The following is a 121896-nucleotide window of genomic DNA, read 5'->3' as shown; positions in this document are numbered from 1 at the left end:
CTACAGGACTTGAAGCTGGAAACTGCACTCTGCAAGAGGACCTGGAGGACATCCATCACAAAAGCAGAAAGAAATGCACCACTGGGAGTCCAGGAAGACAGTGATCAGCTGCACTTGGGAGCCTAGGTCTAAGCATGGGATGATGGTGTAGAAGTAGGGCCAATGCAATGGGGGTGAAAGCATGAGACTGATGGCCAGGTAGAAACCAGGTGACAGCCACCTGGTGATTACAATAGATGAAAATGGGCTGCAGATTAAGAACAGGAGAGAAAAGTGATGGAGAAGGGGCATAATCTCCAGAGAGCTATATTAGTGGTTAAGACATGTCACTAGGATGGGTGTCCTACAGCAATACTGCTTTAAGCCCAAAAAGGGAAGTGAAAACCCCTTAAGTCCAGTTGGCACTTAGCTGATTAGTTGTCTTGCTGACTTTTCTGCCTGGGCTGGCTTTGACCCTCATTTCTCCAGAACTCGGTCTCTTGAGTAGCTAGGATTACAGGCATAAAAAACTGGCACCTGACTATGGTGGTTTAGTGGGAGTGGTGGGGGTGGTGTTATGTACGTGCATATGCACATTCAAGTACAGGGGCTTGAACTCAACAGCCAAGGTGTTCTCCTTTAGGTTTCTTATTCTAGCACTACCACTTTAGCGACAGCTCCACTTCTAGCTTTTTCATGACTAATTGAAGATAAGAGTCTCATGGACTTTCCTGCTTTGGACAAAAATCCTCAGATCTCAGGCTCCTAGGTAGGTAAGATTACAGGAGTGAGCCACCAATACCTGGCTGGGGTGACCTTTTTTAAAATGGACTGTTACACACTCCTCTCAAAGCTGCTCATCAAGCTCCAGGCTAAATTTCTTAGGTTGGCATTTAATATTCATCATGACCATCCTTATCACTTGCCCAACGAAGAATTTGGGTTCAGATGCAACTTGATGTTCAGAGACTCTCCATGAATTGAGGGTATTCTGTTTTCCTCTTCTATCCCAGAAATACATAGTCAGTGCTGAAGGTCTGGCTAAGGTGTCAGCATTTCTGTAAAACCTTTCCTGGTTCTTCTTCACATAATCCAGCACCACTTCCTATCTGCTCCTATAGCACACAGGAATGTTATGCTATGCAAGGTTATAGAACAGTTCATGGATCTATTATCCCAGGAAAGTAGGTACTCCTTGTGCTCTTTGCCTCTTTTTTCTTTATTGAATGCCATTGAATGTTTAATGAAACGTCTGGGTTTGATTCTACTCCTTGAGTCACATACCAAGGGAGGCACATTCATTTGGAGATAACCTGTAGGTAAAAGACATAAATGTTTTATAATACACGTTAAGCCAGCAATGATGCACAGAGCCCTGTTTGCAGACAACCTCTTGTTGGCAAAATCTTATCTCACTTGTGGGTAGGCCCTAGTTTTGACTATCTTATCAGTTACCTTTATTTTACATTCTCCTAGAGGATCTCATGATACCAATAAGAAGAAATGTCTGTTTTTACAGTGTGAATCACCCATAGGTTTTTCAATGCTTGCTTTTCTGAAAGCAGATACTGCTCGCTCCAAATTAGTGTGCTTTTTTCATATGTTCCAAAATTGGAGGAGGGGGTGGGATTTGAACTTGGGGTCTGGGCACTGCCCCTGAGCTACCACTTGAGCCACAGCTCCACTTCTGGATTTTTGGTGATTAACTGGAGATGAGACAGACTTTCCTGCCCAGGCTAGATTTGAACTGCTATCCTAAGATGTCAGCCTACTAACTAGCTAGGATTACAGGTATACTAACTTCAATGAGATAAAATAACATCTTCCTTTCCACTCAAGGGACGGCTTGGTTAATAGATCTATCTTCAATCTGTTTCTGGGATTTATGAAAAGGATAATATGTTTGTTTTCCTGGTGCGTCTCACACATGAGCCATTTCTTGTTCTATTTAAACTCAGAAAAAAAATTCCTCAAAACTGTTAAGGTGAAATTAGAAGGTTAGGTCCTAAAGGATCATTTATCGATTTTCATTTGGAATTTCAATTCAAAGGATTTCAGTCATTGCCTTTTCAAATAGAGTGGGTGGTAGAAGGGCCTGTCTATAGAGAAGAAAGATATCTTGCAGGGGGTGGTAAGGTGAGGACTGAAGTAAGAGAAAAGGAATTGGGTAAAAACGTGCCATCTAGTGGAAGCTTATGAGCATAACAGGCATAGAACTAAGAAAGTGTGTTTAGGGGCTGGGGATATAGCCTAGTGGCAAGAGTGCCTGCCTCGGATACACGAGGCCCTAGGTTCGATTCCCCAGCACCACATATACAGAAAACGGCCAGAAGCGGCGCTGTGGCTCAAGTGGCAGAGTGCTAGCCTTGAGCGGGAAGAAGCCAGGGACAGTGCTCAGGCCCTGAGTCCAAGGCCCAGGACTGGCCAAAAAAAAAAAAAAGAAAGTGTGTTTAGAAAATGGCAGATGGGAGCCAGGCACTGTAATCTTAGCTACTCAGGAGGCTGAGATCTGAGAGTGGTTCGAAGCCAGCCAAGGCAGGAAAGTCCATGAGACTTATCTCCAAATAACCACCAGAAAACTGAAAGTGGAGCTGCGGATAAAGTGGTAGAGCATCATCCTTGAGCAAAAAGAGCTAAAAGACAGCAACCCAGACCCTGAGTTAAAGCCCTAGGGTCAGCACACACACATACACACACACAAAAGAAAGGGAGGGAGAGAGGGAAAGGAAGGAAGGAAAGGAAACTGCAGGTAGTTATATCTGGCTGATGTAGATAGCCAGAAGGGAAATGTAATGAAGTGTAGGTCACTTAGATATGCAGCTGGGAACCAGTGAGGGATTTATTTAGGGAAGGGATAAGCTTTGACTTGGCTTTCGAAAATTACTATCCATGCTATGGAGGATGGAATAGGGCACAAAACTAAAGGCAGAAACACCAAGTAGGAGGTAATGGCAATGGGTTCACGAAAAAACAAATATAGCTGGGTGCTGGTGGCTCACACCTGCAATCCTAGCTACTAAGGCAGCATGGTTCAAAGCCAACCAGGCAGGAAAGTCTCTGAGACTCATGTCCAAACCACCAGAAAACCGGAAGTGGCACTGTGGCTCAAAGTGGCCCAGCATTAGCTTTAGCAAAAAGAGCTCAGAGAGAATGCCCAGGTCCTGAGTTCAAGCCCCGTAACTGAAAAGAAAAAAGAAAAGAAAAAAAATGTGGCAGTGAGTATGAGGTTAAGGGGACCAAACAAGAAAAGTTTCAGAGGAAGGGGCTCTCATTGTGGGAAGCGGAAGATGCCTGCCTCTGAGAACATAGGGGACAGCTATGATCACATCTGAAATATAACTCAGGAATGCATATTTAACCTTGTGTTATTTCTAATGGAAACAGAACATTATAATGACCATCAACATGACCTACCAAAGTCATGGACTTTGGACGATTTTCTAATCTTGACCTGTAAAGAAAAGAAAGAAAATAATGTAAAAAGGGTGGAAGGGTGAACTAAAATAGTGAACATGAACATGTTTCAGCTGGTGGCCATCTTTACCTGCCTTTGGAGTTTCTGCTCTTATGCTGACCTCCTCCTCTGACAGGAGGGCGGAGAGGTAAGGAAGGTAACAGGACAATTTTTACTTGGCTGAGTGCTTCAAAATCTGCTACTGAAAGTGGACTCTCCGGAACTTGTCATTGCTAGTGACCTCTGACTTTCAATTCCCTTGACACAGGCTGATACATATCCCTTCTGATAATCATTTAGTACTTCTTAATCAGGCCCAAAGAACTCAAATTCTCTTTAAGGTTCTTGCTGCTGGTGCCTCCCCTGCCCCATACACACTTGGTTTTGAGACAAGGTCTTAGCAAATTGCCTGGACAGGCTTCAAATACAAGACCCTCCTGCCTCAGCCTCCCAAGGAGCTGAGTTTACAGATATGTACACCATCATGCAAGGCAAAGAATAACTTTTTTTTTTCCAGTCCTGGGGCTTGGACTTAGGGCCTGAGCACTGTTTGCGCAAGGCTAGCACTCTGCCATTTGAGCCACAGTGCCACTTCTGGCCTTTTCTATATATGTGGTGCTGAGGAATTGAACCCAGGGCTTCATGTATGAGGCAAGCATTCTTGCCACTAGGCCATATTCCCAGCCCACAAGAATCACTTTTTAAAACTTTTATAAAGCAGCTATTTCATGCTAGGCAAGCATGTTCATATAATTTATCTTAAAGATAAGAAGGAACGTTTGGGGCTAGAAATGTAGCTTAGTGGTATAGTGCTTGCCTAGCATGCACGAAGCCTGATTTTGATCCCTTGGTACCACATAAACTAAAAATAAAATTAATTTTTTAAAAAAGAACAGCATACAAAAGTCTTTATTGTAACATTTACTATATAGTAAATATATAGTAAATAGTACACATGCTTATATATGTAATTATATATAAATACTATATGCTATAGATTAGTACATATATAAATACATATGTACATATATAGTAAATTAAAATGTACTATTTTGGAATATATATAGTAAGAAGTATACTATTTAAAATATACATTTTAAGACTATTATTTTTTAAAGGAAGGAAAAATTACCTTGGTTTTCTGGCTTTCTCTTTGGGTGTTCTAATTAAATCTTCCAAATGTCTATTTCTTTCTTCCAAACTAAAGGAAAAACCAATTAAATTTGTTGACTAACAGACTTCTCTAGATGAATATTTTGTAGATTGGAGGATAGAAGTAGGTAAATTTAAGCAGTAGTGTAGTTTATGTACTTCCATCCATCTCACCACATAAGAACTTATTTTTGATAGGAACTCTATTTGGTCAACTTTTCTCATTAAAGCTAAAGAGTAAAATACAAGTATACAGTAGTGAATTTGTATGGTGACATTCTGCTTGTTTGCACAGTAGTTAGAGAATGGATGAACACCCCCCCCCCACACACTCCCATGAGCATTTCTGGAGGTGGTATATTTAAATAAAAAACACAGGAAACTGTGTGATGTCATAGAATGATCACAGCACCTAACTATGATTTACATGTGTTCTGTTGCTATGATTTTTTTTTTAATTTTTATTTTTGTCGGGTCCTGGAGGTTGAACTCAGGACCTGCGCACTGTCCCTGAGCTTCTCTGCCCTGAAGGCTAGCCCTCTACCACTTAAGCCACAGCATCACTTCCAGCCTTTTCTATTTATGTGGCACTGAGGAATCGAACCCAGGGCTTCATGCATGTTAGGCAAGCATTCTACCACTAAGCCACATTCCCAGCCCTGTTGCTATGACTTTTAGTGAGAGTGATGCCAATGGATTTCCTTGTTGCTCCTAGGGTGGCAAGTTCAGTTACAACAGCTTCCTTCCCAAAGCCATTTTCTCTCCCAGAATTCTGGTTTTGAGTTTTTTCTGTCTGCTACAGCAAATAAACAGATTTGGTTGCTTAAAACAACACACTTTTATTCTTTTATGGTTCTGGATGTCAGAAGTCCAAAAATCAGTTTCACTGGACTGTAGTCAAGGAGTGGGCAAGATATGCAGACCTCTGCAGTATCTGCAGGACTGCTTTGTTTTGCTTTGCTTTATTTCTGAGCTCACAGCACATGATGGCCTTTTCTCCCTTCTTCCATCAACAAATTGCATCTTTGTCTTCTGTCATCACTTCCTCCCTCAATATGGACACTACCTTTTCATGAATCCCAAATGAATTCACTATAAGAAAAATATATCTTTGTGGCTAATAAGACTGTATATGGTTTAAATATATATCAATTTTATTCAGTGTGCATATGTGAAGATGGAACCACATAAATTGTGGGTATGGATGGGGTTGGAAAAGGACAAGGATTCTGCACCAAGAAGCAGTGTACTCATAAACTGATGTGTTGAACTTAACTCCTTAAGATAATAATGAAAAAAGTCACAATCCTGATCACGTAAAGCAAATCAACACACAGATATCTAGCAGTGATTCTTTTTTTTTCATTTATTTTATGCTACCATTTATTCCCGTGCCATAAGTTTTTGTTTCTTCATTTTCTTCTGGGATACCTTTATCTTCTGTGCAACTTCCTCTTCTGGTTTAGGAATAATCTGCTCCTTTTCAGTAAGGATCATCTCAATATGGCAGGGGAGCTCATGTATGGGTTAATCCTATGATGGGCTCTGTAAGTTCGGCGGCGCATCTTGGGTGCTTTGTTCACCTGAATGTGTTCAATGACCAGGCAGTCTACCTCTAAACCCTTCAGTTCAGCATTACTCTCCGCATTCTTAAACTTGTGCAGCAGAAATTCAACACTCTTTTTGGGCCACGGACCCTGTGTCCAACCTCACTATTTGGCCTGGGCACACCTGCCAACTACACCATTGTAATACCAGAATGGCACACATTGCTTCTTTAAAGTAATATCTTCCAGAGAGCTTTTTAGATATGCATACCCTTGATGGTCTGGGATGTTTTCCTGCTGTTCTTAAAGTGAACATGGAGATTTGAACTTCTCAACTTGCATGATTTTGTGGGGGTTTCTGGGTCAAAGGTTACCTCAGCTGCTTAGAGGAAGACTGGAAGTGGTTCTTTTTTTTTTTTTTTTCTTTTGGCCAGTCCTGGGCCTTGAACTCAGGGCTTGAGCACTGTCCCTGGCTACTTTTTGTTCAAGGCTAGCACTCTGCCACTTGAGCCACAGTGCCACTTCTGGCCTTTTCTATATATGTGGTGCTGAGGAATTGAACCCAGGGCTTCATGTATACGAGGCAAGCACTCTACCACTAGGCTATATTCCCAGCCCTGGAAGTGGTTCTTGACCTGTGTAAGTATGAGAATCATTCACCCAACTTGTGAAACACACTGATGTCCAAGTCCCAACTAATACTTAGTTTACTGGATCTAGAAATAGGGTCTATACCTGGGGATCTTAAAACAAAAAGCATTTAGCTGGGCTCTGGTGGCTCACACATGTAGTCCTAGCTACTAGCTAGGATAATAGTGTGAGTCACCTGCACCCAGCTGTCCTTAGCTGCTTTACTCAAAGCTGGCACTCTATCACTTGAGTCATAATTCTATTTCCAGCTTTTTGTTTATTAATTGGAAATAAGAGGCTCCCAGACTTTTCTACCCAGGCTATCTTCAAGCCAAGATCTTCAGATCTCAGTCTCTTAAGTAGCTAGGATTACAAGTGTGAGCCACTGGTAGCTTTTTGTGAAGAAATTTGTTGTTGTTGTTGTTGTTGTTTTCATCATCATCATCATCATCATCAACATAATCATCATCATCATCGTCTATGGTGGAGCTTGAATCAGGGCTTAGACACTGGTCCCTGAACTTTTTTGTTCAAGACTAGCATTCTATCACTCGAGCCACAGTGCCACTTCCAGTTTTCTGGTGGTTAGCTGGAGATAATGGACTTAATTGCCCAGGCTGGCTTTGCACTGTGATCCTCAGATCTCAACCTCCTAATTAGCTAGAATTATGATTAGCATGAGCAACCAGAATCTAGTTGTTATCTATTTTTACATTTTACTCTTATTTTATTGTCAAGAAGCTGTTATCTATTTTTTTTTTTTTTTTTTTTTTTGCCAGTTCTGGGCCTTGGACTCAGCGCCTGAGCACTGTCCCTGGCTTCTTTTTGCTCAAGGCTAGCACTCTGCCGCGTGAGTCACAGCGCCACTTCTGGCCATTTCCTGTATATGTGGTGCTGGGGAATCGAACCCAGGGCTTCATGTATAGGAGGCAAGCGCTCTTGCCACTAGGCTATATCCCCAGCCCCGCTGTTATCTATTTTTGAGACAGGGTCTCATTATGTCGTCCAGGCTGGCTTCAAACTCATATGTAGCACAAAGATCAGTTTCAACTTGCCAGCCTTCTGCCTCAATTGTAGGCTTGTTCTACCACATCAGGCTGTAAGCAAAATAAATATAAATAAGCTGTAAGCAATAAGAACTTACTTTACTCCAATACCATGATCATATTCTCTAAGCATTTTGGATGTTCCTGGCTAATTTTTTGAAGATGAAAATCTGGTTACAGTATTCAGCTGTTAAGTAGTCTATACATTGACTCAGCTACATTAATGAAGAATAAATAGTCTGAATTATGAAAATGCACTTTTTTTGGTGGCAGTTTTGGAGATGGAACCCAAGGCTTTTAAAATGCTGGTCAAACATTCTACCACTGAGCTACACTCTCAGGCCTTGGGTTTTAGTGTGATATAGTTTGGTTTTTATTTTGCTTTTTGGTGTTACTTGGATTTTTGAACTCAGAACCTCATGCTTATTCTACCACTTGAGACATACCCACAGCTTTTACCTTTGGATTTTGAGACAAGGTCTAATTATGTAAACCAAGTTGACCTTGAACTTGTGACCCCACTCCCTCAGTGTCTAAAATGCTGGGATTGGGGGCTGGGAATACAGCCTAGTGGCAAGAGTGCTTGTCTCCTATACATGAAGCCCTGGGTTCGATTTCCCAGCACCACATATATAGTAAACGGCCAGAAGTGGCACTGTGGCTCAAGTGGCAGAGTACTAGCCTTGAACAAAAAGAAGCCAGGGACAGTACTCAGGCCCTGAGTCCAAGGCCCAGGACTGGCAAAATACTACTACTACTACTACTACTACTAATAATAATAATAAAATAATGCTGGGATTACAGGTTTGTGCCACCAAGCCCAGCTTCTCGACCATCTATCTCTCTGATATTTCCTCATCTCATCTTCAAATACTTCCCCTAACCCAAGTTCTCATACCTGTAATCCTAGCTACAGAGGAGGCTGAGATATGAGGATTGTAGTTTGAAATCAACCCAGGCAAGAAAGACTCTCCAGTTAATCATCAAAAACCAGGAAGTGTAGCTGTATAAAGTGGTAGAGTGCCAGCCTTGAACAAGGAAGCTCAGAGACAGTACCTAGAACCTGAGTGTAAGCCTCAGGACCAGAAAAAAATACATTCCCTGTTGTTCTAAGTCTGCTTTAAGGAAATAACAAAATAGTTTTCCTGAACTAAATATGAACCATGTCCTTGACACCAGGATTCAAATTATCCTGAAGAATATATTGCATGCTTCTCCTCTTTCTAAGAGTTAGGGAAAAAGAATATAGAAGCCAGTGAATGAAATAGTAATACATGTTTATAAAATTAAATTTTAACAACTTACTGTGCAATCTGAGAATGGGATATCTCTAATCTTTGGTCAGCACATTTGATAATTTCTTCATATGATGTTACCTTGAACAAAACAAGCCAAACAGATTATCCTTCAATACATTCTGGTATTTTTATTGGACTTGTTTTTCCATTTTTTAAAATCTCTACAAGTTGAAGTACAATTATTTAACTCTAATCAATGAAAATTTTACAAGAGATAAGCATCCTCCTTGTATTTAGAGATCAAGAAAACCAATAGCAGGAGGTTTATGACATGCCTGTTCATCATGCAGCAAAAGAAAGCTCCAAAGAGTGACAACACTAGTGTATCGACTGTGATCCAGTGACCTTCCACACAGTGGTATGTCAAGTGAGGAATGCAATCTAGTTGCTCAAAATTAAGTGTGTGTGTGTGTGTGTGTGTGTGTGTGTGTGTGTGTGTGCCAATACTGGCAATAATGTTTAGCTTTTTCACTTAGGGCTGATGCTCCACCACTTGAACCTCTACTTCCAACTTTTTGCTAGCTAATTGGAAATAAGAGTCTGAGGATTTTTCTGCCCAAGCAGAAATCAGGATCCTCATATCTCAGCCTCTTAAGTAGCTAATATTACAGATGTGAGCTATTAGCATCTGCCTAAAGTTGATGTAGTTTTAAAAAGGTAAACTAGGCTGGGCACTGGTGGTTCGTGCCTATAATACTAGCTACTCACAAGGCTGAGATATGAAAATAGCAGTTCAAAGCAGGCTGGGCAAGACAGTCTGTAAGACTCTTATTTCCAATTAACTACCCCCACAAAAAAACCCAGAAGTGGAGCACTGGCTTACATGGTAGAGTGCTATCCTTGAACCAAAAAGCTCAGGGAAAGCATCCAGGCCTTCAGTTCAAGTCCCAAGACTAGCACCAAAAAAAAAAAAAAAATTCAGTATGGCTGGGAATGTGGCTTAGTGGTGGAGTACTTGCCTAGCATGTATGAAGCCCTGGGTTTGATTCTTATAAACAGAAAAAGCCAGGAATGGCACTGTGGCTCCAGTGGTAGAATGCTAGTCTTGACTACAGAGAGGCTCAGGGACAGAGCTTAGGCCCTGAGGTTTTTTGTTATTTTTTTTTTTTTTGCCAGTCCTGGGGCTTGAACTCAGGGCCTGAGCACTGTCCCTGGCTTCTTTTTGCTCAAGGCTAGCACTCTGCCAACTTGAGCCACAGTGCCACTTCTGGCCTTTTCAATATATGCAGCGCTGAGGAATCGAACCTAGGGCTTCAGGTATATGAGGCAAGCACTCTTGCCACTAGGCCATATTCCCAGCCCCAAGGGCCTGAGTTAAAGATCTTGAACTAGAAAAAAAAATCAGTAAACTGGAACTATAAGTTGACAAGAACTTCATGAAAATGAAATCATAATACTAAGACTTTGAATTGCCTAGAGCAAAATGCATGGACACACACGCACCTCCTGGCTAGCCAACAAAAGGCTAGTGGGGCATTTTACGCACCATCACAGAATTAAAGGGGGGGAACAGAAATGTGGCTGTAGCAAACTTCACATCCTTTTCAGTTGTCTCACTGATGCATCATGAGTGTTAACACTGGGGTTTGAACTCAAGAGCCTGGGAAGTCTCTGAGCTTTTTTGCTTAAGGCTAGGGCTCTATCAATTTCTTTGGTGGTTACTTGAAGATAAGAGTCCCAGAGGGCTGGGGATATAGCCTAGTGGCAAGAGTGCCTGCCTCGGATACACGAGGCCCTAGGTTCGATTCCCCAGCACCACATATACAGAAAACGGCCAGAAGCGGCGCTGTGGCTCAAGTGGCAGAGTGCTAGCCTTGAGCCGGAAGAAGCCAGGGACAGTGCTCAGGCCCTGAGTCCAAGGCCCAGGACTGGCCAAAAAAAAAAGAGTCCCAGGATTCCTGCGCAGGCTGGCTTTGATCCTCAGATCTCAGCCTCCTGAGTAGTTAGCATTACAGGCATGAACCAATGGCATCCAGCTTCATGGAATCATTTTAACAGGCAAGTTTTTCAGTATGGAAATCTGTACCTTATTTATTAGGTTGCCTACATGTCTTCGATACTTGGCATTCTCTTCAATGAGTCTGCTGTAGTGGTCTTCTTTTGACTCTAAGAGACCTCCCAATTTCGTGATCTATGAGAAACATCAGTGAAAATACTAACCTGGAACAACCACACAAGTTATAGATGGGTATTCTGAACAAATAAAGGCAGTGATCTATCTATACTTTATTCTAAAATTCTCTTACACTGTTGTGCCACTGGTGAGTAATGGGATGTTGTGATTCGGATCTTGGTTGGATTAAACATAAATAGATGAGCACAAGTTATGCTAGAGTTTTCCTTTGATTTTATACTATGAAACTGCTTTGCAAATAACTAAACACCTATTAGGGTCAGTCTTCACAACCTTCTTTCTTTGTATAACCAATGTATATACATATTTGATTCTATTTGAAGTAAAGCAACACATATATGTAGGTCAAGAGCTATTCTCAACCCTGAATAAATGGCTGCCAGTTGTTTTCTCTTTTAAGTCCAGCCTAATATATTTAATGATCTTACCTCTCATGTTTTTTTTTTCAAGAAAAAAATTAAAAACAGGGGCTGGGAACATGGCCTAGTGGCAAGAGTGCTTGCCTCCTACACATGAAGCTCTCGGTTTGATTCCCCAGCACCACATATATGGAAAACGGCCAGAAGGGGCGCTGTGGCTCAGGTGGCAAGTGCTAGCCTTGAGTGGGAAGAAGCCAGGGATGGTGCTCAGGCCCTGAGTCCAAGGCAAAAAAAAAAAAAAAAAAATTAAGGGGGCTGGGGATATGGCCTAATGGCAAGAGTGCCTGCCTTGTATACATGAGGCCCTGGGTTCGATTCCCCAGCACCACATATACAGAAAACGGCCAGAAGTGGCACTGTGGCTTAAGTGGCAGAGTGCTAGCTTTGAGCAAAAAGAAGCCAGGGACAGTGCTCAGGCCCTGAGTCCAAGCCCCAGGACTGGCAAAAAATAAATAAATAAATAAATAAAATCAAAGCTGTGTTTATAGGATGGAGAGATAGTCAGTGGTAGAGCATTTGCCCAGAATACACTAACTCCTCAGAATATGCCCTTTTAAAATGGCATATAGGATTATTTATCAATAAAGATATTTACAAGTTCAAAGCAAGTATAGAGGAAAAACTTACATAGGCTTTCTCATTCAATAACCATTTTAAGGATATCTTTCAATCTCCTTAAGTTTGAAATATATTCATGTATAAACAAGTATTTGCTTTACACAATGGTGAAACAAATTTGCTGCAAAATTCATAGGTTTTCCTTTCTCCATTTGTTTTATGTGTATATGGGGGGATTGAACCCAGGTCTATGTTCTATCATTGAGTTATATCCCCAAGCCCTTATGGGATTTTTCTTCCAATTTAGCCCCCGTATTTATGCAATTATGCTTTATAATGTACATTGCCAAGTAATACATATTTGCTTAAACTGGGCATTGGTGGCTCATACTTGTAGTCCTAGCTACTCAGGAGGCTGAGATCTGAGAATCACAGTTCAAAGCAAGCCTAGGCAGGAGAAACCCCCTGAGAAACCACCAAAAATTAGAAGTGAAGCTGTGGCTAAAGTGGTAGAACACTAGCCTTGAGCAAAAAAGCTCAGGCACAATGTATAGGCTGTGTAAGCCCTGAGTGTAAGCCTCAGAACCAGCCCCAAAAAGAAAAGAAAAGATATGCTTATTTTGTTTGTTTGGGGCTTGGACTCAGGGCCTAGTGTTCTTAGTTGGCTTTTTTGAAGACTGGCACTCTACCAATTGAGCAAAACATCCACTTTTGACTTTTTGCTGGTTAATTGGTTATAAGAGTCTCTTGTATTTTGATCCTTGATCCTCAGATCTCAGCTCCTTGAGTAGCTAGGATTACAGATATGAGCCATTGGTGCCCACTGTAGTTCTTGTTTTCCACTGTAGTTCTTGTTTTGTTTGTTTGTTTTAAGACATGGCCACAATTATGTATTTCGGACTGGCTTCAGGCTCAGGATCCTTTGCTTCAGTATCCCAAGTGCTACGATTACAGGTGTTCCCCACCACATCTGGCCTTTTTTTCTTATTTAATTAATGGGGACAATATCACATCAGTGTCCCTACTGCTTTGATTGACTACATACATTGATTGCATACATCACTTAAAGTAGTTAATACAGTAAAGAGAATTTAAGATTTTTGAAAGGATGTGTCTAGAAGTGGAAAACACTAGAATGCATATTTATCATCCATCAATGTAGGCCTTTTTCCATCCCATATCCTAGTTTTCCATTGCCTATCCTAGTTTTATCTTTGAGTAGGGAGTTCACACATTGTAATAAAGCAGCATGAACATCTTTCTGTTTTCACTGTAAACTTCATGGTATGTTTGAATGAATGACTTTCAAAATCAGAGTAGTAACTTAAGTTTATAGACGATTTTTTTTTCTTTTTTTGGTGGTTGTGGGGTTTGAACTCTGGGCCTGGGTGCTGTCCTTGAGCTCTTCAGCTCAAGGCTAGTGCTCTACCACTTGAGCCACAGCACCACTTCCGTTCTTCTGGCAGTTAATTGGAGATAAGAGTCAAACAGACTTTCCTGCCTGGGGCTGGCTTTGAATGTCGATCCTCAGATCTCAGCCTCCTGAGTAGTTAGGATTACAGGTGTGAGCCTCCAGTGCCTGGTTGGATTTTTTTTTTTTTTTTTTAGTTTGCTAACTTCAAATGAAAGAAACAATAGCAAAAGATTTCTTATAGGATAATACAAATTTTAGACACAAAGCAATAGCTCTGCAAAAGCCAGTTTAGATTATAATGAAAAGGCATAAATGATTTTACATTTGTGTTACAGAGTGTAAAGTTTAACCACTTTAAGGGTATAACTCACATCCAATAATAGCATATATTTAAAATGTGCAGTTTTGTCAGGTTTTTGTTTCTGTTTTGTTCTAGAGGCACCCTGTATCAAACTCCTGGTCCTCCTACCTCAGCTTCGCAAGAGCTAGGATTTCAGACAACAGTAGGGTACGTTTGGGCATATGGAACATCACTACAATCGAACTAATGAACATATGTAGCACTCTACCAGCCAAGTTTCCTCTTGCTACTTGGGCAAGATCCCTCCTTGCCTGCCCCCTGCCCTTCCCTGACTTCCACACTACCAGCCTCAGGCAACCATTGACCTGCTTTCTCTCACTGTAGATTAGATTATTTTGTATTTTCAAGCATTTTATATAACGAAATCAAATAGCATTCATGCCTATTTTGTCTAGTTCTTTTCAATGCACACAATTATTTTGAGACACATCTGTTTTGCATGTATATTTGGCAGTTAATTCCTTTTTCATTACTAACTAGTGTTTCATCGTATGTTATATACATGCTTTTTTTTTTTTATCCATTCAACCATAGTTGGGCATTTGGATTGCTTTCAGTCATGGCTATTATATATACATGAACCTTCACATATACATCTCTGTATGAACAGAGATCTCTTCTGGGTAAGTACTTAGAAGTATAACAAGGGTATATGTTTGTTATTTTTAAAAAATATTTTTTAAAGTGGTTGTACCATTTAACATCACTCCAGCAATGTATGAAAAGTTGTAGTTGCTCCACATTCTCTCCAACCCTTGGTATGAATGGTCAGTCTTTAATTTTAGGTATGTGATGTTATTCACTATTAATCGCTAATTTGTACCTAATGATGTTGAGGATCTTTTCACATGATAAACTGCCATCCATGTATCTTCGTGTGTGTGTGTGTGTGTGTGTGTGTGTGTGTGTGTGTGTGTGTGTGTGTGTTTGCCAGTCCTGGGGCTTGAGTTCAGGGCCTGAGCACTGTCTCTGGCTTCTGCTAGCACTCTACTATAGCACCACTTTCAGGTTTTTCTGTATATGTGCTGCTGAGGAATCAAACCCAGGGCTTCATGCATGCTAGGCAAGCACTCTACCACTAGGCCACATTCCCAGCCCCCATCCATGTATCTTCTTTGTAATGTGTCTATTCAAATCTTTGTCTCTCTTTTCTTTCTCTCTCATCTCTCTTCTCTTCCTTCTTTCTCTCCCTTCCTTCCTTCCATCCCTTCTTTCTTTCTTCCTTCCTTCTACCTTCCTTCCTTCCTTCCCTCCTTCCCCTTCTTTTCCTCTCTCCCTCTCTGTCTGTCGGTCAGTCTGTCTCTTTCCTTCCACTACTGGCATCTGAGCTTACATGTTTGCTCACAGCTAGTGTTCTACTACTTGAGCCACACTTATAGTCCGGTTTTTTGTTGATTAATTGGAGGTGGAGTCTCATGTACTTTGAACTGCAAGCCTCTTGGCCCCCAACCTTTGTGCCTATTTCCCCTAAGTTAAGTATTTTTTCTTACTACTGAGTTTCAGAGTTCTGTAAAGATATATTCTACATACAAGTACTTTATCAGATCTGTGATTTTCATAAATTTTCTTCTAGTTTGTGGCTTGTCTTTTCACTAAGAGTTCATTTTAAAACTTAAAAAAAAATGTCAGGACAGAAAAAATTTGGAAGATTGAGGCTATAAAACATTCACATGGGGGGCTGGGGATATGGCCTAGTGGCAAGAGTGCTTGCTTCATATACATGAAGCCCTAGGTTCGATTCCCCAGCACCACATATACAGAAAATGACCAGAAGTGGCGCTGTGCAGAGTGCTAGCCTTGAGGAAAAAGAAGCCAGGGACAGTGCTCAGGCCCTGAGTTCAAGGCCCAGGACTGGCAAAAAAAAATATTCACATGGGGGCTGGGAATATGGCCTAGTGATAGAGTGCTTGCCTTCCATACATGAAGCCCTGGGTTCAATTCCTCAGCACAACATATACAGAAAAAGCCAGAAGCGGTTCTATGGCTCAAGTGGTAGAGTGCTGGCTTGAGCAAAAAGAAGCCAGGGACAGTGCTCAGGCCCTGAGTTCAAGCCTCTGGACTGGCAACGCCCCCAAAAAATACATTCACATGAAAGTGTGCCAAACAGTACTTTATTAGATGTAAAGTAATATTTGTGCAAGAATTGATAGCAGAGGACAATGACAACATTTTTCTTTTGCAGTGGAAGATAGTACTAGATAATCTTGGGCATGGTTATGTTATTTCTCTTCTTAAGGCAGTGTCTTTTGCTTGATGTCTCATCAGGGATAGATGCTAGGGAAAGGAAAACCATTAAGGCCTCCACAAACAGAAAGCAACATTGAATAAAGGAAAAGATCTGTGGGTTAGTAGAGTGAACTGACATGCACTTGACCTTACACAGCAGGAGAGTGCATTGTAAGTCAACACACAGGAAGTCAAGTGAGAGGCAGCACTCATTCATTCAATTGGTCCTCCATCTCAGTTTTCATAGACACTGTTTGGTAGCTCAGCACAGTGATCCCAACCTCCTATTTAGTACCTATTTCTTGAAGCATTTTGTCTAGATTTGCACACAACACCTGCATGGTCCTTGCTCTTGAATTTGGCAATTAAGTCTCTCAGCTCTGATGGAGAATATTTTTTCTAATCCTTCCTCCACTAACTCACTCCTGGTAGCTCAGTGAAGGAAGAAGAGGATTCTGATTTGGGGACCAATTAAGTGAAGAAAGAATAATACTTAGATTCTAGACTCAGAACATGTACTCTGTAGGTTTCAATACTTTGTTTTGATCTAGAATTTACCCATAGTGGATATTATTTATTCTATGATAATTCTTAATCTTTGAAAATATAAGGCGTGTGTGAATGAGAGGCAAAAGGCCAATGGCTCACGCCTGTAATTCTAACTACTCAAGTGGCTGAGATCTGAGGAATCACATTTCAAAACTAGCTTGGGCAGGACTCAACTCCAATTAACCAGCAAAAAGCTAGAAGTGGAGGTGTGGTTCAAGTGTTAGAGTGTCAGCTTTAAGCGGAAAAAAAAAAAAGACAAAAATGAGGAAGGAGGTAACAAGTTGAACAAGAAATATACTCACTGCCTTACGTATGAAACTGTAATCCCTCTGTACATCACTTTGACAATAAATAAATAAATATTTTTTTAAAAAAGAGCTCAGAGCCTTGGCCCCAAAGCGTGCATGCACACCCGTGAACACACACACACACAACAACAACAACCCTGTTAAATAAGAACTATTGAGAGATGTAGGAACATGTTGAATAGGAGTAAAAAAGTAAGAATAATGGTATAGATGTCTGCTATCTCTTATGCTTTTATCTCTCTCCAGTCCCTATTCTGCCACTTTTTTGTCTTCCTGGAGTAGTTTAAACAAACCTTACCATACTAATTCACTTGTAAGTATTTTTCAATATACACCACTAACAAGAAATGGCTTTTGCACGCATAATACTACTACTGTCATACCTACTAAAATGAACTGTAATTTTTATCTTTCCTTTCTGGTACCAGGGATTGAACCGAGGGCCTTATATTTACTAAGCATGAGCTTTACTCCAACTTCAGTCCAGTAACTTTTTTTTTTTTTGGCAGTACTGGGGTTTGAACTCAGAGCCTTACTAGGCACTGTCCCTTAGCTTTTTTGCTTAAGGCTGGTGCTCTACCACTTGAGCCATACACCTACTTCCAGTTTTTTTGGTGGTTAATTGGAGTAAGAGTCTCCTAGACTTCACTGCCCACAGTAGATTTGAATTGTGATCCTCAGGTCCCAGCCTCCTGAGTAGCTAGGATTAGAAGGTGTGAGTCACCAATACTCTGATAGTTTCTGCATGTTGAAAGACACAATAGTCTAAATAGAAAGCATGCTAAACAAGGTTCAAAATTTCAAAACATGTGAAGTAGAGCTATGGCTAAAGTGGTAGAACAACTGTCCTGAGTAAAAAAGCTGAGGGACAGTATCCAGGCCCTGAGTTCAAACCCCAGTACAGGCACACACACAAAAGAAAAACTTCAAAACATGAAATAATAATTTCTGTCCTTCTGTTAGTAAATAGTCCTGCTACAACAGCAATGTGTGGCTATCTTAACAACCACATTTCTGAAGGTTGATAATATACTAAACTTTCCAATTTAATGGTGTTGGGTATAAAAATGATAGCAAGGCACGAAGAGGTCTTTCTCACCAAGAAGTCAAGCTCCTCATTTAGATTGTGGTATTTATCCAATTTGGCTGCCAATAAGAAAGATGTATCTCTAGAATCATTAGCTTCATTTGAATCAAAGTCTGCGCCCTGAGATAAAAAAGATTTGGTTTTTTTTACTACCTGTAACATTTGACAACAAGTACTTTATTGATTTAAACATTCTAGAGATTATCTGAGTTAGGAGAATATCAACAAATTTACCAAATATCTGAACATATGTTTTTGTATGTTGAAGACAATGCATAGCAAATGTTAAACTCACCTCAGTCATGTGATCTTGAAATGTTTTCTCTCTAGCAATTAATTCTCGAAGCATGGCAATTTTGTCTTTATGCTTTAGTAGCTAAGAAAACAAAAGAATTTTAAATTTCAGGGGCAAGGAAATAAAACTACATTGTGTGAAATATATGATAAAACAATCACACACAGTCCATTTTTGGTCTCTAAAAGATGGTGTTTTATAGGCTCTTCTACAGGCCTGGACTACATCCCCAGCTTAAAACTCAACTTTAAGGAAAATAAGGAAGCCAGATTGTGGATATAGTAACTTTTTATTCATTCTTTTCATAATAAAAAATAGTCGTGTGTACGTGTGTATGTGTGTGTGCATGTACTCTGGTGTGAGCGCTGGTACCAGAACTCTGAGCTTTATGCTCTTGTCTCCCCTTCCCTCAACTCTTGGCTGGTACTCTACCATTGAAGCTTCACTTCCAATCTGGCATTTTCTGCTTAGGCTGGCACAATCACAATCCTCAGATCTCAGACTACAGAGTATCCAGGATTGCAGATGTGAGCCATCAGCACCCAGCAAAACTGTATATCTAGACATCTATCATCTACCTTGAGAGTGAGATAGATATCTGTACATCTAGATATATCTAGAGAGGCTGGGAATGTGGCTTAGTGTAGAGTGCTTGCCTAGCATGTATGAAACCCTGGGTTTGATTCTTTAGTACCACATAAACAGAAAAAGGCAGAAGTAGAGCTGTGGCTCAAATGGTAGCCAGCCTTGAGCAAAAAGAAGCTCAGGTACAGTACCCAGGCCCTGAGTTCAAGCTCCAGGACTGACCAAAAAGTATATCTAGATATAGAGCTGATATTTAGAGGGCTTGATTTTAGGGGCCTTTAACTCACTGGGCTTCTTTGCTCATGGCTGGTATTCTACAGTGTGAACCATGCTGCTAGCCTGCAAAATAAATCTTAATGTTCAAGTACTTAAACTTTCCAAATACCAATAAGGAACAGTGTGTTACACAAAAAAATGCTATTGTGTAGTATTTCCAATATATATTTTAAGATAGAATAAAAAGTTTTAGTAAGCCCCACTTAGTTTTGGCAATTAATAGCTACTGGTTCTCTCCTCTAGCTATACAGTATGCCTTTGAGCTGGCTGTCTTCCTCTTTGCCTTGTGTCCCAAGATGGGCATCCCCCTGCTGCAACAAAGGGAAGACCAGGTTGGGATGTCTAACTTATAGGAAGTCATTTTATCACTTTTAGCTTGGAACCCAAAACCGTTCTGACTTAGCTAGTAATCAGGAGCAACCACAAAGACGTCTGACCAGACCCACCATCATTGAGGAGGCTTGGGTTCAATGGCTTGGGTTCAAAATTTGTAGCTCACATTTTAGAGCTGGAAATGGCAAGGCCTACAAAATTTAACATTAATCTGGGTTGAATGTATACTGGTGAGTTTCCTGTATATAAAAATAATAAAAATTGTCATTCAAAACAATTCACAGCTAGATGCAGGTGGCTCATACCTGTAATTCTAGGTACTCAAGAAGCTGAGATATGAGAACTGAAATTCAAAGCCAGCTGGGCAGGGAAGTCCAGGGGACTCTTATCTCCAGTTACCCACCCAAAAGCCAGAAGTGGAGTTGTGGCTCAAGTGGCAGAACAATAATAGGCTTGAGCCAAAAACCCGAAGGACCATGACCAGGACTTGAGTTCAAGCCCCAGAACCAGCACAAAATAAAACAAAAATACAGCAACAATTAACAGCTATTTGTCAGTCATATCATTTACATTTCCCTCCCATATTCTACATATTTCTTCAAATTATTGACCTTGTATCATTGTAATTTGCCATTATTTCAGTGACACAGAGAAATTAACCCAAACAATATAAAAATCTGAAACTGCATTTCCTTATTTGGACTTACGTTTGAAGGGTTGGTGTAGAGGAGTAGAGGCAGTATTTCCTCTGTGTGAGTGGGCATATTTCTTGGCCCTTCCCCTAAGGTTAACTAGACACAAGATTTCCTCAGATATCTACAACATGTTTTCCACTCACAGCAGTTCAGAGTTATTTAGGACCCAAGAGTCCAGATTTCAATGTTTTATTCCCTAGCCCCATAAAATTGTCATTGTCATTAAAAAAAAAGAAGTTAACATGATTTCTTAATTTTGTTTTGCAATCTCTATATTACCACATCAAAAAGGAATAATTGAAGAAACTTTACTGTCAACTTGATTGGATTGAGAAATGCCTAGGTGTCTGTGAGAACATTTCTAGACATAGATCATGAGTGCTCTAGTGATGGATTTATAATAGGATTGCATTATTGAGAGGCAGTGAAGGAAATGTAGGAGGTGGGCCTGGTTTGGGGTAAAGGTCATGGGGTCATGTTCTGGTGGGGACTTTATCTTGTCCAGACCATTCTGGATTTCCCTTCCCTACTTCAGCTGCCATGAGATGAACAATGCCTTATACCACATGCTCCAGCCACTGTGGTGTTCTACCTCATGATAGGCCCAGAAATACAGAGCCAAATGACTTAGCCCTCCAAAATTGTGAACGAAAATAATTATTTCCCTTAAGTTATGTCAGATATTTGGCCATGGTAATACAAACAAGACCAACACACCCAGGAATGGATATTCTTGCACTTCTTCCCACCTGAGAAATAAAACCATTTTTTTACTCCAATTTTCACATTATGCCAATGATAACATTTTTTTTTTTTTTTTTTTTTTTTTTGCCAGTCCTGGGGACTGGACTCAGGGCCTGAGCACTGTCCCTGGCTTCTATTTGCTCAAGGCTAGCACTCTGCCACTTGAGCCACAGCGCCACTTCTGGCCGTTTTCTATATATGGGGTGCTGGGGAATCGAACCCGGGGCTTCATGTATATGAGGCAAGCACTCCCAGCCCCCAATGATAACGTTTTAAAGTACTATAGCAATATTAAACACTATTGTTGGGTGCTGGTGGCTCATACATGTAATCCTAGCTACTCAGGAGGCTGAAATCTCAGGACCAAGGTTCAAAGCCAGCCTAAGCAAGAAAGTCCATGTGACTTTTATCTCCAATTAACCAGCAAAAAGCTAGAAGTAGAGGAGTGACTCAGGTGGTACAGTGCCAACCTTGAGCAAAAAAGCCAAGTGAGAGCAGGAGTTCAAACCCCAGTATCCATACAAAAAACAAACAGGACTGGGAATGTGGCTTAGGGGTAGAGTGCTTGCCTAGCATGCATGAAGCCCTGGGTTCGATTCCTCAGTACCACATAAACAGAAAAATCTGGAAGTGGCACTGTGGCTCAAGCCTTGAGATAGCCTTGAGCAAAAAAAAAAAGAAGCCAGGGACAGTGCTCAGGCCCTGAGTTCAAGCCCCAGGACTGGCAAAAACAAAACAAACAAAACAATAAGACAAACAAGTAGTGCCATGCAGAAATGAAAACATAATCACTCCCAAATTTTCTGTAGATGAATAAGACCTTCCATTACAGTCTTTGATTATAAAACAAGTCAAATGCTGAGTGATATATCTACTTTATGAGAGGCATAGTCAACTAATCTAGTTCCCCTTCCCCCAAACAATTTTTAAATGAATCCAGATTTGAGGAACAACTTCTCTGGGATCTTTGACTATTTCCTTTCACTAAATTTTTTTAGAATGAAATATATAGTACCTGCTTTTCCAACTCTTTCTTCCTGTGCTGAATGCTCTTCAGTTTTTTCAGCATTATGTTACTAACTTTCTCACTTTCTTTGAAATGTTCACCATCAGGATTGCTGATGTCCTAAGGGTAATAGTTGGAGAAAGCACATTAAAAGGAGGAAAGAGAAAAGGTAAATAAAACAAATCTCCCTTCTGAAGGAAGTGGCCAGACCAAAAGAGTTAAAATCATACCATAAAATCTTCCCATACTCCAAGACATTCCACAAAGAGTTAATACAGAAAGACTTCATATTGATTCACATTTGTACATAAGTTACTGAGATGCATTAGTTTAATTGTATATAAACCTTTAACCTATTTGTTTACAAGTCCCAATTTTAGACAACATTCCAGAATAATTCAACAGCCTCAAGAATATGGAAACTCTAGATATTTTAAAGGACCCCAGAATGAAAATAGTTGTAGAATCATAACTAAAAGGTCTAACATGCAAGGGTTTGTATTTGAGTTCTGTCACTTAACCATATGTAAAATCTCAGACAAGAAACTCTATTCATTCCCAGGCTTGGTTTTCTTAGTTAAAAAAATTTAAAGCCAGTGCTGGGAATGTGCCTTAGTGGTGGAGTGCTTGTCTAGTATGCATGAAGCCCTGGATTCGATTCCTCAGTGCCACATAAACAAAAAAAGCCAGAAGTGGTGCTGTGGCTCAAGTGGTAGTGTGCTAGCCTAGAGCAAAAGGAAGCCAGGGACAGTGCTCAGGCCCCGAGTTCAAGCCCTAGGACTAGCAATTTTTTTAAGCCTAATATGATAAAACAACAACAACAACAAGGTAAGGACAGAATGAGATAACCCACAAGAATCAAGGACAGTAAATATAAATGCCTTCAAGACCCTGTCTTGTGGAAAGCAGATACTTGCTGAGAGTCCATTATGAGTTTACCTCTGCATGAGATACTAGACCTATAGCACTCCCGAGTGTCTGGTGTTGAAAGCACTTACCTCTAGTGGGTATGGGAGACACAGAACAGACAGACAAGCAGATCATATCTTTTTGGAGTTTGATGTGATCTCTTATCACCTGACAATGCACTACCATTAAGAAGTCTAGTAGAGAAGCAGTAAGCAGCAAGTAAAGGAGAAACCAGGGAAAACAAATGTTGGAGGGAGTGGTTGTAACAAAATATCTGGGCTCTATTTACTTTCAAATCTTTAAAAATAAAGTTATGTAGCATGTTGGCTAACACTTGGTGATCTATGTATGAACTGCTTAGCCTGGTTTCTGGAACCCAACAAAAAACAGTGTTGGATAATTTTTATCTAAAACAACACAGACAGAATTTGCCTTGGATCAGAAACAGAAAATCTATGCCCCCAAATTTCAGCTCAGTTGCAAATAAGATAAAAGAAATATACAATAATACAAGGGAAGAGAGAGGGTTAATGTGAACCTGTCAAGAACACGAGTACCCTTTCACATGTCTTTGTGTTAAATATCACTACTACTTAAATGTGCAAACTGAGAATGAGAAAAGTGAAATTAGTTGCCAAAACATACAACCAGGAAATGGCCAAGCCAGGATTTGAACTCCTCTGACACTTCATTTTTCCTTTTGCCTCTTCCCTTTCTATTATTTTTAAGCCTCCTCCTTTTCTTTTTATTGCTCTGCTTATTTGTTTTTTAGGATAGTATCTCAGTACGTAGTCCAATCTGGCCTGGAACTCATGATCTTTTCCTGCCTCCCTAGTGCTAAGATTACAGGTGTATACTCTTATGCTCACTCAGCTTCAATACTCATTATCATTCTACTAATATACACTGCTCCTTTATCCCAACACTATTGTTTTTATATTAGGTAAACAACTCATAAATATGAATAATCCAATCATACATAGTGGCATAGTGTAATCCCTGTAATCCCAGCTAATCAGAAGTTCAAAGCCAGTCAAGGCAAAAGTAGTGAAACCCTATCTCAAAAAAAAAGACAAAATGTTAAAGTGCAGTTCAAGTGGTAGAGCACTTGTCTGGCATGTGCAATGTTGTGGGTTCAGTCTCAAGTAGTACAAAATATATAACTGGGAATTAGTTGTTGAAGAAAAATTGTAAGAAGCAGCAGCAAGAAAAAGGAAAGATAGATTGGTTGATTTAAAAGTCTGCATTTTTTTCTTCTGCTTTTTTACTTCTATGACATAATTCGGACACATTTTATAGCCTTGTTACGTTTAGTACAGCAGTAACACTCACCCACCTGACTAAAGAAATCAGACATTTTAAAATCACCTGACATGTAAGAAGTCCTACCACTAGGGTCAGAAGACTGTGAATTTTAGAGGTCTGCATCTGCAAGGTCTCCCTCACATCTGAGGGGTTCAGGCTGTCTTCTTCACAATTCAGGCACAAATTAGAAGGCATCTTCTTTGTAGCCTACATGTACAAGATAAAGAAGCAGAGTTACCTCTTATGTAAACTCCTAAATGAACTAACACTCTTGAAAAATCTGAGAAATGGCTCTCAACCTTTTTTGGGGGATGACAATTTTATACTTTTGAAAAGTACTGAGCAGCCCAAAAACCTCTTGTTCATATAAATGACAGCTACCAATATTTTTTTTCCAGCAGACCGTTCATTACTGTAATTGCTGTTTTACTTATATTTTGGCAATGTTAATAAAATAATTTTCTCTGAAAGAATGAACAGCAAATAAGACAAAGAAATTCAAAAAAGTCCATAAAATAGTAATTTGGATAGATACTAGCTCTATTTATAAACCAAAGTAACAATGCTTTAAATATCTATCCGTGTGTGTGTGTATGTGTGTTTTCATCAACAGAAAAACAGTTCATGAAGGACAACTCAAAAGCTAAGAACAGATGACTGTGATCAGGAAAATGTGGTATGTATACACAATTGAGTATTCTTCAGCCATAAATAATAATAAAATTTTTTCATTTAAAGTTAATCAAAAAAGAAACTAGACAATTATGTTAGGCAAGCTAGGTTCAGAAAAACAAAGGTCATATTTTCTCTCATATGTAAATGGTAGTCTTTTCTGTTGTTGTTGGTTGTGGGGCTTGAACTCAGAGCCTGGGCACTGTCCTTGACTTTCTTTGCTCAAGGCTAGCACTCTACCACTTTGAACCACAGCTCCACTTTTGGTTTTCTGATGGTTAATTGGAGATAAGTCTTACAGCCTCTCCTGACTGGGATGGCTTGGAACTGTGATCCTCACATCTCAGCCTCCTGAGTAACAAGGATTACAGGCTTGAGCCACCAGTGCCTGGTGAATGTTAGTCTTTTTTTTTTTTTTTTTTTTTGCCAGTAATGGGGCATGAACTCAGGGCCTGAGCACTGTCCCTGGCCTCTTTTTGCTCAAGGCTAGCACTCTGCCACTTGAGCCACAGCGCCACCTCTGGCTTTTTCTATATATGTGGTACTGAGGAATTGAACCCAGGGCTTCATGTATACGAGACAAGCACTTTTATCACTAGGCCATATTCCCAGCCCTGAATGTTAGTCTTAAAAGGTAACATATACATAAACACAGAGGAATGTATATATTACATATTTACCGGCTTGTTTGAGGGGATGGGGGAAAATGATAGAATCTAAATAATACTGAAATGTATCTGGAAATGAAAATAAGAAAATGAAGTCACTGAAACAGGATTGGGAAAGAGAGAGTCAGTGAGGGGTCAGCCCAATGAAAATACTGTAAATAGATGTGTTAAATGTCATGGTGAAACCTCTTTGAACAATAGTATATATTAAAACAAAAGAATGATGGAAATGTAAAACAAGACCTCTCTAGGATGTAGTTACTAGTAAGAGTGTGGGAAGCAAACAGCATGAAAAAGAGTGAATATGGTCAAAATACTTTGTGTGCATGTGTGAAAATGGAACAATGAAGCTTGTTGAGATTGGTTTGGGAAGGAAGAAGAGGGGTAAGGGAGAGTGACAGGGGTTTCATCAAGCTACACTGTATGAATATATGGATATCAAAATGAAACTCCCTCACATCATTGATGCTAATTAAAAATGTGGGAAAGCTGGGCACTAGTGGCTTAGGTTTGTAATCTCAGCTACTCAGGAGGCTGAGATATAGAGGATCACAGTTCAAAGCCAATCTAGGTAGAAAAGTTTGAGAGACTCCAACTCCAAAAGAAACCAAAAAATAAAAAAGCAGGGCTAGAGGAGTGAGAATGCTGACCTCGCAAGCAAGCCAAGCTACCATAAGGTCCTTAGTTCAAGCACTGGTGTGGCCGAAGAGAAAAACTAGGGGCGAGGAGGGGTGGGAATGTGCATGATGGAAAATAAGTATAGCTGATAAAGTAGGACTAAGCTTCTCTGAAATCAATATGTGTGTTATATTAAATTTTTTTGAATTTTTTTTTTTTTGGCCAGTCTTGGGGCTTAGACTCAGAGCTTTAGCACTATCGCTGGCTTCTCTTTGCTCAAGGCTAGCATTCTACCACTTGAACCACAGCGCCACTTCTGGCCATTTTCTGTATATGTGGTGCTGAGGAATTGAACCCAGGGCTTCATGTATACAAGGCAAGCACTCTTGCCACTAGGCCATATTCCCAGCCCCTGAAATTTTTTTAATTAATAATTTTTTACTGCATTTGGTCAAAATCATGTAAAATAAATATGCAAATAAGGCAGACTTAGTATGTTGGAAATGAACTTTACAACTTGGGGGTGAGGAGAGTGGGGAGAGGTGAGCGGGAGAAAATGAGGGAGGCGGTAACAGTGTTGAAAAAAGAAATGTACTCATTACCTTACTTATGTAACTATAACCCCCTGTTCATCACCTTTACAGTAAAAAAGTCTACCTTGCAAAAAAAAAAATAAGGCAGAACTACTGAACACAATAGTAACTGCAAAACAATTTCAGAGAATTGTGATGTTTAACATTTTAGAATCTACAATCACTAAAGCCTCTATAATTAAAAACAAAAATCTCAAGGGTTGGAGATACAACCATAAGACCACAAGTTCAAACCTCAATGCCACAAAGAAAAAAACACTCAAATAACTTCAGAATAATGGATAATGTGTGATTTGCATTTTTTTTGTTTCTATGGGAGTTTTTTGACCAAAATACCTGCTTTTGGTTTACTAAACTAAGCAATGAGTTATTTTGAAATTTGCTTTTAGACCTGGGGGAAGATGGTTCAAAGTGACTTGTGCTCATAGTATTGGATGCTACCTTCCCTAATCCTGAATGAAAAGGGCCCAGGGACACTTGAATAACAATTTCTCAGGAGGAAGGCCTTCTAGTTGCCTAGACTTCTTAAAACATTTATAACACTAGCTTTTTTTTTTTTTTTTGCCAGTCCTGGGGCTTGAACTCAGGGCTTGAGCACTGTCCCTGGCTTCTTTTTCTTCAAGGCTAGCACTCTACCACTTGAGCCACAACACCACTTATGGCTTTTTCTGTAATGTGGTACTGAGTAATTGAACCTAGGGCTTCATGCATTCTAGGCAAGCACTCTACCACTAGGCCACATTCCCAGCCCCTAACACTGGCTCTTATGCTCTACCTTTTTCCTTGAAAAGTAAACACAAGCAAACATTTATAACACTAGTGAACATTTCTTTCCTAGTGCCCATTAAAATGAAACATGTATGGTGATGTCGTTTTGAAAATTCCTAGACAAAACAGTAATTAGTATGTGCATGGCACACTCTAAAATGTGTTTCCACTCGCACAGGGTTGTAATTGTACTTCATATGCTAGAAGAGAACTTGATCTCTTGTGAATGTCGATTCAGATTTACAGATACCAGAGTATTTCTGCAGTGTGTGCTATGTTCCATGTGACACTGCAGGTAAAAGGGCGTGGGGAATTACTGGTGGCAGTATCCCATGGGAGTGTGATTTTCCCAGTTATCACTCTTCTGCTTCTCAAGTTCCAAATGATGTTTCATGTGATTCATAAACTTCACTTTTTTTTCAGAGCTTTCCAACTTCTTTAAAGGTTGTTTAAGTCTTCGGTTCCACCTGTCCATCAGTCATCATGGCCACAGTAGAAGTCAACAAATAACAGGTAGATTTCGGGGCTGGGAATATGGCCTAGTGGTAAAGTGCCCATCTCGTATACATGAAGCCCTGGGTTCGATTCCTCAGCCCCACATACATAGAAAAAGCCAGAAGTGGCACTGTGGCTCAAGTCACCAAGTGCTAGCCTTGAGCAAAAATAAGCCAGGGACAGTGCTCAGACCCTGAGTCCAAGGTCCAAGACTGGAAAAAAAAAATAACAGGTAGATTTCCTGTCTTGGGATCCAAGTCTTGTGTGTCTTACAAGGTTTGAAAAGTCTACTTTTGCCCATCTATGTTCCCTATCAAGATTTAAATATTGGCTTGAAATTGGCATTGTACTTTGAAAAAGTTGTTGGAAAAGGTGCTCCATTCTGAACGTGGCTTAGTGAGGCACAGACATGGTTTGAGTGTAGATTTTGCTGAGGATTCACTGTGTGAAAAATGCCTGAAGAGACAAAGGTGAAGAACATGGTCCTATGTGATTGTCATTGAGCTCAGGCCTTGGTACTTGCTTCACATATGGGATGCTGTCACTTTGCTACACAGGACTTTCATTCACATCTTCTACTGAAAGTACTGCTTTGAACTTGGTAATGTAACCAAAGAAGCACATAATCCTGAGGACCTAATTAATGACCGTGGTGAATTATTTTTATCATCAAAATTAGACAACAGCTTCATAGTAATAGGACAATCTGTTGATCTTGATTCTGATCCCAACGCTGTTTCTGCCATAGGAAACATGTCATTAGGCTGTGCTCTGAAAGCACTATCTTTTCTAAGGCGACAACTTTTTCTCCTTAAAAATGAACCTGAGGTGACTCTTCAAATTTTTGGAATGAGTGGCTGGGAATGTGGGCTAGTGGTAGAGTGCTTGCCGGGCATACATGAAACCCTGTGTTTGATTCCTCAGCACCATATATACAGGAAAAAAAAAAAGCTGGAAGTGGCAATGTGGCTCAAGTGGTAAAGTGCAAGACTTGAGCAAAAAGAAGCCAGGGACAGTGCTTAGGCCCTGAGTTCAAGCCCCAGGACTGGCAAAAAATTGGAATGATTGGTTTTGAATCAGAAGTTACCCTAACAAAGATCAGCTCCTTTTTATTATTATCTATTTGCTGAGCCTGTTAAACTCTTCTGCAGTTCTGAATCTTGTTCTTCCTCACTTAGATAAGTGTGGTCATCCATTTCCCTTAAAAAAAAAAATCCTGAAAGCAGTGGCCACAAGTCATAGGGCTTCCTTAATACAAACCATCACCTGGGGACTAGCCAATTATCCTCGTGGCAGGACACCAGGGAAATGTACCGTGACCTGCCACCAGAGAGAGCTCAGTGATCCTGCAATTCAGAAGAATATCTCTGCTCATTTCTCATTTTCAATGTACCATGTGAAATTATGCCTTTTTCTCTTGTTGTTCTTCCCCATGGTTTTACCCCTGATGTCTCTGTAACTGACTTTGGTACACTGGCTATCATATATATGTTTATCAGAACTGGGGAAAGGAAAGGGAACATGAGAATGCCAAGACAAAGGGTAAAAGGTGAACCAATGCAACAGCAACAGGCAATATGCTGTAAACCCACTGTACAACTTGAGGGGGAGGGGAGGGAGCTGGGGAAGGGGGGGAGTGGGAGAAAAATGGAGGTAACAAGTTTGATAAGAAATGTACTCATTGCCTTACTTATGAAATTGTAACCCCTTTGTACATCATTTTGACAATCAATAAATTAATTTTTTTTAAGTCTAGGGAAGCATTTTCTCATGAGTCCTTCTTAGGATTTTCTTCCAGGCAGCAGAGAGAATCGACCTTTTTCACCATCCTTTCTTTTCCCCCCAAGAGCACAATTTTGGTCAGAGAAATTTTCATAAGCAGAAAGCTGCTATCTAGCTCAGAAATCTGATAAAACTGGATTCTAGGAGTAAGAGTTTTTTCTCCTCCCTTTTCCTTCCTCCTTCCCTCCTCCTCCTCTGCCACTGGACTCTTCTGCTCAAGGCTAGTGCTCAATCACTTTGAGCTATGGAGCAACTTCTGGTTTTCTGGTGGTTAATTGGAGATAGAGTCTCATGTTCTTTCTTGCCCAAGCTGGCTTTGAACCAGGTATGATTCTCAGATCTTAGCCCCCTGAATAGCTAAGATTACAGGCAGGAGGCACCAACACCAGGCAAGTTTTTCTTATTTCAAGCTAAGGAGCTCTTTCTGGGTACCAGTGGCTCACATCTATAATCCTAGCTACTGACATCTCAGAATGTCAGTAGAAACTGAGAATCTCAGTTTCAAGCCAGCCTAGGTAGACAAATAGGCAGTAAAAAGGCAGGTGCTGATAGCTCACGCCTATAATTCTAACTACTCAGGAGGCTGAGATTTGGGGATTACAGTTTGAAGCCAGCATGGGCAGGAAAGTATGTGAGACTCTTATCTCTATCTACCAAAAAGAACAAAGCTGGATGTGGAGCTGAGGCTCAAGTGGTAAAGCACTAGCCTTGTAAACAAGAGCTCAGTAACAGCTCCCAGCCCCAGAGTTCAAGTACCAGGCCCAGCCAAAATAATAAAAGTTAGAAGTGGAGGTGTGGCTCAAGTGGTAGAGTGTCAGCTGTGAGTGAAAAACAAACAAACACAAGGCCCAGAATTCAAGCCTCAGTACTAGGCAAAAAGAAAAAAAAAAAAGGAGCCCTTTATGGTTTTGAGAGTTTGTTGGTCTTGATATTTTAGGGAAAAGTAGGTACATGGATCCAGGCTTCTCAGATGTGCACTAAATCTTTTTTTTTTCTTTTTGGTCAGTCGTGGGGCTTGAACTCTAGGCCTGGGCACTGTCCCCGAGTTTGTCAGCTCAAGGCTAGTGCTCAACCACTTTAAGCCACACTGCCACTTCTAGTTTTCTGGTGCTTAATTGGAGTTATGAGTCTCATGGACTTTCCTGCCTGGGCTACCTCTGAACTGTGATCCTCAGATCTCAGCCTCCTGAGTAGCTAAGATTACAGGCATGAGCCACCAGCATCCAGCTGCACTAAAACTTTTAAGAAGATATTTCAGGCAAGTTGAAGTCACATCCAGAAGCTCAATAGCATCCCTCTGCAGAGGCCTTTCATAAGCCATTTGGAGACCCAGAGCCTTCCTAGAGCCCTGGGCACTGCCAGCAATTGCTATCAATGTGTATGAGTTAGGAATTATTATGCAGAATGCTTTAGAATGGTTGGTTACTAAGTTAGCTATCAATCTTTTATGTATCAATGTAATGTTTTAATTAAAGTGTGTGTGTGTGTGTGTGTGTGTGTTTTGACCATGGAACTATACACTAGGCAGGTACTCTGCCACTGAGTTTAAACCTCTAGCTTATTCTGCAAATGTTTATTCTGTAAGAGAGAGCTATACTATAAGAGAGAGATTTGCTTCTCAACTTCTATAAGGGAAGTTAGGTTACCTCTAAAGAACTGAACTGTACACTTGCAAAAAAAAGACAAAAAAAGAGGCAATAATGTCTTTTAAAAAATATTGTAATGGGGATCGAAGTCATGATCTCAGACTATCACCAAACTATACTCAGCCCTCTTTAAAATTCTACTTTGAGATAAGGGCCCACTAAGTTGCCCAAACTAACCTTGAACTTTCAACTTCCTATTTCAGCCTCCCAAACAGTTGGGATGACAAATGTGTACTATCATGCCTAGTGGCAATAATGTAATATTGGTTTTGTAATTTTGTCTGCTGGTTCTGGGGCTTGAACTCCTGGTATTTTCCTATAAAAGAAGCTTCAGGTTTATGTAATTTCTTTTTAAAAATTTTTATTAATTACATTTTGTTGACAAGGTGTTGTGCAAAAGGAGTACAGTTACATAACAGGGCAGTGAGTACGTATCTTGTGATATCTTACACCCTCATTTTTCTTTCCCTTCCCTAGATCAGGTAGGACAAGAAGTTTTTTGTTTTGCAGACCTGGTCTCTACTGTCCCCACCCCTCCAGCAGTCATATATCAAGGAGACCATGCCCCTTTGTTCTCTGTGTTCTAGGCTTGTCTCACTCAACATCATTTGTTCAAGTTCTGTCCCTGTGAATACAAATATTTTATCATTTCTAATCATTATGTAGTATTCCATTGTGTATAGGTGCCACATTTTTTGGATCCACTCATCTGTAGTGGGGCATCTGGGTTGTTTCCATATTTTGGCTATTGTGAATTGTGCAGTGATAAACATGGATGTGCAGATGTCTTTTTTATATCCTGAGTCCTGTTGTTCAGGATAATTGCCTCGTAGTGATATGGCTGAGTCATAGGGTGGGTCTATGCTGAGCTTTTTGAGGAACCCCCATACTGTTCTCCAAAGTGGTTGTACTAATTTGCACTCACACCAACAGTGGAGAAGAGTTCCTCTTTCCCCGCATTCCCTCCAGCATTTGTTGTTGCCTGAGTTTAGAGTATAGGCCATTCTAACTGGAGGGAGGTGGTATCTCAGGGTTTTTTTTTTTGCATTTCCTTTACTGCAAGGGATGTTGAACATTTCCTCATATGTTTCTTTGCCATTTTTATCTCTTCTGTGAAGTCTCTCTTTAGCATCTTTGCCCATTTGATAATTGGTTTACTGGGTTTGAAGGGGGTTAGTTTCTTGAGTTCTCTGTAGATGACGGATATTAGGCCTTTGTCTGTTGTTGTGCTGGTGAAGATCCTTTCCCATATGGTTGGCTGTCTTTCTAGTTTGGTGGCTATGTCTTTAGCTGTGAAGAACCTTTTTATTTTGTAGTAGTCCTATTTGTCGAGTCTCTCCCCTATCTGTTGTGCCCCTGGGACTATATTCAGGAAGTTTTTTCCTGTGCCTATAAGTTCTAGCATCTTTCCTACTCTGTCCTTCAGTATTTTCAAGGATTCCGGTCTGATGTGGAGGTCCTTAATCCATTTTGAGTTAATCTTGGTGCATGGTGATAGGCTAGGATCCACTTTAAGTTTTCTACATGTGGCTGCCCAGTTTTCCCAGCACCAGTAGTTGAAGAGGCTATGTTTTTTCCATTGTATGTCTTTAGCTCCTTTGTTGAACATCAGCTGACTAAGAATGTGGCTTTATTTCTGGGTCTTCTATTCTATTCCATTGGTCTTCAGATCTGTTTTTAATACCAATACCAAGCTGTTTTTGTTATGATGGCTCTATAATAGAGCTTGAAGTCTGGTATTGCGATACCTCCTGCACTACTTCTTTTTCCTAGAATTGCTTTGGCTATTCTAGGTATTTTGCTGTTCTATATGAATTTATGGGTTGTTTTCTCTGTTTCAGTGAAGAATGTAGCTGGGATCTTGATGGGGATTGCATTGAATTTGTATAACATTTTGGGCAATATTCCCATTTTCACTACATTGATTCTGCCTACCCATGAGCATGGGAGGTCTTTCCATCTCCTGGTGTCCTCTTTGATTTCCCTTTTTAGGTTTTTATAGTTTTCATTAAACAGGTTATTCATGTCTTTAGTTAGGTTAACCCCTAGGTAATTTTTTCTTTTTTTAGCTATTGCAAATGGTATTATTTCCATAATATCCTTTTCTACTTTTACATTGCTGGGGTACAGAAAAGCTGCTGACTTTTGTGGATTGATTTTGTATCCTGCTACTTTGCCAAAATGGTTTATTAGTTCTAGGCATTTGGGGACTGAGTTTTTTGGGTCCTTCAGATATAAGATCATGTCATCTGCAAATACGGATAGTTTGATTTCTTCTTTGCCAATGTGGATCTCTTTGATGTCCTCCTCTTGCCTTATTGTTATGGCTAGGGATTGCAGCACTATGTTGAATAGAAGTGGGGAGAGTGGACATCATTGTTTTGTTCCTGAATTTAAGGGAAATGGTTTTAGTTTCTCTCCATTTAATATGATATTAGAAGTTGGTCTGTTGTATATGGCTTTTATTGTTTTAAAGAATGTTCCCTCTGGGGCTGGGGATATGGCCTAGTGGCGAGAGAGCTTGCCTCGTATACATGAGGCCCTGGGTTCGATTCCCCAGCACCACATATACAGAAAATGGTCAGAAGTCGCGCTGTGGCTCAAGTGGCAGAGTGCTAGCCTTGAGCAAAAAGGAAGCCAGGGACAGTGCTCAGTCCAAGGCCCAGGACTGGCCAAAAAAAAAAAAGAAAAAGAAAAAGAAAAAGAAAAGAAAAGAATGTTCCCTCTATTCCTGTTCTCTCCAGGGCTTTTAATATGTATGGGTGTTGTATTTTCTCGAAGGCTTTTTGGGCATTGACTGAGATGATGATGTGGTTCTTGGTTTTAGCTCTGTTGATGTGGTGAATTATGTTTATTGATTTGCGGATGTTAAACCATCCTTGGGTCTGTGGGATGAAGCCTACTTGGTCATGACGTATAATTTTCTTGATCAGTTTCTGGATTCTGTTAGCTAATATTTTGTTGAGGAGCTTTGTGTCTGTGTTCATTAGTGATATTGGTCTGTAATTCTCTTTTTTTGTTGGGTCTTTGCCTGGTTATTTACCTGTTCTGATTTCATTCTTTTAATGTGTGCACTGAGGGCAATGATCTTGCCCCTCAGCACTGCCTTAGCTGTATCCCATAGGTGTCTTTGTGATGTAGTTTCAGTGTTGTTGTGGCTTATGAATTCGTTAATTTTGTCCTTAATTTGCTCTGTGACCCAAGTGTTAGATAACAGTGAGGGGTTTAGCCTCCAAGTATTTGTGCAGTCTCTGTGGTATCCTGTGTTATTGAGGGTTACCTTGATTCCACTGTGATCAGATAAAATACATGGGATAATGTCAATACTCTTGTATTTGTTGAGGTTCTTTGTGTGGACTATGACATGATCTACTTTGGAGCATGTTCCCCGGGCTGCTGAGAAGAATGTGTATTGGGTCTCTGTAGGGTGAAAAACTCTGTACAGATCTGCAGATTCATGTGGGATATGGTGTTATTTAGGTCTTCGGCTCCCTTGCTAATCCTCTGTGTGTTGGAACTGTCTCTTGGAGAGAGTGGAGTATTAAAATCTCCCACTATGATTGTATTTGGGTCTATCTTGTTCTGTAGTTTTGAAAGAATTTGTTTGACATATTTAGGGCCTCTTTTGTTCAGCGAGTATAAATTTATCAATGTGATATCTTGATTCTGGATTTTTCCTTGTATTTAAATGTAGTGCCCTTCTTTATCTTTTTGAACTGATTTTAGTGAGAAGTCTAGGTTGTCTGAAATCAGGATGGCTACCCCTGCCATTTTGGTAGGTGGGTTTTCTTGGAAGATCTTGCTCCATCCTTTCATTCAGAGCCTGTTTTTGTCCCTTGCTGTAAGATGGGTCTCTTGAAGACAACAGATAGCAATTTTTTGTTTACAGATCCACTCTGTCAGTCTACTCCTCTTTATCGGAGAATTTATATCATTTCTATTCAAAGAGATCATGGATAGGAGTGTTTTTTTTCCCTTCCATTTTCCTGTTAGGCTGTGTTTCCTCTCCCTTCTTTCTTGTCTTTATTGAGCTGCTCTTCCAGTTGGACAGTGGCTATTGTAGTTTCTTTCTGTTTCTGTCTGGGGGTCCTGTACGTTTTCTGTTATGTGGGGTTCCCCTCTTAGAATTTGCTGTAAGGCTGTTTTTTTATTCACATAATCCTTTAGTTCCTCTTTGCTATGGAAAGATCTGGTTTTTCCCTCAAATGTAAATTCTAATTTTGCTGGATATCTAATTCTGGGCTGGCAGTTGTTGGCCTGGAGTACTTGCATTGTGTTCTTCCAGGCTCTTCGTGTGTGGTAAGTTTGTGTGGAGAGGTCTGCTGTGATTCTGATCTTTTTTCCATTGTAATATAGTTCTTTCTTCGTTTTGGCTGCGTTCAAAATTTGCTACTTATTGTTGAGATCTGAGGCCTTGATAATAATGTGTCTAGGGCAGGATCTTCTAGGGTCCGGTCTGCCAGGTAACCTATATGCTTCTGTTATGTGGGTGCGGTTTTCCATTTTGAGATGGGGAAATTCTCTGTAATAATTGTATTGAATATGTGTTGTATACCTCTGCTCTGGTACTCCTCTCCTTCATCTATTCCGATTATACGCAGATTTTTATCTCTTCTCCCTGTCCACTAACTCCTAGATTAGTCTGACCTAAAGTTTGACAGTTTCTTGGAGTGTGGTAATCTTCTGGTCCTTGTCAGCTGAATCATCATCCAAAAGAGAGACTGGAGATTCAAAGTGATCAATTCTTTGAGATGTGGCTTCAAATGTGGTTTGCATTGAGGTGAGTGAGCCTGTTTATGGTTGCTAGATCAGATCTCATTGTGGTAATTTCTTCTTTTAATGAGTTGTGTTTTGAATCTATTTTTCCATGCACTTTGTTTCTCAGGATGTTAAGGTCTTCATTAATGGAGGAGTAGAATGTTTCTATTTTTGCTTCCATTTCTTTCTTGACTTCCTGAAGGTCCTTTGAGACTTCCATTCTAAACTCCTGGAATTGTTTTCTGAATTCGTTCCTGAGGCTTTCGATCATAGCTTTCTGCTATTTTAGCCTCAGTTTATTTATTCTCCATCTCCTCTTTGGTTGTACTGCTTTTCAGGGCTGGCGAGCTGGCTTGACCTTTCATAAAATGTGTAATATTTCTTTGTGATTTGTGCATCTGGAGTTTTTGCACTTTCAGGGGCCTGTAGGTGGCGACCTTGGCTTGGCTTTGTGCTGGTTCCCGCTGGTTCGTCAGCAGGGACTTGTTTGTATACTGGCTCCAGGTTTGAGTTTGGCTGTTGAACCTTACTGCCCTATGGGTCAGGTAGACATATATACAATATACAATGTATCAAGAACATATACAGTAGCCACATGGCCACGCCCGAGAAAGTTCGCCTAGGGCTTTAACTGTAATGTGGATATTAGACCATATGTTGACAGTAGTCTTATATGAGCGTACATACATAGCTTTTGAGCTATTGTATTCCCCTGAGAGGTCAATTTTTGACCTTTATATGTTGAGTAGTTGTTTGGTTTTAGTTACATACTGTTGGGTCGCTGCCCCAATCCTGTGGGGAATACTATTTGACAAGCAGTTTTTGGTTTCAAAGACTTGGTCCCTACTGTCTCTCCATCTCCCTTTGTTAACAGTCATATATCAGGGAGATCATGCCCCTTTGTTTTCTGTGTTCTAGGCTTGTCTCGCTCAACATTATTTGTTCGAGTTCTGACCATTTCCCTGCAAATAACAATATTTCACCATTCCTAATCGCTATGTAGTATTCCATTGTGTATAAGTACCATATTTTTTGGATCCATTCGTCTGTGGAGGGGCATCTGGGTTGTTTCCATATTTTGGCTATTGTGAATTGTGCCGCGATAAACATGGAAGTACGAATATCTTTTTGATATCTTGGGGTTTGTTGTTTAGGATAGATGCCTAGGAGTGGTATGGCTGGGTCATAGGGTAGGTCTATATTGAGCTTTTTGAGAAACCTCCATACTGTTCTCCAAAGTGGTTGTACTAATTTGCACGCCCACCAACAATGGAGAAGGGGGTCCTCTTTCCCCGCACCCCCTCCAGCATTTGTTGTTGCCTGAGTTCAGAGTATAGGCCATTCTAACTGGGGTGAGGTGGTATCTCAGGGTTGTTTTTATTTGCATTTCCTTTACTACCAGGGATGTTGAGCATTTCCTCATGTGTTTCTTTGCCATTTTTATATCTTCTCTTGTGAAGTCTCTCTTTAGCTCCTTTGCCCATTTCCTAATAGGTTTGTTGGGCTTGGAGGGGCTTAGTTTTTTGAGTTCTCTGTAGATGATAGATATCAGGCCTTTGTCTGTTGCTGTGCTGGTAAATATCCTTTCCCATATCGTTGGCTGTCTTTCTATTTTGGTGGCTATGTCCTTAGCTGTATAGAAACTTTTTTTTTTTTGTAGTAGTCCCATTTGTCAAGTCTTTCCCCTATTTGTTGTGCCCCTGGGACTATATTCAGGAAGTTCCTTCCTGTGCCTATAAGTTCTAGCGTCTTTCCTACTCTGTCCTTCAGTAGTTTCAAGGAGTCAGGTCTGATATTGAGGTCCTTGATCCATTTTGAGTTGATCTTGGTGCATGGTGATAGGCTTGGGTCTACTTTGAATTTTCTGCAGATGGCTGCCCAGTTCTCCCAGCACCAAGTTGAAGAGGCTATGTTTATTCCATTGTATGTCTTTAGCTCCTTTGTCGAATATCAGCTGGCTGTAAGAGTGCGGTTTTATTTCTGGATCTTCAATTCTAATCCATTGGTCTTCTGATCTGTTTTTGTACCAATACCATGCTGTTTTTGTTATGATGGCCTTGTAGTACAGCTTGAAGTCTGGTATTGTGATACCTCCTGCACTGCTTTTTTTTTTTTTTGCCTAGAATTGCTTTGGCTATTCTAGGTTTTTTGCTGTTCCATATGAATTTATGGGTTGTTTTCTCTATTTCAGTGAAGAATGTAGCTGGGATTTTGATGGGGATTGCATTGAATTTGTATAACAATTTGGGCAATATGGCCATTTTCACTATATTGATTCTGCCTACCCATGAGCATGGGAGGTCTTTCCATCTCCTTGTGTCTTCTTTGATTTCCCTTATTAGCTTTTTATAGTTTTCATTAAATAGGTCCGTCACATCATTGGTTAAGTTGATCCTAGGTACTTTATTCTTTTTTTGGCTACTGTAAATGGAATTGTTTCCATAATTTCCTTTTCTGTTTGTGTATTGCTGGTGTACAGAAAAGCTGCTGACTTTTGTGGATTGATTTTGTATCCTGCTACTTTGCCAAATCGGTCTATTAGGTGTAGGAGTTTGGGGACTGAGTTTTTTGGGTCCTTCAGATATAAGATCATGTCGTCTGCGAATAGGGATAACTTGATTTTTTCCTTGCCGATGTGGATCCCTTTGATGTCCTCCTCTGGCCTTATTGTTATGGCTAGGGATTCCAGCACTATGTTGAAAAGAAGTGGGGAGAGTGGGCATCCTTGTCTTGTTCCTGAGTTTAGGGGGAATGATTCAAGTTTCTCTCCATTTAATATGATATTAGCAGTTGGTCTGTTGTATATGGCTTTTATTGTTTTGAGGAATGTTCCAACTATTCCTGTTCTCTCCAAAGCTTTTAATAGGTATGGATGTTATATTTTGTCAAAGGCTTTTTGGGCATCGACTGAGATAACAATGTAATTCTTAATTTTAGATCTGTTTATGTGGTGAATTACGTTGATTGATTTACGGATGTTGAACCATCCTTATGACTGTGGGATGAAGCCTACTTGGTCATGATGTATGATTTTCTTAATCAGTTTCTGGATCCTGTTAGCTAATATTTTGTTGAGGAGCTTTGCGTCTGTGTTCATTAGTGATATTGGTCTGTAGTTCTCTTTTTTTTTTTTTGTTGGGTCTTTGCCTGGTTTGGGAATGAGTATGATATTAGCTTCGTAGAATGAGTTTGGGATTTCTCCCTCTGTTTCTATTTCGTGGGAGAGTTTGAGGAGTATTGGTATTAGCTCCTCACTAAAGGTTTTGTAGAATTCGTTGGTGAATCCATCTGGGCCTGGGCTTTTCTTTGTTGGGAGCTTCTTGATTACCTCCTGTATCTCACTGTATGTTATTGGTTTATTTAGTTGATTTATTTCTTCTTGGTTCAGTTTGGGCAGTTTGTACTTCTCTAAGAATTGATCCATTTCTGTGAAATTGTTTTTTTGCTAACAAACAGTACAAGAAATGTATCCAATGCCTAACGTATGAAACTGTAACCTCTCTGTACATCAGTTTGATAATAAAAATTTGAAAAAAAATTTGTTTTTTTGCTGAGTAGAGGTTTTGGAAATAGCTCCTTATGATTGTTTGAATATCGTGTGTACTTGTAATTTTTCCGGTGGAGTCCTTGATTTTACATATATGAGTTTCTTCTCTTCTTTTTTTTGTAAGTCTTGCAAGAGGTTTGTCAATTTTATTTATTTTCTCAAAGAACCAGCTTTTAGTCTTATTTATTTGTTGAATGGTCTTTCTATTTTCAATCAGATTTAGCTCTTCTTTAATCTTTGTGATCGCTCCCCTCATGCTCATTTTAGATTCTGTCATTTCTTGTTTCTCCAGTTGTTTTAGTTTCATCTTGAGGTTATTCACCTGCTCTGCTTCCATTCTTTTAATGTGAGTGCTGAGGGCAATGATCTTGCCCCTCAGTACTGCCTTAGCTGTGTCCCATAGGTTTCTTTGTGATGTGTTTTCATTGTCATTGTGGCTTATAAATTCGTTGATTTCATCTTTAATTTGGTCTGTGGCCCAAGTGTTGGATAGCAGTGTGGGGTTTAGCCTCCAAGAGTGTGTATAGCCTCTGTGGTATCTTTTGTTGTTGAGGGTTACCTTTAATCCACTGTGATCAGATATAATACATGGGATGACGTCAATACTTTTGTATTTGCTGAGGTTCTTTGTGTGGGCTATTTTGGAATGTGATCCATGGGCTGCTGAAAAGAAGGTGTATTGGGTCTCTGTAGGGTGGAAGATTCTGTATAGGTCTGTCAGATCCATTTGGGATATGGTGTTACTTATGTCCTCAGCTCCCTTGCTAATCCTCTGGGTTTTGGATCTGTCCCTTGGAGAGAGTGGGGCATTAAGGTCACCCACTATGATTGTGTTTGTGTCTATCTTGTTCTGTAATTGTGAGAATTTGCTTGACATATGTAGGGCCTCTTTTGTTTGGTGAGTATACATTTATCACAGTGATGTCTTGATTCTGGATTTTTCCTTGTATTAATATGTAGTGTCCTTCTTTGTCTTTTTGAGTTGATTTTAATGTAAAGTCCAGCTTGTCTGAGATCAGGATGGCTACACCTGCCGTTTTGGTAGGTGCGTTTGCTTGGTAGATCTTGCTCCATCCTTTCATTCGGAGCCTGTTTTTATCTCTTGCTGTAAGGTGGGTCTCTTGTAGACAGCAGATGTCAACTTTTTGTTTGCGGATCCATTCTGTCAGTCTGCTCCTCTTAATCGGGGAGCGTAAGCCATTTATATTTAAAGAGATCAAGGATAAGGGTGTTTTTTCTCCTTCCATTTTCTTGTTGGGCTGTCTTTTTCTTTTCTTTAGTGAGCTGTTCTTTCTGTTGGACTTTGGCTATTGTAGTTTCTTTCTGTTTCTGTCTGTGTGTCTTGTACGATCTCTGTTGGGTGGGGCTCCCCTCTTAGAATTCGCTCTGGGCTGGTTTTTTATTTACATACTCCTTTAGCTCCTCTTTGGTGTGGAAAGATCTGGTTTTCCCTTCGAATGTGAACTCCAATTTCGCTGGATATTTGATCTGAGGTTGCATATTTTTAGCCTGAAGTACTTGGATGGTGTTCTTCCACTCACTTCATGCTCTGTAAGTTTGTGTGGATTAGTCAGCTGTTATTCGAATCCTCTTCCCATTGTAGAAAATTTCTTTCTTTGCTTTGGCTGAATTCAGAATTTGCTCTTTAATCTTGAGGTCTGACGTCTTGAATATTATGTGCCTTGGGTGGCTTTTCTGGGGTCTGGCCTGCCAGGTGTCCTATAGGCTTCGGTTACCTGGATGGGGTCCCCTGTGGGATTGGGGAAGTTTTCTGCAATAACTTTATTGAGAACATGTTTAAGCCCTCTGCTCGGGTTTCGGCTCCTTCTTCTATTTTAGTTATGCGCAGATTATATCTCTTGTTTTTGTCCATTAGTTCCTGGATTAGTCTGCCCTGAAGCTTCACCTTTTCTTGGAGTGTGGTCATTGTCTGGTTGTTGTCGGTTGCTTCATCATCCAGGTGAGAGATTCTGGATTCCAGATGGTCAACTCTTTGTGTTATGGTTTCAATTGCGGAGTTTATGGATGTCAGAGAGCTATTTATGGTTGTCAGATCAGCTCTGATTGTGGAAATTTCTTCCTTTAAAGAGTTATATTTTAAATCTATTTTTTCATGCATTTCAATTCTCAGGATGTTAAGATTTTCTTTAAAGGAGGCTTGCATTGTATCCATTTTTGCTTCCATTTCTTTAAAGGAGGCTTGCATTGTATCCATTTTTGCTTCCATTTCTTTCTTGGCTTCCTGGGTGTCCTTCAAGATTTCTGCTCTAAACTCCTCGAATTGTTTTCTGATTTTATTTCTGACGCTTTCCATCATTCCTTTTAACATGGCCTCATTTGCTTTTTTATTCTCCATCTCCTCTTCAGTCGTGCTGCTTTTTGGAGTTGAGTTGGCTTGCTCTTTGATGAACTGTGTTATGTTTCTTTGTGATTTGTGCATCTGGAGATCTGTGGGTGGCTTCTCAGGTTTGGTTTGTAGCTCTGCCCTCCCTCCTGTGTAGGCATGTCTACCAGAGCAGGTGCTGCCGCTGTGGCCCCGCCCACCTGTGCGGGGTACGCCTACCAGAGCGGTCGCTGTCACCGGGGGTCCCGCCCACCTGTGCGCTGCGTGCCCACTACAACAGGCGCTGGCGCTGTGGCCCCGTCCACTTTAGCGGGGTACGCCTCCCAGAGCAAGCCCCAGGTTGTTGGGTTGTGTTTGCTCCCTCCCGCGAGTCCGTTGTGGGGGGCACAGTGGGATCAACTGTCCGCTGTGAGGGGGGAGGGCGTGATCAGGCCCAGGTGTCCCTGCTGTGCTGGTATTGCCCACCAGAGCCTGTGATTTTAGTTGTAAGAGTCTGTGAGGTCCAGGCGCCTCGGGTGGGGCTTGCACTGCCGGCCGTCCCCCAGCCCCTGTTGAGAAGGGGACAGGGCCAATTCGGCCCATTCAGGATCCTGTGTGGCCTTGGGGCTGCTCTGCCCTTCCCCTGATAAACTGACTTCCCAGCGCCTGATGGGAGCTTCCCGCCTGATTTGGGGGTTCTTTGTTCCCTCGGGGTGGGGAGGGGGAGGGAGGGAGATCTAGCTCCTTTGTAGGGCTTGGGTCTCTTATAGCTGATCTCCCATTGGGGGAGGGTGTAATGGGGGACTCACTGATCCTGGATTGTGTGTGTGTCCCGTGCAGCTGTTGGTCCTTCAGGGGGTGGCGAAGTGGCGTCGTGGCGTCCCTGGTTCCCCCCTTCTGCCGCGCTGGGTTCCCCAGCCGCCGTCGTATGTCTTGGTCTGCACCCTCCCTAGTGACCGTGGGGTCTCCTGCTGTCTGGATTCTGCGCTCCCGGCAGCCTGTCTGCCGATCGCTGGGTTCTCCTTTGCCAGCCTGGCCCTGTTCGGGCCAGGGTCGGCTGGTGGGGGGAGGGTGTCCCGGAGATTCCCCGGCTCCGTGTAGGTTTTTGGCTCTTCTTTTTTACTCCTTTGTGTTTTCCTGCATATCTCCACTGCTTTTGACTGCTGATATTGCTGGGTTCTTGAAGGGGTGTTGGGTATTGGAGTTCCCAGCTCGCTATTCAGTTGGAGCGAGTTGGGGTGCTTCCCTACTGTGTCGGCGCCATCTTTCTCCTCCCCTATGTAATTTCTTGAACTTAACTTTATCATTCAATATTATATATTTAAGATGTATTACATTTTGTTGAGTTTTGCCATAGTTTATGTTCTGTTTTCAATTTTGTGACTGTTTGATTGGTATTTTCCTTTTCAGTCCTAGAATTTTAACTCTGGGCCTGGCTTTTTTTCCCCTGAGCTTTTATGCTCCAGGGTAGCATTCTACCACTTGAGCTACAGCCCCACTTCCAGCTTTTTGATGGTTAATTGAAAACAAGAGTCTCAGGGAGCCAGATGCCAGTGGCTCATGCCTGTAATTCTAGATATTCAGGAGGCTGAGATCTGAGGATCATGGTTCAAAAGCCATCTGGGGTAGGAAAATGTGAGACTCTTATCTCCAGTTACCCAGCAGAAAACCAGAAGTGGAGCTGTATCTTAAGTGGTAGTGAGCTAGCCTTGAGCAGAAGAGCTCAGGCCCAGAGAAGCCCCATGACGAACTTACAAAAAACAAAACAAAACAAAAAAAAAACCATACTTTTGTCCCCACGGATGGTCTAAAATTATCCTTTGAGGAAGCAAGCATAGAATAAATGGAAAGCAAAACTAAAAGGAGAGTATAGATATGGAGCCATTAAGGAAAGTCTTTAGTCAAGGCTAAAAAAGGAACTTGAAGAAAAAAACTACATATTAAACCTCTCTAGTTCATTCAGAGGTTACTGATTCAAGTGTTATTCTAAGTAGGTTAGGAGAGCATCTTTGGTGAGCCCAACTGTTCTCAAAGTGTGATCTCTGAACCAGTAACATCAATAAGACCTATGATCTTGCAACATTGTATGATTGTAATCCCCACCACAGATCTCCTGTCTCAGAAATTCTGGGGCCCAGTTTATGTGTGAACATGTCCTTTAGGTCATGTTGCCAACAAGTCCAAATTAGAGAATCATTGGTTTAGATGGTCCTTAAGAGATAATCCTCAGTAAACATTAGATTTCCTTTTTATGAGGTAAGGATTCACTACATAACTCAAGATGGCCTTGAATGCAAAAATCCTCCTGCTTTAGTCTTTAAAGTGCTGAGATTATAGGTAGGAACCACCATCCCTGAATGGTCTTAGAATTTTTGAAACATGAAATATTGTTCCATTCTTTCCAAAGAATCATTAAAATTATAATTATTTACTTGTAAACTATTCACACCAATTACAGATCATGTGAGTCCACTAAGGACATATTCAAGACAATTTATCAGGCGGTTTAAATTATAACAAATGTAGAAAAAAAACTTGTAGCTCAAATTACCTTTCTAAGGAGTCAGAGTTAATAATATTTTCCTATATTTTGGTTAAGATTCATATACTTTAAGGCAAACCTAACCAAAGTAAATATATAGGTCTGCTATGGCTTGTGGAAATTATCCCTTTCTACATGTGCTTTCAGGTTCTTGGCTGTGAAGCAAAAATCCATTTGAAGTACAGAATTTAAAAAACTGATCCAGGCACCTGGCTCACACCTTTAATCCTAGAAACACAGGAAGCTAGGATCTGAGAATCATAGTTCAAAGCCAGCCCAAGCAGAAGAGTCCACGGGACTCCATTTCCAATTAAGCAGCAAAATGCAGGACTGGAAGCATGACTTGAGTTGTAGAGTACTGCCTATCTGAATGAGAATGGCCGTTAATTCAAACCCAAGTACCAACACACACAAAAACAAATAAATAACAACAAAACTGCTGCCTCTCTAAACATACTAGTATGAGAAAATAATGCAGTTTCAAATGCTTTGTAATTTTATAAATTTTTTGTAACATACGTTTGTTTTACTTTGCAAACCAAATGTACAATTGCATTACTTAGTTTTTTGCTAAATAAAATTGCTAATTACACTTAGAAAATCCTGAGGGGCTGGCAATATGGCTTAGCGATAGAGTGCTTGCTTAGCATGCACAAAGCCCTGGGTTTGATTCCTCAGCAACACATAAACAGAAAAAAGCAGGAAGTGGCACTGTGGCTTGCCTTGAGCAAAAAGAAGCCAGGTAGAGTGCAGAGGCACTAAGTCCAAGCCACAGGACTGGCAAAAAACAAAGAAAGAAAGAAAGAAAGAAAACCCTTCCTGAATGGGAACTTCTGATGAGCCAGGTACTTATGGTAATGCATGTAATCCTAGATACTCACTAGGCTGAGATCTGAGGATCATGGTTCAAACCCAGCCTAAACAGGAAGTCTCTGAGGCTCTTCTCTCCAATTAGCCACAAAAAGCCAGAAGTGGAGCTGTGCCTCAAGTGGTAGAGCACTACTTGAAGCACAAAAGCTCAGGGACAGTACCCAGGCTCAGAGTTGAAGACCCAGGATGAGAGAGATAGTAAAGACAGAAGAGAAAGAGAGGAGAGAAAGAGGAGAGAGAGGGAGAGAGAGAGAAAGGAAGCAAGAGAGAGAGACAGAGAGAAAGAGAAAGAATCTTCTGAGAGATGTCTCAGAGGATTAGGAGTATGTACTTTGAAAATTCTCAGGTTGGGGCTGTCAAGGTGGCTTAGCAGCATGCATGAAGCCCTGGGTTCGATTCCTCACCACCACATAAACAGAGAAGGCCAGAAGTGGCACTGTGGCTCAAGAGTAGAGTGCTAGCCTTGTTCAAAAATAAGCCAGGGACAGTGCTCAGGCCCCAAGTTCAAGCCCCAGGACTGGCATAGAAAAAAACAAGAAAATTCCTAGGTTGCCACTTCAACAAAAATAATCACAAGAAGCCAAGAACGAACCAAAAGAAATTTATCCAAACTAGTGGAGAAATTTTCTATCAGTTTCTCTTTTTGTTAGTAATTATTTCTACAAATACTGTATTAAGTATGTCATGTACAATTGTTTATCACTAGACTACTAGAAACTTTTGGAATTTGAGGTTAATCTGCATGAAGAACAAAAGGTATAGCTCAAGTGGTAAAGCATCAACCATAAGTATGAAAAGGTGAATGAGCGCTGAGTTCAAGGTCCAGTAGAAAGAGAAAAATAAATCTGCACCAATACCTTGGTAATATCTGGCTCCATGGCATCCTCTAATTGTCCCATTAACTTAGATATCTCAAATTTAGGGACACAATTTTGCTCCTCACACCTTCTAATCTGTTGCTGAAGTTCTGCATTTTCATTTTTCATCCCGTCAATATGCTGCTGAAGTTTTGTATTCTTAGCCTTTTCATGTTCACATGTGAATAGCAAATTTTTAACTTGCATGATCAACTTCTCAACTTTTAATTTCAATTTCCGTTTTTCTCTCAGGCTTTCTTTTTCCTGTTTCTGGAATTCCTCTTGTAAAGTCAAAAGCTCTTGTTCTCGGGTCTCTTTTTCCCTTTCTAACAAGTCCAAAGCAGAAGTGGTGGCCATCTCCAATTCTCCTTTAAGTTGTTGCAGGCTTTTGATCTCCTCCTCTTTCTTGCACAAGGTTTTGTCCATTTCTATACACTGATCTACAGAGAAGTTTTTCTCTTGCATTTCAGCAAGAAAGCTTTCCTGTAAATGAAGATAATTGGCCTTGATCTTTTTAAGCTGCAGTTGTAAAGTTTCTTTCTCTTTCTTGGTCTCCTGAAGATGTTTTTGGGTGTCACTGAAAATCTCTTGCAAATTCTGCAATTTCTTGTTAGTATCACTCTTCTCTAGCATTACGTTGTATTTGTCTTCAATTAATTCCTCGATATTCTCCTTTAGTTTGCTTATGATATCAACAAATGTCTGCTGTTTGGTGATCTTTGTCTGTAATTCTTTAACCTGCTTCCCTAAATGCTCATTTTGATACTGGAGGTCTTGGATCTGCAGAAGCTGCTTTCTGTTAGTATGTTTTAATTTTTTTAAGACTTCATTTAAAGCCAAGTCCTCTTCCAGAGGCCATAAGGTTTCAATGTCTTGCCCCAAGGCAGGTGTCAGGCAGTGTTTCAAACCATTCCTTGGGTTGCCCACTGGAGACGAAGAGATGGCAATCCCTATGTTTTCCACACCTGCCACTGTCACTTCCTCCTGGTGACTGACATCCCTGGAATTCTGTATTTCTTTTGAAGAAACTTCAGTCTGTAAATTATAGTAAATAAAATAAATGTGAAAGGGTATAGAGGGTCTGGAGCTCAGGTGTCGGATAGAGCTCACCCTAGTTTGGTTTCCTCAGCAACTAAATAATATTACCTATTTCCAGTAATAATAGCTACTTAACAAAGTATTAGTTGCTGAAAATATGTATAGCTCCTAACAAGCAAGCAAAATATAACCAGTATGTATATGATAAACATGTAACATATTTATCCACAAAAGATGAGAATATCATTTGATGCTCTCTATTTTCTAAGATACAAACTTTTATGATGCTTTGATTTCAAATTAATGACAACAAATAAATATATCAATTACCCTATAGACTACAAAAATTATAAAATTAATTCACTGAAACCATTACTTCACTATGCTACAACTCTATGAACATTACAATAACAGACAGACAAGCCTCATGGTTGACTTTATGCCCACAATACAGGATTTCTTGGGGGGAGGGTTAAAAAAGGATATTCAATTGTGGTATGGAACACTGAAATTAAGCACCCAGTAAGATCTATCAGTAAGAGTAGTAGTAGATTAATTTGGATACCCAGGCAATGCGTTTTTTTTTTTTGCCTAGTTTTTAAATTTATTTATTAATTGAACACAAATTTTTTTTTGACAAGGTGTTGTGCAAAAAGGGTACAGTTACATAGTAGGGCAGTGTGTACATTTCTTGTGATATCTTATGCCCTGTTTTTCTTTCCATTCTCTAGGTCAGGTAGACATATATACAATATATGATGTATCAAGAACATATACAGTAGCCACATGGCCAGGCCCAAGAAAATTCACCTAGGGCTTTAAATGTAATGTCGATATTAGACAATATGTCGACAGTAGTCTTATATGCACGTACATACATAGCTTTTGAGCTATTGTATTCCACTGAGAGGTCAAATTTTGACCTTTATATGTTGAGTAGTTGTTTGGTTTTAGTTACATACTGTTGGGTTGCTCCCCCAATCCTTTGGGAAATACTATTTGACAAGTAGTTTTTGGTTTCACAGACCTGGTCTCTACTGTCCATCTCCCTTTCTTAACAGTCATATATCAGGGAGATCATGCCCCCTTTGTTTGCTGTGTTCTAGGCTTGTCTCGCTCAACATTATTTGTTCAAGTTCTGACCATTTCCCTGTGAATAACAATATTTCACCATTCCTAATTGCTATGTAGTTCTCCATTGTCAGGCAATGCGTTTTTAATGATTTTTCATTGATCTGGGATAAAAGCAATCTTTTGTTTTTTGGCCAGTCCTAGGCTTTGGACTCAGGGCCTGAGCACCATCCGTGGCTTCTTCCCACTCAAGGCTAGCACTCTGCCACCTGAGCCACAGCGCCCCTTCTGGCTGTTTTCCATATATGTGGTGCTGGGGAATCGAACCGAGAGCTTCATGTGTAGGAGGCAAGCACTCTTGCCACTAGGCCATATTCCCAGCCCCGATAAAAGCAATCTTGTTGTGGCCTCCTAGACCCCAAGATGCCTGACCTATAGCACCTCTCCATCCTTATCAACCGTAGTCTTCTTTTTCCCTGAAATTGTTTTTTTTTTTTTTTAAACACTAGGCTTCCTTCAAGTCCTACTCTGTACCATGATTCCAAAAGACACAGAGGGTTTGCAGATGCTGTTCCTCATGCACAAAATGCTTGCCCACCCCCAGTTACCTAATGAATTACATATACTTTAAAACTCAGCTTAATGACCACTTCTTTTGGAAAGCACCCCCAGACTCCCTGACCAGATCTGTATCATGAGAGTAGATCATCAGCCAACTTTTATATAGCTTTTACCATTGCTGCATACTGTGGGATTATTTGTCTCTCTCCTCTATTGTTATTTTCATGAAGACAAGAACCATGTTTTCTTTTTAACCAGTACATAACCAATACTTAGCAAGGGGCCTGGCACATAAGAGATGCCAAAAATATTTATTGCTATTGATTGGCTGAAAAAAATGACTAAATGGGACAAAAAAAGAAGGTACAATCTGAAGAAATTGTAGTTGAGCAGTTTTTTATGTTTTCATAAGAAATCAAGGTTGGGTAAATGAACTCTTTCACCTTCTGCCATTTACTTGAAATAACTAAAAATCTCTGCTCATATTTATAAATGAAACACAACAGCTATACCTTTTCTCATATTGAAAAGGTAAAAACTTGAATTATATGTACTTGTCCATTCCAATTATTAGAGCTTTTTCTCGATTTAGAGAGTATAGAATTTATATTGTTGATATCTTCAGTGCTTTTAGAATACTACATGTATGCCCAGAATCAATAAACCAAGCTGGGCTCCAGTGGCTCACACCTGTAATCCTAGGTGCTCAGGAGGCTAAGATCTGAAGATGATGGTTTGAAGCTTGCCTGGGCAGAAAATCCATGAGACTCTTATCTCCAATAAACTACTCAAAGCCTAAAGTGGCACTGTGGCTCAAGTGGTAGAGCACTAGCCTTGAGCACAAAGAGGCTCAGGGACAGTACCTAGCTCCTGAGTTCATGTCCTAGGACTGGCAAAAAAGTTAAAAATAAAAAATAAATCAAAACACAAATGAATGTCTTCATTAGAAAAAAAATTTGATTTTTTAACTTGTCCACACAAAGTAGTAAAATCTCAAGCTTATCAAATAGCTTAATCAACATCTTTCTCACATCTTCCTCTTCTCATCTTTCCCTCATTATATATACTCTTAGTTTCCAAGAGTTTAGTTTAACAAATATAAAAACATTATATTCAGCATACCATGTATATGCTAGGACACATAAAAAGATAACTAAAGGGTTCTGGTCTTCTGCATAGAACTAACCATTGGTAGAGCTCATGCCCAAATATGGACTTGAATTAGAAAAAAAAAATCTGAATTGAGTAAACTCTCAAAATTCATTTTCATCAGGAAGATACAAATTAAATACATGTTTTTGTTGATTTTTTTTGTGCCATTTTGGGGGCTTGAACTCAGAGCCTAGGATCTGTCCTTAAGCTTTTTTGCTCAAAGCTAGCACTCTACTATTTGAGTCACAGCTCCACTTCAGTTTTTTTGGTGGTTAATTGGAGATGAGAGTCTCATGGACTTTTCTGCTCAGTCTGGCTTTGATCTTTAATCCTCAGATCTTAGCCTCCTGAATAGGATAACAAGCGTGAGCCACTATCACTTAGATAAATACATGTTTTCAAGATAACTCTACCCTTTAATATTTATTCTAAGGCTTTACTCATTATCAATAATCTTACCTCCTCTGTTTTATAATTAACTCTCAGATCGAGCAGTTTAAAGCCATTCTCATTACAAAATGCATTTTCAACATTTCTGGGGACATTTCCTTTATCTAGAAAGCACTGAAGCTGACTAGGGTTGATAGCAGATTCCTTGACAGTACATTCAGCCTGTAAATGTTCTATGAACGGTAGTGTCTCTTTATTATAGTAGGTTACAGATGGATTTTCAGGAGACTGGTTGATACACTCATAAGCAGGTTGGTCTTTATTTGCAGACAGGCAAGTTTCCATTGGATTTTCTTCCTCAAGTGAATCTTGCTTTATATCGGTCTCTTTTGCATAATGATATCCATGGTTTTGCAATTCTGAGTTTTCTGTACAAGAAAGGCTTTCTATAATGTTCTGAAATGTTGTTGTGTCATCATAAAATTCTTCTATCCAGTGAAACTTACAAATGGGTTCAAATTGTCTTGAGGAAGAAATGCTGGAATTAATTGGCTCCATCTGTACATTCTGTGGGTAATTTCCAATGTTGACATCTCCTTAGAAGGAGAAAGGAGGAAATAAGGACGGGTTGACTATAAATCTATGTAACTTATATTCAAGAAATAAAATGTGGATGTCTTCTAGGAATTACATATTATTTCAGTCTTACTCATTATAAAGAATGTAGTATGACTTGTGCTAGCAAATGAAACAAAGCAATTCTTTTTACATGGAAGGAAGAAATCCCTAAACAAATCCCTTAACAATTGACACATAAAAGCATGTGGTAGCATATGCCTGCAATCCCAGCTATTTAGGAGGCAGAGGCCAGCCTAGGCAAAGTTAGCTGGATCCTATCTCAAAAACAAAATAAAAGGACTGGGGGACTGGGAATATGGCCTAGTGGTAAAGTGCTCACCTCATATACATGAAGCCCTGGGTTCGATTCCTCAGCAACACACACACATATATAGAAAAAGCCGGAAGTGGTGCTGTGGCTCAAGTGGCACAATGCTAGCCTTGAGCAAAAAGAAGCCAGGGACAGTGCTCAGGCCCTGAGTTCAAGCCCCAGGACTGGCAGCAAAAACAAAAACAAACAAACAAAAGGACTGGGTACAGGGTTCAAGTGGTAGAGCACTTTCCTAACAAGCTCAATCCCAAAAAACTGTTGAGAGTGGGGGTTAGTGGAAAGCACATTATGTATTATCCTGCTCAAATACAATAAATTCTAAGATAACTTCAAAGTTTTTTTACAGTAATTTTGAAATATTTTAATTATAAGATGTCTCAAAAGATTATAAAAATTATAGGATATAATACTAAACACAAGCCTGTTTATTTTTTTCCCCTTTTGTGCTGGTACTAGAGCTTATACTCAGGGCCTTATTTTATTTAACTTTTGGTCATGGGGTTTGAACTCTGGGCCTGGGCACTGTCTCTGAGCTCTTCAGCTCAAGGCTAGTGCTCTATCACTTGAGCCAGAGAGCCACTTCCAGTTTTTCTGGTGGTTATTGGAGTCTCACAGACTTTCCTGCCCATGCTGGCTTTGAAACATGATCCCCAGATCTCAGCTTCCTGAGTAGCTAGGTACAGGTGTGAGCCACCGGTGCCCAACAGGGCCTGAGATCTTACTCAGATTTTTCCCTTACAGCTGGCATTCTACCACTTACACCTGACCTTCAGTTCCAAACTTGTTTAATCTTAGTTTCAAAATTCACTGAGGGGGCTGGGATGTGGCTTAGTGCTTGCCTACCATGCATGAAGCCCTGGGTTCAATTCCTCCATACCACATACAGAATAAGCCAGAAGTAGAGCTGTGACTCAAGTGGTAGAGTGCTAGCCTTGAGCAAAAGAAGCTCAGGGACAGTGCTCAGGCCCTGAGTTCAAGCCTAGAACTGGCAAAAAAAAAATCCATTGAGGAAAATGTTAACATCCCTATTTTACAAATAAGGAAACTGAGATAAAGCAGATATTAAGTCACTGGCTAATGACTCATACTTGCTAAGCAGTGCAGCTAAGATTCTAGAATATTATTTCTAAAGGCAATGTGGCAATATTTCTCAATATGGTAAAGAATCCAGATTATCTAACACATGCTTAAAAACATCAGAAGAAATTAAGACCAAATGAAATAAAATGTTATAAAATTAATAAAAATCCTCTTTTCTAATTTTCTTTTTTTTAACTACCATTTATTTATTTATTTATTTACTTATTTATTTATGGCCAATCCTGGGCCTTGGACTCAGGGCTTGAGCACTGTCCTGGCTTCTTTTTGCTCAAGGCTAGCACTCTGCCACTTGAGCCACAGCGCCACTTCTGGTCTTTTCAATATATGTGGTGCTGAGAATCGAACCCAGGGCTTCATGCATACCAGGCAAGCACTCTTGCCACTAGGCCATATTCCCAGCCCTGTCTCTTTTCTAATTTTCATTCCTTCTGCCTCTTCAGCATAGCCACTATACTAAAGTCCACATGAACTCATTCTTCCTATTTATATTTTTCAACTTTTACTAGCAATTTATGTACCCCAAATAATATACATCAAGTTTCTAAACTTAAAAAAATTCATTAAGTAGTTGTACAAGGTGGTTTTAATTCAATGGCCGTTTATGAGTACAATTCATCTTGATCAATGTCACCCCTTTCATCATTTTCCCCTCTCCCAACCCTACCCATCTTTTCCATTTTCTTTCTTTCATTTTCACATACATACATTGAATATATAACTGCATTTGCTCACCCTTCCTATCCTCATTTGTCTATGTCTCACCACAATCTACTGCTCTTTTTTTTTTCTTTTGCCAATCCTGGACTTAGGGCCTGAGCACTATCCCTAGCTTCCTTTTGCTCAAGACTAGCACTTGACCTCTTGAGCCACAGCACCACTTCCAGCTTTTTCTGTTTATGTGGCACTGAGTAATCAAACCCAGGGCTTCGTGCACGATAGGCAAGCACTCAGCCACTAAGCCACATTTCCAGCACCCTACTGCTCATTTTTGATACAATAATGTCTCAGTAATTTTTTTCATAGAATCTTAGACCAAAACCCCCACAAAAACCTAACAGTTTTATTTAATTGGGTAAGTCAAAACAACTTAGTATTTGTCCTAGCAACTCATTAGCTCTTTGAGAATATATGAGTCCTGCCAGGACTGGTGGCATACACCTGAAATCTCAGGATTTGTGAGGTTGAGGCAGGAGAACCACATAAGTTCAAGGGTAGCTTGGGCTATACAGCTACCATAGTACCTATTTGGATGTGTACTGTAGGTACCATATATATTGTCTCAAATCTTGGACTCAGATTGAACAACAGCATTATACTTCTTTATTCTACACTGATTTTCACACAGCAACTTCCAAAAACCTACTTTTGCAAATGAAGCATAATAGAAAGGGTTGTAATTTAAAATATTGAAATAGTGAGCTATTAGTTTATGGAGTTTGTCAGATACCTGGCCTTTGAGATGTTCTCAAATTTCAAAATATCCTTGTAGCACCCTAGGAAAACATAGATCATATTTTCAAAGTTTTACATAAATAGCATCATTATACCTATCTACCTAAAACAGCCTCACCCAGCATGTGTAAGGCCCTATGTTCAACTCCCATCACTACAAAAAAAATAAAACAAATGAAATGGTCTTTATTTCACTTAAAAATTTGCTTTTGAGACACAGCTACATATATAGAGGCAGATCTAGTTCATCATACTGATAGATTACACATTCCTGCTCTTTTGTTGACTATTTAATTTTCTCCTGATTTTAGTATTAGAAATAGCACTGTAGCAAATATTCTTATACACTAGACTTAAAGGCTCCAGGTATGTGATCTAGAAATGGAATTCTTAAATTATAGAAAAGACTTACCTTAAACTTTACTAGATATTGTAAAAATCGCTCCCCAAATTGGTTGTGCAAATTTATATTGTACCAGTAGCATAAGAATTTTTTTTTCCAGTCCTGGAGCTCGGACTGAGGGCCTGAGCACTGTCGCTGGCTTTGTTTTGCTCAAGGCTAGCACTCTGAGCCACTTGAGCCACAGCCCCACTGCTGGCTTTTCCTATATATGTGGTGCTGAGGAATCAAACCCAGGGCTTCATGTATACAAGGCAAGCACTCTTGCCACTAGGCCACATTCCCAGCCCCAGCATGTTGGGGTCAGCTGTGCCTTTAAGGGGCCACAGCTGACCTTGGCCTGCCCCTCCCCTTCCTGCCTTTGGCAGGAAGAGAAGGCCCTGCTCCTGGGGCAGCACATGTGTAATAGAGGACACCCCAGAAACCCAATCCTTGGGGGGCTGGGCCTCCGCCCCCCAAAGGAGGTCCCCTGACATCACTTGATGGACAGCCCTCTGTGACCAATCTGCAATCCCTCTCTTGTGCCCGCCCTCGGGGGTATATCTGGGGGGCTCCTCATTTGAATAAACAGAAGCCCTAGAGGTTTTCTCCGAGATCTCATGTGCTCGTGTCTTCCTTGGGCTGGCGAGCATGGAAGTCTCGCACCCACACGCGACCCAAGGCTAAACCCAGGACCCCACTCCCACGTCCGATACCCTACCAGCCGGAGGGGGCATGAGAGAGCAGGTATGGATCCCCTGCCGAATAGATAGGTAAGCCCAGGACCCTTCCCCACCTGTTGGGGAGGGATAGAGCTAAGCCCGGCAAATTTACAACCCTGACACCAGCATAAGAATTTTTATGCTTTACATCTTCCAAACATGTCAAATTGATACATATCAAGTGAAATTTTAGGGGTGGAGTATACCTCTCTCAAGTGGGAGACAGTACTCACCTAGCATGCACAAAGCCCAGGATTCAAACTCAAGTAAAACAAAGTAAATGCTACTTTATTGTCTTTTCTCCCCTCTCCCTCCCTCCCTCTTCTTTTTTCTTGCTCTTTCTTTTTTTGTGTGCCTGTACTGGGACTTGAACTCAGGGCCTGGACACTGTCCTTTAGTTATTCTGGCCAAGGCTGGCCCTCTAACACTTGAGCCAAACTCGACTTCTGTTTTCTTGTGTTTGTGTGTGTGTACGTGTACCCTCCTGGGTCTTTTTTTTTTTTTTTTTTTTTTTACAAGTTCACATGGCATGTTGAGAATAATTACAACAGTGGTATTCATTTCACTTGGCATCTTCTATCATCCTGGGTCTGAACTCAGGGACTGGGTGCTCTTCCACTTGAGCACCAACCTCCTGCTTTTTTTTTTTTTTTTTTTTTTGCCAGTCCTGGACCTTGGACTCAGGGCCTGAGCACTGTCCCTGGCTTCTTTTTGCTCAAGGCTAGCACTCTGCCACTTGAGCCACAGCGCCACTTCTGGCCATTTTCTGTGTATGTGGTGCTGGGGAATCGAACCCAGGGCTTCATGTATACGAGACAAGCGCTTTTGCCACTAGGCCATATTCCCAGCCCCCAACCTCCTGCTTTTTGGTAGTTTATTGGTGGTAAGAGTCTCATGGACTTGCCTGGTCTGGTGGCTTGAACGACAATCCTCAAATCTCATCCTCCTGAATAGCTAGGATTACAGGCATGAGCCACCAATGCCCAGCTTATTGTCATCTTTTTATTTCATTTATTTATTGATTGATTGATTGATTTCCAGTCCTGGGGCTTGGACTCAAGGCTTGAGTACTGTCCCTGGCTTCTTTTTGCTCAAGGCTAGAACTCTACCACTACAGCATTTTTTCTGTGTATGTGGTGTTGAGGAATGGAACCAGAGCTTCATGTTTGCTAGGCAAGCACTCTACTACTTAGGCCACATTCCCAGCCCCTGTCATCTTTTTTATGTTCATTCTTTTCATATATATGAAGTTCTTGCTTTTCTATAATCTGCCCATACTATCATGGGCTGAACTGTATAAATTCAAAAATTCAGATTGAAGCTCTAATTCCCCAATATTTTAGACTGCTACTATACTGTAAGATAGGGCATAAAGAATTAATTAGTTGCAAATACAATCAGAACAGTATATCTAAATCCAGAATGAATAATGCAGAAAAGTCCAGGTTTGAGATACAGCAAGAAGATGGCCATCTACAAGTTAATAATGTACTTCAGGAGAAAGTGACCTTATCAGCACACTGATCTTGGGTTCAAAGCCTCTGTATTTCTTTCTCTTTCTTCCTTCATTTTTTTTGCCAGTCCTGGGGCTTGGACTCAGGGCCTGAGCACTGTCCCTGGCTTCTTCCCGCTCAAGGCTAGCACTCTGCCACTTGAGCCACAGCGCCGCTTCTGGCCGTTTTCTGTATATGTGGTGCTGGGGAATCGAACCTAGGGCCTCATGTATCTGAGGCAGGCACTCTTGCCACTAGGCTATATCCCCAGCCCCAACCTTAGTTTTCTTATGTCACACATACTGAATTCTCTGATGTCAATAAGCTTGTCAAGTCTTTTTAGTCTTTTTATTTATTTATTTATTTATCTTTGCCAGTCCTGGGGCTTGGACTCAGGGCCTAAGCACTGTCCCTGGCTTCTTTTTGCTCAAGGCTAGCACTCTGACACTTGAGCCACAGCGCCACTTCTGGCTGTTTTTCATATATGTGGTGCTGGGGAATTGAACCCAGGACTTTATGTATGTGAGGCAAGCACTCTTGCCACTAGGCTATATCCCCAGCCCCTCCCAGCCCTTCTTTTTAAACCTTAGTTTTCCTATGTCACACATACTGAATTCTCTGATGTCAATAAGCTTGTCAAGTCTTTTTATTTATTTATTTATTTTTCTTTGCCAGTCCTGTGGCTTAGACTCAGGGCCTGAGCACTCTCCCTGGCTTCTTTTTGCTTGCCACTAGGCCTTATTCCCAGCCCATCAAGTATTATTTTAAAATAATACTAAAAAGTAAAGATTTCTATATTTCTATACAACATTTAATGAACATGATCAATGTGTCTCATTATTGTATGATGAACTCCTAAATAGTTTTCATTTATCAAGTTAAGACTAGAAAAAGACACTTTGCTTATATCAATACCCATCTTTTAAGATATTTGTATAGTATATAACCCGAGTGTTGTAACTGATTAGACTCACAGCTCCCCCCTCAGATAAAGCTATACCACACTGGACAAATTATTGAGCTTCAGTCTCCTCATGTGTAAAATACAGGTAAAAATTATCATTAAAATTTTTTTAAAACCATGCCATAGGATTTTTGTATTAAATGTAATATGAGTATATATAATTATATAATATATGTATAATGTATAATGTATATGTGCCTGATAGCTGCTCTTTTTTTTTTTTTTTTTGCCAGTCCTGGGCTTGGACTCAGGGCCTGAGCACTGTCCCTGGCTTCTTTTTGCTCAAGGCTAGCACTCTGCCACTTGACCCACAGTGCCACTTCTGGCCATTTTCTATATATGTGGTGCTAGGGAATTGAACCCAAGATTTCATGTATACAAGACAAGCACTCTTGCCACTAGGCCATATTCCCAGCCCCTGATGGCTGCTGTTAATTATCAAGGACACACAAATAAATGCATCTGTTTTGCATACAGCCCATAAAGAGATTCTGACAGCTGGGTGCCAGTAGCTCATGCCTATAATCTTAGCTACTCCAAGGCTTGAGATTTGAGCATTGAAGTTCTAAGCCAGTACAGGCAGGAAAGTCCGTGAGACTCTTTCCTTCAATTAACTGCAAGAAAATTGGAAGTGGTGCAATGGCTAAAAGTGGTATCTTGAGCCAGTTCAAGCCCCATGATGGATGACAACAACAGCAACAACAAACAACAAATGAAAGATACTCACTACTCAGCAAGTTGTCTTGTATGCTATATATATCTTCAGAAAATGTGGGAGTAGACTCATTTTCCATTTTTATATTCTTTATTTCATTCTGTATTAATAATAATTCTGTATTATTAATAATATTAATAAATAGTAATATTCATATTTCAAGCAAACATGTACTTCTAAAGGAACACATATTTTACTAGGCAATTTTTATTAGAATATTTTGTTGTACAAGCAGAATGTGCTTCTGATATCCCCCCTGCCCCCGCCCGTGTGTTGAGTTACCTGTTATTAACATCTATGACTAGGAAAGTCATATATACCGCTAACTTATTATTCTTTTTTCCTTTTTTTTTTTGCCTGTCCTGGGGCTTAAACTCAGGGCCTGGGCACTGTCCCTAAGCCTCTCTGGGCTCAAGGCTAGCACTCTACCGCTTGAGCCATACTGCCATTTCCAGCTTTTTCTGTGTATGTTGTGCTGAGGAATCAAACCCAGGGCTTCGTGCATGCTAGGCAAGCACTCTACCACTAAGCCACATTCCCAGTCTCTTATGATTCTTTTTGTGTGTGTAAGCAGGAGGGGAAGGAAGAGAAGGGGGGGGGGGGAGGGAGGGAGAGAGAGAGAGAGAGAGAGAGAGAGAGAGAGAGAGAGAGAGAGAGAGAGAGAGAGTGTGTATGTCCTGGAGCTTGATCTCAAGGCCCAGATTCTGTCCTGAGTTTTTGCTCAAGGCCAGGGCTTTACCACTTGAGCCACAGCGCCACTTCCAGCTTTTCAGTGGTTAGATGGGAGGTAAAAGTCTTGTAGAAATTTCCTTTCTTGCCTAGACTGTTTTGTTTTTCTTTTGTTTTGTTTTTGATTTTTTTTTTTTTTGCCAATCCTGGGGCTTGAACTCAGGGTCAGGGCACTGTCCCTGAGCTTCTCTTTTGCACAAGATTAGCACTGTACCACTTGAACCACAGCGTCACTTCTGGCTTTTTCTGTGTTTGTGGTGCTGAGGAATCATGCATGCTAGGCAGGTACTCTACCACTAAGCCACATTCCCAGCCGTAGGCTGGTTTTAAACTGCAATCCTCAGCCTCCTGTGTAAACAAACATACTAGTAGCATGTTTCCACTGTCCATCTATAAAATAATTTTAACTATTCCTCTATTCATAAAATGTATGTTGTTTCCAATGTGTAATTACTATGAACAGTTGTTTAACATACTTGACTATTTCCTAGAGATAGATTTATTTTATTTATTTATTTTGTCAGTTGTAGGACTCGAACTATCGGCCTGGGTGCTGTTCCTGAGCCTCTTTGTGCTCAAGGCCAGAACTCTTAACCACTTGAGCCATAGCACCACTTTCAGTTTTTGAGTGGTTAATTGGAGAAAAAAGTCTCATGGGGATTTTTCTGACTGGGATGGCTTTGAACCACAAAACTTAGATCTTAGCCTCCTGAGTAGCTAGGATTACATGAGTGAGCCACTCGCATCCAGCTCCTAGAGGTAGAATTTTAAAATACAGTTTAACTGTCAATTTCCTATCATAAACAGCCATTTTAGAAAGCTTTGCCAGTTTATAGGCTGGACCATACGAAATTTCTGATATTTGTCCATCTGTACTGTGAAAAAGGCACTAACATATGGTACAATTTAATACATTTCTATTATTCCCTTAGACTTTTGCTGGGAACTATCAAACATTTAGAACGACACTCATGATCTTGAGACATTAGAGTCTGATTATGAAAATACAGCCTGGTTGTCATTTCCATTGAGGATGATGTCATGGTCCTTGTGCATGCCAGTCAAATCATTTGCATACTAACACAGTGATGGATGCCTTAGAACAGGAATCAAGTCCTTTGGACTGTCCTTTTGCAATGGACTGAGTTGTTTCCATGTGTCTAGGCTATGAAATATGTGGAGGATCCCAGGCTCTATTCTTGGAATTTCAGGAGCAAGCTAGAAAACTTTTAACACTATTTGTAAAATACTACCTTTCTTTGTATGCTAATAAGACTAGGAAAACCAAATCCTCAATTCCTCCTGTGTGTTCACTGGAGATCCTTTTACTGTTCCTCATTCTTTTGGAGAAATGTTTGTAAAAGGGGAGATGTGAAGAGATGTGATGAAAGCACTTGAACCTCCCAGAACTTTGTAACAAAGCTCACCTGAGGCAAGTCCAAGGTGACAGGGCGAGCTTCCATACAGAAGAGAGAATCTGAGTGAGATAAATCTTGAGAATGACCACTGACATTCATGGCATCCGATTCTGACATGCTTTCTAATTTTTCACCAGAAGTGCCTACTTCAGAATGTGTAGGATCCCCAGGGGAGGACAAAATCCTTTTCTTTTTTTGTGGTGCCAGGGATGATGTCCAAAATATCTGAGAGTCCTTATTCCTATTTGCTGAATGATTGAAGGTCTCTTAAAACAAACCAATGTAATTTTGGTATCAGTATATGCACATAAAAAAATTCCCCTTCATCCTCTTTCACTTTTAGAAAGAAGCAATGTTCATTGCTCTAAATTTTAAACCTAGTATGATGGTAGGTACTGATTTGGACAGTACTAATATTTGTGGCTACCATCCAGTAATTCTTTTTTTTTTTTTTTTTTGGCCAGTCCTGGGCCTTGGACTCAGGGCCTGAGCACTGTCCCTGGCTTCTTCCTGCTCAAGGCTAGCACTCTGCCACTTGAGCCACAGCGCCACTTCTGGCCGTTTTCTGTATATGTGGTGCTGGGGAATCGAACCTAGGGCCTCGTGTATCCGAGGCAGGCACTCTTGCCACTAGGCTATATCCCCAGCCCCATATATATATTTTTTTTTTGGCCAGTCCTGGGCCTTGGACTCAGGGCCTGATCACTGTCCCTGGCTTCTTTTTGCTCAAGGCTAGCACTCTGCCACTTGAGCCACAGCGCCACTTCTGGCCGTTTTCTGTATATGTGGTGCTGGGGAATTGAACCCAGGGCCTCATGTATACGAGGTAAGCTCTCTTGCCACTAGGCCATATCCCCAGCCCCCAGTAATTCTTTAAAAGGCTTGGGACCTACCAAAAAAAGGGATATCTGTCACTTAAAGAATATTTACGAATACTATTACAAATCTATTAGTTTGCACAAAATACTGTTGCTATTTACCCAATACCTTGTTTATTTGAATACTTTATGATTAAGTCAAATACTACCTTGTAAATCAATTTTCTTTCCTCATTTTTCCCATCATATCTATTCTCTCAGACAACTGGACTTGAATTTTTATTGTTTTCTTTTCATTTGTACAAATTAGCTGTACAAAGGTGTTTTGTTGTGATGTTGCCATGCATGTGTATAATGCACGTTGGTACAATTCACCCCATTACTCTTTCTTAGCTATTCCTTCCACTTTTTTTCTTTTTTTGCAAGTCCTGAGGCTTAAACTCAGGGTGTCCCACTCTCCCACTCTTGTGGCTTTTCCCCTCACAGCTAATACTCTGCTACCTAAGCTATGACTCTAGTTCTGGCTTTTAAATAGTTAATTGGAGAAAAAGAGTTTCTCTGATTTTTGTCTGCCTATGGTGGTTTTGAACCATAATCCTCAGATCTCAGCCTCCTGAGTGGCTAGGATTGTAAGTATGAACCATGAGCACCTGGCTACTCCCCTGTTTTTTTGTTTGTTTTTTTTTGGGGGGGGCGAGGGCAGTGGAGAAAAATCTTTGTGGTATATTCATCTTAGCATCCTATGCAGGAATTAATTTCTAGTATCATAGCCTCAAAAAATAAACAATAAGAGCTAATAATCTAGCCAACAAGAGCAAAAGATGTGAATAACTACTTTTTAAATGAAGACATTCAAATACCCAAACCCCACTGCTTCTGCACACCCTGCTTTCCCAGACTGCATTTCTGCGTGAGGACTTTTGTACATACTAGGCCTCACGACTCTTACCCTTCCAGACTCTTCTGGAGAAGTTGCTCTGCTCTTGTTTTGTTTTTGAGACAAGTTGTTGTTATGTAGCCTAGGTTGACATCTAACTCCCTATTGTATGCCATCATACAATGGAAAGGGGTTGAAATTTTGGAGGCATCTTGGGTATCCCTCTAATTCAACATCTAAAACCATGTTACTAAGTCCTGTCCTTCCATTTTTCCTTCGAAAAATGTCTCTTCATGACCCATGCTTTCACTCCATCTCCAATTATAACCAGGTAAGAGGCCAACTGACAAGCTGCTTTTGATGAGCCTACTTTCAACCACATTCATCTATCTATACCTATACCTGCATTACCTGCCAAGCTAACCCCCTCCTCTTCTAGCCAAATCAGGCTCATTTCCTGCACATAGAGAATGTTCTCTACTACTTGAGCCATCTTGCCCTGGTATGTGCGTCTCTCCTAAAACTTTTCTATCTCACCCAATTGTTGATAAAATTCTTACCATTTTTAGACTCTAAATCTCTAGCGAACAATTCATCATCTATTCATTTAATGTTTGAATCTTCACAGTGTTCCCAGGGTTTCTATTTAGAGATACTGTTGTATAAAGAGTACACTTAAAACTTTTCAAGATGTGTATGGTAGTGCATGCTGGTAATTTCAGACATCTAGGACTTGGAGATAAGGAAGATCTCAGTTCGAGGCTAGCATTGGCAAATAGTAGCAGAGATCCTATTTTAACAAGCTGAGCCAAGTGGAGCACATTTACAGTCTTAGGAGCATAAGTAGGTAAGATTTCAACACAACAACTTTATCTGAAAAATAATCACTAAAATAAAAAGGGTTGGAGGTGTAGCGAAAATGATGGTATTTGGGTGGCAAGCTCCAGGCTCCAGGTTCAAACGCTAGTACCAGAGAGAGAAAGAAAAAGTGGGGTGGGTGGGGGGAGAGCCTTTCTAATATTTCCTACTGAAGACAGGTCAGTGTGGAGTACATACTAAATATTGATTTTAAAAGTTCTGCATTCTGGGGACTGGGAATGTGGCTTAGTGGTACAGTGTTTGCCTACCATACATGAAGGCCTGGGTTCGATTCCTCAGTACCACATAAACAGAAAAAGCTGGAAGTGGTGCTGTGTGGCTCAAGAGGTAGAGTGCTAGCCTTGAGCAAAAAGAAGCCAGGGATAGTGCTCAGGCCCTGAGTTCAAGCCCTAGGACTGGCAAAAAAAGAAAAAAAAGTTCTGCATTCTTTGTTATGTTTATAACATATACCAATCCATGAAATGTCCTCTGTATTAAGACTTAATTAATTTTGATTAATTACAATAATTTCTATGCTGTTCCAAGCTGTGTTATCACTTGGTACATTTAAAAGTAAGCCAAGCAGGGTAGGCAGGAATAGTGAAAGGCCCAACCTTATACTTATTAGTTCCCTGTCATACAAATGTTCCCTGGGTTGTGATGACTGGGGATCTGGAAAAGTCTTGCTTTGTTTTCCAAATAAAAAACAACAAACAGGCAAAACAGCAAAAGCTTCATTTCTTGGTTTATATGTATAAATCCACAATTCCCAATTACAATTTTACAACTTCTTCATCCATCCTCTGGCACTGAACTACTTATTTAATTTTTGGTGTCAGTCCTGGGCACTCTCGCTTGTTTTTTTTTCAAAAGTTCAAGGCTGGCACTCTACCACTTTCACCATACCTCCACTCCCAGCCTTTCACTGGTTAATTGGAGATAGAGTCGCATAGATCTTTCAGGCTGTGAACCATTATCCTAAGATCTCAGCCGAGTGGGTACAGGCATGAGCCATCAGAACTCATACTATTATTATTCCAGTCCTGGGCCTTGAACTCAGGGCCTGGGCACTGTCCCTGGCTTCTTTTTGCTCAAGGCTAGCACTTTACCACTTGAGACAAAGCACCACTTCTGGCCTTTTCTGTTTATGTGGTGCTAAGGAATTGAACCCAGAGCTTCATGCATGCTGGGCAAGCACTCTACCACTAAACCACATTGCCAGCCCTCACACTATTATTACTACTTCTTAAATTCAGGCTTGCTTTCTCCATCTTTCACTGTTAAAGTTTTCTGTACTGAACCCAGGGCTTTAAGATTACTATCACGGCCCCCATCCTCCACCTTTCACTTCAGTCCTTAGCAGATTTAACATACTTATTCAGCAGGGCACCAGTGGCATTCTTCTATAATCCTAGCTACGCAGGAGATAGATTTGAGGATCATAATTCGAAGTTAGTGGGCAGGAAAGTCCTTACCTCAGAGATAAGAGTCTCTTATTGCCCAAAGGCAGATAGTGGAGCTGTGGCTCAAGTAGTAGAGCCTTGAGAGAGGAGGGGTTAGTTCAGGGACCAGGACTAGGACCTGATGAGTTCAAGCCCCAGGGCTGGCACCAGCAAAACAAAACTAGCCGAGTGCCAGTGGCTCACGCCTGTAATCCTAGGTACTAAGGAGGCTGAGATGGTTCAAAGCCAACCTGGGCAGGAAGTCCTTGAGACTTCTTTTTTTTTTTTTTTTTGCCAGTCCTGGGCCTTGGACTCAGGGCCTGAGCACTGTCCCTGGCTTCTTTTTGCTCAAGGCTAGCACTCTGGCACTTGAGCCACAGCGCCACTCTGGCCGTTTTCTATATATGTGGTGCTGGGGAATCGAACCCAGGACTTCATGTATACAAGGCAAGCACTGTTGCCACTAGGCCATATTCCCAGCCTCCTCGAGACTCTTTTCTCAAATTAACTACCACAAAACCAGCAGTGGCGCTGTGGCTCAGTATAGCGCTAGCCTTGAGCTGAAGAGCTCAGGGACAATGGCCAGGCCTCTGGTTCAAGCCCCCGGACCGACAAAACAACAACAAAAACCCCCACAACTTATTCAATGTGAGTATATCTTGAGCGTGAAAAGATGTCACATAAGTTCCTGACAGAAACTTCCATTTTGTAACTTAAAATTTTCAGTCACACTTAGAACTTTTAACTCTCAAAACCACTTATCTCGTTTTGTCAAAATAACGCACCAAACTTTCTAAGATGCAAAACTGTGCTCACTTCCATGATCCATGGAGAGTTTCTTTGAACCAAACAAAGGATTTCTCGCTTCCAGCCCCGGGACAACGAGTGTGGCTGGAGGGAAACCGCCCCAAGCCGCCCCCCCACCCCCCCCAGCCTTCCCGCCGTAGGCCTCCACGAACCCGCAGTGGGTTCTCGCGGGCGTCCGCTCTCTGTGACGTCATCCGGAGCCAGCCAATTGCGAGGCCCGTCTATCTTAGCACCCACCTTTCTCCGTTACGTTAGGAGCGTGCGATCCTAGGAAAGATCCGGTGGCGTTCCTGGAGCGGCTTCCGCTGGGAAGAATCTCTAAATCGAGCGTGCGCAAGGGACGAAAAGCTGCACGCAAAACGAGCGGCCCATGCTTCCCTTGTGCGGAACATTCAAACCATCCGCCAGAGACTGAGGATTGTCCTCGCTCGCCGTCCGGAGCGAGTTCCTCGAGGCCGGCACGGTGCGGGCGGGACTTCCGGTGGTATGGCAAGGCACTTCCGGTGTGCGGGTAGCGCTGGTGGTGGGAGTGTTCGCTGCGGGTTTCTCTTCGCAAGTGGGCCGCGTTGTGGTCCGTAGTCGTACGCGTTATCCGTTGCGCCACTGGCCCGTGCCGCTGTGGGCCGCGTTCTGCGAGAGGGGCGGCCTCCGAGCGGCTTACGCGCTTCGCCGTAGGTAAAACCGTCTTGGTGCCATTCCTGTCCCAGTACGGAGAGCAATCCGGCAGCAGTGAAGGAAGCGCCTTCGGTCATGGACTACCGGCGGCTGCTGATGAGCCAGGTGGTCCCGGGGCAGTTCGACGACGCGGAATCCTCTGACAGGTAGGCCTTAGGGGACCACACCGACACCCCACACATATTCTTCTTTCTCCTTCCCCCGTGGGGTGCTCACACCTGTTTGTAATTTGCTTCTGCGTTCTGGCCGCGCCCGCCCTAGTTTAGGACTCATGAAAGCCATTTGCCGGGGAGTGTGCGGGTTCCCAGGTGAGTCAGCGAAGCCGATCGGAACTGAGAAACCTAAGTTCTCATCTTGTCGTTGTGGTATGATTCTACGTGGTTTAAAATCTCCAGAATGGGATTCACAGTTGCCAGGGGCTGGAATGAGAAGAGATGGAATATCTACTATTGAGCATGCAAAACGTAGGTGTTTACATTGTGTTCCACAGATTTTTAGGAATACTCGGTTAGGTTTTGTTCTTAACTGGAGATAGCTCTGAACAAGAGAGCTAAGTCCCAATGTCATGGCACTTCACCATAGGTTTAGGAGGGAGGGCAGACGATTGAGACAAACAGATAGTGATGCTTAAGTATTTAATGGCCAGGGAAGAACGAGTGAATGTCCAGACTTAAATGGCAAGAAATTAGAAGGAGCAGAGGGAGAAAGTATATTGGGCAGAGAGGACACCTCTAGAAGAAGCCTTACTGGAGGATCCTCGGCTGCCACAAGAAGACCAAGAGGCCAGTCCTATAGCACAGTACAGTGGAAATAGAGAAAGTGGTGGACAGATGTTGTATAGACCTACAAGTGAGGTTAAGAATTTAAGAGGATTTTATCAGGGGAAATGATGTCATTTCTTTATGGAAGATGATTATGGGGAGCAAGAGTGGGATAAAGTAGAATAGTAAAAAAAAAAAAAAAAGTAGGGCTGGGGGCTTGGCTCAAATGGTAGATCCCTGGCTGTGAGCAAGCAAGATCAGACCCTGAATTCAAGCCCCGGTAAAAGCCAAGAAAAGCTAGGGTCATAGATATGATTTGGAGGTAGAAGTGTTAGGATTTGGTGTTAGATTGGATGTAGGGACCTGAGAAAAGAGCATTGGAGGATAGCTAAAATGGGAAAAGAGTTGGTTTCTGCTCTCATTCTCTATATCAGATCAAAACTGGGAATTCCTTTATCAAATTTGGCTTGTCATGTTTTATTTGATATGAACTGATATATAAAAATTGAATACACAAACATTTGGATTTCTGGCTTATCTTGAAAAACTAACACAGGATCTCTCAGTTGTCACATGGCATTAAAAGACCTCATTATCTGTGTGTCCTTTGCACTGGGCCTCTTCTCACAGTCCCCACCCTCTCAGCCCATTTTACTCTTCTGTAATGTCTCACCTCTATTCATCATTCATTCATTCATTCATTCATTTATTTATTTATTTATTTATTTATTGCTCCTGCTGGGGCTTGAACTGAGGGCCTGAGCACTGTCCCTGGCTTCTTTTTGCTCAAAGCTCTCTACCACTTGAGCCACAGCGCCACTTCTGGCTTTTTCTATATATCATGCTGAGGAATTAAACCCAGGGCTTCATGTATATGAGGCAAGCAACTCTACCACTAGGCCATATTCCCAGCCCTTCTTTTCTTTTCGTTTTTTTTTTTTTTTTTGGCCAGTCCTGAGGCTCGAATTCAGGGCGTGAGCACTGTCCCTGGCTTCTTTTTGCTCAATGCTAGCACTCTACCACTTGAGCCACCACTTCTGGCTTTTTCTATATATCTCATGCTGAGGAATTGAACCCAGGGCTTCATGTATATGAGGCAAGTAACTCTACCACTAGGCAATATTCCCAGCCCTTCTTTTCTTTTTTTTTTTTTTTTTTTGCCAGTCCTGAGGCTCGAACTCAGGGCGTGAGCACTGTCCCTGGCTTCTTTTTGCTCAAAGCTCTCTACCACTTGAGCCACAGTGCCACTTTTGGCTTTTTCTATATATGTGGTGCTGAGGAATCGAACCCAGGGCTTCATGTATGTTACGCACTCTACCACTAGGCCATATTCCCAGCCCTTCTTTTCTCTACAAATAAATGATTGGAATTTTTTGTGTTATACAAATCTTGATATTATTGAGTTCAAGGTCAGGCTGCTTTAGAATTCTTCCCAAATTATGTGGGAAAGAATTTTTCCCCCTCATAAAGCAGCTCCATTAATGAGTTTCCTATTTTACATCTGGCACACTGATTAAAGTCATTTCATTCAGTAGAGAAGATAGGGTAAGTTCTGACTTAATTCTTTAAGACAGATTGTGTTTCTCTTCTATATACTGCTTGCATGTGTTGTATGTTTGTGTATTGCTTAGAAGATATTTAAACATGCCAAAACGTTATTTCTAGTGAGACTGTTGAGTTGAAGACAATCAAAGTGGAAGATGACATTCTGTTTAGAAACCTCCAAAATCATGTGATGAAGAAGGATGATGGTGAGATAGAAGATGAGGAGGAGGAGGAGGAGGACTACTATGATGATAGTGACTGGGACTGGGATGATGGAAAACTCACTAAAGGTTATTCCTGGAATGGAGGGAGTAACCCACAGGTATTAAATGATTCTGTACATCTATGTTTCTACGTGTGTGTGTGTGTGTGTGTGTGTGTGTGTATAGTACTGGAGTTTGAACATAGGGCCTTGCTAGGCAGGCCCTTGAGCTATGCCCCAGCCTCTTTTTTCTTTCATTATCTATTTGAATAGGGTCTCATGTTGATGCCTAGGCCTGTTTGATTGTTTTTGTTTGTTTTTTTGTTTTATGCCAGTCCTGGGGCCTGAGCACTGTCCCTGGCTTCTTTTTGCTCAAGGCTAGTGCTCTACCACTTGAGTCACAGTGCCACTTCTGGCTTTGTCTATATATGTGGTGCTGAGGAATAGAACTCAGGGCTTCAAGTATACGAGGCAAGCAGTTTACCACTAGGCCATATTCCCAGCTGTTTGATTCTTTTTATTTGTCTTTTCTGTATAGCTGAGATGGCAGTCAGATACCACCATATCCAGCCTTTATTATTCAAAGGTGGTGTGGGGTCTCATTAACTTTTGTTCTTTTTTTTGCCAGTCCTGGGGTTTAAACTCAGTGCCTAAGTACTATCCTTGGCTTCTTTTTCTCAAGGTTAGCACTCCACCACTTGAGACACAGTGCCATTTCTGGCTTTTTCTGTTTATGTAGTACTGAGGAATCAAACCCAGGGCTTCATGCATGCTAAGCAAGCACTCTACCGCTAAGCCACGTTCTCAGCCCTAACTTTTTATTCTTTTTTTTATTATTTATTATTATTTATTATTTATCTTTTTTTATTCTTTTTTTATTATTTCCCCTGATGTCCATAGCCTGATTTCCCAGGATAATAGGTATAAGCAACCAGCTCCCTCCCTCTGTTTTCCTGCCTCCCTCTCTCCTCTCTTCCTCTTACCCCCTCCCTTCTTCTTCCTACCCTGTCCTTTTTCTTGCAGTGTAGGGTTTTTGTCCAGTATTGGAACTTGAGCTCAGGGCCTGGGTGCTGTCCTTTAGCTTTTTTACTCAAGGCTAGTACTCTTCTCCCACTTGACCCTTCCACCTTCACCTCCAGATTTTTGGTGCTTGCTTGGAAATAAAAACCTCACAGATAAGGTGTTTTTTGATGATGTTGTTATAAACAACAGGTCCTTGGGTTTGACCTCAGGGCCTGGATGCTGTCCCTAAGCTTTTTTGATCAAGGCTAGCAAGTGGAACCATAACTCCACTTCTAGCATTTTGGTGGCTAAGGTTACAAGTTTCACAGACTTTCTTGCCTTGACTGGCTTTGAACTTTAGTCCTTAGATCTCAGCCTCCTGTGTAGCCAGGATTTCAGATGTGAGCTCTAGTGTAGAGTTTTGAACTTGAACCTTGCCCTTGATAGACAGGCAGTGGACTGCAGAGTAAAATCTTCAGCCCTGTTTTTTGCTGGTTATTATTATTGTTGTTTGTTTTCCCAGTCCTGGGGCCTGGACTGAGGACCTGAGCACTGTTCCTGGCTTCTTTTTGCTCAAGGCTAGCACTCTGCCACTTGAGTCACAGCACCACTTCTGGCCTTTTCTATATATGTGGTGCTAAGGAATTGAACCCAGGGCTTTGTGTATACAAGGCACTCTTGCCACTAGGCCATATTCCCAGCCCTTTGCTGTTTTTTTTTTTGAGATGAGGCCTTGCTTACTGTACATGCCTCCACCCCATTATTTGTTGATGGCATGACAGGTATATACCATTGGGTGGTCGAGTTTCCTTCATTGAGAAGGAATCCTGCAGACTTTTCTTTCTGCTCAGGTTGACCTGGAACTGCAACCTTCCTTTTCTTAGAATTATGTGAGCCACTGACACCCAGTTTATGTCTTTTTAAAAAATTATTTTTTTAATTGTTATAAAGGTGATGTACAAAGGGGCTCTCATTTCATAAGTCAACTAGTAAGTATGTTTCATTTTTGGACAATGTCACCCGTCTTTATTTTATTTTATTTATTCATTCATTCATTCATTTATTTATTTATTTAAGTTGTGGGCCTTGGACTCAGGGCCTGAGCACTGTCCCTGGCTTCTATTTGCTCAAGGCTAGCACTCTGCCACTTGAGCCACAGCGCCACTTCTGGCCATTTTCTATATATGTGATGCTGGGGAATCGAACCCAGGGCTTCATGTATACGAGGCAAGCACTCTAGCCACTAGGCCATATTCCCAGCCCATCCCGTCTTTATTTTTAAAAAATTATTGTTATAAAGGTAATATACAGAGGTGTTACAGTTATATAAGTCAGGTAAAAAGTACATTTCTTTTTGGAATATGTTACCCTTCTCTTGTTCTCTTTGAGTTTTTCCTTCCCATCCCCAACTAGAAGTTGTATAGTTCATTTTCAACATAATAGCCAGTGAGGACCATTGCTACATTTTGTTTTTTTTGCCAGCCTGGGACTTGAACCCAGGGTCTAGGTGCTGTCCTTGAGCCTCTTTGTACCTAAGGCTAGTGCTCTACCACATGAGCCATAGTGCCACTTCTGGCTTTTCCTTTTTTTTGTTTTTTTCTTGCTAGTCCTGGGCCTTGAACTCAGGGCCTGAGCACTGTCCCTGGCTTCCTTTTGCTCAAGGCTAGCACTCTGCCGCTTGAGCCACAGCGCCCCTTCTGGCCGTTTTCTATATATGTGGTGCTGGGGAATTGAACCCAGGGCTTCATGTAAACGAAGCAAGCACTCTTGCCACTAGGGCATATTTGCAGCCCCACTTCTGGCCTTTTCTGAGTAGTTTATTGGAGACAAGAGTCTTATGGACTTTCCTGACTGGGCTGACTTTGAACTGCGATCCTCACATCTCAGCCTCCTGAGTAGCTAGGATTACAGGTGTGAGCCACTGGTTCCCAGCTGTTTATTTTTCTTCTTATTTATTTATTTTTGGCCAGTCCTTGGCCTTGAACTCAGGGTTTGAGCACTGTCCCTGGCTACTTTTTGCTCAAGGCTAGCACTCTGCCACTTGACCCACAGTGCCACTTCTGGCCGTTTTCTATATATGTGGTGCTGAGGAATCGAACCCAGGCCTTCATGTATACAAGGCGAGCACTCTTGCCACTAGGGCATATTCCCAGCTGCTTATTTTTCTAAAGGACTTTTTGTGGCTTTATAATTGTCACTGAGGGATTTATTCTTTTTGGTTCCACTGTTCTGTAATCTCAGCTTTTATTGATCACTTTTTTCATTTTCCATTTTTTTCATATTTCTCATAATTTTCTGAGCTTGGAGTCTGTCTATAATCAGAAAATGTTAAGGAGTTATTTAGTTGGGTACTAGTGGCTCATGCCTATAATCTTAACTACCCAAGAGGCTGTGATTTTGAGATCTGAGGATTAAGATTGAACGCCAGCCCAAGCAGACAAAGCCACAAGATTCTTGTCTCCAATTAACCAGAAAAAAAGCTGAGCTGGAGGTGTGTTTCAAGTGGCAAGAGTACCAGCTGTGAATGAAAAAGCCAAATGAGAACATAAGGCAATAAGTTCTTCAAGTTCCAGTGCTAGCATAAATGGACACATATGCATGAGTGCACACACACAGATAATTAAAGTTATAGATTATGAACTTATAAATGTGCTCAAAGTGGTAGAACCATTAGTCTTGAGAAAAAAAGCTCAGAGATAGTACCTGGGCTCTGAGTTTAAGCCCCATGACTGACAAAATGTTCACAGGAATATAGTCACAGTGAATTGTACCTGTAATCCTAGCTACTCAGAAGAATTGCCATTCAAGGTCAACCTGGGCAAAAACTTTGAGAGCCCTCCATCTCAACCAATAAAAAGCTGGGTTTAGTAGAAAGTGCCTACCTGGGAAAGCGTTTAAGTAGGAGAATTACAGTGCAGGCAGGCCTGGGTCAAAAGCGAGACCCTCCTGAAGTGTAACCAAAGCATAAAGATCTGGGGCCATGGTTAAGTCATAAAGCAACTACCTAGCAAGCACAAGACCCCCAGTGTCATCAAAAAAGGAAAAATATGGGGGCTGGGGATATGGCCTAGTGGCAAGAGTGCTTGCCTCATATACATGAGGCCCTAGGTTCAATTCCCCAGCACCACATATACAGAAAATGGCCAGAAGTGGCGCTGTGGCTCAAGTGGCAGAGTGCTAGCCTTGAGCAAGAAGAAGCCAGGGACAGTGCTCAGGCCCTGAGTCCAAGCCCCAGGACTGGCCAAAAAAAAAAAAAAAAGGAAAAATATGTATGTACACATATACACACACTCAGAGGAAAGGATATGAATAACAAACAGTATAAACAATTAAGAAACAAAATATACAACCTCAGTAATTAAATGAAGAATATGTGGAGATGCCAGTCTTTTGTTATGAAACTGACATATAAAAAGCTGTGTTAATTAGGTGAAAATACCGTCATGATCTGTGTGCCAAGAGCAACCAACCATGGAACCTGTTTCTCAGCTTGGAAGTTGTCAGAGCTATAGGATTAATATCATGCAAAGATTATTGAAAGATACAGAGGAGAGACATCCAACAATAATTCTTTCATTGTTCAAACTGCTGCATTAGATACAGAAAACATGCATAAAAACTAAAGAAACTGTATTTGCTGTCTTGTTTTGATAACTCTTCCATCGCTTACAAGATGGACTGTGATCCCTATTAAGAAATTGAAGGGGAAAGAGTAGAAGTTTATGTGCTTAAATGTATGTTAACAATTATGTTTAGGTGCTGAAATTATAGCTGTCAAATTTTTATCTATGTTTGGCTGGGAGTATAGCTCAGTCAGTATTCAACCACTTCCCTAACATGCATGAGGCCCTGGGCTCAGTCCTAGTACTATATAGATATAGAGAGCTAAAGAAAGAGGAAGAGAATGAAGGAGGAAAAGAAAAAATGAACATAGTTAAATATACATATATATATGTATTTAATTTTATCAGTCCTGGTGATCAAACACAGGACCTTGCCCAAGCTAGGCAAGGGTTACTAGCACAGAGAGCACAGAGATGTGTCTCCAGTCTAAAAATTATTTCAAAATTTTAAGAGAAAAAAAATTCAGCTTCTTTACACACCATATACAACCCAACCTCACAGTCCTATCTTGACATAAAAGATTGGAAAAAGCCAGTTGCTGGTGGCTCACCTGTAATTCTAGCTACTTAGGAGGCTGAGCTCTGAGGGCCAAAGCTATTCCAGTCAACTCAGAAAAGTCTCTAAGATTCTTATCAGGTAAAAAACTGGAAATAGAGGTGTGAGTCAAGTAATAGAACACCAGCCTCAAGCAAAAAAGCTCAGAGGCAGCACACAGGCTGAGTTCAAGCCTTAGTACTGGCACCAAAATAAATAAATAAAAATATATAGGATCAACAGTTTAAAAGGTACTGGGTTTATATATAATATATTGTCTATGAGTTTTAGATACTGTCTCCTTTTGTTACTATTTAAGTTTGTATAGAGCACCAAGCTAAATGATAAGCATCATACTTAATTTTTCCCTTTCTTTACTGGACTCAAAATTGTTAGAATTAGTTTAATGTTTGTGTGTAAGGTCTTCATTAAACAATTTGGAGATAAATAAATATTAGAAACTATTGAGGGCTGGGAATATGGCCTAGTGGCAAGAGTGCTTGCCTCCTATACATGAAGCCCCGGGTTCGATTCCTCAGCACCACATATATAGAAAATGGCCAGAAGTGGCGCTGTGGCTCAAGAGGCAGAGTGCTAGCCTTGAGCAAAAAGAAGCCAGGGACAGTGCTCAGGCCCTGAGTCTAAGGCCCAGGACTGGCGAAAAAAAAAGAAAGAAACTATTGAATCTATAAACCAATAAAACTAGAAAAATAATTTTGTGTATCATAATGAAATACACATTAAGGAAGGAAACAACTTGTGGACAGTATTCTAGTCAGAAACTACTATTTCATTTGTCTTTTATTTATTTATTTTTTTGCCAGTCCTGGGCCTTGGACTCAGGGCCTGAGCACTGTCCCTGGCTTCTTTTTGCTCAAGGCTAGCACTCTGCCACTTGAGCCGCAGAGCCACTTCTGGCCATTTTCTGTATATGTGGTGCTGGGGAATCGAACCGAGGGCTTCATGTATACGAGGCAAGTGCTCTTGCCACTAGGCCATATCCCCAGCCTCATGTGTCTTTTAAAAATATGTCCTTGAGGGCTGGGAATGTGGCTTAGCAGTAGAGTGCTTGCCTAGCATGTATGAAGCCCTGGGTTCAATTCCTCAGCCCCATATAAACAGAAAAGGCGGGAAGTAGTGCTGTGGCTCCAAAGGTAGAGTGCTAGCCTTGAGCAAAAAGAAGCCAGGGACAGTGCTCAGGCCCTGAGTTCAAGCCTCAGGCCTGGCCCCCCCCCAAAAAAAAAAAAAAAATATATATATATATATCCTTGAGCCAATTTTGTTCTTTCCTTAGACTACTTCTGTTATTATGAATTCTCACCCCAACCCCCACCATTGGTGTTTGAACTTGGACTGAACACTGTCCCTACCCTTTTTTGCTTAAGATTAGTGTTCTACCTCTTAAGCGACAGCTCCGCTTCTGGCTTTTTTATTTGGTAATAAATTGGAGATAAAAATCTCTTGGACTTTACTGTCTGGGCTGGCTTTGAACTGTAATTCTCAGATTTCAGCCTCCTGAACAGCTAGTATTACATGTGTGATCCACTGACCTGTGCTTATTTGTTTTGTTTTTGCCAGTCCTGGGGCTTGAACTCAGGGCTTGAGCACTGTTCCTGGCTTCTTTTTGCTCAAGGCTAGCACTCTACCACTTGAGCCACAGCGCCATTTCCAGCTTTTTTCTATAAATGTGGTGCTGAGGAATCAAACCCAGGGCTTCATGTATATGAGGTGAGCACTTTACCACTAGGCCATATTCCCAGCCCTGACCATGCTTGTAAGTATGGATTCTTCAATGACTAATTATAAACTAAGGAAAAAGCATGATGATGAATCTTAGTACAACTAGTGCATTATTCTTTATATTCTTTTCTCATAGGCTAATCGACAGGCTTCCAACTGTAGTTCAGCCAGAATGTCTACTCCAGCTGATAAGGTCTTAAGGAAATTTGAAAATAAAATTAATCTAGGTGAGTTCATAAAATAAATTATCTCACTAGTCTATGAGGAAAACTATGAACTGTACATATTGCTTAAGGACCATTAAGACTTTTTACGTGTTATAGTCAATATTTGGTTTTAAAAAGTCACTTTTTTTTAGCTCTTTTCTCATCTGTTGAGGGACTATGAAGTTACATATATTCATATATTCATTGAAGTTCTTTTTCATTCTGTATTAGTTTTTTTGTTTTTGTTTTTTTTTCTCCCTGGTTGGTCATTGGGCTTGAACTCTGGGCCTGGGTGCTGTCCTTGAGCTCTTCAGCTTAAGGCTAGTGCTCTACCACTTGAACCACAGCCACTTCTGGTTTTCATGAAGAGTCTCGGACTTTCTGCCTGGGCTGGCTTTAACTGCAGTCCTAAGATCTCAGCCTCCTGTGTAGCTAGATTACAGGTGTGAGCCACCAGTGCCCAGCTCTGTATTAGATTTTTTTTTTCAAATTTTTATTATCAAACTGATGTACAGAGAGGTTACAGTTTCATACGTTAGGCATTGGATACATTTCTTGTACTGTTTGTCTGTATTAGATTTTATAGTAGGACCATCTCATAATAATTTATTGAAAATACTGTTTTGTTTTACTAAAGACTTTTATGTGGGTGTTAATCAGTTAGTGAGCTATTGAATTCAAGGAATCAATGTATTTTAAAATGCAAGGCCATTATTCTCCTTACAAGACTCACTATAAACCTAGCAGTGTTTCTTACACAAGCAGTCAATAAATGCATCATTAATGAAAATAAGTATTTTAGAAAAATATTTTTATATTCAGACAGTTGCATTATCTATAGTGTACAAGATTAAGTGCTTGAGGGTTAATATGCAGATACCGTATTTTTTTTAAAGGATTGGGTTTGGAACTCAAGACTTTATGCTTGCTGTACAGAGTAAAGTTTTATAGTAAAGTGCTCTCCCACTTTAGCCACACCTCTTAAGTCTGACATTCCTACTGTGTGTACACCAAGCATGTGTATTCCTTCGATGGCCTGTATAAGCTGCGATCACAAGCACGTACCAGCATGCTCAGCTTACTGTTGATTGAGATGGAATCTTGCTCACTTTTTTTTTGTGTGTCTTTCTTTTTTGGTATTGGGGATTGAACCAGGACATTACACTTGCTAGGCAAGTGCTTTTGCCACTGAGCTACATCCCAGCCCTCTTGTTCACTTTTTATCTGCTGTCCTTGAAAAGTGATCTTTCTTGCTTAATGTGTTGTCTAGGGTTTGAACATAGGGCTTTGCATTTGCTAAGTAGGTGTTCTATCACTTGAGCCACTCTCCTAGCCCTTCAACTGAGACTTTCTGATCTCCACCTCCCAGCAGTCTTTCTTTCCTATGTCTAGATTTCTACAGATTTGAAAATAAAGTAACAATACTTGTTATGAAGGGAACACTCTAGTTGCCATTAAAGACATTAAATTTTTCATTTTGTGATGTATTGTAGTTATGATAAATTCAAAGAACTTAATGTCTTTTTGTCTTACATATTGTTTATATTGTGTTTTTTACATTTTAGATAAGCTAAGTGTTACTGATTCTGTCATAAACAAAGTCACCGAAAAATCTAGACAAAAAGAAGCAGATATGTAAGTACTATTTTAATTATAAAACATGGGTAATAGGGACTTGCTTCTGACCATGTAGCATAATTGTTTTGCAAAGGATATTTATTTTTAAAACTTAAGTGAGAGTGTTTTATACCTCTTATAAATTAAAAAATATTGAGACTTTTTAAGAAATATGGTAAAACTATTATCTTGTGAAATTCACCAGTATGCTTTTATTACAGTAACTTTTTTTTACAGTAACTGTCTTATGTAAATATGTAAAGCTTCTCCCCTTTTAGATTTTATTAAGAATTGCTCCTTCCAGAAGTATTCTTTAAAAATTCAAGGAAGACTAAAAGCTAAATAGTAATGTAACAGAACTATTTCCATTTTCTTTTGAAATCCTTTTCAGAAGTATTTTCTTTTTTCTTCTCAGAGCCAATTGTTCAATAATTAAATACTACCAGAGTGTTATAGAAAATAACAGTATAATACAACTAGCAATGTTACAACTTATTGATGATACTGGGGTTTGAACTCAGGACCCTGAGCTTGCTAGGCAAGTGCTCAACTTAAGCTACACCCTCAGCCTTTTTTGCTCTAGGAGATTTTTTTCAGATAAGGTCTGAGTTCAGACTGAGATCCTCTGGTTTCCTCCTAAGTAGCAGGGATTGTAGATATGAGCATTCACATTAGGCTTAGAATTTAAATGTATAACCAGTTTTCTATGGTTTATTGCTATGTCCAAGAGATAGTAGCCTTTTTAGATCCATTGACATTTTCTACTATATTTGAATTTGCATTAGTTTAGTTTGCTAGATTGAATCACTAGTGTGTAAACTGAACTAGTGTGTGAGCCTACATTTGAAGACTATGAAATCTTAAAACAGTCTTCCTAGAATATCACTGCAGAGAAAACAATATAAACAACTATTAGGATCATTAAATTAATAGGATCATTGAAGAGTTCAGGGACAGTGTTTTCTTTGTTACTTTAACCTAGTGTTGCTGCTGCTGCTTGTGGGGGTGGGGGTGGTAGCTGTTTAGTAGCTGTGCTAGGACTTGACCTCTGGGCTTTGAGCTATTGCTATTTTTCTGCTCATAGCTGGTCCATTGCTACCTGAGCCGTACCTCCAGTCCCTACCTGCTCTATTAAGTAATTCTTCTAGAATGTGGAGAGACTTTTCTTCTGTGTATGTGGTGTATGCACTTATGTTTTGCTTGAGAGTATTGAATTTCATGTTCAGGGAAAATGAAGGAAGTTTCACTGTGAAAAATCTACAATTAAATAATGAAATTTGCTATGAAGAAACTACTTAGGAATTTTTGTAGAGTGATGTACAGTTTGCTTTATTTTGGCTTCTTACTGAATTTTAAAATATCAACTTCATTTTTTTGTCTAGGTATCGGATTAAGGATAAAGCTGATCGAGCAACTGTAGAGCAGGTACCATTTAAGTGTATTGCAATTCTTATTTTGAATTAGCATTCTCTTTTCTTTTAATTGTGATATACTTTTATCCTTCTTAAGTGGTAGTGTTTCCTACAATTGCTCTGCATAAAATACTTTTGTTTACAGTCTGGAGACCTACATCTTGCTTTTGTAACAGTAGAGTTAGTCCTTCCACAGCAGTGACACCACTATGCTGCGCTTTCCTCCTTTTAACCCCTGTAGGGATTAGTAGAGACCATCAGACCCAGACCCAGAATGTTTATCCAGATTTTGTTACCTTTGCTGGAAAATAGGTTGATTGTCTGCCATTAAGCAAGGGTATGGTTGTGGGTGAGGGGAGAGGAAAAGGTAATAGTTTCAAATTTTGAATTGGAAATGCCTTTCTTTGTCTAGAAATTATGTATTCAAGAAGGGGACTAAATTTCCCATATGCAGAGGCATGTGATTAGCTGTTGGCACTAGTCCAGATTTTCTTTTCTTTTTATTATGAAGGTGATATACATAGGAGTTACAGTTAAGTAAGGATTGGTACATTTCTTTTTGAACAATGTCACTCCTTCCCTCTCTTCCAGTTTTTCCCTCCCATCCCCACCTATACAAGTTGTATAGTTCATTTTCAACATAGTATCTAATGAGTACCACTTCTGTATTTGTTTACTCTATATCCCTCTATTTCTATGCCCCTCCTTATGCTCCCAAAGACAGATACATGATCAAATAAGACAAAAATACAAGAAAAAAACAAGGAATACCTCTTGTTCTCATTTCCTGGAGTTCGTTTTGATAAATATTACTTTTTTTGATCAGAGGCACATAGGAATTACACCTTTGTGTTCTTCCCTAAGGATATCCTCCTTTGGTCTCACGGTGTGTGAATGCCTAGACTCCTGTACAATTTATTGTGTCCCAGTGTATTTTAATTTTAGCTTCTGGATATGAAAGAAAGCATGCACTGTTTGTCTCTGAGCTTGACTTACCTCACTTAACATGAATTCTTCGAGATCTACCCATTTCCCTACAAATGACATAATATCACTCTTTCTAATGGCTATGTAAAATTCCATTATGTATAGGTACCACATTATTTTGGATCCTTTATTGTAGGGCATAGCTGGGCTGTTGTGAATAATGCAGCAATGAACATGGATATGCAAGTGTCTTTATGGTATTCTGGCTTGTGATGTTCTGAGTAGATGCCCAGGAGTAGTGTAGCAATGGCCCAGAGTTTTGATGTGAAGAAAGGATAAAAAGGGTCAGAACATCACTGTTGCTTGCTATATTCCTCTTCACCATCCATATACACATGCACAAATCCATTTTGAACAATACCCTTTTTATCTACAAGCTCCTTGGGTTAAGACCTAAGCACCCTTTCCTTCAGTACCTTAATCCCCCAACAGAGTAGAAGCTAACTTCTGATCTAGAAATGTTTATGCAGTTGGAGAGTTTCATCGTTAGTAAGCAGAAACAAGGCCCACATCCTATCATTTATGTTGTCTAATGTTGTTGTTGTTGTTGTTTGCCAGTCCTGGGGCTTGGACTCAGGGCCTGAGCACTGTCCTTGGCTTCTTTTTTGCTCAAGGCTAGCACTCTGCCACTTGAGCCACAGCGCCACTTCTGACCTTTTATGTATATATGTGGTACTGAGGAATCGAACCCAGGGCTTTATGATGTATACCAGGCAAGCACTCTTGCCACTAGGCCATATTCCCAGCCCTCCAGTTTGTTTTTTGTGATGGAAAGCAGTATGATTTTTCTTAGAGAATGAAGTAACACTATTTTTCAAGAACCCAAAATGACTTAGGAAATCTTTCCTTTTTCTTTTAAAAGTAATTTTCAATATTGGTACATCTACTTACTTATTAGGCTATCTTTTTAAAATATTTAACCTTTTTGTTTTTGAGACAGATTCTCAACTAGGTAGCCCAGGCTGACCTGGAACTTGTGATCCTCCTACCTCAGCCTCCTAAGTGCTGAGAATACAGACATGAACCACTGTACTTCAATTTTTACCATGTTCTTGAGCCATTTGGTATGCTACTTCTTCCTCTGCCTCTTCTCTAATTCCCAGTTTTGCAGAAGCACACGTCTCACCTAGATTCTTACAGTCAGCCAGCTTATCCTAGCTGTAAAGAGTGTGGAGAAAATTAGTGCCTGTTCACTCAGTTTCCTTTTCTAGCATCTATTATGTCCTACAGTCTGGTTTATATTAACTGTAGGTTTGGGACATGACCTAAGTATAATCCTTAAAATATAACTAGGTCTGGTCAGTGTATACTTTCAGCTCACTTCAGGAGCTGGAAGGTCTCCTTGAGCCACAGAGGTACTACTGGTCTTTAAAACTACACACAAGGTGATATATAAGGATCTAGCTTTAGTTTGTTATAGGTGTTTAACCAATTTTGCTAGCACTATTTGTTGAAGAAGCTGTCTTTCTTCCATCTAATTTTTTTAGCTCCTTTATCAAAGATTGAGTGGCCATAGGTCTGCAGGTTCATTTCTGGGTCTTCAGTTCTATTCCATTGGTTTTCAGGCCTGTTCTTGTGCCAGTACCAAGCTGTTTTCATTACTACAGCTTTGTAATAGAATTTGAAGTTTGGTATTGATATTCCTCCAGCACTGTTCTTCCTGCTAAGGATTGTTTTTGCTGTTCAGGGTCTTCTATTGAATTTTTGGATTGCTTGCTCTATTTCTTTAAAGAATTGTGTTAGGATATTGATAGGTATTGCATTTAATTTGTAGATAGCCTTTGGCAATATTGACATTTTCACAATGCTAATCCAGGAGCATGGGAGGTTTTTCCATTCACTCAGTTCTGTTTTAATTTCCTTTTTCAGGTTTTTAAAGTTTTTATCATAGAGGTCTTTCACTTCTCTGGTTAAGATTATTCCTAAGCTTTTTTTTTTTTTTTTTTTTTTGAGGCTATTGCAAAAGGAGTAGCTTTCCTGATTTCAGCCTCACTGTTCTCATTGTTTGCATACAGAAAAGCCATTGATTTTTTGAGGATGGGTCGAAAACATTTCAGGAAGGAATAGGTGAAACACATGGGCTCCTTGGCACAGGTAGAAACTTTCTTAATAAAGGCCCAGAAACAACAAATCAAGAACGGTTGGACAAATGGGATTTCATCAAACTGCAGAGCTTCTGCACAACAAAGGACATAACTAGCAAGGTAAACAGAAAGCCCTCAGATTGGGAGATCTTCACTGGCCATACAACAAACAAGGGCCTCATATCTAAAGTATACTTAGAACTCAAAAAATTAAATTCCCTAACAAATCCTCAAAGAAACAACTTCCCTCTTAATAAAATAGGCTTAAAGACTTAGAGAAACTTCTCTGAAGAGGAAGTGAGAATGGCCAAGAGGCACATGAAGAAGTGTTCAACATCACTGGCCATAAAAGAAATGCAAATCAAAACAACATTGAGATTCTACCTCACGCCAGTAAGAATGGCCATTATCAAGAAAACTAATAACAGCTGCTTGTCGGGATGTGGCCAAAAGGGAATACTGCTACACTGTTGGTGGGAGTGTGAACTTGTTCAACCACTCTGGAGAGCAGTATGGAGGTTCCTCAAAAGGCTAAACAGAGCTCCCCTGTGACCCAGCAACCTGGCTTTTGGGCATTTACCCAAAGGATTACAAGCACTAAAGCTACCAGCACAACTATGTTCATCACAGCACAATTTACCATCATTCAAATATGGAACCAACCCAGATGCCCCTCATAGATGAATCAAGATGTATCAAGAAAACGTGGTACATATACACAATGGAATTCTATGCTTACATTAGAAAGGATGACATAGCCCCATTCATAAGGAAATGGAAACACTTGGAAAAAATCATATTAAGTGAAGTGAGCCAGACTCAAGGAAATAGACTCTATGGTTTCCCTTGTTAAAATTAGTATGTGTCTAGGATAGTCCTAGCAGAAGATCACAATAGCTCAATAGCTAGTACATATGAAAACATAAGATGATGCTAAGCGAAATGAAGTCCAAGTTATGGAAATAAGTGTTTTATCATTGTTATTTTCAACATACTATGTAAAATTTTGCCTTTTTCTCTTGTTCTTCTTCATGGTTTTACCCCTGATGTCACTGTAACTGATTTTGGTACCCTGGGTATTATATATACGTTTATTGGAACTAGGGAAGGTAAGGGGAACATCAAAGTGAAGAGACAATGGGTAAAAGGCAAACCAATGCAACAGGAATACCTACAAAACAATGCTGTAAACCAACTGTACAACTCAGGATGGTGGGGGAGGAATTGGGGAGGTGGAAGGTGGGAGAAAAATGAGGGAGAAGGTAACAAGTTTGATAAGAAATGTATTGACTTAATGGATGAAACTGTAACCCCCTCTGTACATCACTTACTAATAAGTACTCTAGGCATTGTAGGACAGCATTTGTGGTTTCTGTTTAATAATAATTCCTTTTGTACTAATTCTCAAAATGTGGAAGCCATGTTCAGCATATAGGCTGTGGCTAGGATTTGTGTAAACATGGCGTTGTATGCTGACCCCCTGTTTAAAACTGCCATGAGCACTTGTAGTGTGCTTAGCCTGAGGTGGGATATGCTATAAATTTAAAAATAAAGGCTAAGTCTTGCATATGTTGTATGAAAAAGAATGCTAAATATCATTAATTTCTCTTTATGGCAGGGGCAAGTATTGGGGTTTAAACTCAGGGCCTGAGCTTGCTAGGCAATTGCTCTACTGCTGAGTCATACCTACAGCCCTCTAATGATTTTTAAATTGCATAGATTTTTGATACTGACATATTGACTTAAATGAAATTTTAAAATAATATAAGCTGTTGCATTTTACTTTTTGTAAAATTATTTATATGGTTTACTTTGCATTTCTTTAATCAGTGTTGGTCTCGAATCCATTTCTGTTTCCATCAGACTTGGTAGTCTTTGATTTCCATGGCTGGATGAATGTCTTGATTTGCCGTTTCTGTTTCCTTTAGTCTTCAACTGGTTTTTCATTTACTAAAAATGAGAAGGAATAAAACAGAATAGTAACTCTCATTTAACATGCTATAGATATGTGCTTCAGTTTAATAATTAGGATATGTTTTATGTTTTAATGAGAAGACTTAGAAACTTTTTTTTCCATTTCTTTGTAGGTTTTGGACCCCAGAACAAGAATGATTTTATTCAAGATGTTGACCCGAGGAATCATAACAGAGATAAATGGATGTATTAGCACAGGAAAAGAAGTGAGCTTTTTTTTGGATGACTGAATGTTTTCATGTTAGTTTCCTTATTTCAAATACCAAAGGAAACGTAGGTACTTACTAAATAAATTGTGCCTTTAAAAGAGAAGAAATGAGTTGGGAATGTGGCTTAGTGGTAGAGTGCTTGCTTTGCATGCATGGACCCCTGGGTTCTTAGGTAGAGAGGGTCACAGTTTTCCCAGCCTGGGCATTAATTCATAAGACCCCCATCTTAACAGAAAGCTGGGTATGGTGGCTCAAACCTGCCATCCCAGATATTGTGGGAACCCTAACTAGGAGTGTATGCTGACCTGAGCAAAGAAGGAGACCCTATTTCAAAATGCCAGAGCATTGTTAGGTGCCTGTGGTGCATGCCTATAAACTTAACTATTCAGGAGGCTGAGATCTGAGGATTATGGTTTGATGCTAACCTAGGCAGGAAAAGTTCATGAGACTCTTAACCTCCAGTTCCAAAAACCAGAAGTGGTGCTGTGGTTTAAAGTAGTAGAGTGCTAGCCTTGAACACAAAAACTCAGAGACCAGCACCCATGACCACCACCACCAACAACAAAACGCTGGAGCGAAAGGGGCTGGGAACGTGGCTTAAGTGATAGAGTTGCCTGCCTAGCAGGCACTGAATTTAAGTCCCTATACTGCCAATAAAAAACGAAAAGCCATGGATAGGTCAGAATAGTTCTTGATTAATGGTTATTAAGCTAATAGCTAGATAGGAAGTTGTAGTGCCATGCCTTTTCACTACAATTACTGCATTATATTGTTGAGTGTAGTTGGCTGAACCTAACAGCAAGCTTAGATCATTTTGGGCTTAGTCTTAGTTTAAAAAGTACCATTTGTAGCTGGGCTCCAGTGGCTCATGCCTGTAATCCTGACTACTCAGTAAGTTGAGATCTGAGGATCACAGTTGGAAGCCAGCCCAGGCAAAAAAGTCACTGAGACTCTTATTTCCAATTAACCACTCTAAAACCAGAAGTGGTACTGTGGTAGAGCACTAGCCTTGAGCAAAAAAGCTCAGGGACAGTGCTTGGGCCTTGAATTCAAATGGTAAAGGACTCGCTTCTAAGTAACCTATTTTTTAACATGTAGATGTAGAAAAAGACAAATATTGATTTTTTTTTTAAATTAGCAATTCATTCTCTGGGGATTACTAGGTGTTAAACTATCTTTTAGTATTTTCCATATTGTTTGAAACCAATTCTCACATATTTTTTGTTTGTTTGTTTGTTTGTTTTTTTGCCAGTCCTGGGCCTTGGACTCAGGGCCTGAGCACTGTCCCTGGCTTCCTTTTTGCTCAAGGCTAGCACTCTGCCACTTGAGCCACAGCGCCACTTCTGGCCGTTTTCTGTATATGTGGTGGTGGGGAATCGAACCCAGGGCCTCATGTATACGAGGCAAGCTCTCTTGCCACTAGGCCATATCCCCAGCCCCCCAATTCTCACATATTTTAAATTGGATTTTATTCTGTGCTGACACATTGCTTAACAATGTAATTTCAGAGTATTGGATCATTAGGCCATTTTGTGCAAACAGTAAACCTAGAATAACTAGTTTGACTGTGATGCAGCTGTGTAACACAACTCTATAGGACACTGTGGTATACATGGCCATTGATGACCAGAATGTCTTTTTGGGGTGCAGTATTATATTAGAGGCTTAGTTATTGTGCTTTTTTATATATTCCCTTTTAATTCCCATCTTTAGAATAGTGCTGTTGCTTCAGTTCTCTTGAGGAGAGAACTATATTGATAGGAAAAGTAAAACTAGTTATTTAACATAAACTGTATTTCATTGTTTTTTACGTGAAATAGGCTAATGTATACCATGCTAGCACAGCAGATGGCGAGAGCAGAGCAATCAAAATTTATAAAACTTCAATTCTGGTGTTTAAAGATCGGGATAAGTATGTTAGTGGGGAATTCAGGTAAGCCCAGATTCCCCTACCCTAGTTTCTTTAATTTCTATTTAATAAAATGTTAAAACAATAATTAAGTGGTTAAAATAACCAATTTTTCTTAATTCAAGATTTCGTCATGGCTATTGTAAAGGAAACCCTCGAAAAATGGTGAAAACTTGGGCTGAAAAGGAAATGAGGAACTTAATCAGGTGACTGTCTGGGATGTGTGTGTCTGGGCTGTACACCTGCTCTTGCCCTTCCTGCCCACAGGTCCAGCTGTTCCTGCCCAAGTAGGCAGGCTCCTTAGGCCACTTAGCTCTCTGATCTGCTGAGCCAACATTACTAGACATAGTAGCTATTAGCTCTAAGCAAAAAAAATCTTCTCCATAACTCATATTTACATAAGAAAACAAAGCATGGAGGAACCGTGTGAAAATACATAGAACTTGTACAGGGTAACTATCGGCTTTAAACAGAACATGACACAGTCAAGTGTGAAAAATGTGTCACAAGTAGCTATTTGAACTTCATATAGATTGTGTCAGTTTCGTTTTCTTAGTCCAGTTTAGAATGTGTGTGTATATTTCTTCTAAACATACATATAGCAGATTTGCTCTAACAGAAATAAAAAAACAACTTGCTTATCTAATTGAGATCAAGTATTTCTTCTTTCCTATGTCTTTTTTTTTTTTTGGCCAGTCCTAGGGCTTGGACTCAGGGCCTGAGCACTGTCCCTGGCTTCCTTTTGCTCAAGGCTAGCACTCTGCCACTTGAGCCACAGCGCCACTTGTGGCCATATATGTGGTGCTGGGGAATTGAGCCCAGGGCCTCATGTATACGAGGCAAGCACTCTTGCCACTAGGCCATATCCCCAACCCTCCTATGTCTTTTATATGCTACGTACACATGTTATACGTAAGTTCATTTATGCTTAAGCAGATATTCTTTATTTTGAGTACTTTTGAAATATTGGGCCCAATTAGCTATTACGTATTAGTCCAACCAGTTTTATGAAGCGTGCTTCAGGCTGGTGAGCTCCAGAATATTATATACCTACCTTCTGTATCCCATCCATTCTAAGTTGGACCCTTTTCACTATTACACTGCTGGAATTGGATGTAATGGTTTTGCCTTAGTTGTAATTTTTGTTTTCGAGACAAGGTCTTACTGTTTAGTCCAGACCAGCCTCAAACTCATGATCCTTCTGCTTCAAGTACAGGGACTACAGGCATGTGTCAACATGCTCAGCTGCTTTATTATTCTTGGTGATATCACAGTCATTGGTATCATTATGAAATAAAATGTAATTGAGAGAACTCATTGTGCTCTTTTCCAGCAGCAGTATTGTACAATGTAGCTTTTCAGTTGTCCTTTCTGTTGCAATACCACAGGCTGAACACAGCGGAGATACCATGTCCAAAGCCAATAATGCTAAGAAGTCATGTTCTTGTCATGGGCTTCATTGGTAAAGGTGACATGTGAGTACATGGGAAGCTGAATAGTTCTTTTCCTGAATCATCCCTACTTTATATTGCAACTTTTAAAGTCTCAAAATGCCTCAGAATAATAGTTACTCCTGGTGTTTTTTAGGTATTTTATTCAGTGTTTTGTTTAGTTGTTTATTGGCATCTGCTCAGAGTGTCATAGAGTGATTCATGTACAGGTCACATGAAGAAGAGAATGTAACCATGTAGTATATAAAGCAAGAAAACCCCTGTTTCTGGTCATTTTATCTTGGTTCATTTTGTTTATCTTCAAGGCCTGCACCACTATTAAAAAACATCCAGTTATCTGAATCCAAGGCCCGGGAGTTGTATCTTCAGGTCATTGAGTACATGAGAAGGATGTATCAGAATGCAAGGCTTGTCCATGCGGACCTTAGTGAATTTAACATGCTGTAAGTGTTTTTGTCTTTTAGACACTTCCTGCAGTCATTTCATATCCTTTCCAACAGTGAACAATATCCCTGTTCACAAAGTCCTACTATTTTCTGTTGCAAAGTTGGCCTTCTCATTCCTTTAAGTTTAGAAGTGACCATTTTGAAAGGACTATTTAAGTATGTATGAGGCCTCAGGTTCAGTCCCAGCACTGCATAAACAAGGAAGAAACCACTTTAATCAATAGCAGTTAGTGGATTTGGAAATTTTCTCAGCTTCTCTCATTAGTCACAATGGCCCTTTCTTACCTATCTTGGTCCTTTTGTGAATTATTTCTCTTTCTCAAGAGACAAAACTCTTATGTGTATGGTAGTTGTTTGCGCTTCGTGCTTGCTGGGCTGGTACTCTTGCCATTTGAGACATGTTACTATCCCTTTTTGCTATGGTTAATTGGAAATAAGGTTTTATGGGTTTTTCCCCCCAAACTAGCCTAGACCACAGTCCTCCTATTTATGTTTCTCATGTAGCTAGGGTTATAAATGTGTGCCCCACCATATCTTTGTTGTTGAAATATGGTGTATGTTTACGAGTCCTCACTAGCTTTTTGCCTAGGCTACCTTCAAATCATGATCCATTTTCTGCTTCCTGGGATTACAGCTGTGAGCTACTGTCCCAGCCTAAGAATATGTTTTGGCCAGGCATTGGTGGTTCATGCCTATAATCGTAGCTACTCTGGCTGAGATTTGAGGATCAAGGTTTGAGATCAGCCTGTTCAGGAAAGTCCATGAGACTCTGATCTCCAATTAACCACCAAAAAGCCAGAGAAGTAGAGCTGTGGGCTAAAGTTGTTAAAGGGCTAGCCTTGAGTAAATAAAAACTCTTGGATAGCACCTAGGCCCATAGTCGAAGCCCCAGAACCAGTCACTGCCCCCCACACCCCCCAAAAAGCATAAGAAGAATAAAATATTTTTAGCCAGTTAGGATTTTGTGCTCCTGCAATCTCAGCCCCCCCCCCCCCCCCCACCTTAAGTAGTAGTGTCTTATGGCTTCGGTATTTCTGACCTACAAGGTATCATGGCGGAGATGTTTATATCATTGATGTTTCTCAGTCTGTGGAGCATGACCACCCACATGCCTTAGAGTTTCTGAGAAAAGACTGCACCAATGTCAATGGTGAGTAGAAAGTAGAATTTCAAATAGCCTGTTGGTATCTGCTAGTTCTATACTTGGTTAAACTGTGGATGTAAAACCTTGCCACTAGGGACTGGAGTATAGATAGGGAGAGTGCATGCATGAGGTCCTGAATTTGATCCCAATGCAGAAAAACAAAACAAAAATCTCTTGTCCAATGTGATAATACTTAACCCATTTTCTGGGGCTGGGACATAGCTTGGTAGTAAAACAGTAGTTGTCTACCATGTATAGACTCTGGAGGGCTGGGAATATAGCCTAGTGGTAGAGTGCTTGCCTCGGATACATGAAGCCCTGGGTTCAATTCCTCAGCACCACATATATAGAAAAAGCCAGAAGTGGCGCTGTGGCTCAAGTGGTAGAGTGCTAGCCTTGAGCAAAAAGAAGCCAGGGAGAGTGCTCAGGCCCTGAGTTCAGGCCCTAGGACTGGGGGGGGGGGGGGGGGGGAATTAGACCCTGGGTTCAGTCCGTAACACCAAAAAGAAAAAAAAAAATTGCCTGGAAATGCTGTGTATTTCTGTTACTTTGTTCTCTTTTCATCTTATAAAGTATGGTTGATGATTTTCCTTGTGACAGATTTCTTTCTGAAGCACGCTGTGGCTGTCATGACTGTGCGGGAGCTCTTTGAGTTTGTCACAGATCCTTCCATTACAGCTGAGAACATAGATGCTTACCTTGCCAAGGTAATGTGGAGGGTGGGAAGATGTGAGAGGGGCAAAGCCAGGCTTCTTGATCTCAGTTATCTGACAAGATTGTTGAGATTGTTATCCTTCATGAATGTCTAGTAAGAAGCCTGTTGAGGTTTTGGTCATTAATTCCTCTCTGGCGTTTGTGGAGGCCTTCTTAAATCAGCTTTTTTTTTTTTTTTTGCCAGTCCTGGGGCTTGAACTCAGGGCCTGAGCACTGTTCCTGGCTTCTTTTTGCTCAAGGCTAGCACTCTAGGTCTTAAGTCACAGCGCCATTTCTGGGTTTTTCTATATTTGTGGTGCTGGGGAGTTGAACCCAGGGAGGGCTTCATGTATGCCAGGTGATCACTTTACCACTAGGCCATATTCCCAGCACCAACATTTTTTTAAGTAGTGGGAAAATATGTAAGCATTTGCATTGAGTTTGTTGACATTACTGTGCAAACATCACTTATTAGCCATCTTTAGAATTTCTTATCATCCCAACAACTCCCCAGCCTCTGGCAACCAGTATTCTACTTTCTGCTTATGAACTCGCTCTTGGTAACACTTCCAAGCAGCCTTACATGTTTGCCTTTTTGTGGTGAATGCCATCAAGGCTCATGCATGAGGTAACATGTGACAAGTTTCTCTCCTTTTAAGGCTTTGCCTGTCTTCCTATCTGTCATTTGAACCTGGGTTGCCTCTACCTTTTGCTTACTGACAGCAATGCTACTATGAACACAGTGTATAAATACCTTTTTCAGAACCTACTTTTGGTTCTTTTCAATATTTATCCAAAGATGAGCTGCTAGATCGTGTGGTTATTGTAAGTTTTGGGGGAACCATCACATTGTTTACAGTGACAGTAAGTACATGAGTCTTCCAGTTTCTCTACATCCTTCCCACTGCTTGCTTTCTGGCATTTTCACCCTCCAAATGGGTGGGAGATTTATTTCACACTTCCCAAATGATTAATGATGTTGAACACCTTTCCAGGCTTTGTTGCCCAAATGTACATTTTTGAAGAAATGGCTCATTAGGTCCCTTTGAAACCAGAAATTTAGCCCCCTGAACTTGATGCCAGTTTCCAAATAATGAGAGCAGGATTTTGGAGAACGGAAGTAAAGGGTTAGTTTTTGCTTGGCAAAATGAGGACTGCATGAGCTTGTATCCCCAGTTCTACCATCTTCCTCCCTGCAGGCGAGGATGGGTTTTCAAAGGAAGTCCAGCAGCATGCATGACTTGGAGATCTGCTGGCCCAGGTGGGGCTTTGGGCTTGGTGGTAGCCATGGGTCTCCTTGTTTCCCACTGTGCTGTCTCTGGAGTTGTGTCCCAGATACAACTGTCATAGGCATTCTTTTACTCCTGTTGCCAGTAAGAAAAGGAGAGGAGTGTAATAACACTACCTGGACATTCTTGAGTTCCTATGTGTGAGGAAATGGAAAGGAAGGAGGGGAAAGAAAAGATGAAAAGGAAAAAAGAAAGAAAATGTCTGTTTAAAATTTGTATCATTGAAGGTAGGCTGGTCCATGCAAGTGAGTTCATCATTGGGCTAAAGTTGCTACGGCTATGAGCATATTTAGATGTCCCTTATATTTCGCCTACCTGAAAAAAATCTTTCCTTCCTTTTCTTTCTTTTTTCTTTTGGCAGTACTACTAGAGTTTGCATTGTGCTGCCTGGACAGGTGCTCTACTACTTGAGCCATGCCTCCAGCCCTTTTTGAATTAGTTTTTAGGTAGTGTCTTGTGCTTTTGCCCAGGCCTGCCTCAGACTGAGATCCTTCTATCTATGCCTCCTAGATAGCTGGGATTATAGGCATGTCCCACTGCACCTGGCCCCCTTTGCTCACTTTGAAGCCACTTGTTTTGTTGTTGAGTTATAATACTTGTTATATATTCTGGACATACACTTTTTATAAGATACATAATGTCCAGGTATTTTCTCCCATTCTATAGGTTGCATTTTCACTCTCTTGGTTGTGCCCTTCATGCCCAGAAGTTTTTAGTTGGAGGTGGGGAGGGCCTTCAGTCATAGGGCTTGAGATCAGCACGTAGGCACTGTTGCTGAACTTTTGTGCTCAAGGCTATTCTGCCACTTGAACCACAGTTCCACTTCCAGCCTTTTGGTGATTAGTTAAAAATGAGAGTGTCATGGACTTTCTTCCTGGGCTGGCTTCAAACTGTGACCCTCAGATCTCAGCCCCCTTAGTAGCTAATATTATATTATAAGTACTAGTGCCCAGCTCAGAAGTTTTTAATGTTTATAAATTCCAGTTTATCTGTTCTTCCTTTTGTTCTGGTGACAGGATTGTGAATATAACATGTATGTCCCTACACAAGTTTTCAGGTGTGTTCCTACTTCCTCATTGCCCTTTTCTTGGAGTGCTCTCCTCTTTCTCATCTTGCTTTGCTGATGAGCCCTTTTTTTTTTGCCAGTCCTGGGGCTTGGACTCATGGCCTGAGAACTGTCCCTGGCTTCTTTTTGCTCAAGGCTTGCACTCTACCACTTGAGCCACAGCAGCACTTCTGGCTTTTTCTATATATGTGGTCCTGAGGAATCAAACCCAGGGGTTCATGCATATGAGGCAAGCACTCTACCACTAGGCCATATTCCCAGCCCCTCACCAACACTTTTTGATCTAGCACTCTGCCAACTTGAGTCACAGTGCCACTTCTGGCCTTTTTGTCAATATGTGGTGCTGAGGAATCAAACACAGGGTTTCATGTATACAAGGCAAGCACTCTTGCCACTAAGCCATATTCCCAGCCCCTGGTGAGCACTTTTTACTTGTTTGTTTTTGTTTTATTTTTTGACAGTACCAGAGTTCAGAACTCAGGCTTTCCTGCTCTACTTCTCCTGCTCTACTTCTCCAGTTGTATCACCCACTTTTTTTTTTTTGCCAGTCCTGGGCCTTGAACTCAGGACCTGAGCATTGTCCCTGGCTTCTTTTTGTTCAAGGCTTGCACTCTACCACTTGAGCCACAGCAGCACTTCTGGCTTTTTCTATATATGTGGTCCTGAGGAATCAAACCCAGGGGTTCATGCATACGAGGCAAGCACTCTACCACTAGGCCATATTCCCAGCCCCTCACTAACTTTTTGATCTAATTATTTTTGCAATAGAGTTTTGCATTTTACCCAGGCTCTCTTGTATAGCTATCCTCCTATTTATGCTCTCTACCATAGCCAGAATTACAGCTGTATGCTACCAAACACAGCTATTGATTGAGATAGTCTCATGAATTTTCTTGCCAGGGCTGGCCTACAACTGCAGTTCCTCTTGATCTTATCCTTACCAGTAACTAGGATGACACATGTGTCCTCCTGTGCCTAGGTATTGGTTGAGCTGGTGTATCAATCAGTGAGGCCTGTGATAGCCTCATATTACAGCCCTTCTAATCAATCTCAGCCTCCCAAAGTAGCTGGTATTACAGGTGTAAGCTACCAGTGCACAGCTTTGTGGTCTTAGTTCAGAATTTGTTCTTTTTGGACCAATTCAGCAAATATATTTTCCTAGGTTATTTTTCAGTATTGTATAGCTGTAACAACTTTGTTTTATTTTGAGATAGGGTACGACCTGTGTAAGCTGGCTTGGAACTTGTGATCCTCTTTTTATCAGCCTCCAAATGCTGGGCTCACATTAACAGATGCTACAGACTTTGTTAGATTATGATTTCTTAAGGGATAGGACTTGTATTTATGTATTGCTAGTACTTGACATAAAATAGAGAACCACATGTCATTTGACTCAGTATCACATCATTCTTAGTCTGGAGCTGTTAGTACAGATTTTAGTGTCTATATTTAAAGCGGAACACTTGCCGCCACTCTTTCTGTCTGTGCCTTTTAACTAGAGAATAGACTGAGTTGTTTAAGCCCCAAATATCCTGTCTTTGTTCAGCCTTCTTAGTTTCAGTCATTGTTAAAGAATTGTGATGATTTATACTACAATAGTATCCGATCATGTCTCAACCTCATAGTTCCCTTCACTGACTTTTTAAGAATTAAGGAATGGGTTGTTTGGGATTCGGTTCTTTAAGTATTTTTAGTAATCATTTGAAAATTAGTAAAGCTGCTATATTACTTCTTTCTTTTTCTTTTTTTGTTGGTACTGGGATGGAACCCAGGGTTTTGTGCATATTAAGCACTTTACCACTGAGCGCTGTGCCTTCAGTATTGCTTTTAAAGAAGGAGGCTCATGATTCCTAAGGCTTAGAGAAGTTAATCTGTTTCTTTGGGCTGGTGGCAGCCTTCTTGGTGAGGTCTGGAGTAGAGAGCAAAACATTAGAGCTCAGTAAGTACTCCTGTAGGAATTAGAGTAAGTTTATTTTAACATTGGGAAATTGATGTGTGTATTCTAGATTAAGTGTAGTTTTTGCTTTCTTTTAAAGGCCATGGAAATAGCATCTCAAAGGACCAAAGAAGAAAGGTCTAACCAGGACCGTGTGGATGAAGAGGTAGGATTTATTACCAATTCAGTCTTTGGAAACACTTTGGTTTTGTTGTGGTGGTGGTGGTTGTTTCCTTTCTTTGCATGCAGAGTCTTTCTGTGTAGCCCAGGCTAGCCTTGAATTCAATTCTCTTGCCCTAGTTTCCTGATTGCGGAGATTATAGGCATGTACCATCAGGTCCAGTTAACACTTGTTTTATGGTCTTTTCATAGTACTAGTGCAGTATAAGCTTGATTTTAATTAGATACACAGTATATAATTTGACTGAGCTAAGGTTCATAATTTAGCTCACCAACCTACTACCTTACTATTGTAGAAATATTTTTTTTTGGCCAGTCCTGGGCCTTGGACTCAGGGCCTGAGCACTGTCCCTGGCTTTTTCCCTCTCAAGGGTAGCACTCTGCCACCTGAGCCACAGCGCCCCTTCTGGCCATTTTCCATATATGTGGTGCTGGGGAATCGAACCGAGAGCTTCATGTGTAGGAGGCAAGCGCTCTTGCCACTAGGCCATATTCCCAGCCCTGTAGAAAAATTTTTTAAACAATCTGTGGTGTATTTGAGTCAAGAAAGAAAAGCTGTCAAATGTGGTGGTACATACCTGTAATACTAACAGTTGAGAAGCTAGGCAGTTGGGTTGAAAGTTCAAGTCCGGGCTGGGGATGTGGTTGGGGTGGTAGAATGCTTACCCAGCAAGTGCAGAGGCCCTGAGTTCAAACCCCAGTGTTACCCTTTCCCCCTAAAAGGAAAAGCTTGTTACTAGTTTGCAAGTTGGAATTTTTAAGTGACTAAACTGTTGATCTCATAATATTGCAGACTTAAAATACTGGTATTGTAATTACAAGATGAAATTATTTCAGTCTCAGAAATCAAGGCATTTTGTTTTTCAAAGGCTCCATAGTAGCTCTTTTGTTTTTTTAAATTCTCATAATACTCATCGTGATGGATGAATATGAGGTCCCATCTGTTTGGAAGTTGTTGACCTTCCTTGTGGCACCTGGATGAGTGATGTTGCTATGTAAGAATGCATTCCTGGCTGAGCACTGGTGGCTTAGGAGGCTGAGATCTGAGGATTGTAGTTTGAAGCCATCCTGGGCAGGAAAGAATGTGAGGCTCTTATCTCCAATAAACTGGAAGTGTGGCTGTGGCTCAAATAGTAGAGTGCTGGCTAGCTTTGAGCACAAAGTGGCTCAGGGACAAGAGCCCAGGCTCTGAGTTCAAGCCCCAAGATTGACAAAAAAAGTCTTTCTTTATAAGGACAGCAATGTAACTCCATCCACCCCCCTCCCTTCTGTAAGGTAGAGCTTATTGGAATGGGAATGCAAATGAATAGGAGGAATGTTATTCTAAGGGAAACTGAGTCATGCAAAATGGAATATTTGTTTTGTCTTAATTGCTTTGACACACCGCCCAGATGTTGCAGTGCAGTAGTGTGTAGTTGGGTTGAGAACCAGGGCTGGAGGTGATGATCACATCTATTTCTCCATGACATTGAGAAAGGTACAGGGATAATAGTTTGGGGTTTGCTTTTCCCCTCTCTGTTAGGTGTTCAAGCAAGCATATATTCCTAGGACCTTGAATGAAGTAAACAATTATGAGAGGGACATGGACATAATGATGAAACTAAAAGAAGAGGACATGGCCATGAATGCTCAACAAGACAATGTGAGTAGCTTGGTTTATGTCTAGTAAGCAGATTTATAGGAGAAGGGGATTGTCCCAAACCTGTTTGTTCCTTTTGAATTCCTCTGCTCTTGAATGCTGGCTTTGAGCTATCAAGTTAGCTAGCTCTCTACATGAATACGCCTCTGTCCATACTGGATGTAAATGGAAGTTATAGGATTTATGAAAGGGTGACACATTTGAATTGAGTATAGCAGACTATAGTGAGACATAAGAGGAGAGATAGATCTGGAAGTCTAATCTATCAATGTTTATAGTAGAATCCATTAACGTTAAGTAGATCCTTAATGTACACACTTAAGGAAAATTATTTTGCTCTTGAAGGACTACTTAGTAAGCTTTTTACTCTTTTCCAGCTAAGAAGCAAAATTTAAGCATCTATGTAAGTATATAACAAGAAACAACAAAAAAATGCTCCCCAAATTAAAAATACTTTAATGAAAATTGAATACAATTTTTTGTAGTAAGAATGACTAATGAGAGTAGGAGAAGTGGATGACACTTTACCTAGTGGGGTTCAGAGTCAGAACTTACTACCCTTAGGTCCACTGCAAATGTTCATGCTGAAAACCTGCCGGGCAACTGGGTGGATTTGGCCTCTGGGCTTGGTATATGGGTGATTGAGAAGAAACCAACACCATATACTTTCTGTTACTATGAGAAATAGTTCAAGTACCTTTTTAAAATCACAGAAGATGCTAATTAGTCTACAGTGTTACTGGTGCATATCATTGTCTACTTTTATATTGATTGTGGTTTTTTTCCCCTCTTTTGGATATAAGATTTTATACCAAACTGTCACTGGATTAAAGAAAGATTTGTCAGGAGTTCAGAAGGTATGAATTTATATGTTGCTGTTTGTTTATGTGAAAATTCTTCTAAAGTTTAAAGTAGTAGAATTAAATTTGGACATATTTATTTTTATTCTGTCCCCGAGTTCTGTTCTAATAAGGAAGACATTTTTTAATACTCTGATCTTCAGAGTGAAATTATTAGTAGTAACCATGTGATTCTTAATAATTTTTGCATTCAGTTTAAAAGTTGCTCAGACCTATAATCCTAGCTATTCAGGAAGCTGAGGTCTGAGGATCACAGTTCAAACCCAACCTGGACTGCAAAGTCCATGAGACTCTGATCTCCAGTTAACCACCAGAAAACTGGAAGTGGTGCTGTGGCTCAAAGTGGTAGAGTGCTAGCCTTGAGCAAAAGAGCTCAGGGACTGCAACCAGGCCCTGAGTTCAAACCCCATGACCGACAGAAGAAAAAAAAAAAGTAATGCAGGGCCACGCATGATGGCTCATGCCTGTAATTCTAGCTACTTGGGAGTTTGAGAATATGAAGATTGAGATTCAAAGCCACCCTGGGTAAAAAGCTCAGGAGACAACTTCTCTACTAATAGAGTAGCTGTGACAGGAAGCAAAAAATAGGAGGATTGTGGTCCAAGCTTATGCAAAAAGTGAGATCTTATCTCAAAATAAGCCAATGCGAAAACTGGACAGAAGCAAGCTTATCAGTAGGGTTCGTGCTATTAGTAATCAAGCTACTAGAAATCCTATCTACTCAAGTTGAGATCTGAGGATAGAGGTTGGAAATCAGCCCACAAAAAATTCAAGATAATCTTAGCTCCAATTAATTAGCAAAAAGCCAAAAGTGGAAGTTTGGCTCAAGTAGTAAGAGTATTAGCCATTAGTTCAAGGCTTAGAGTTCAAGTCCCAGTAGCAGCACAGAAACAAAGCAAAAGGAAAAGTATGCTACATTTCAAGCGAAATCATTACTCTTGATTGAATATTACCATTCCTCTGATTGGATTAGTTTACTGTTTTGTGGTTCAGAGGAAAACAGCTGTGAAATTATCTAAATCCTTATTTTCAACCTTCCATGTATATTTTATATCCTTCCAAGTCCCAGAGCAACACAGACTTGGGGATTGAGGCCAGTTGTGTTGTTGATCTGGGTCATCCATGAACCCTTGGTTTCTTCATTTGTTCTTGAGCTCTAGTAGGCTGCTTTTAGTCTTTCTCTCACATGTTCATTTGGGCATTTTGATGTTTCAGTACAGGATATTCTTTTTTGTGCACATTTGGTTTTAACATGTTTAGTAACAATAAACAGTTTGTCAATTTGCTTCAAGTAATACAGATGTGTCATGGCTTCAAGGTCCCTGCACTCTTAGAAAGTCAAGTTAAGGAAACGACTTGTTGCAATTCAGAAGATGCTGGCGACTCGGAGTGCTCTGACACAGACTCTGAGGAGCAGGGGGACCATACTCACTGCAAAAAACACACCACTGACCCTGACATTGATAAAAAGGTTGGCCACAAACTTATATTGTCTTCTTCAATATGGGAGCATCTTCTCTTGATTTTCTTTGCTCAAGGGTTTTTGAGAGATGATGTCAGTGAAACATTATTGATTGGATTTCTCATTGTAATTTTCAGTAACTAAGTGGAATTTTGCTTTTGGAGGTAAAAATGGGAACTAAGTTGTTAGGAATTCCTCAGGCATTGCATAAAGAAAAGATACTATATGTCTACTAGGATAAAACATTATTTCTCTTTCTAACTTTTATTTGTCAAAATATGAAACTTTTAAACAGTAACATCCACAGGACATTCCTGTTGGCCTGTCTACAAATTCCTGTTAAGAAAGCTTGAGGAGCTGGGATGTAGCTAGAGCACTTGCCTAGCATGTGTGAGTCTTTGGTTCTCTCCCCAGTATCAGAAAAGAAAAGGTAGGAGGAGCATGTGAGCTTGAATCTGGGCACTGATGGTTTATGCCTGTAAAAAAAGCAGTTTGGGAGGGTCATTATTTGAGGCCAGTCTAGACAAAAAGAAAGTTATTAGATACCATCTCAACTGATGGCTGGGCACAGTGTGTGTCTCTCATCATTGTATAATATGTATACCCAGGTTCAAGAAGTACACCTAGGCAGGAAGTGAGACCCTACTTCAAAAACAACCTGGACATAAACAGGTTGGAGATGGCTTAGTGATAGAACACCTTCCTAGCAAGCATAAGGCCCTGAGTTCAAAGTTCAGTACTGCCCTACTTTGGGGCATGGCTTAAGTACACGTAGAAAATATGCTTAGCATATGTGAAACCTTGGCTTCAATCCCTAGCACTGCAAAAAAGAGACAGTAAATTCCAAGACTAAGTTCCACTACCTTCTTATAAGTGGTTTGTCTTTTATTTATTTTTATTGCTATGCTAATCTTTTTGTTGTTGTTGTTGTTGTCTACCACTTGAGCCACAGCATCACTTCTGGTGGTTAATTGGAGATAAGAGTCTCACAGACTTTCCTGCCCAGGTTAGCTTTGAACTATGATCCTCAGATCTCAGCCTCCTGAGTAGCTAGGATTACAGGAATGAGCCACCGGTGCCTGGCCATTATGCTAATTCTTATGCATACAAATTTTTAATAACAATAAGAATACTATTAGTGAAATATATGGAGATTTGATTGATTTTTTTTCTTTACAGGAAAGAAAAAAGATGGTCAAGGAAGCCCAGAGAGAGAAAAGAAAAAATAAGATCCCTAAACATGTGAAAAAAAGAAAAGAAAAGGTATCCAGAACAAAAAAAGGCAAATAAAAAGAGGGCTCCATCTGTTCCATCCTCTACCAGCTACCTTTCCTACCTGAACTTGTAGCTAGAGCTGGAAGGTAGCATTGACTTTAAGAAACTGTTGTCAGGAAGCATCTTTGAAGAGTGATTCAGGTGTCCAGCTCTAGTCACTGGAGTGGTAATGACAGAAGATTTATTTTAGCTATTATTTTAATGAAGAACTTTTTGCATTTTTTTGTATTTTTCTCCTGCAAATGACATTTTTAGAATCATGGTAAATATTTAAATTTGATGAGCATCAGTAACTTTATATAAACGTAAAGACAATTTGGACAAACCTGGGGATTTCATTTTGCGTTTTTTGTACTTGCCAAAGTCATGTCTGAGATGCTATGATTATAAAGCAAATCACTGGGTATAATCAGTTACCTCGGCTCTGTTCTTGTGCATCTGTGGTCATTTGTCATCTTTAGCATTCTTGGAACTGTGGCTTCTCAGTTCACCTCTTTCACAGTCAGCAATTTGTCATGTTCATCCATTAATTAAAATGTTTGAGTATATTAAGTGCTAGAGATAAATCAGTGAACAGAACACAAAATTGCTCAATTTTAATAGCCCCCCCCCCCCCCCCCCAGTCCTGGGGCTTGAATTCAGGGCCTGGGCACTGTCCTTGAGCTCTTTTTGCTCAAGGCTAGCACTCCACCACTTGAGCCAAAGCCCCACTTCTGGCTTTTTCTGTGTATGTGGTACTGAGGAATCGAACCCAGGGCTTTGTGCATGGTAGGCAAGCACTCTTATCACTAGGCCAAACTCCTGGCCAGTAGTTTGCTTTTAATAGGAAGATAAGACATTAAACAATAAATTTGTACTAGAAGGCAATAATAGACTTCTTAGAAAGGCCATACTGAGAGGTGATATTTAAACACATAAAGAAACCAAGGGGGCTGGGAATGTGGCTTAGTGGTAGAGTTCTCACCTGGCATGCATGAAGCCCTGGGTTCAATTCTCTGCACCACATAAACAGAAAAAGCCAGAAGTGGTACTGTGGCTCAAGTGGTAGTGCTATCCTTGAGCAAAAAGGAAACTAGGGACAGTGCTTAGGCCCCAAGTTCAAGCCCCAGGACTGGCAAAAAAAAAAGAAACCAAGTCATGATAGGCTTCATTGCCCATGCCTGTAATCCTGTACTCAGGAGACAGAGGCAGGAGATTTTGAGCTCAAAACCAAGCCTGGTCTTGACTATATAGGCCAAAACCATGTCTCAAAAATCAAGCCAATAAAAAGCTGACTTGACTTGTATACATATCAAGAAGTCAGAACATTAGAACATTCCAGGTTGAGTGAGCAGCAGAATTATTCTAGAATTGTGAGGCAGAATTATTCAAGAAACAGAACTAAAGCCTTAGAATCAATCAGTGGGATCAGCTAGTGTAAGGCAGTTGGAGAGTTGTGAGCAGAGGAGTGATGGGACCTGACCTCTGTCTTGAAAGGCTCCCTATGGCCTCTGGAGGATTGACCATAGTCTGGGTGGGAGATGAATTGCACATGCTTGCCATAGCCCAAGTGAGAGATGCTGATGGCTTGCCCTAGCATGGTAGCAGAGGAAGTGGAGAGAAGAGGCTGGACATGCTAAGGACTTCTCTATCATATTTTGTGGGTTTATTCTTATCTTCAAATAATGTAGATGTTTGTAAATTCTGGGTCAGCTTAGACCTTCATTATATGAGTTGGTCTGTAAGTGAGATAGAAACAGGCAGCTTTTTTGGAGCATGGTGGGGGTGGGGGGGTGGCTGGGACTGTGGCCTAGTGGTAAAGTGTTTGCCTTATATACATGAAGCCCTGGGTTCGATTCCTCAGCACCACATATATAGAAAAAGCCGGAACTGGCAATGTGGCTCAAGTGGTAGAGTGCTAGCCTTGAGCAAAAAGAAGCCAGGACAGTGCTCAAGCCCCAGGACTGGCAAAAAAACAAAGCACCCCCCCCCCAAAAAAAAAACAAAAAAACAACAACCAGGCAGCTTTTTATTAAAATGTAGTCAAGTGAGAGTCCTTGCTGTTTGGCTGACAGCAAATTTGCTTTGCTTTATCTACATTTTTTTCAAGATGAACTCAAGCTATTGAAAAGCTCATAAGTACTTTGAGAAGACCTCCCCACCCCCTGTGGGTACACTGTTTAATTCTATAGTAGGAGCTAGTTGTTGCTTGGCTACCTGTGCTGTGGCTTGTATCCCATTAACCAGATTCAAAAGATGAAGAGATAAAATAAAAGATTCTTCTAGATGCTGATAAAAATTTAATTAAGGGTATCTAATAGAGGGGATGGATTTTTTTCAAAGTATACTTCCTATCTGTAGAATTATAAGCTCTCTTGTACTATTAATATATACTAACAAATTTAAGGGCACATCAGATGTCAAATTCTAAATGTTTGAGTTTATTTTAAGTTAGTTAAATACACACACACACACACACACACACATTAGCAGTATTGAGTTGTGAGTCTTGCTAGGCAGACATGCCTCTAGTTCCTTTTCATTTTTAAAAGTTTAACCAGAGCCCATCTGGTAGTGTATGCCTATAATCTCAGCACTCTGGAGGTTGAAGCAGGAGGATCCTAAGCCATCCTGGAGAACTTAACGAGTTCCAGGCCAGTGTCACAGAAACAAAGCAGTAAAGCAAAAGATGACAAGTTTTAAAGTTTAAATTCACTGCACTCAAGAACACCTTGAGCATGAAAGGTTCCTGAGGTTTATTGTTGCTGGAAGAATTGCAAGGCTTAGCAGCACAGGTGGGTTCTTTGGTGTTGAGCTTCCTGAGATTTTGTTGGCCTGCTTTGAATGAATACATTTTTTTTTTTTTTTTTTTGGCCAGTCGTGGGCCTTGGACTCAGGGCCTGAGCACTGTCCCTGGCTTCTTCCCGCTCAAGGCTAGCATTCTGCCACTTGAGCCACAGCGCCGCTTCTGGCCGTTTTCTGTATATGTGGTACTGGGGAATCGAACCTAGGGCCTCGTGTATCCGAGGCAGGCACTCTTGCCACTAGGCTATATCCCCAGCCCTGAATGAATACATTTTAACCACTGGAATCATCAGCCAGTGCTCTCCATTCTACAGTAGAATTGGCTCAGGCTATCACACTCCCTGCATCTTGAGAGGCTTTAATTTCCATATCCTTTGGGTTGTATTGCTTTGGACTGAGTCTTCCAGGAGGAAATTAGAGTGTCATATATCAAGTCATTTAAACCATTTCCTCAGGAAGAAATTTCTGTCTTGCTTTACCCTATGCTTTGGAGGTGTTAGTCCCAGTTGGTGTGGAAGCTTCTCAGAGAATTGGGATTTTGTATACTTTTATTTTCTGCATTCTCTGTCATTCCGTATCCTTAGCTTTGGTTTTTGGCAGGTCATGATCTTGGGGTGGCCCAGAGCTCATTGTTCTCTTTCATTTATTTTTAGGGTGGTCTTCTGACATAAGCAGAGCCATCTCCAGATCTCTGAGATAGATCTCTACCCTGTATTGATGCTGCTTAGAGTTTTGTTTAATCATCCTGGGTGAACTTTAGCCTTTACACATTGTATATATTAGTGGGCAAGGCCCTGTAATTTGGTAATGAAAAGTGGTGGTAGGTCCTTTTGGAGCCAGAGCATTCCTGGATCGAGCTTGCTAGAGCAGTGGGAGGTCAGAGAGGAGTGTTTAAAGCTGCTGTATGGAGTGTTACCTTTGCTGGGGTGACTAGGGACAGCCTTGGGACTAAAAAGCTACAGTGAATGACAGATAAAAGCATTTTTCCTCCATATCTTACAGTCAGACTTTGAGAGTATGAGTGAGAGACACTTAAAACCTGAGGGGGGCGGGCAGCGAGGGAGCTGGCACTAGTGCCTGCAGTATTGAAGAGAAGGAGTGGTAGTTGGTGACAGGATAAAGAGGGAACTGTCAGAGGAGAACCAGAGAAAGTGGAGTTGGGGAAAGGGACTTTTTGCTGTTCTCTGGCCACGAGTTCTGAAGGGCACTGTACAGGTGCTCAGCCTAGCTTGTTCTTACAGGATACCATTGTTGACATTAATATAGGCAGGCTGTCTCCTGAGCCTCCCCATTGCCATGTTTTGCATTCTGGAGATTGGGGGCTGGAGAGGAGCCACCTTATTCCATGAGTCCTTGAACCTACCTGTTGCTGTGAGGCTTTGTAAGCCATGTCCTCCTTTGGGAAACTTCCTTATCTCTAAATTGAGGGAAATGCCTTTTAAATATTGTTATTTTGAAAAGTGTTGCCAGGCCAGCTGTGTGTAACTCAAGCCTGTAATCCTAGCTACTCAAGAGGGTGAGATCTGAGGATCATGGTTTGAAGCCAGCCTAGGCAGGAAAGTCCTTGAGTCTTATCTCTGGTTAACCACCAAAAAGCCAGAAGTGGAGCTGTGTCTCAAGTGATAGAACACTAGCCTTGATCCCAAAAGCTCAGAGACAGCACCTAGAGTCTGAGTTCAAACCCCACGACTGGCACACACACATACAAATCATCAGTGATTTAGTAAAGGACAAATTAAAACCCCACAAGGTAAGTTAGATTTTTTTTAAGCCTCTTCCATTTTACAGATCCCCAGTCTATCTCTGCTTTCTTTTTTCTCTTCCTTTTCCCCTTTCCCTTCTTCCTCTTCCCTCTCCCCTTTTTTCTTCTCCTTTTCCCCTCTACCCTTTCCTTTCTCTTGCCAGATATTGAACCCAGAAGCCTTACATATTTTAGGCAGATACTCTAGCTCCATCCCCAGCCTAGAATTACATCTTTCTGAAGAGTTATCTCACAAATCAGGTTTGCTTTTTGTGTGTTTGCTGGCTCTGGGGCTTGATCTCAAGACCTGGGCACTATCCTTGAACTTGTTTACTCAAGGCTAGTTCTCTACCATTTGAACCACAGCTCCTCTGGCTTTTTGCTGGTTAATTGAGTTAAGAGGTTCACAGTCTTTCCTGCCCAGGCTGGCTTCAAACTCTGATCCTCAAATTCTAGCCTCCTGAGTAGTTAGGATTATAGATGAGAGCCACTAGCACCCAGTAGCTTTGCTTTTACATGAACCACAATGTCACCTTTACTGTGTGCCATTATAATTTAGAGATAGGAAGTTTGTTGTTCCTGCAATAATTTTTGCTCCACTAGGGGGAGATGTGCTCTTGTATTCTGACTTAGCCCCCCACTTGTAGCACACTGTTGAATGTGAACACAGTAGGTTGCTGGAGATGCACAGGCATAGCCAAGTCATCTACATTCCCCTAGAAATGATCAACTGGCTCTGTTCATGTTGGTGGTTGGTTTTTAAGTTAATCTTCACTAAAGAACTCCCAAGGAACTAACTCCTCAATATACATTTTCCAAAAGCTATTGTTCATCTTAACCAAGAGTTATTTAACTAGAGTTATGACACATACCTGTAATCCCTGCACTCAGGAGATTGAGGCAGGAGGATTGAACCCAGCCTGGGCTATGTAGGTGAGAACCTATCTCAAAAAAATAAATTTTAAAATAATAAGCTATGTGCTAATGGCTGATACCTGTAATGCTAGCTACTGAGGAGGCAGAAATCCGAGGATCAAGATTCAAAGCCAGCCTAGGCAGGAAAATCCATTAGAGTCTCTTATCTCCAAGTAACCAACAAAAAGCCAGAAGTGGAGCTGTTCAAGTGGTAGAAACCAGCCTGAGCTTAAATGCTAAGGGACAGTGCCTAGGCCCTGAGTCCAAACTCCAGTACCAGAACCCCCTAAGAATTCTAGGAGTTGTCTGCTACCCTTTCCCAAAGTGAGTGTGTGTTTTTATGTTTCTTTAATATATTTATTTTTACCAAGAGTATCATTTAGAACTTAAAAATAACACTCCAGAACAAAGTGATCTGTAAGTCATTTGTACAGCCACTGCCACAACTCTGTTGCTTAGGGATATATCTCAAGCAGATGAGGACTTCTAATTCAATTGAAGATAAATTCACACTAGATTCTAAATGGCTAGACACTTTTGAGTAAATGTTGAGATGATAAGGACAGTGAAAGGCCAAGAAGGGCTGCGGTGGGAAGTGGAGAGAGGTGTAAGAAAGGAGAGGGTTGCTGAAAGCCTGAAGTTTTGGGGGCCTGTAGAGAGCTGCGAGCAGCTGCACCCTTAAATGGCGCGGGCTTCCGCCCTCCGCCCGATGGCGAGTGCTCTCTGTGATAAGCAACTCCTAATATGGTTAAAGCTTGGACTCTGGCTTGCTTCCGCGTACCTGGACCTATTGGTAATCCCCACGTAGCTTACTGGGATTGGCTACCCAGTTTGCACTTAAGGCCAAGCGGGAAGCTCCCCGAGGGGGGAGGGGAAGCCCCCGGGAAAGGAAGAGAGAGAAAGACTGTTTCAAGGTTCTGGAATAAACTGCTTAGAGAAGAATCCGGCGTTGTGTCTTCCTTGCTGGTCGAGGCGGACGCGACAGGGGCCACCCAAGCCCTGGCCAGGAAGCCACTCCCAATTGTGAGCAGTAAACTCTACTGGAGCTGGACCATGCAGCCCAAACTGAGTGGCCCAGCTGGCCTTCCCACTGGGTCCTGTGCTCTCTATAGGACAAGGCCGCTGCAGAGCCTATGATGACGGGGTGCATTCCACTGGGCCTTGGGACCCCAGAGTTCCTCTGGCTTGTCAGCTGAATGGTAATTAGGATTCTGGAAAGAAGCCAAGGGTTTAGTTGTTCTGAGCTGTTTATGTTTACTTGATTCTGTCTGGTTTAGGTTTGTGCCAGCTCTGTGGAACATCTAGATACTTAGAATAAAGTATGTAAGTCTGGCATGGTGGTACATATCTGTAATTCCAGCTACTTGGGAAGAAGACAGGACGATTGTGGTTTAAGGCCAACTTAGGCAAAATTTATTGAGATCCAGTTTCAAAAACCAAGTACAAAAAGACTAGGGCATTGAGACCTTTTCAAGTGGTAGAGCACTTGAAACAATTTCATTGATGCTTTCACTTTATGACCAATTATGGTCATCTTGCTCCAAGTTCCCTCAAGGATGGAAGAATTCACAGATGCTCATGTCCCTTCAATAAAATGACACAAAACTTGCGTAGACTCATCACACTTCTGGGTACTTTAAATCATCTCTAGATAACATAACACCTTATACCAACTAAGTGTAATGTCATTCTATTGTTTAGGGAATTATAACAAAAAATATGTATTCATAAAGATATAACTATCAGAGGCCTATGGTACAAAAAGAAACAGCATCAGGCAGTTCATGCCTGTAACCCTAGCACTCAAGAAGCTGAGGCAAGGGGCTGGGAATATGGCCTAGTGGCAAGAGTGCTTGCCTCATATACATGAAGCCCTAGGTTCGATTCGAAAATGGCCAGAAGTGGCACTGTGGCTCAAGTGGCCAAGTGCTAGCCTTGAGCAAAAAGAAGCCAGGACAGTGCTCAGGCCTTAAGTCCAGACCCAGGACTGGCAAAAAAAAAAAACAAAAAAAAAAAAAACAACTGAGGCAGAAGGATAGTGAGTTTGGAGCCAGCACAGTAAAATCCTATCTCAAAGTAAAATGTCTAAAAGGGAGAGAGGGAAGAGAGAGGATCTCTGAAATGGCAAACCCTACACAGGTCTGTGGACTTAGCATAGTGCTCACAGTGTAGCAAATTCAAGTTCTGCTTTTGGGGACTTGGTAGAATTCTTTTCTATTTTTGACATGATGTATTTTGATCAGTAGATCCAAAGCTGTGGATGTGGAAGAAAGTGCCTTGACCAAAGCAATGAGTGGACCTTGGTTAGTAGCTGAGTTAGATCTCCCCACATCTCTAAAGTTGCTTTGAGCTTGAGGGGTGGATCTAAGTTCCTGAGTTGGGCCGGAGTGAATGGCTTCTGGAGGCTGGGAATGGGGAACAAGGAATATGTACTCTCTGGGAATAGCTTTGCAGAGTGAAAGACCCTGCCTGCCTGCCTGCCTGCCTGCCTGCCTGCCTTCCCTCCGTCCCTCCCCCCCCTTTTGTGCCTGTACAGGGGCTTGAACTCACACACTGGCTTAGCTTTTTTCTACTCCAGGCTGGTGCTCTATCACTTGAGCCACAACTCTACTTCTGACTCTTTGCTGTTTAATTGAAGATAGAAGATTCTTGAATTTGGCTGTCCTGTCTGGCTATGAACCATGATAATCAGATCTCAGCCTCCTTAGTAGCCAGGATTACAGGCATGAGCCCCTGGTGCCAGTCTTCAGAGACAGTTTCTAAAGGTTTCACAAAGATGAAATTCTGGGGCTGGGAATATGGCCTACTGGCAAGAGTGCTTGCCTCCTATACATGAAGCCCTGGATTTGATTCCTCAGCACCACATATATAGAAAATGGCCTGAAGTGGCGCTGTGGCTCACGTAGCAGAGTGCTATCCTTGAGCAAAATGAAGCCAGGGACAGTGCTCAGGCATGGAGTTCAAGGCCCAGGACTGGCCAAAAAAACAAAACAAGGATGAAATTCTAAGTGACTGACTGGGCTTGCTGCAGACAAAGCTGTCTTGGAAAAAAAAAAAGTTTCAAAGATCTTAACTATGGGAAAAGGTTTTCTAACAGAGAACAAGCTCCTACTCAAAGGCAAGTCCAGAAAAGTATGCTGGATGGTTATAGTTTGGGGGTTTGAAGTCTCAGCTGCTTCTGTCTTTAAGCCAAAGGGAGGCCTCACCCAGCTTCAGAGGTTTCTCTGTGATCCAGCCATCTTCTTGGGGGCCCTCACCTCTCCTTAGGGTAGGCATTGTGCCAGCCCCTCTAGCAAGTACAGGAATTTATCTTCCAAAGCTATGTGTTTTGAGGAGGAAAAGAATCAGAGTTGGCACATGGACGGAGGGGTGGGAGAATGCTACCAGGTATGAGTGGATACCAGGTATGTGTGGAGCTGGCTGTGCTGCTAGAGGCCTGGCACTGCTAGCTGGAGCTGCAGTCCCATGGAATCACAGCATAAGAGAGATGGAAAATGACATACTTGCCAACATGGAAGGATAGTGAAGTCCACCTAGTGCCCTTGAACAGTTGGATGCAGAACCCAGCAGAACTACTCAGCTTTTAGGAATGTAGCTGGCCAGGGCTTGTAGACATTCATGGGCCTTGGGTTGCACCTAGGAGGTGGGTAGTTGAGCTGGGATCCAGGAGCTCTTGGATTTGGTGGTCTGCCATTTTGGTCTGGGCTTCTCTAGGTCACATTACCTTTGCAAAGCAGGCTGGAAATATGGCTCTGCAGGCCCCTAGAGAAGCCTTGAGATATCTCCCACCTTATTGTACCCTGGATGTGGAAATGAGATCCACTTTCTGGTGGTCAATTAGGGCCTTTAATCACACAATTTCTAAGATGAGGGGTGACTGTCATTCTCCTGCTCCAGTTCTGAAGCCAGCAGTTGATCTGCCCCTCCCCTTAGATGGTGCCGGTGCTGCCCTGAGGCCAGTTTCTGGTACCAAACTCCCATGAGTTCAGTCTGGTTGTTTTTTGTTGTTGTTCTCTGGCACTAGCAATGGAACCCAGATGATTATCTCACATTCTAGTCTCTAGCTCTACCACTGAGCTCCACCCCAGCCCATGAGGCATTCTAAAAGAGGTTCTCAAAGTACTGACCAGAAGTTTCTGCAGAAGTTGATAGGTAGGATTTGATGTTTGCATTAAACAGTCTTATATACCTTTGATTTTTTTTTTCTTTGCTGCTCCTGAGGCTTGGACTCAGTGTCTGACCATACTGTCTCTTAACTGGTGCTCTACTACTTGAGCTATAGTTCAGCTTTGGGGGTTTTGCTGGTTAATCAGAGATAAGAGTCTCACAGACTTTTCTGAATGGATTGGCTTCAAACCATGATCCTCAGATTTCAGCCTCCTGAGTAGCTAGGATTACAGATGTGAACTATGATGCCCAGCTCTTAGATTCCTTTTCTATCACCTATTCTCCCACCCAAAATAGAATACAAAACAAAACAACAGTTAAAAAAAAAAAAACAACACAAGCTGCCCTCCTGCAAATAGAAGCTAATGAAATTCCATAGAAGCCATTTATTTCATTAACACATACATACTTACTCTTTTTTTTTTAATTTTTTTATTATTAATTGAACATAAAATTTTTTTTACAAGGTGCTGTGCAAAGAGGGTGCAGTTACATAGTAGGGCAGTGTGTACATTTCTTGTGATATCTTACAACCTGTTTTCCCATCCCTTGTCTAGGTCAGGTAGACCCATATGCAATATACAATGTATCAAGCACATATACAATGCTCACAGACTTGGTCTCTACTGTCTCTCCATCTCCCTTTGTTAACAGTCATATATCAGGGAGATCATGCCCCTTTGTTTTCTGTGTTCTAGGCTTGTCTCACTCAACATTATTTGTTCGAGTTCTGACCATTTCCCTGCGAATAACAATATTTCACCATTCCTAATCGCTATGTAGTATTCCATTGTGTATAAGTACCATATTTTTTGGATCCATTCGTCTGTGGAGGGGCATCTGGGTTGTTTCCAAATTTTGGCTATTGTGAATTGTGCTGCGATAAACATGGAAGTACAAATGTCCTTTTGATATCTTGGGTTTTGCTGTTTAGGATAGATGCCTAGGAGTGGTATGGCTGGGTCATAGGGTAGGTCTATATTGAGCTTTTTGAGAAACCTCCATACTGTTCTCCAAAGTGGCTGTACTAATTTGCACTCCCACCAACAATGGAGAAGGGTTCCTCTTTCCCCACAGCCCTTCCAGCATTTGTTGTTTCCTGAGTTCAGAGTATAGGCCATTCTAACTGGGGTGAGGTGGTATCTCAGGGTTGTTTTTATTTGCATTTCCTTTACTAGCAGGGATGTTGAGCATTTCCTCATGTGTTTCTTTGCCATTTTTATATCTTCTCTTGTGAAGTCTCTCTTTAGCTCTTTTGCCCATTTCCTAATAGGTTTATTGGGCTTGGAGGGGCTTAGTTTTTTGAGTTCTCTGTAGATGACAGATATCAGGCCTTTGTCTGTTGCTGTGCTGGTAAATATCCTTTCCCATATCGTTGGCTGTCTTTCTATTTTGGTGGCTATGACCTTAGCTGTGCAGAAACTTTTTAATTTGTAGTAGTCCCATTTGTTGAGTCTTTCCCCTATTTGTTGTGCCCCTGGGACTCTATTCAGGAAGTTCCTTCCTGTGCCTATAAGTTCTAGTGTCTTTCCTACTCTGTCCTTCAGTAGTTTCAAGGATTCAGGTCTGATGTTGAGGTCCTTGATCCATTTTGAGTTGATCTTGGTGCATGGTGATAGGCTTGGGTCTACTTTGAGTTTTCTGCATATGGCTGCCCAGTTCTCCCAGCACCAGTAGTTGAAGAGGCTATGTTTATTCCATTGTATGTCTTTAGCTCCTTTGTCGAATATCAGTTGGCTGTAAGAGTGCGGTTTTATTTCTGGGTCTTCAATTCTAATCCACTGGTCTTCCGATCTGTTTTTATACCAATACCATGCTGTTTTTGTTATGATGGCCTTGTAGTAGAGCTTGAAGTCTGGTATGGTGATACCTCCTGCACTATGTTTTTTGCCTAGAATTGCTTTGGCTATTCTAGGTTTTTTGCTGTTCCATATGAATTTATGGATTGGTTTCTCTATTTCAGTGAAGAATGTGGCTGGGATTTTGATAGGTATTGCATTGAATTTGTATAACAATTTGGGCAATATGGCCATTTTCACTATATTGATTCTGCCTACCCATGAGCATGGGAGGTCTTTCCATCTCCTTGTGTCTTCTTTGATTTCCCTTATTAGATTTTTGTAGTTTTCATTGAATAGGTCCGTCACGTCCTTGGTTAAGTTGATCCCTAGGTACTTTATTCTTTTTTTGGCTACTGTAAATGGAATTGTTTCCATAATTTCCTTTTCTGTTTGTCTATTGCTGGTGTACAGAAAAGCTGCTGACTTTTGTGGATTGATTTTGTATCCTGCTACTTTGCCAAATTGGTTTATTAGATGTAGGAGTTTGGGTACTGAGTTTTTTGGGTCCTTGAGATATAAGATCATGTCGTCTGCGAATAGGGATAACTTGATTTCTTCCTTGCCGATGTGGATCCCTTTGATGTCCTCCTCTTGCCTTATTGCTATGGCTAGGGATTCCAGTACTATATTGAACAGAAGTGGGGAGAGTGGGCATCCTTGTCTTGTTCCTGTGTTTAGGGGGAATGATTTAAGTTTCTCTCCATTTAATATGATATTAGCAGTTGGTCTGTTGTATATGGCTTTTATTGTTTTGAGGAATGTTCCATCTATTCCTGTTCTCTCCAAAGCTTTTAATAGGTATGGATGTTGTATTTTGTCGAAGGCTTTTTGGGCATCGACTGAGATAACAATGTGATTCTTGATTTTAGTTCTGTTTATGTGGTGAATTACATTGATTGATTTACGGATGTTGAACCATCCTTGTGACTGAGGGATGAAGCCTACTTGGTCATGATGTATGATATTCTTGATCACTTTCTGGATCCTGTTAGCTAATATTTTATTGAGGAGCTTTGCATCTGTGTTCATTAGTGATATTGGTCTGTAGTTCTCTTTTTTTGTTGGATCTTTGCCTGGTTTGGGGATGAGTATGATATTAGCTTCGTAGAATGAGTTCGGGATTTCTCCCTCCGTTTCTATTTCGCGGAAGAGTTTGAGGAGTATTGGAATTAGCTCCTCACTAAAGGTTTTGTAGAATTCATTGGTGAATCCATCTGGGCCTGGGATTTTCTTAGTAGGGAGGTTCTTGATTACCTCCTGTATCTCACCGTAAGTTATTGGTTTATTTAGTTGATTTATTTCTTCTTGGTTCAGTTTGGGCAGTTTGTACTTCTCTAAGAATTGATCCATTTCTGTAAAATTATTGTTTTTTGTTGAGTAGAGGTTTTGGAAATAGCTCCTTATGATTGTTTGAATATCGTGTGTACTTGTTGTAATTTTTCCTGTGGAGTCCCTGATTTTACGAATATGAGTCTCTTCTCTTCTTTTTTTTGTGAGTCTTGCAAGGGGTCTGTCAATTTTGTTTATTTTCTCAAAGAACCAGCTTTTAGTCTTATTTATTTGTTGAATGGTCTTTCTATTTTCAATCAGATTTATCTCTTCTTTAATCTTTGTAATCTCTCCCCTCCTAGTCGTTTTAGATTCTGTCATTTCTTGTTTCTCCAGTTGTTTTAGTTTCATCGTGAGGGTATTCACCTGCTCTGCTTCCATTCTTTTAATGTGGGTACTGAGTGCAATGATCTTGCCCCTCAGTACTGCCTTAGCTGTGTCCCATAGGTTTCTTTGTGATGTGTTTTCTTTGTCATTGTGGCTTATGAATTCGTTGATTTCATCTTTAATTTGATCTGTGGCCCAAGTGTTGGATAGCAGCGTGGGGTTTAGCCTCCAAGAGTGTGTATAGGCTCTGTGGTATCCTTTGTTGTTGAGGGTTACCTTTAATCCACTGTGATCAGATATAATACATGGGATGATGTCAATACTTTTGTATTTGCTGAGGTTCTTTGTGTGGGCTATGACGTGGTCTATTTTGGAATATGATCCATGGGCTGCTGAAAAGAAGGTGTATTGGGTCTCTGTAGGGTGGAAGGTTCTATATAGGTCTGTTAGATCCATTTGGGAAATGGTGTTATTTAGGTCCTCAGCTCCCTTACTAATCCTCTGGGTGTTGGATCTGTCTCTTGGAGAGAGAGGAGTATTAAAGTCACCCACTATGATTGTGTTTGCATCTATCTTGCTCTGTAGTTCTGTGAGAATTTGCTTGACATATGTCGGGCCTCTTTTGTTCGGTGAGTATACATTTATCACCGTGATGTCTTGATTCTGGATTTTTCCTTGTATTAATATGTAGTGTCCTTCTTTGTCTTTTTGAGTGGACTTTAAAGAGAAATCCAGCTTGTCTGAGATCAGAATGGCTACACCTGCCGTTTTGGTGGGTGCATTTGCTTGGTAGATCTTGCTCCATCCTTTCATTCGAAGCCTGTTTTTGTCCCTTGCTGTAAGGTGGGTCTCTTGTAGACAGCAGATGTCAACTTTTTGTTTGCGGATCCATTCTGCCAGTCTGCTCCTCTTGATCGGGGAGTTTAAGCCATTTATATTTAAAGAGATCAAGGATAAGGGTGTTTTTTCTCCTTCCATTTTCTTGTTGGGCTGTTTTTTCCTGTTTTTTTTTTTTTTTTTTTTTCTTGTCTTTAGTGAGCTGGTCTTCCTGCTGGACTTTGGCTATTGAAGTTTCTTTCTGCTTCTGTCTGTGTGTCTTTTACGATCTCTGTTGGGTGGGCTTCCCCTCTTAATATTCGCTGTAGGGCTGGTTTTTTATTCACATACTCCTTTAGCTCCTCTTTGGTGTGGAAAGATCTGGTTCTCCCTTCGAATGTGAACTCCAGTTTCGCTGGATATTTGATCCGAGGTTGTAAATTGTTATTCTGAAGTACTTGGATGGTGTTCTTCCACTCACTTCGAGCTTGGTAAGTTTGTGTGGATAAGTCGGATGTTATTCGAATCCTCTTCCCATTGAAAAAAGTTTCCTTCTTCGCTTTGGCTGAATTCAGAATTTGCTCTTTAATCTTGAGGTCTGTAGTCTTGAATATTATGTGCCTTGGGGTGGTTTTCCTGGGGTCTGGCCTGCCAGGTGTCCTATAGGCTTCGGTTACCTGGATGGGGTCCCCTGTGAGATTGGGGAAGTTTTCTGCAATAACTTTATTGAGAACATGATTAAGCCCTCTGCTCTGATATTCGGCTCCTTCTTCTATTCCAATTATGCGCAGATTATATCTCTTGTCTTTGTCCATTAGTTCCTGGATTAATCTTCCCTGAAGCTTCACCTTTTCTTGGAGTGTGGTCATTTTCTGGTTGTTGTCAGCTGCTTCATCGTCCAGGCGAGAGATTCTGGATTCCATATGGTCCACTCTTTGTGTTATGGTTTCAATTGCGGAGTTTATGGATGTCAGAGAGCTATTCATGGTTGTCATATCAGCTCTGATCGTGGAAATTTCTTCCTTTAAAGAGTTGTATTTTAAATCTATTTTTTCATGCATTTCAATTCTCAGGGTGTGGAGATTTTCTTTAAAGGCGGCTTGCATTGTATCCATTTTTGCTTCCATTTCTTTAAACGAGGCTTGCATTGTATCCAGTTTTGCTTCCATTTCTTTCTTGGCTTCCTGGGTGTCCTTCCAGATTTCCGCTCTAAACTCCTGGAATTGTTTTCTGATTTCATTTCTGACGGTTTCGATCATTCCTGTTAACATGTCCTCATTTGCTTTTTTATTCTCCATCTCCTCTTCAGTCGTGCTGCTTTTGGGAGCTGGCGAGTTGGCTTGTCCTTTGATGAACTGAGTTATGTTTCTTTGTGATTTGCGCATCTGGAGCTCTGTGTAGATCTTCCCTCCCTTCTCTGTAGGCGTGTCTACGGCAGCAGGTGCTGTCGCTGTGGCCCCGCCCACCAGTGCAGGGCACACCTACCAGAGCGGGCGCTTTTGCCGGGGCCCCGCCCTCCTGTGCACTGTGAGTCCCCTACAACAGGCACTTTAGTGGGGTCTGCCTCCCAGAGCGAGCCCTGGGTTGTTGGGTTGTGCTTGCGTCCTCCCGCGAGTCCGTTGGGGGGGGAGGCAGTATGTGTGGGGCCCAGTGGGATCGACTGTCTGGGTGTGGCTTGGCACCCTCAGACCTCGCCTCCGCTGCGAGGAGGGGGAACGAGATCAGGCTCAGGTGACCCTGCTGGGCTGGTATTGCCCACCAGCGCCTGTGATTTTAGTTGTAAGAGTCCGCAAGGTCTAGGTGCCTCGGGTGGGGCTTGCCCTGCCGGCCGTCCCCGGCCCCTGTTGGGAAGGGGACGGGGCCGATTCTGCCAGTTCAGGAACCTTTGGGGGCTTGGGGCTGTTCCGCCCTTCCCCTGCTAGACTGGCTTCCCAGCGCCTGATGGGAGCTTCCCGCCTGATTTGGGGGATCTTTGTTCCCACGGGAGTGGGGAGGGGGAGGGAGGGAGATATATCTTCTTTGTCGGGCTTGGGTCTCCCGTTGGGGGAAGGGATTATGGGGGACTCACTTTTGCTGCTTTGTGTGTGTGTCCCGCGCCGCCGTTGGCCCTTCGGGGGTTGGCGAAGTGTCGTGGCGGCTTCCCCCGTTCCCTCTTTCTGCCGCGCTGGGTTCCCTTGTCCGAATCCGGTGTGGACCCGAACTTCTCGTCGCTGCCGGGTGTGTCTTGGTCCGCACCCTGCTTTGTGTCCGTGGGGTCTCCCGCTATATGGATTCTGCGCTCCTGGCAACCTGTCTGCCGATCTCCGGGTTTCCCTTTTCCAGCCTGACCCTGTTTGGGCCAGGGTCGGCTGGTGGGGGGAGGGTGCCCCGACGAATCTCCGGCTCCGTGTAGGTTTTCGGTTCTTCTTTTTTGCTCCTTTTTGTTTTCCTGCGTTTCTCCACTGCTTCTGGATGCTGGTTTTGCTGGGTTCTTGGTGGAGTGTTGGGTGTTGGAGTTCCCAGCTCGCTATTCAGTTGGTGCGAGTCGGGGTGCCTCCCTATTGTTTCGGCGCCATCTTTCTCCTTCCATACTTACTCTTTTGAAAAGTACTGAGGTTTGAAGTTAGAGCCTGGTACTTGTGAGGCAGGCATTTTGTTGCTAACCTTCTGGAGATTTCAATTGGTTTATTAACTTATGGGGAAGCATTAAGTTAGAACAAACTAATTGGAAATGGCCAGCCAGGTGAACTCAAAATTAACACTGCTCTTACAGGTCTACAGACATCATCAGGTTTCATAGCAAAGGAAGAAGACAGTCCTACACATTTTTTTCATTCCCATGTAGGGAGCTATATGTCTGAAATACAGCCTGAGATCCAAGGCCTGCATCATGGATTGGGCAGCAGCCTAGGCAGGAAGCCAAGCAGATTCTTGGGGGTGGTGACTTCAGTGTGAAGACTGAACAGAAAACATAATGGATTCAGAGCTAAGAGGAATGATAGATGGGCAGTGATGAATGAAGACAATATAAGCCAAGTTTGGGGCTGGGAATATGGCCTGGTGGCAAGAGTGCTTGCCCTCATATACATGAAGCTCTAGGTTCAATTCCTCAGCACCACATATTTAGACAACGGCCAGAAGTGGTGCTATGGCCCAAGTGTCAGAGTGCTAGCCTTGAGCAAAAAGAAGCCAGGGACAGTGCTCAGGCCCTGAGTTCAAGGCCCAGGACTGGCAAAAAATAAAAAAAAAAAGAGGAGAAGACAATATAAGCCAAGTTTCACTAACTGGACACTACTGGCTTGTGGCACTAGCAGATACCTTGTCTTGAAAATGAACCACTATTGACTTTATTTTCCACAGTGGTGATAAAGCAATTGGGATTGGTCTTGGGGGGGGGGTGCGGGGAGTAGGTGAAGGCATCCTGGGGTTAGAACTCAGGACTTGGGCACTATTCCTTGACTGAGCTTTATTTTTATTTTTTGTTCAGGGCTACCATTCTACTGCTTGAGCCACAGCTCCATTTTTGGCTTTTTAGTGGTTAATTGGAGGGAGATAAGAGTTTCATGGACTAGGACTTTCTTTCTCTGGGCTAGCTTCAAGCTGTGATCCTTAGTTCTCAGTTTCCTCAGCCACCGGTGCCTGGGATAATTGGTCTATTACTGTGCTTAGATTGACAAATCTATCCCTTAGTGCCTGGTCACTGCTCCTTCCTGTACATACCACTGTTGAAGATTCTAGGAAAAAGAAGCTCATATGGCCCCTGGCCATGGTGGTTGTAAGGTTCGCTGGGAAAGGAAGCCCACCACATGGTTCTGGAGAAAAGAGTATTTGAGTGAGAGCAGACTACCAGCCCTTACCAGATGGAGGCGTGGGGAGACAAAGGGGAAGAAGAGAAAAAGCAAGAGAGAAGAGATAGAAGGAAAGAGCCGGAGACTCATGTTGAGCCAAATTATAAAGGGAGAGGCGGGAGATATGGCCAGAGGGGGATTGGATGTAACCTCAGAGAAGGGGGAGATAACTTCCTCCAGTTGTGCCTGTTACCTAGGTAATGCAGGTACTGGGTACAGCTTTAAACAGGGGGCATCTGCATGGAGCCCTCCTGGGGATGGACCTTACAGTGGCACATGCCTATAATCCCAGAGACTCAAGAACAGCCAATAGAATCTTAATTTAGAGGTCAGGACAGGCAATTAGCAAGACTGTATGCCCCAAACAAAATAAAAACAGGACTGGGGCCTCAGATGGTAGAGCACTTGCCTAGCATGTGTGAGGCCTTTGGGTTCAATCCTTAGTACTAAAGGGGAAAAAAAGACAATAGGAGATTTCAGGCTAATGAAAGTGGAAAGTTTCTGGGCTTTTAGAAAACTGTAATAATTCAGAAACTGTAATGATTATTTCTAACTTTATATTATACTGTCTGTAAGCCTGATAGCCCTCTCTCCCATAGCTTAGCATGCCCCTTCCCTAGGCAACACTAGGCCCATCTAGTAAGGGCAGTACATACCTAGCCTCCACCCCCTCTTCCTTGAGATGGTATTCCTTTTTACGACCATGTAAGGCAACAAGATCCCCTTACAAGTGACCTCCAGGGTCAAGGCAGCTGCAAGACCCCCTTGACAGCAGCTATCAATTATAGCCTGACAGGGTGAAGCCCCTGGTCTGCACATTCACACTGAGGTCCCCGCCTCCAAGACCTCCTAGGTTATATATGTCACCCCAGACAATAGACCGTACTTCTCACTTCTCCAGGTGAGAAGGGGTCTTGCCAGCCCCTTTGCTGGCAATAAATCTTTCCTTTTTTCTATTATACTTGGATGTCTGTATGGTTTATGGCAGAATTTGATATATACTCTGTCTAAAATTCTGCAAAAATGTGGTTTTCCTAACTTGTCTCTATCCAGTCGTGCATTTGATATATACCTCCCTTAGGAGGCTAGTCTGTTTTCTAGCTGGAGAGGGAGAGAGATAGAAAGAGGAGGGGAGGAGGAGGAGGAGATGTTTTCTGAAATTTTTGATACAGTGGATTCTGGGCTAGTAACATAGTGACTAGCATTTAGGAGGTCCTGAGTTTTATCCTCAGTACCACAATCAATCATCTTAAAAGTAGTATAGATACAATGGGGTAAGTGATATTGATGGAGTTCCCTAAGGGGTAGGGGTGGGGCTCAAGTGGTAAAGAGCTTGCCTGGGGACCTGAGTTTAATCCTATGTACAAAAAAAAAAAAAAAAGAATAAAGAAAAGGAGAGGAAGAAGTGGAACATATTGAAAAAGAGAATGTCTCCTTGGCTGGCATCAGTGGCTCATGCCTGTAATCCTAGCTACTCAGGAGGCTGAGATCTGAGGATCACAGTTGAAAGTCAGCCAGGGCTCTCATCTCCAATTAACCACTAGAAAACAGGAAGTGGTGCTGAGGCTCAAGTGGTAGTGTGGTAGCCTTGAGCTGAAGAGATCAGGGACAGCGCCCAGGCCCAGAGTTCAAGCTCTTAAGAGGGCCCAGGTGGGGATGGGTCTGCCTATCAGCATCAAGGGTGCCTTCCAGGGGATAGCTGGAGAAGCACCCCAAACAGCAAAACAACCTCTTCAGAGAGCAGGGTTACCATTCATTTACCCTGCTGGCTAGAGAGCAGGGTATGTGTCAAGGCCAAGGTTCTTCATGGAATCCCAAGGTGAATATTCAGGCCATTTCTCACTGGGTCTGACTACCTGAGACTCCCTGGAGACCCTGACTCAGCCCTTGGGCCCTCCAGATCTCCACTCATACAAACAAAAACCCTTGTGTGCAACAGTCTCAGAAGCCACCGTTTCAGGCAATGTGGTTCTATTGAAGAACCTTATGAGAGAGAGAACGTAATCAGGTTGCTTGAGAACTATCCTCTTGGCTGCAGTGTGGAAATGAGGCTGAAAGTAGAGGCAGATAGGCTGGACTGAAGGCCAGAGAGGGAGAGGGGGAAAGGTAATATTTTGGGTATCACATTACATGTCTGAGCTATGACAAATGAATAAATGGATGTGATGATTTTGTGGCCACTGAGGAGTGGCGTCTGATACTACAGGATACTACAGTGCCTGACCCAGACAAAGGGGGAGTAGTTGAGAAGGGGGAAGAACCTCACTGTCAACCTTGAAGGCAGGTGAGACAGCCAGCATATGGGTTGGAGAAGGTGGCAGGATCAGAAAAGGAGCCAGAAGGGAAATGAGAGAAAGGAAAAGCCTGAAGTATCCCATGTGCAGGACAATCCTTAAAAAGTAGAGTGAGCTGGTAATCCTAGCTACTCTGGAGGCTGAGATCTGAAGGGTTTTTTTTTGTTTGTTTGTTTGTTTTTGCGCCAGTCTTGGGCATTGGACTCAGGGCCTGAGCACTGTCCCTGGCTTCCTTTTGCTCAAGGCTAGCACTCTGCCACTTGAGCCACAGCACCACTTCTGGTTGTTTTCTATATATGTGGTGCTGCATACGATGCAAGCTCTCTTGCCACTAGGCCTTATTCCCAGCCCCAGATCTGAGGATCTTATCTTCAACAACTACTCAGAGAAAGTCAGAGTAGCACTGTGTCTCAAGTGGTAGAGCATTAGTCTTGAGCAAAAAGCTCAGGGCAGTGCCCAGGCCCTGAGTTCGAGCCCCAGGACTAGCACACACACAAAAAGCACTGAGTATGGTCCAACAAGCCCAAGGCCTCTGGAAGGCCCCCTTGCAGCTGGCATGTCAGCGTGCAGGCAGCTGCAGCCCAGAGGAAAAGGTGAGGAAAGTTAAAGCTGTGGGTCTCTTGCCTTTTATTTTTAATCTCTAGATAGATTTTGTCTGTATTCTGCAGGCATTTTCTTCTCAGAGACAGAAGCTGGAGGGTGCTTGAGGTTTGGGTGTGGCTGCAGCAGCTGTAATTGCTGTCTGAGCAGCTCCTGGAAGCTTTGTTGTCTTGGAGAGCCAGTTTGTAAAACGGTGCTCCACCCTCCAGGTGGGGTTACCCACACAGTCCTGATTTTCCTTCTGATTTTTGCAGCACACACCCAGTGCTCAGATCATTTTTAGATCTTGCAGAAAGGGGTTGAGAACCTTTGAAGAAAAACAAGCCCCCCCACCCTTCTGAGTTCTCTGTGCTTCATACCTTTTCTACTTTAAAGGAGACATTGTGCAGACATCATTAAAGTAGGTTCAGGGAGATCCCATCACCAGGTAATCTATATTCCTGAGCCCCTCCCCGCCCCCAGGCCAGCAAGATGTAGGAATTTCCATCTGAAGATCTCACCTCTCATTAGCACTCCTGAGAAAGAGTGATTATCCCTGTGTTGCCGGATAATAGGTGGGATAGATAATGAGATACTGTGATGACTTTCATTCACTTATTCATTCCATAGATATTTTTATTGACTGCCTACTCTGAACAAAATAGAGCCTATAAAATGAGGTCTTGCCCACGGGAGCACAGAATCTAGTGAAGAGCAAGATGGAACATGCATGCTCTGTTTAAAAACACTTCGAGTGGCTTGGTGATTCACACCTGTAACCCCAGCTATTCAGGAGGCTGAGATTTGAGGATCAAGGTTCAAAGCCAGCCCGGTTCAGGAGAGTCTGGGAGACTCCTAGCTGCAATTAATCACCCACCCACCCCTTCCAAAAGAAAGCTAGAAGTGGAGCAGTGGCTCAAGTGGCAGGGTGCTAGCCTAGAGTGAAGAAGCTCAGGAACAGTGCCCAGGCCCCAAGTTTAGGCTTCAGTACAGACACAGAAAACAAAATAAGCAAGCCCACTGAGTGCAACACTAAGTTCAAGCCTTGATCCAAATAAATAAACAACTAGAAAAGGTTTGTGTCTCTGTTAAGGGACAGATTGCAAATAATGGATAATGTAATGTTTCAGGTAGCTGAATGGCCTCTGCTTCTGAACAAAAGTTGGCTTGAACTTAGGGGTCTCAGGCACTAACTTGGCTTTTTCTCAAGGCTGGCTACTTGAACCATACTCCTGCATCCCAGAATGTATTTTAAATGTCTTTAAATGTGTATAGACAATATCTATCAGGTATGTGCAATCTAATCAGTGTGGATCAAGATTGTTTTTGTTCTTTCTGCTCTTTTTCTGTTCTTCTATCTTTCCTCTCTCCCTCTCTTTCTGTCTCTTCTCTCTCCTTTCCCCCTTCCTCCCTCCCTTCTTTCTGACATACCCTCACTATGCAACCTAGGCTGGCCTCTAACTCCCAATCCTCCTGCCTTTGTCTCCTAAGTGCTAGAATCACAGTGTCTGACATAAAAATCTTCCATTTCTGAAATGTTATTTCTAATAGACAAAAAGTAGAAACAACACAAATTCCCATCAATTGACAAGTGGCATATCCACCCAAGAGAATATTACTCAGCCTTAAAAATGAACAAAGTTATTCTGCAAAGTGTAACATGGATGAATCTTGAAAGCCTTATGATGAGGGAAGGAAACATCCCTCAAAGAGTCACATACCGCAAGATTCCATTTTTATAAAATGTATCCAAATTCATTGAACAGAAGGCTAATTTGATTAAAGTTACCAGGGACTCATGGAAAAGGGAAGTGGGGTTGCCCTTTGGGGTGATAAAAATGTCTTGGGCCCAAGTAGTGTTGCTTGTATAACTTTTCATATATACCCAAAGTCATTGAATTATCCACTGTAAGGGTCAATTTTATGTTAATTGTATCTCAATAAAAAAGAAGTCTGGCACTGGTGATTC

At 41.2% G+C, this 121896-nt stretch overlaps 2 protein-coding genes and 1 pseudogene across 2 annotated transcripts; 1 reads left to right on the top strand and 2 right to left on the bottom strand.

The window, feature by feature from the left end:
- Window positions 1-1197: 1197 nt before the first annotated feature.
- Cage1 (cancer antigen 1) lies at window positions 1198-65525 on the bottom strand. The gene is made up of 14 exons (XM_048348550.1): window positions 65395-65525; window positions 60593-60849; window positions 58449-58536; window positions 50731-51257; window positions 46450-47484; window positions 24374-24517; window positions 22106-22216; window positions 18458-18538; window positions 18175-18282; window positions 11133-11237; window positions 9114-9184; window positions 4566-4634; window positions 3394-3430; window positions 1198-1292 (listed from the first exon to the last, which is right to left on the bottom strand). Exons 1-14 carry the CDS (start codon window positions 65405-65407, stop codon window positions 1278-1280), a joined length of 2661 nt encoding a protein of 886 aa, XP_048204507.1. The 5' UTR covers window positions 65408-65525; the 3' UTR covers window positions 1198-1277.
- LOC125352402 lies at window positions 5969-7941 on the bottom strand (annotated as a pseudogene).
- Window positions 65526-66016: 491 nt separating the features above from the next.
- Riok1 (RIO kinase 1) lies at window positions 66017-99989 on the top strand. The gene is made up of 17 exons (XM_048348548.1): window positions 66017-66206; window positions 68487-68688; window positions 75605-75695; window positions 77240-77309; window positions 78674-78716; window positions 83862-83954; window positions 85778-85890; window positions 85992-86072; window positions 87255-87341; window positions 87623-87760; window positions 88810-88913; window positions 89508-89614; window positions 93992-94057; window positions 95594-95713; window positions 96514-96567; window positions 97889-98041; window positions 99212-99989. The coding sequence occupies exons 1-17, from the start codon at window positions 66136-66138 to the stop codon at window positions 99320-99322; spliced, it is 1704 nt and encodes a 567-aa protein (XP_048204505.1). The 5' UTR covers window positions 66017-66135; the 3' UTR covers window positions 99323-99989.
- The last annotated feature ends 21907 nt before the right edge of the window (window positions 99990-121896 follow it).

The sequence above is a fragment of the Perognathus longimembris genome, chromosome 6 (assembly GCF_023159225.1).
Source record: "Perognathus longimembris pacificus isolate PPM17 chromosome 6, ASM2315922v1, whole genome shotgun sequence".
Lineage (NCBI taxonomy): Eukaryota > Metazoa > Chordata > Mammalia > Rodentia > Heteromyidae > Perognathus > Perognathus longimembris.
This window is presented reverse-complemented; position numbering and strand designations above follow the sequence as displayed.

Bases quoted from the DNA above. Each gene is read 5' to 3' on its own strand.
- Cage1 (XM_048348550.1), bottom strand. The intron at 47,485-50,730 runs GTAAGATTATTG...TATAATTTACAG, and splicing joins TTAATTATAAAACAGAGGAG to ACTGAAGTTTCTTCAAAAGA. The intron at 3,431-4,565 runs GTAATTTTTCCT...TTTTCTTTACAG, and splicing joins GAGAAAGCCAGAAAACCAAG to GTCAAGATTAGAAAATCGTC.
- Riok1 (XM_048348548.1), top strand. From the start codon at position 66,136: ATGGACTACCGGCGGCTGCTGATGAGCCAGGTGGTCCCGGGGCAGTTC. The intron at 66,207-68,486 runs GTAGGCCTTAGG...CGTTATTTCTAG, and splicing joins GACGCGGAATCCTCTGACAG to TGAGACTGTTGAGTTGAAGA. The intron at 88,914-89,507 runs GTGAGTAGAAAG...TCCTTGTGACAG, and splicing joins AGACTGCACCAATGTCAATG to ATTTCTTTCTGAAGCACGCT.